Source organism: Eumetopias jubatus, unplaced genomic scaffold, assembly GCF_037043125.1.
Source record: "Eumetopias jubatus isolate StellerSeaLion01/CBP00866 unplaced genomic scaffold, mEumJub1_p1.0 scaffold_6, whole genome shotgun sequence".
NCBI lineage: Eukaryota > Metazoa > Chordata > Mammalia > Carnivora > Otariidae > Eumetopias > Eumetopias jubatus.
In genome coordinates, this window is record NW_028274812.1 from 133054450 (window position 1) to 133198628 (window position 144179).

The 144179-nt window shown below is 42.8% G+C and overlaps 1 protein-coding gene, 2 long non-coding RNA genes and 1 other non-coding gene across 9 annotated transcripts; 3 read left to right on the forward strand and 1 right to left on the reverse strand.

Annotated features, from left to right (window-relative positions):
- The first annotated feature begins 52630 nt into the window (after nucleotides 1-52630).
- LOC114212580 (uncharacterized) lies at nucleotides 52631-107074 on the forward strand. 6 transcript variants are annotated; one of them, XR_003610010.2, is made up of 7 exons: nucleotides 52631-52705; nucleotides 53493-53730; nucleotides 55003-55364; nucleotides 67726-67934; nucleotides 68731-68782; nucleotides 90322-90484; nucleotides 101904-107074. It is a non-coding gene; the product is annotated as an uncharacterized LOC114212580 (long non-coding RNA). The 6 variants fall into 6 exon arrangements; XR_003610009.2 differs by having other exon boundaries at nucleotides 55003-55094; nucleotides 90185-90484; XR_003610008.2 differs by having other exon boundaries at nucleotides 55003-55094.
- On the reverse strand, nucleotides 56670-115296 carry ADTRP (androgen dependent TFPI regulating protein). Its single transcript, XM_028107503.2, has 6 exons — nucleotides 114241-115296; nucleotides 104116-104250; nucleotides 102420-102521; nucleotides 74998-75113; nucleotides 62830-62981; nucleotides 56670-56762 (listed from the first exon to the last, which is right to left on the reverse strand). Exons 1-6 carry the CDS (start codon nucleotides 114481-114483, stop codon nucleotides 56728-56730), a joined length of 783 nt encoding a protein of 260 aa, XP_027963304.2. The 5' UTR covers nucleotides 114484-115296; the 3' UTR covers nucleotides 56670-56727.
- Nucleotides 115297-124400: 9104 nt separating this feature from the next.
- Nucleotides 124401-133888, forward strand: LOC114212581 (uncharacterized). The gene is made up of 6 exons (XR_003610014.2): nucleotides 124401-126002; nucleotides 130870-131061; nucleotides 131933-132196; nucleotides 132465-132645; nucleotides 133007-133107; nucleotides 133454-133888. It is a non-coding gene; the product is annotated as an uncharacterized LOC114212581 (long non-coding RNA).
- On the forward strand, nucleotides 127487-127592 carry LOC114212641 (U6 spliceosomal RNA). Its single transcript, XR_003610024.1, has one exon. It is a non-coding gene; the product is annotated as a U6 spliceosomal RNA (small nuclear RNA).
- Nucleotides 133889-144179: the final 10291 nt, after the last annotated feature.

Genomic DNA, 144179 nt, shown 5'->3' on the forward strand with positions numbered 1-144179 from the left:
TCTGCCCCTTGTCCTGTTCACGTGGCACCCACGAATGGGCGCAGGCGTAGGTGCTCAGCGAGGGCAGCCTGGTGAAGAGAACAGATGATAGGGTTTGGAGACGGGGAGTCCTGATGTCACAGGAGGGTTTCTGCATGATGGTAGGTCATTTACCGTCTGCTCACCTATGAAATAGACATAATCACGCTCTACTGAAGAGCGTTACTAGACCTGAAGATAAAGTGTGTACGGTGCCTGGGCACATAGTAGGGGCTTGAGCATCAGGATTCACTTTGCTGCATGCCCTCTGCTTAGCTGAGTTGTCATTTTCCCCCTTTCCCCTTTATTTTATCTTACGGGCTTGATTTATTTCTTTAAAGGGAAAGACATCCAGCTGAGTGATATAGAATATAGGCACTCACAGGTGGTTTTGCCACCGCTCCCATCACCTCCGTATTCTGCATCCCATAGGAGGACATTGGTTAGAACAAGTGTGATGATGAGGGAGAAGCAGAAGGTGCAGAATCGGGAGAACTTCCGTCTGTCCCTGGCTCTGCCCTAACATTTTAAGGGCCCATGAAAAAGTCACCTAAACTCTTGGGCCTCCATTTACTTGTCTGTAAAAAAGAGGGGCTTGAATGAAAAGATATTTCAGAGACTTCAGGCTCTTGCTGGGCTGTTTCTGGGGACTCTTCTCCCTGAAGTACGGACTTAAATTCCAGTGCATGAAACCCTACCACTTTGCTAAGTCTGCAGATACTTTTCTGTACTGGCTGATGGGCCAGTTTTCCTTCGGTCAGCACAAATGGGGCCAGCAAGCTAAGTAACGCCCTCACCATGAATGTTCTTCTGCAGTAAGCGAGGCAGACAGGGCTTGTCTCTGCTAATCAACCTATACATTTCCAGGAAAATTATTTTTTTTCTCCTTGCTAGTCATACACACAGCTTGTGCATGTGGGGATTTGTAAACACAGTTGATTTATAAGGGGGTGGATTTCTCTAAAACATCATTTGTGTTAATTATGTCAGCTAGTTAAAATAATAAGTCAGCTAGTTAATTATGTCAGCTATCCTAACATGAGCTTGTTAAGGCGCTAAATATCACTCCTCTTGTTTTTCTCATATTCAGGAATGAATGGTAGGTGAAGAAGTACAATTCCAATTCATAAAGCATCAGAGTGACTAACTGGGTTTATTTATGTTTTACCCAAGGGAGTGGAATGTAAGACTTTTCTCAAAGGGAAAGTTAGCCAACTGGAGTAGTGTGCTTGGGCCAAATGTTAGCATCAGACACATTCTCGAACCTTCTCAGAATCCTGGTATGTTAGAGATGGAAGAGGCCTCTAGGATTTCTGGGCAGTTCCTCTCCTCTCAATTGCTCTTTTAGCTCAATAACGAGCTATGTATAAAGTATTTTCCTTTAAAGAAACTTTTCAGTTAAACACTTCTGTGGGAACAGAAATTGCCCCACGTGGTGGGGTATCTCAGATGGGATTTTTTTTCCAATAAGAAAATAAGGAACTTAAGTTCTCTATATTCTTAAAAATTTCCCAATTAGTTGTAGTAGGGTTTTTCATATCTAGCGAGTTCTTGTGGGAGACATTTAGGCTCCATGAACGCGAAGCAGTCAGTGCGAGGTTTGCCAGCAGGTGGCGCCAAACGTTTTCATTAGAAAAGCAACACTGAAGGCAAACCTCTTTTGCATCCTCCTGCTAGTAAAAAAGCCTTTTAAGTGAGCAGTGCGGGTTCATTCACCCAAATACAGGAAACATGTGCCTTTCTTATTTGGTAGCTCTTTGGCAGTACGCTGCTGTAGCTCGGGGTGAGTTATTTCCTTGAAGTTTGTTAAAAGGGAAGTATGGCAAAATTAAAGACTTGAAACAAAGCTTTATTAGAGTTTTGCAGACCAATTTAAAATCCAGTCTCACGGCGGCAAACCCCTTCCATCAGCCCCTTCTCGGGGACGCCAAAAAACAAAGGACAGCTAGATGGTGGCTGGCTCCATTTCCCCCTTTTTATCCTTGCACAGAATTTTACTATTTTTTTTAGATCTCAAGCCAGCTTTTGTAGTCTGGTTAAAATTTTGTTCCGTGTAGGAAAGAGTATCGTACTGTGACCTTATTGATTCCGGCCTTGTTCTGGAGTGGGCACACTGATAGCCTCAGATGTGGGGTAGTGAGGAGGATAGTAGGTTCCTACCTCTGGTCACAGTTACCAGAAAAAGTGCTGCCTGTACTCAAGGTCCTGAAAAATCATGGCCAATGTATGCCAAATTTTAGTTCTTACAAGACTTTTTCGAAACAATGTAGGTACATTCATTTATTCACTCATTCATTGAACAAATGTATTTTGAGTGTCCACCACGCCAAGCATTGTCCTCGCGAGACAGGGATCCAGAGATGAAGAAAAACATGAGGTTCCAACTCTTAAGATGCTTATCATCTAGTGGAAGAACCAGATACTGATCAAGTCACCCTCATACCTATACAGCAATGAACTGAGGACAGTGCTTTGAAGGAAATGAACGCCATCCCATGATGCTGTTGAATCAAGGAAGTTGACCTAGATTCCTAGATCTGAGCAGAGATGGGTACAGACAAGTTTCCGGATGGAAGTGTCCTAGTTGGATCGGACATGTGAAGGGTGAGGAAGTATTAATTATGTGAGGGGGTAGGGAGAGTTGGGAAGAAAGTGCAGACCAGGGACAAGCAAGTTCAAAGACCCTGGGGTGGGAGGGAGATTGGAGAGTGTGAGACACTGAGAGGGAGTGGGCAAGAACTCAGCAAGGAAGGCAAGAATAGATGCTATTCCATGAGCAAAAACTCAACATGAGTGTTACACTCTTCTCCGTACTGATTACATTTTCCAGTACCACACACACACACACACAATCAAACACACACACACTCTAAAATTCTATTAATCATCTGATCTTTACTAGTCTCCTGCTTTTATAACACTGTTGGCTTGAAGCCAGTGTCCAAATATTTCTGAAAAGTTTAGGCATTTTCCTTTCCTCAGTACAGTGACCCATGGGAATGGACACAAGTACCTTTGGGCAAAGCTAGGAGGGAAATTCACAGAATACACCTGCAATAGTAGAAAATGGGATCTTCAGCCTTCATTAAAGGGACTGTGGATCTGTGAACTGATTGGGACTTAGATATGACCTTGACTTTCTTTCTTTTTCTTTAAGATTTTATTTATTTATTTGAGAGAGAGACAGAGACAGTAACAGAGATAGTGAGAGAGAGCACAGGTGGGGAGGAGAGGGAGAAGCAGACTCCCCACTGAGCAAGGAGCCAGATGTGGGGCTCCATCCCAGGACCCTGGGATCATGACCTGAGCCGAAGGCAGATGCTTGACCAACTGAGCCACCCAGGCGCCCTGGCCCTGACTTTCTGATATGGTAGTAACCTTGATTCTCCAGACCTGGATATTTTCCGTTATATACATCAAGAGGGACCAGGAATGCTATGATCAATCGACCATACCCTAAGACCTAAGGCAGGTCAGTCTCTTCTGATGAGTCTTAATGTCCTCCACGGTGACATACCATATTTGTATCTGTCTGTTCTAGTGTAACTACGTGCCCTTTGCCACCTTGGGGCTTTCCCATGGTCATCACTTTCGAAGAGCCCTTTGCAAGGGCAGCATCTCCCACAGTTATCCCCAGCCCGCAGAGAAGAGCCACTATGCTGCTTTTCAAAGATGTTGGTGTTTCCCTCACCAGTGGATATTTCAGGCCTTAGTGATGAGATCATCTATAGGGCGAAATCTACAACTGCATTCCTATCTCTTGACATCTTTGGATTCTTTTCTTCTCTATCAAATTCACCATTTCTGACCTCTCAACTTCCCCCAGACTTCACTTCCAGTGAAGCCCAAGGCTTCTTCAGCTGACAAGCCCTTTATCAGAACCACTCACAGCTGCCCAGCCTAGCACTAGTAGATCGAGAATCATGGATTATAGTACCCATATTTATCCTGATCAAAATGATGTTTATTCCTCCTGCCTGGCTCAAAAGTCCTCAGGATCCCTTTTCTCACACATTCCCAGATCTTTGTCAATATAATTCAGTAAAGTCCTATAAGTCTTTTGGTGGGTTAATCTACTGGGTTCGACTTTGTAAATCTTTCCCTCCCCCTTCCCCTAGGAAATGCTGGGCCCTGACTTTAGATCAGTGTGTAAGGGTGGTTAGGGGCATAGAGCACGAAGAGAATCTACTCTTCTTTAGGGAGAAGGTCAGAATCTTCAGGCCATACACAAAGAGCCTAATCAGTCAGGGAAGGAGGCGATGGCAAGGAGGTGCTAAGAATAGGTTGAGGGTTGGGAAAACTGGAGGTCTTTAAATCCTCCCATATCTCCCCATTCCAGTTCTCTTCTGATCCTTACATGTAAAAAAACCCAAACAAACAAACAAAACACATGAAGATAGGAATTCAGCTGATGATGTAATTTGGGAACTTCATATCGAACTTTGCCTTTGATTTCTAGGTAGCTTAGTGCCATCTTTTTCATATAGTCCTCAAAATCCTTGGTGAAAATCCATGATTTATGTTTTTCATTGTCAGTGCCTTGACCACATCCCTTGACCTGTTTTACTTCAGGGCACACGGGCTCGACTTCTAGCTGCCAGCATTGATGTCTCTTTACCTGGAGGCTTTCTCTGGCCTCCAGAGCTGCTCTGCTCACGTGCAGCAAACTAGAAGGGTGGGCTGCTTAACACCCCAGGCAGCAGCACTCAGACAATGACTGCTGGGAATTGGTGTACAAACCTCCAGCTGTCTTGACCCTTGGGCGGCATGATTCTGGCAAATGTCTTACTCTCTGACCTAAAGCACCCCCATGGGCTTGAGCTCCAGTTGCCCACGGTGTTTACTGGGATTCCCCTCCCAACTAAATGATGTGAACTTGAATCCTTATCTCAGAGTTTGCTTCCAGGCAAGTCCGAAGTAAGATAGGACCTTGTTGGAAAAATCCCAGGTAACTCACAGATGGATGAAGATCCAGGCTGTGAAAATGGGTAGCGGACTAGAGATGCTAGGGAACAAGATATATGGCCATTATTAATTCAACAGGAACATCTGGATGGGATGCCCCTGTTGGACACCACATGCATTCTCAATTAGGGTGATATCACCCCCCTAAGGAGCAGAATACAAAAATCCTACTCTTATGTATAAAGCATGGATATACATGCAGTACATAAGCCGATATATAGTCTATCTACTGTCTTAAAATTTCACGGGAGGGCAATTTAGCAAAAAATGTCTAAAAAGTCTCATTAGGAGGCTGACAGTGAAAAAATAAGGTTGAGAAACACAGCTCTAGACACTACTGCCTTGAATGCTATACTGCTGCCCCTGACGCTGCTGTCTTGAATTCTAATCTTAGCACCATTCACTTCGGGATCACAGGCTGATGGGAACAACTGATTGGCAGAGTACCTGTCACCTGACCCAGTTCTAGCTCTAGGGGTGGGGGAGGGAACATCTATCCTCTTCTCCTTCTATGGTAGCTGGTAGAGTCCGGCATTCCCCTGAGGCCCACAAAAGAGGGAGCTTTCTTCTCAAGTATGAAGGAGGTCTAGGTGTAGGGCAACCCCCAAATGGTAGCTGTTCACCTCTGAAAAACTGTGGACTTTGAAGAGTTTGAGGTCTCCATCTTGGGAATTCCCAGTACTTCCTCCATTCAGAAAGTAGAAGAGGAGATATCAAATATGTCTTGGGTTATGAAAGTCTACCAGAGGTTTACAAACTATTCATCAGAGCAGCCTTTAATATAAGAGGTACTTTAGTTCGGGGTTCCTGAGTGAAAAATGTGAGGTAAGGGAGTTGTCCTTTCTGATAGCTCCTTGGATTTGGACCCTTAACCGCATACACATGGAGCATTAGAATTACCAAGTCCCCAACTAGATGTGCCCCACGGGATGGTGGAAAGATCACACTGGTCAGGAGATCTCAGGATTGCCAATGGCCAGTGGTGGCATCACAAGCAAATGCTTCTCCTACCTGTATGAGAAAGGTGTCAAATTAAAAGACTTTAGGGTCTCTTCTATTTTTACCATTTTATTTACTATAAAAAATTATCAGGACCTTTTCATGAGTCGTGAGCCATTAATTCTTCTAATAATACCAAGGGAAGATTTTACTAATTTCACCACATGGTGTGGATGTGGAAGTTCAGAGATGTTAAGTCCCTTGCTCACGTTCACCCAGAAATGAAACAGCACTCAAGCCAAGATCTGTTGGCTCTGAAAGCCACCAAACTACACCTTCCCGTGCTCTAGGGGAAGTCTTAGATTCAGCCATGGTTGGCTTTCAGTGTTTTTCTTTCCCCTGATGTGGTACCCTCTCCTGGCTGCCTGGGTGTCCGTCATGTTGCTCAGATCCTGGCTTGTCTTGCCCAGGCTCTATATTCACTCTCCTCCTCTGTTTTCAGCTTTCCATGCTCTTTCTGAAATGCAGTCAGGAGACTGAAATGCACTGAGTGAACTATCCAGGCTCTCCAGGACTGAGTGCTGATAGCTTGCTAATGGGGTAAATAGATATGTTAATGGCAGAAAGATAAAGCAGCAGAAGGTCTGCCTTGAAGCTGTGGAGTGAATTAGATGTCCCTTTCAGTCCAATGTCTCTAAATAATACCCCCACGTAAACTGTTAAGCACAGAGCTGGACACCACTCACCCACAGTACATATTGCTTCTAGGATAGTAGCAAAAGCCCTAGACCATGAGCTGGAAGAGAAAATTCTTAGCTCCGACTGTGGCAGGAAGGAAAGTGTGGCGCGGAGCAATAAGGACAAGAGAAGCAGAGGGTCTGAGCAGGCTCCTCCCTTCGGCACAAGTCACCCCCCATGAGGGGCCACCAGGTCACTCGCCAGGCTTATGCTTGTGTTGTCCTGAGTGGAAAGCAGAATGCAGACGGAATTAACCCTTTCAAAATTTGATTAGAAACAGAGGACCAGTGGCAATTTCTGAAAACATGTGATTGCATTTTCTCAACATTCAAAAGGTGTAATGATTAAATTTCCCCCATGGTAATCCAGAGGCAATATGGTCTCAGGGGAAAACAGTTTATTGAGAATCAGAGGACTTGGGTTTGGGCTCTGGTCTTCAGCAAATCGAGTAAATCCTCCGAGCTCCCTCCCGAGCTCCCTCCCTTCTTCCTTCTTTCTTTCTTTTCTTCCTTCTAAAGCAATTTTATTGCGGTATAATTGACACGTAATGAAATGCACCCATTTTAAGTATACAGTTGGTAAATTTTGATACCTCCACCAAAAAATTTTGATACATCCACCATAATCAATGTATACGACTTTTCTATTGGTCCTAAAATTTCACTCTTGCCCCTTATCATTAATCCTTCCCCCTCTCCCCAGCCTCAGGCAACTGCTGACTGACCTGCTTTCTATCACTCTAGATTAGTCTGTTTTAGTGCTTTATATAAATAGAATTACACAGTATGTATTCTTTTGTATCTGGCTCATTTCACTCAGCATGCTTTTGAAATTCATTCATATTGTTGTATATAGCAATAGTTCCTCCTTTTGCTCCTTCTTTTTTATTGCTGTGTAATATTTCATTATGCAGCTTTGCTTTTGTTTGTCCATTCACCCGCTGGTGGGCATTTGGTGTTTGTCTCTTAAAAATAAATATGAACATTCATGTAACAGTGTTTTGCTGACATGTGTGTTCATTTCTCTTGGGCAAAACTTGGGAGGGGAATTGCTGGGTCTTATGGTAAGGGTATATTTACATTTATTTTAAAAAGTACTCAACTTTCCCAAACTACACCATTTTATATGCAAGTTCCAGTTGTTTCATATCCTGGCCAACAATGGTTATTGTCAATAGTTCAAACTTCAGCCATTCTAGTGTGTATGAAGTGCATTGTGAATTTGATTTTAATTTTAATATTCTAACAACTAATATTTTCTTTTTTTAAATTTTAATTTAGTTTATTTATTTGTCAGAGAGAGAGAGCACAAGCAGGGGGAACGGCAGGCAGAGGGAGAAGCAGGTGCCCCGCTGAGCAAGGAGCCCGATGCAGGACTCGATCCCAGGACCCTGGGATCACGACCTGAGTCAAAGGCAGAAGCTTAACCAACTGAGCCCCCCAGGCACTCTCAATCATATGTTTTCATTTTTGAAGTATCTGCTCATTTTGACCATTTAAAAAATTACTTATCATTTAGGTGTAAGAGTTCTTTATATATTCTAGACATAAATCTTTTGTTAGATATATAGAATGCAAATATTTTGTTCAGCCTGATATACTTTTCAAGTAGTTGAAATTTTAAATTTTGATAAAGTCAACTTACAATTTTATTATTTTATACTTCATGCTTCTTGTTGTTTTGTCTAAAAAGCTTTTGGCCTATTCATTACAAGGTTATGAAAGTAAAATGTGATCACGTATATATGTAAGAACTTTGTAAACTATAAAGTATTGTACAACCCTGAGGTATAATAATAAAGAGAGCAGCAAAAATAAAAATCATAATAAGTAAATCAGCAAGCCCTTTAGTAAAGCACAACTCTCAGTGATCAAAGAATTACAAAGAAACACCTCCAATCTAGAGAGTTATGAAATATATAGTAAAAGTCTGCAACAAAATAAGATGGCAAGTGCTATGTGCCATGTAATAACATTAGAGCTACTCTTAAGTGAGTATTTAAGGCATACTAGCTAAGTTTTTTATAAACATTATTTCACTTAATCCTTAAAAGAATGTTGAGAAGTAAATGTTAGTGTGTCTTCTTCATAGATCAGGAAATCAAGGTTCAAGAAGGTTAAATAGCTGAGAAAGTTTACACAGAATGTTATAGAACTAAAATTAGACACAAAGTTGTATCCTGATTATCCATTAGGAGGTTAGACCATGCGATTTAAGAATTCAGAGGACAGACAGAGACGTGTTGACTTGAAGGCTGAGGGAATGCTTTCGATAGGAGGTGGGGGTTGAGATGGACCTTGAAGAACATTTAAATAAGAGTAAATAGGAATCCAATTTTGTCAAGAAGGGGATTAATTACAGAAGCAAAGAAATAAAGATATATGTTCCAGGGACATTGACTAGACTGATTTTACTAGTTTGTAGGAGTAGCAGTTAAGGTTGCAGCTATATGGTAATAAATGATGTTTAAAGTATTAATATATTACTTTAATGTCAACATATCTTTAAGTGTAGTACAAATGTTGGTTTTTATTTTATTTTTTTACTAATAGTACTTTTTAAATTAATAGTAACCCATACCAATATACTTGACCATTAAGTGCTTTCCACATAATCTCATAATCTTGCATAATCTCCATTCATTTCTTTAATGTTTGTGAGTGTCTGCTCTGTGCTGGGCATTGTACTAGGCACAGAGAATATAAAGGTAAATCCAATATTGTCCCTGTTTTCAAGGAATTCACAGTTAATGTCTAAGTGAAAGGGTCTGTTGAACAGAAAAAAATTGAGGGTTGAGTTCTAGAGAGATAAGGCTAAAAATGTAAATTTTGTAGTTGCTGATGTGTGCACAAGGCCCATATGCATTTTCTAGAAAGAAAAACAAAGATAAGATTGCAAAGAGCAGGAGTGGCAGGGTGGCTCAGTGGATTAAATGTCTGACTCTTGGTTTTGGCTCATGTCATGATCTCAGGGTTATGGGATCAAGCCCAGCATAGGGCTCCACACTTAGCGGGGAATCTGCTTCAGATTCTCCCTCCTTCTCCTTCTGCCTCTCTCCCTGCTCACATACTCTCTCTCTTTCTAAAATAAATTAATAAAACCTTTAAAAAAAGAAAAATTTCAAAGAGCAGCCCAAAGCAGTTGGAAACTTTTTAAAAATTTCTGAATTATATACATGTATGTAGACACACACACACACACACACACACACACACACACAACTATTTTAGCTAATCTTGCAACAAGGAAGTAATAAGAAATGTTACCTTGAGGTCACAAAGTAGTTTTTATTATAATATGCACATTCCCTTGAATCAGTGGAGTATTGGGTAACTAGAGAAATGGATGTCAGTATTAGATAGGTGGTCAATATCTTTTTAATGCTTATGATAAGCCTATGGTTAAATATTTCTGGGCTTGAACCAAGTTTTATCTTTTAAGGGAAATGTGGATCAATTTCTCAGGACCTCCAGGCTTAGGATAGAAAAAAATAGCTCATTCCCAGAGGTAGAGCTGAATTGTACTCAATATGTTTGGGACTCATCTCCATTCCTTTAAGGAGACAAAGATTTTATGAGGAATTTATAGCAATATGATATTACAATCCACATACTACATAGCCCAGGGACTTCTTTATCTGAGCTTATATTGCAATAGAGCTGACTGTGGAAGGTTTCTGAGTAAAAGGAGATTCTGGGGTCTTGGAAGCAGCAGCATAATGTGACCTCCAGCCAGAGGTTCTGAAGGTCATTGTCATTAAGAGCATCTGGTGAGGGAGAGATCCCTACAGAGGGTGAAGGGATGCTGGGTGAAGAGATGCTCAGTGGGGAGGAGAAAGGGAGGAGAGGAAAGGCTGGGACCAGAATCCTGCAGAAGGCCTGTGATTAGGGGGTGGGAGAGACAAAGAAGATGGAATAGAACAAAAGATGAGCACAGTCTCAGGAAAACATTGAGTCACAGAAGGCAAAGAAAAGAGTTTTCATCAGAATCAAATAGAGCTAAGTGAGAGAACATGACAGATTTAAAAAAGGTCTTAGATTTGGCTTTTCAGTCATTAGCAAAATTCTGGAATAGTTTCTGATCTTAACTTTCTGAGATCACCAAGTTGTTTTGTTCGCTGACTTTTCTGTTTCTGGAAGATTCTGAAGAACAAATCAATCTATATATACAAATAAATGAGAAATAGACATATTCATTACTTAAAGATCATCTTGCAGAGATAGACATCGGAGAAAAGAGATGAAATATGAAGGCATACATACAAATATAATAATAGATAACAAGTTCAGGTGCTTTCTCTACCCAGAAGCCAATGGCTCCCCTTTGTCTACAAACCACAGCACTCCTTCTTCTACCTGGAACTCATAGCCTTGACTTGTGAGGGTTGTCTCCCAGGATTCTATACCTTCCCAAACTGGGCAACCACCTTGAACCCACTTATCTTCCCCACCCACGTACCTTTGCATACCCTCCACTTAGACTTTCTTTGATGCATTTATTCAACAAGGCACCAAAAAGATGCCTTCTTTTGGCCTTGTAAGGGAGTTACCATGGAAACTAAGATGGCCCTGGTCCCCGTCCATGTGAAACTTTGCATCCATGGGACAGTAAGACATTAAATAATAGCACATCTAATCATGTAACTATGAGCTGTGTGCAGAGGAAAGTTATATAATAACATGAAGGTTAAATAAAAGGGCTGGATGCTAACTGGGGGATATCCCCAAGATCTGAAGAGTATGTAGGAGTTAATTTGGTAAAAGGTAGGGGAAGTGTCTAAGGCAAAGCTAACAGTGTGAAGGTAGGAAGGGAGCCTGAGACACAGAAAATGAGACAACAGCACAAGATGAGGTAGTGAGGAAGGCAGGGATCAGACTGGGCCATAAGCTGGGGCCGAGGAAGGCTTCAGACTATTTCCTACAGGTAAGTGAAAGCAACAGAAGGATATAAACAGAGGAATTATGCAGTCAAATTTATATTTTAAAGATCATTCTGGGAAAATAGACATGAATAGACATTAATTTTATATAACAACAATAGTAAATGAAATTTAAAGTAATTATACACCCTGACTAACTGGGGTTTATTCTAGGGATGCAAGTCGGTTTAAAACGTGAAAATCAGTCAATACAGGAGAAAAATCACATGGTTGTATGAATCAATTCAGAAAAAGCACTTGACAAAATCCAACACCCATTCATGAGAAAAACTATCAGAAAAATAGGAATAAAAGGGAACTTCTTCAAACTAGTAAAGAATGCAAACTAATTTATAGCACTAAATCAGACTTAATGGTGAAAAACTGATGTTTGTTTCACTAACATTGAAAGTAAGGTCATAATTGCTATTCAACATAGAACTGGAAATTCTAGCCAGTGCAGTAATGAAGAAAAGGAACCAAAATGCATATAGATTGAAAGGGAAGTAATGAAACGGTGCCTATTTGCATATTACATGACGTCCACGTAGAAATCCCAAGGAATCTACAGAACAACTCCTACAACTATTGAGTTCACTGCTACTACAAGATCAACATACAAAAATCAGTTGTATTTATATATACTATCAATTAACATGTGGAAACTAAAATGAAATAAATACTACTTACAATCACTAAAGAGATGAAATACTTAGGTATAAGTCTAACAAAACACGTATAGGATTTATGTGCTTAAAACTACCAGACAAAGATCTAAATAAGTGGAGAGATATTTCATGTTCATGAATAGGAAGACTCAATATAGTAATGATGTCAATTCTCCCCAAACTGATATACAAATTTAATATAATTCTTATTAAAATCCCAGCAAGGTCTTTTGATGACAAGATTATTTGAAAATATGTATGGGAGGGGTACCTGGGTGGCTCGGCCAGTTAAATGTCTGACCCTTGGCTTCGGCTCAGGCCATGATCTCAGGGTCGTGGGATCAAGCCCCTCATTGCGCTCCGTGCTGAGTGGGGAGTCTGCTTGAGGATTCTCTCCCTCTGTTTCTGCCCCTCCCCCCTCTAAAATAAATAAATCTTCAAAAAAAGATATGAAGAGACACTGCACCGAAGAAGATACACAAATGGCACATAAGCACATTAAAAATGTTCCACACCACAAGCCGTTAGCTAAATGCAAATGAAGAAATGAAGACCAAAGTGACAGAACACTACACACCCATTAGAACAGCTTGAAAAAACGATGACAAGGATGCAGGGGAGGGGATGCAGAGAGAATGGATCTCTCCTACATTGCTGATAAAAGGGTACAGTCGGTCTGGAAGATGATTTGCTAGTTTCTTAGAAAACCAAATATACAATTGCACTCCTGGGCTTTCCCGAGAAATGAAGACTCATGTCCACATTAACACCTGTACCCAATTGTTCATTTCAGCTTTACTTGTAAGAGCCAAAACTGGAAACAGCCCAAATGAATTCATAGGCATTCACTCATCTGTAACATGAGTACTACTTAGCAATAAAGAGGAACAAACAATTGATATGCAACAACTTAGGTCTCAAGGGCGTTATCTTGAGCGAAAAAAGCTAATCCTAGAAAGTCACATACTTTATGATTTTCAGGGGTATAGCCTTTTTGAAAAGACAAAATTATAGAGATGGAAAACAGATTGAAGGTTGCAGGGGTTAGAAATGGTGAGGAAGACAGTGGAGAGAGGTAGGTGTGACTATGAAGGGGTAGTGTGAGGGAGGTCTCTGTGGTGATGGAATAATAGCTCTGTACCTTGATTGTTGTAGTGGTGGTGACATCAATCTACACATGTAATAAAATGAAACAGGACTATACTCACACATTGCACCAATGTCAAATTCCTGGCTTTGACCTTGTACTATAATTATTCAAAATGTAACCACTGAGGAAACCGGGCACAGAATATGTGGGTCCTCTCTGTCCTATCTTTGTACCTTCCTGTGAATCTATAAATACTTCAAAATTAAAGTTAAGAAAAAGAGGTCGCTTTGGTTGTGGTATGAAGAGACTAAAGGAAGAAGAAATGGTAGAATGGTTTTGCGCTCAGGGAAATGACAAGCAACCATTGGGAAGTTTCCTATAGTCATCGCTCTGAGGAGGCCAGTAGTGAGAGAAACGGAGAAAAGTGAACAGATATGAGAGATTTTTAGGTCATAAGATGGAAAGATTTCCTTTGGTGTTGTACATAGGATGAAGGAGAGGACATTGTCAATAATAGCATCCAGGTTTCTGGACAACACAATTGCCATGATGGTGGTGCTATTCAGTGAACGAGGAAATGGCCAGAAGAACAGGATAGGGGTGCAGGGGTTTGGATGTGGAGATCGACTTAGTTTTAGACTCACTGAAATTTGAGTGCTTTTGAGACAGCAAGGAAGAACTGTTGACAGTCAGAAACTCGGAGCTGAGTATATGCGAATCCAGAACATAGGATATTTAAAGCCACATTGAATGAGATTACTTTAGGAAAGTACAGCAAGTAGAAGACTGAAGACCTACTAGTCCTACCTAGGATCTAGTTTTGAGAAGTTCCAACATTTAATAGATGTTGTACAAGCAGACAAAGGATATCGAGGAGGAGTTGCCAGAGAAACAGGAGAAAAAAAACCAGGATCAGATAGTATCAGGGAAACTGAGGACAGAGTGTCTTTCAGAGAGAGAACGACTCATGGTACCGGATGGTCTGGGAAGTTCTGTTAGATTAGAACATATGTCCCTTGGGTTCATGACATAGAGGTGGCCTTATTGAGTGTCTCTTTCCTTCCGCAAGCATGGTGGAGTTGATTAAGGAGGCAGTGGAAGGGAAGACAATGGATATGGCAAAGTATATAGAATTTTTTCTGAAGTTTGGCTGTGAAGGGACAGAGAGAGCCATGGAGGGAGGTTTTCATTTGTTTGTGGTTAGCTGGGTTCAGAGACAGGTCAATGGAGGAGGATTGAAAATACACACAAGTAAAAGTACATGATAGAGTACCTGAGAGGCCACAGGTTCCAGAGCAAAGAGGTGGAGACATCATGGACCATTTTTTGAAACCAGAGAGAGAAGTACCTGTCGTTCAGCAATGCCAAGCTTTGGGTTGGAACGGTAATCATGGCACTTGGGTTTAGTCTGTATTCTTCATCTGAATAAATATTCTTTCCTTAAATTACAGGTTAGAAGGTTAGACAGGTCAAAGAAAAGTAAGAAGGGACGTCGGAATCGACCCAGCTTAGAGGCTGAGAGGAGTTGCTCCTCCCAATGGTGTGTGGGACGGATGGAAGCCACTGGACTTGCTTTCATCCCCTACATTCTCTATCAGGTCAGCACCCTTCTCTGAGCCTAGGCTTCTTCAGGTACAACATGGACCATATGGTTTTGGAGAGGAGAGGTCTTTGGGATGATCTACTTTTTTGTTGATATTACTTTGAAAATAGGTTGTACTTTCTCTGCTCGCAGCTTCTTTTAGGAGCGGATGGGCCTTACAGGTAAATCTGGCCAAACCCCCTGATTACAGCGCACCAGTCCACACTGTGGCACCCAGTGTTATACTGGAAATATAAAAAACTGACTGGTTTTTAGTGTCTATTTAAGAAGGAGTGGTGGCTCACTTGTATTTGGGCAGAGAAGCCCTGATTTCTTGTTACACCCAGCAGGCCGCATGAAAAGTCAAGTCCCCGGGCCCTATCAGCAAGGCAGGCTGAGACAGTAGGACACACCTGTGCTGTTGTATCTGCTGAGACCACACGTGGAGGTTCTGTTCTTCTTCTATGATACAAAGAAGAACTCTGTTTTCTTGAAGGGCCATAGGCTCAATAGAATCAATTCTCTTTCTGCATGCTTTTGTTGGTGCTTGGAACCCTGCCAATTTAAAATCTTTTATAATATTCTCTGCACAGAAATGTCTCCCTCTCTATTATGCTAAGAGAAATAAGTCAGTCAGGGAAAGACAATTACCATATGATCTCACTCATATGTGGAATTTAAGAAACAAAACAGATGAACATAGGGGAAGGGAAGGAAAAATAAAATAAGACGAAATCAGAGAGGGAGACAAACCATAAGAGACTCAACTCTAGGAAACAAACCGAGGGTTGCTGGAGGGGAAGTGGGTGAGGGGATGGGGTAACTGGGTGAAGAGCATTAAGGAGGGCACGTGATGTGATGAGCACTGGGTGTTATATGCAACCGATGAATCACTGACCTCTACCTCTGAAACTAACAATACACTATATGTCAATTAAATTGAATTTAAATAAAAACAATTAAAAAAAAGAAATGTCTCCCTCTCTTTTTATGTATGTATCTGTTGGGGCTTTTTGTTTGTTTACTAATTTATTCTAGGGATATTTTAAATAATATATTATGAATTATTTTAGTCTTATACCCAAGTTGTAAAAATAGTCCCAGAAGTTTTCATATGCTCTTCTAGCTTCCACAAATGAAACCATTATACAACTATCAAAACCAGGGAAGTAAAAATAGTACAGACAATACCATTAATTAATCAACAGACCTTATTCAACTTTTGCCAGTTGTCATACCCAGGTTCTTTCTATAATCTAGGATCCAAGCCAGCATTTCACAATTAATTGCATTTCATTGTCATGACTCTCATCTGGGACAGGTCCTCATTATCTTTTTGTCTTTCATAACCTTGATACTTTTGAGCCTGTCTCTCAGTGTGGGTCTCTCTGATGTTTCCTCACAGTTGAATTCAAGTTTGTATGCTTTTCCCTTTTAAGCACTAGGTCTTGGAGTTTGGGAGCTGCAATTTGTATACTACCCATTCATCATGAGCCTGTGTTCTTAGTGAAAGGCACATTCATTTAGAGAAAAAAGAATCTGCTCCTGGCTCTACCTCTGGAGCTATAAAATTAATCCTTAATGCAACTAATACAAGCACTTATGGTTCACCTCCTGGGTTTTCATGAAATATTTTTTTAAGGAACATGAACTTTAAGTGTTATATTGTTTAATGTGCTATTTAAAACAGCTAAGTACCTGAGGGTATCAGTTCTTAAATCCCTATCATTAGTCATCATTAATTCACAAGGAACACAGCTAAATCATCAAAAAACTGCTGCTTAGCCCAATTACTGGATCAACAGAAATTCTTCAAGACTAAAGTCACCCATAAATAACTTCACAGCATAAAAATGCCTAGGCCAAATGGACCAGCCACCAATCATGGGGCATGAAGGGGCTGACTTCCCAAGAGATTTGCAGGCTGGGGACCATTACTGACACCTCTAAAATGAATATGGGGAGCTGACAGTGGTCAAGAAGCCCTTTTCAGTTTTTAACTCAAATGCCACATGAAAACTCTGACTGGGCTAGGAATCAGAAGCTCCATTCCAATGCCCCAGCTTATTACCATGTCATTTTAGTCAAGGAACATGACTTTGCTCATTATTCATCCATTTCTTTTATTGATCCATGTTGAGTTAAAATAGATCAGGTCTTTGGCCAAAAGGGATAAGGAATAGTGTTCTGGGGGCGGGGGGGTGGGTGGAGGGCAAGTGTAAACAGAGCCGTTTGGAAGACGAAAGCAAGAGTTTTGCAAAGCGGTCACCGTAGATAGATGGCAAGCAAAAAGGGCAAGCAGCATAGGAGCTAACTCTGTAGGGTAAGGAATGGTGAGGCTTTGGGGAGCACTGCAGGGAAAAATTAACTCAAAATGGATCCTAGAGCTAAATGTAAAAGCTAAGCTTATCCAACTTTTAGAAGGAAATATAGGAGAATTTGAGTTGAGATCCTGAGTTAAGCAAAGATTTCTGGGATGTGATACTAAAAGCAATTCCACACAGAAAAAAAATGATAAAGTGGACTTCATCAAAATTTAAAACTTCTGCCTTTCTTTTTAAGATTTTATTTATTTATCTGAGAGAGAGAGAGAGCATGAGTAGGGGGGAAGGAGAAGCAGAAGGAGAAGCAGCAGACTCCCTGCTGAGCAGGGAGCTGGATGTGGGACTCGATCTCAGGACCCTGAGATCATGACCTGAGCCAAAGGCAGACACTCAACCAACTGAGCCACCCAGGCATCCCCAAACTTCTGCCTTTTAAAAGATACTCTTAAGAGAATAAAATGGCAAGTCCAAGGATAGCTGAAAATGTGAAAATATTTGTAACCTGAATATGTAAAGAGCTCTCATAACTCAATAATAAAAAAAAACAACCCAATTAAAAACTGGGCAAAAGACTTGAACAGATACTTCAGCAAAGAATATATACAGGTGAGAAAAAAAAAGCAGATGAAATGATACCTCAACATCATCGGCCATTAGGGAAACACAAATTAAACCACAATGAGATAACTTCATGCCTATTAGAAAGGCTAAAATTTAAGACTTATCATACCAAATGTGGCAGAAGATGTGAAGGAATTGGAACTCTCCCATTACTGGTGGGAACGTAAAATGTCGCAATCACTTTGGAAAGGTAGGTTTTTCTTTTTTTTGAGAGAGCTTGAGCATGTGCGGAGGGGGAGGGGCACAGGGAGAGGGAGAGAGAAAATCTTAAGCAGACTCTGTGCTGAGCCTGGAGCCCGATGCCGGGCTCTATCTCACCACAACCGAGATCATGACCTGAGCTGAAATCAAGAGTTAGACGCTTAACTGACTGAGCCACCCAGGCGCCCCTTGGCAGTTTCTTAAATTAAAATATGACCTCCCATATTATCCAGATATTCCACCCTCGTCATTTACTTAGAAGAAACGAAAGCACATGTCCATACAAAGACTTATGCATGGATCTTCATAGAAGTGCTATTTGTAATACCCCAAACCTGGAAACAACCCAAGTGCCCATCAGCAAATGAATACATTGTGGTATATCTTTTTAAAGGAATGTTACTTAGCAGTAAAAAGGATTGCTAAACCATTGATACTTGTAACAAGCTGAATGTCAAAATAATTATGCTGGGTGAAAGAAGCCAGACGAAAGGTATGTACTCTGTATGATTCTATTTCTGTAACGTTTCTGGAAAATCATTTTCTGTAATGACAGAAAACAGATCAGTGGCTGCCTGGGAAGAAGCAGGGGTAGGAGCGAGTGGGAAAGAAGGATTACAAAGGAGCATAAAAAAAAAACTCTTGGCAGTGATGAATATTAACACTACTGTGATTTGGGGACGATTCTGCAGGTGTAGATGTACATCAAAATGATCAAATTATATACTTTAAATATGTGAAGCTTATTGTATGCCAATTGTTTTATTCAATTATATGTCAATTCTATTTTATTCAACTGTGTGTCAATCTAATTTTATTCTATTGCATGTCAATTCTATTCCATTCTGTTTGTCAAATCTATTTTTTTTTAAGGTGGGGGGTGGGGCTGAACTATCCATGTCTCAGATAATCTCCTAGAGGGCTAGAGGACTTTATCTGGAGGCTGCAAAACAGGGAACAGAGTTCAAAATTGTCTTGCAAACTTGCCTGGCAATCACCCCACTGCTGGGTTCTAGATGTGGGGTCTGGTACTACCAGCTCCGGGGTAGGGTTGGGCTAGAGATGCTCCCACTTGAATTGCTGTCCCTGCTGGCTCCTGAACAAAGATGTAGCTGCCCCTTCCAAGTCCAGCATGGATCCCGAGTCCTCATTTCTCTAACTTCGGATTCAGAGTCTGAATCCAACTTCTGAGTCAGAGCTGTGTCATAGGTGGGTCCTGGGCCTAGAGCCTATGGGGTAGCTGCAACAGAGGCTGGGAGCATACATGCTTGCCTTACAAGATTGGAGGGTTCCCCAAATACTGCAAGGGTAACCAGATGCAGGGTAGCCAAGAACAGCCAACATCAGGAGTCAGGGCCACTTTTGAGCTTACCCTTCATGCCCTTCACTTCGCTAAGAAAGGAGTTTTCATGAAGATTTCTGTGAGAATCCAATGAGATCATGTATGTGGAAGTACTTTGCAATTTTCAGTATAAATGCAAGCTGTTACTTTTCAAACCCATAAAACTTTAGAACCGAACATTGTTTTGGTCAACTAGTGTCTTAAAAGAATACACAGGAATTAAACAGCGGAGGGAGAAGGCCCCGTGAGCAGACAGTAGGAGATGCCAGAAGACAGAGAAAGGCCTGGATTCCAGGTTGTGAAGCAACCAGCAGAGGGCCCAGAGAGCACAGACCAGAAAAGCCGACTCCTTGAAGGAAATTCTTTCTATGGCTATTTCTGGAACTTAAAATATAATAAAGATGGGTGTCTTAGGAAAAGCAGGACGGTTCATAAACGTATACGGTTTGAAATCTTACACATACCTGTCATAAATGAGTTGAATTAAGAATACCCTTACAGTTGTCATAAAATATTTTTGTGTGAATGTGTTTGCATCTGTATTAACACATAGGACCAATTCAAAATCTGGGGAAATGCTATCCTATCCATTCTAAATAAATAAAACATTTAAAAAAATATATCCTATCCATTCTAATTTAACTGTTTGTTCTATGTTGTCTGATGGCATCATTTTGCATCCCCATCCTCCAAAAACATAAAACATGCCACACATACAGAGTTTGTTAATACCAACTGAATGGACTAGATGCTTTAATTCCACGCATAACTCCTATGATTTGGCTTTCCTTTCAGTTTGTACTACCATGGTCAACCTTGAAAATAAGAGCCTTTAGTCTACAGAGACACACAGACAAAGACCTTACAACTGCATTTAGGAGGTTAAATATCCAACAGCACCCATGATATAATAACGAAGTAACATTAATTCCTTCAGGTATTATTTGCTATCCGTTTTTAAATAAACTTTTGTGTTTTAGCATTACAGAAGAGTTGTGAAGACAGAACAGAGAGTTCCTGGATATTCCACACCCAATTTCTCCTATTTGTTAAAACCTTGAGTTAGTGTGATGCATTTGCTGAAATGGGTAATCAGTATTGTTAACTAAGATCCATACTTTATTCTCTTCGGTTTTCACCTAACGTCTCTTTCTGTCCCAGGATGCCATCTAGGGATCCACATTACCTCTAAGTCACTGTGTCTCCTTAGGTTCCTCTCAGCTGTGACGGTTTCTCTGACGTTCCTTGTTTTCAGATGACTTTGACAGTTTTAAGGTTTACTGCTTGGGTATTTCGTAGACAGTCTCTCAGTTGGGACTTATCTACTTTTTTGTCATGATTAGACCGGGGTTATCTGTTTGTGAGAGGAAAATCACAGAGGTGAAGTGCTCATGAGTGAAGACACTCATCATGTCATATCAAGACACACGCTACCGACAGGACTTAATCAACATTGTTGTTGACCTTGGTCACCTGAGTTGGATGGGCTGTGTACTGTGTGGGCCTTGCTCACTCTGTGCTCTAGCTGCTCCATCTGCCATTTACGTTTTCATTGTTTTTCCAATATTTTCTCATGAGAACTTGAAAACACACAGCAAAATCGAAGTTGTAAACAAGTTTTTATAATATTGACATATATCCCCAACATAGATTCTACAACTGATCTTTTACTTCGCTTCCTTCATCACATACCTGTCTATCCGTTCTGCCATTCAGCACATCAAATCATCTTTTTAAACAAAAGATACCAAGTTGCCATTTACTTTAGATTCTGCCAATTTTGCCCCACAATACAAGAGGAAATAGGACAGACTTGTTGCAAAGACACAGAAGAAGAGAATCATATTGGATTTTTAAAATCCAAGTTCTAGAGATACAGCAGCAGGGGCACAGCAGAATAGTAGAGGGTAAAAATTAGCCTGCAATTTAGAAACTAGTGGAATGTTCTTTGACATTAGAAAGTGTGTCAAAAATACCCCTGCAACTCCAAAGATTGCCAAGCAATCCCATGGAAAGAAGCTAAAGAAAACTATGGTCCAAGGCATGCGTGACTTCAGGGCATTTGAAGAAAATGGAAGAGCACCTGCCAGTTTTGGATAGCAGGGGCTGGTCTCCAAAGGCACTGTGTCAGAAAGATCTGGAATTGCATTCCCATTTCCTGGATCCCATTCCCAGCACGAAATGGGAAATGCTGGGGTACCAGATTTTAATGATCTATTCCCCTAAGGCAAAGAACAACACAGTGAATGTCCAAGGAGAACAACTTCTCCTTGTGCCTCAGTGTGAGGTTTTCTCCAGGAGAATGGTCTTTGTGTTAGTTCTCTAGAGATGCTGTAAAAAGGAACCACAGACGGGCTCTTAAACAACAGAAATGTATTTCTCACAGTTCTGGAGGCCCAAAGTCTGAAATGGATGTCTGCAGGAATGGTTCCTTCTAAATGTTGTGAGGATCTGTTCTGGCCTCTCTCCTTGGCTTTAAGATGGCCACCTTCTCCCTATGTCTCTTCACCCTGTATTTCCTTTGTCTCCATGTCCAAATTTCCCTTTTTATAAGGACACACCAGTCATATTGATTAGGGCCCACCCTAATGACCTCATTTTAACTTGATTATCTTTATAAAGGTCCTATCTCCAAATAAGGTCATATTCTGAACAACTGGGCTTAGAACTTCAATGTATGAATGGAATGAAGGAGGGGCACAATCCAACCTGTAAGTCCTCAAATTCATTTCTTGTATAACCCTTAAAAGAATCTGGAGAAACTATGTACCCCTCACACAGTTTAACACTGACATTTGAGAATTTAAATGATAGGTTTAAAACAGTTCCAAAGGATAAAATTGCTGGCATTTTGTAAATATTAACATTTTTAAATAAATGATTACTCTTTCAAGTATATCCAAAAGAATCTAAATCCCTTAACAATTTGATTCAATGCTCATAATCATTAAAAATACATGCATAATTTCCTACGGAAATTTTAAATCTTTCCGTTTTCCCCTTCCCATTCCAATTCTCCCAGAGTTTTATCTTCGTGTAATATATTTCCATGCCAGGAAGTCCCATTTTTGATCATCTTATTATATTTCTTTTTGGTTAAATTATGAATGGAAATTAAAAATTCACAATGTTTTATTTCCTGGGATCATAAGGCTATTTATTATAAGTGTTTAAACTTTCTTTTTGGTATTGTTATGCAATTGATCAAGAAAACAAAATGAAGGCGCCTGGGTGGCTCAGTCGGTTAAGCAACTGCCTTCGGCTCAGGTCATGATCCTGGAGTCCCGGGATCGAGTCCCGCACCGGGCTCCCTGCTCGGCGGGGAGTCTGCTTCTCCCTCTGACCCTCTTCCCTCTCGTGCTATCTCTCATTCTCTCTCTCTCAAATAAATAAATAAAATCTTTTAAAAAAAAAAGAAAACAAAATGATGTTATAAAATAATTATCCTTTTGTAATTTATTGAACAGAGAAAAGAAAATATCATTGAAAATGCTTCTCTAGAAATAATATAAATAGTGCTCCTCCCTCCAATTAATTCATGTATCCATTGATGAATGGCTTTATACTAGAACAATACAGATTTCTGCACTGATTTTATTCCTGTCTTCCACCCTATTTTTACAGAAGTAACTGCTCAGAAAACATATTCATTGTAATAAATAAGTGGGAATGAAAAGTGTTTGTTACAGCAATTTTATCCAATTCTTTGAATTTCATTCAAATTACATGCCAAATACTACCTAGTCATTTATCGTCAAAAATTATTTTTTAGTATTCCTCTTGCTAAAAATTCTATTAAATTCTTCTTCAAATTGGTGAAAATTTAAAACCACCTGACATGTGAATGAGAGTTACTCACACGTTCAAGTTCTCGGAGGGACATCTAGATTTATCAAATAGTTCTTGGTTATACCTGTTGCTCTTTTACTTACAGCACTTTGTCTGGAACAGATTGCTGTCTTAGTTAGAGTTCTTTAAAAAAGCAAAGCAAACTCTAAAATGAAGTCTTGGGTTCAAGTGGTTTATCTGACCGTCGATCCCAGAAAATATATTACAGTGGGGACTTTCTGAGTATCATGGAGAAGGCACCTCAGAACTGTCCCATCAATCATGCCCTGTCATTACCTGCCCCTGTACCTGGGACAACCAGAGAGAGCCTTCCTTAGGCAAAGACTTGGGCACTTACCGCGAGAAGGTGCAGTGAACTCAGAGGTGGGCTGGAGGATATGCAGTGGAAAATCAGCGTAGTCTGTAATACTGAAAAAAAAAGGGAAACACTGTAATTTTCATGACTGATAAAAATATGTATCTTATCACATTTTTTAAAGATTTTATTTATTTATTCAAGAGAGAAAGAGAGAGAGTGAGCACGAGCAGGGGAGGAGCAAGTAGAGGGGGAGAAGCATACTCCCCACTGAGCAGGGAGCCAGATATGGGGCTCTATCCCAGGACCCTGGGATCATGACCGGAGCCGAAGGCAGCCGTTTAACCTACTGAGCCACCTGGGCACCCCTCTTATCACATTTTAAAATATATTTTTATCAAAACCTTAAAGCTGCATTTAATTTATAAAAAATATTCTCCCTATATTGACAAAACAATAACCTTTGTCAAACCTATCAGCAAAATGAAACATTTTCCGACAGCAATAGTTGAACTTCATTTTTGATTCAAATAAATGTTAATATAGGATTCAAAAATCTCATTAGCTATTCCTTGAATTGAATTTGAATTTAGTATTGAGTAAACATGAAACACTACCAAACTGCTGAGAAATAAATTTCAAGATGCCTGTTGTAAAGAGATGATTTAAATGTTGTAGAGATAATTAATTTATTCACTTAATAATAAGTCATCCAAACAAGAAAATGAATTGACATGTTGTTTCTCATTATTTCATTTATAACAATGTAACATACTATTTGGCTAAAATTGTAAATTATTTTTGAAATGAGGTATATGATAAAAAAGTATGGTATTCCTTTGGTAAGTGCGTTTGGGTGCATATATGGATTATTGGTATTGTGCTCTGGGGAATAATTAACTTAGAACCCAGTAAAGATGTCATAAATAATGTCATTAATTTCTAGACCTCAGGATAAAACACGTCTTCATCTTTAAAGGAAGAGAAAGATACTGCTGAAACTCATCTGTGTAGAAGAAACATATGATTTTATTTTTTTGTTGTTAACAGTAATAAAAACCATTAAGTGTTTTAAATAAAATTAGATGGGAATTAGTTTCAACTAGAATAGATGTTTAATGATATGCTCTTATAATGTACATATTAGCTGCTTTATTTAAGAGCACACACCAAGAAAGAATGAACAGATTTTAGTTGTGGATTTTTATCCAATTTACTTTGGGCAGTTTGCGGTTTCCAGAAAAACACGCTGGATCCATTTAAAAAAAAAAATCAGTCACTAACATATACTTCTTTGACTATTTATAGGTGTTTTACTTTCTTGCTAATGAAACATTTTAGGCATAAATATTGAAGATAGCTTAACAGAATTGCCTGCACCTAAATGCATGAGAAAATTCAGGTATTAAAATAATTTTAAAATTTTAAATAATTAAAAAATTTAGCCATGATTTGCTCTCATGAACTCCCCCCACCCCACCACTACAAATAGAGTTGCCATTTTTGACATTAGTCGAGGAATAACAGAGGCAAAATGGTTCAATGAACATGATCATCTCTTCCACCTCTCTCTACAATGTAACACATGATCTCATTTTATTTTATTTTTTTAAAAGATTTTATTTATTTATGTCAGAGAGAGCACAAGCAAGGGGAGCAACAGGCAGACAGAAAAGAAGGCAGAGGGGAAGCAGACTCGATCCCAGGACCCTGGGATAATGACCTGAGTCGAAGGCAGATGCTTAACCGACTGAGCCACCCAGGTGTCCCCCATTATCTCATTTTAGACCAAGGCTTCACTCTTAAAGGAAATGTGTACACAGAGACTAGAAGACCAAAGACTCCATGGTACTCTAAGGAGTCCTTAAGGAGGCTGCTTTTTTGTTTGGTTACCCATAGGTTTTTGAACTCAGGAGCCATGCACTGAAGTAGGATTTGGGATGGATGCGGGAAGGGCTTTTGTGAACACAGGTAGGATCTGAGGTCAGTCTGGTAAAAACCTCCGAACTGATGAAACCTTTGAATAGCCCTGATGTAAAGACCACCAGATTCCTGGACATGCATGTATTCAATATTAATAAATACTGCCAAATAGCCCCCCACGGTTTTGGTGCCAATTTTCACTTTTACCACCTGTGTGTGAGAGTTCCCATCACTCTAGCTACCTGCCGACATTTGAAACCACTGCACTTTGAAAGTTGTGTCAGCTTGGCAGGTGGATTTTATTTTACAAAATTTCCAAATAATTACTATGATTTCACGGATTTTGCTTTCCACGTTCCAAATTATTAGTGAGTTTTGGCTTATACGGTTGTCCGCTGAATTTCTACGGAAGTGAATCATCCTTATTTCTTTGCCTCATTTTTTTGATTCTTTAAAATTGAATTTTGAAGTTCTTTATATATTCTATATGCTACTCCTTTGTCTGGTTTAGTGTTGAAAATGTGGTCTCTAATCTGTCCCTGTATCATGACTTTAATTCATTGTCTTCATTGTTATCATCATTTTTATGCCTCAACTACCACTAATATTAAAATACATTGAGTGCCTACCTTGTTTAAATAACTCGTGTGTATTATCTCATTTAATTCTCACACTAGGCCTATGAAGTAGGGCTTATTATATCCCCATTTTGTAGATAGAGAAACTGAGGTATACCGAGGCCTAAGGAAATCAATCAAGGTTCTCCAGCCAGTCAGGGAAAGAGCGCTCATCCTTAATCACTAGACTGTCTCATATAACCTCATCTTAATACAATACAAAGATTATTGCAGTGTTCAAGACTTAACTTTGGTATGGCATAAATGGTACCGAGTTTTACAGTCAAAGCTATAGTCCGTTTCATTTCGATTGACATTAAGTTCAATGGGTTATACATTATAGGAGACCTTCGGATTACAAAAAGGAAAGAAAAAGGCACAGTCCCTGCCCTCAGAGTGCTTACAATGCAGAAAGAAAGCCAGACAATTGTAATGCTGCATGATGAGCCCTATAATAAGATACGGCAAAAGTTGCTACTAGAATATCTAGGAGGGGTCCCTAACATGCAATCATGTGTGGTTCTATAAATAATCATACCATAAGAATGATTTATATTGAATGTTCAGTCAATAAAATGGCTGCGTCTCTATCATATGTACCAATCTTCCCTTATTTTATACATTAGTTTAGACATAAATGTCCTAATGAATATGGCTGATCTGCTTGAGATCTTTGGGACTCAGGGGCCGTCCTGCTGCTTCTTCCTCTTTTCCTTCTTCTTCATTCTTCTCCCCACTCCCCGCACTGCCCCCCCACCCCGCCATCACAAGCTGCATAATCGCTTCAAGAAATTCGTGAAGCTTTAAGTTTTCATTTGAGCTGAAAATAACAAGAGATCACTTAAAACTGCTGACACCTCAATTTATTCCTCTTTAAAATAGAAAAAAGTAATGCTGGACATTGAACGAAAAATTGTAGTTCCTTAGTGCGTTTTGGAGGGAAGGAAGATTAAGAAACGCAGGAGATTAACTGTGCTTGTAAACATTTGTGGGGCCGAAGGGAAAAAGCGCATCCAGCGGTAAAGCCGTTTGTGACTTTCCGCGGGAGCAAACGTTGTTATATCTGGCTTTTTCCTATTATGTCATTCCAGATTGGCTATTTTTAAGCATATAGGCACAAATATTTATTTCTTGGCTGCTAGTTTTCAGTCTCACCTTGGTTGCTATTTTAGCAATCGTCCTATAAAGGGCCGGCTCTGTGATCTCACAGGGTGCTGTGAAAAAGAGGGAAGATCGGGGAGGCAGGCATGAGGGCCTGACGAAGAGGGCAGAGGGTCTGTTTCCAGGGCTGTTAGCAAGCACAGGTGAGCCCGGAGAGCAAGCAGAAGCCAAGTCCAAGATGTCGCCGCTGCAGAGGGCTGGGCTGTTTGCCATTGATGGGAGAAGAGTGAGGTTCTTTAAAATTCCGAAGGAGTGAGGCTGGGTGACGTTGGCAACAGAAGCAAACCAACAAGAAGGAGCAAGTAACCTTCTTCCCTGGTCATTCCCCACTGGAAGAGGCAAAGGTGGAGGCAATTGGCAAAACAAAAATGGAGTTTGCAGAGTCAGTGTCAGAATCTCAAAGCTGAGTATTCAAGCCTGAGTTGGAAGCTGAGAGAGAAAGCCTTAATAGCTGGCTCACTAATGAAGTCCACTAGGATGGAACCTTAGCATCTCTATTATTTAGTACACTCAGAAGACACGGCCAGAGTCAGGACAATAATTAAGGAAGTAGGGAAAGACATATGCCTTCTCCAGGGAAGAGAATAGTATTAGTTTCCCTATGAAAATGTTGATTTTTTAAATACCCCTGTGGGGTTACTCATGCATACTACTGAACATTATTTATTAGCACATGCATTTATTTAACACATATCAGGATGTACCTTCTAGGTTTATGGTGTTCACAGTCTAAGGATTCTGTAGGTGGAAAAGGGGGCTCATTTAAAGCTAAGTTTTCCACTGTGGCCATAGCAAATATGTCTAATGCCGGCCAGGGTCCTAGGCAATTATCTTTTACCATGGCCCATTCTTTATCACCAGGAGGGCTGTGTTGGAGAGAAAGAGAGAGAGAAAATTAAAAATATTTTAAAATATAAACACCATATCATTTCTGCTACTTAATCCATTTTTGCAATCTCTCAAGGAATTTGGGAGAGGAAGGAAGTTTGACTCTTCTGTCTTTAAGCACTGATTATATAAGGTGAGATTAATTTTCCCATATGTGCATGAAATCCATCTCACTGCTCTGCAGGTATACTTCTGCCTCACGTAAGTCTATTTGCATCTAGCTAAGCACACAGAGTAGGGTGTAGCTTAGAATAGAAAAAAAAAAAAGAAATGGGAAGGTAAAAAGAGAGAAAAAAAAGTGTGAAGGGCAAAGGGAGACACAGCAGATAATTTAATTCGAGGCTAATCCTTCAGAATGGGTCAAACCTATTAGGGTCTAGTCATTCATTTTATCATGTAGTATTTATCGACATTCACATGCCAAGTGTTGCAGGGTAGTCTGTAGGTTGCAAGCATACAAAGAAAAATAAAACACGACCCCTACCGTCAAGAACTTTTCATGCCAGGGGCGCCTGGGGGGCTCAGTTGGTTAAGCGTCTGCCTTCGGCTCAGTTCATGATCTCAGGGTCCTGGGATCGAGTCCCACATCGGTCTCTCTCTGCTCAACAGGGAGCCCGCTTCTCCCTCACCCACTCCCCCTGCTTGTGCTCACTCTCTCACTGTCTCTCTCTGTCAAATAAATACATAAAATATTTATTTAAAAAAAGAACTTTCTGTCCAGTGGAGAAGCTGCATGAGGGAAATAAGCCACAGTGTGTTACGGCAAGAACTCTGATGAGATGTATGCAGGGTGCTATGCGAGAAGAGACGAATGGCATCAAAATCACACTTGAAGTCTGGAAGGCTTCCTAGAGGAGACAGTACTCTGAGTTGGTTGAGAATAAAGGATGTAAGATTTGGGGAGGTAGGATCAGCATCTTTTAAGGCACAGGAACAGGAAACAGGTCAGTGCCACCAGAGCATGGGATGAGAGATGGAACAAGAGATAGGAGAAGATGGAGCTATCAAACACTGTGGAAGGTATGGAATTTTCCCCTACTTACACAGCCTAATGTGTTAGCATCATGGCAGATGACACAAGACTCCTGGGTCAGAGACAAAGCGCTTTATTATTAGTGGTGTAGCAAGGACATGAGCTTCAGCATATTTGCACTGGTTTCCTTTCCCCCAAGTCCCACATGAGTGATGTGATGGACCCAAGTGGATGCTATACGTTCAGTGGGTTTGCTTTGCAGCTGAGGCACCCAGACCCAAGGGCACAGCCTTTTGTAAGCAAACAGCCAGCTATCAAGTCCCCCCACTCCGAGGGAGCGAGCAGATATGCAGTGACCATGCTGTGGTCACCTGGATCTCCTTAGATCCCTTTGTGACCGGCTGCAGGTACTGCTCAGTGTCAGGAGATGGACAAGTCTTGCAGTCAGACCCACTCGGCAAGAGGGTGCAGAGACGCTCAGCACCCATGGTGGAAGGCCTCTCCCAACAGGGGCTGGAGAGCTAAACAGGGGCTGTCCCACGAAGGGCATTTTAGGTGATGCTGAGGAATTTGAACTTCGCCTGAAAGCATGCAGAGCCATTGAAGACATGCCCGGAGAAATGTGAGGATGATCGCTACAGTCTGAAAAGATGACTCTTGTAGCTACTTGTGGGGAGGACTGGACAGTTCGCTGAGGTGGTGAAGAAAAGCCAGTTAGGAAGCAGTGCCAGTATTCCATGTGTGAAGCGAACTCCCCAAAGTCAAGGTAGGACAGGTTGGGGTGGGGGAGAAGGTGGCAAGTCCAAGGATATTATGTAAGGTAGGATCTGAAGCCGTTCTGTGGGGTTGGTTTTTAAAAAAAAAGAAGAAGAAAATGTAAATATTTAATTAATTAATTAATTAATTTGAGAGAGACTGCAAGTGGTGGGGGGGCAGAGGGTGAGTGAGAGAAAAATCTCAAGCAGACTGGGCACTGAGCGTGGAGCCCACTTCGGGGCTCAATCTCAGGACCCTGAGATCATGACCTGAGCCAATACCACGAGTCGGATGCCTAACTGATTGAGCCACCCAGGCGCCCCACTCCAAAAAAAGAAAATTTAAGAAAAAAATCTAACAGGCAATATTACTAATAACTTACTTTGTGTTCTGCATTTCATTAGCATTTGGCATGTATTAACTCCTTTGATCTCATTCTCTGTGAAGTAGATACTATTAATATTGTTATTTTATAGATGAGGAAACAGAGAACCTAGAAGGTGACCCCTCCTAGTTGCCAGGTAGGCAGCTGGGCAGGAGGTGCTGTTCCCCACTGAGATGAGGCACAGCAGAGGCGAGGCAGGTCAGGGAGGGAAGACAAGGCATTTGGTTTTGGCCCATATTATGAACTGAATGTTTGTGCTTCCCTTCCCCCCACGAGAAAAGCATATGTTGGAGCACTAATCCCCAAAGTGATGATATGTATTTATTTATTTAATTAATTTTTAAAATATGTATTTATTTATTTTAGAGATAGACGCATGTGCGTGCACAAGTGAGTGTGGGGAGGCAGAGGGAGAAAAACCTTTGAGCAGACTCCCTGCTGAGCGTGGAGCCTGACACGGGGCTTGATCTCACGACCCATGAGATCATGACCTGAGCTGAAACCAAGAGTCAGATGTTTAACCGACAGAGCCACCCATGTGCCCCAATGATCTTCAGAGAAATGGTCTTTGGGAGGGTGGCTAAGGGTCAGGGAGGTAGTGAGTGTAGCACCCTTATGATGAGGTCAGTGCTTTTCAAAGAAGAGGAAGGCAAAGAATTCTCTCTCTCTCCATGAGCATGCACTGAGTAAAGGTCATATGAGTACACGGGGAGAAGTTGCCATCTGCCAGCCAGGAAGAAGGCCTTCACTAGGAGCTAAATTATCTGGCCCCTTGATCTTGGCTTCCAGAACTGTGAGAAATAATTTTATGTTGTTTAAGGCACTCACCCCATGGTGTTTTGCTATGGCAGGCCCAAGCCCACTCAGGCAGCACAGTTGAATGTGTGATATCTGGGAAACATCTGAATGGTGATTCTTAGTAGATATTTGAATACATAAATTTGGACTCCAGAAGGGAGCTCTTTGCTAGAGAAATAGATTTAGGAGTAGTCATTGAGTGGGTGGTAACTGAAACCATGAATTTGGATGAAGTCATCTGGAAAAGTGGAAAGAAGAAGAAAAGGGTTATAGGATGAAGCTGAGACAGGGAACCTTAAGGCACCCCATGAGAAACTGTTTTTATGTTTGTTTTTTGTTTTTTGCTCCTTTTCCTGCTTTTATTCTTGCTAGGGCCTGCATCTCTGCCTTACACAGGCCTTACAGAACAAATAATGTTGGTCCTCCTTGCAAAAGTCAAGGAGTTAATAATTTCTTTGCAGTCTGCAAACATACCAGAGAACACCTAAGGGAGTGACCGAGTGGGGCTGGCATACACATTTTCCAAGACCACTGACTCATTAAGACCTCTGGCTCCAAGGCATAAGTGACTTATGGAGGACACCTAAAAACCTGTCTTTGTTCTTGGATGCCTGAGAACACACGTGCATGGAACCACAACCCTCAATAAAAACCCCAGACCCCAAGCAAAGATGAGATTCGCTGTCTTTTCCTTTCTGAGTCTCCCAGATACTTTGTCCTTATGTATGCTCTCTCTATGTCTTTAACGAACTCTTCTCTCACTTCTTCTCAGCTTGCACTTGATTTCTATCCTGCATGAAGCCAAGGAGCCTCTTGGCTGGTCCTGAGGGACTCCCCTCTGGGTCCTTGGACACAGCTAGCCTGCATCAAAGCTGTAAACACCTACATTTTAGGGGTAGATAGAGAGGAAAGCCCCACAGAAGACCAAAAAGAGATGATCAGAGTGGTTGGAAGGACACGAAGACAGAAAGCACAGAAGCCAAAGGGGAGAATTTCACACAGAATGGAGTGCTTCATAAAAACTGGACCTCAGATGGATTGAGTAATGAAAGCACCATGCACATTGAGTGAGGCAGTGTGTAGGCAATTTCTGAGTGTAAAGAGAGTAAGTTAAGGTAGTGGATAGGTAGGGAGTCATTGAAATCTGAATTGTGGGTGACAAACTTGAGACACCACGTGTTAAGTGAGGAATTTACCTCGATGATAACTTTATAGGATGTCCCATCTATGTTGGTTGGAGGAATATGTGAAGCAGAAATGGCAACAAAGTGGACAGCTTTCTCCTTTTCTTAAAATATATGCGATTCCATATCCCCCTGGAAGAGAATACTGTTGGCTTTTAAGAAGGTCATAGCAAGAATATGTATTCCTCTTGCATAGATTGGAAAAATAAAGTGGGCATATGTCCCAGATATCCTAGTTGTGTTTTAGACAGCATTTGGATACTGATCTAGCATCGCTGTGCCTGGATCTTCTGAAAAAAAAAGAAAAAATTGAAAATGAGTGGTTAAGAGAACAAAGCTAGCTGTTTTGTTGGTCATGCTAAACGTACTATTGTTTTTTGAAAGCGTTAGGAGCATTGTAAGATAGTAGGAAGAAAGAACAGGCCAAAGAGACCAGGCGTTGGAGACCTCTCTTATCTTCCACGGCAGTTAATTAACCAGCTCAGGGAGAAGATAAAGGAGAAAGAAATGCTTAATAAATAAATAAATAAGACATGGGCATAGGGTCAAGCAGAGTACTTATTGTAGAAGGAGATGATTATTATAATTAATGGTGATACATATGGGTAATGTCAATTTGTGAAAGTTGTGCTCGTCTCTTATTTCTTCTATTCTTCTATCTTCCTCCCCTGGCCTCCTTAATAGGCCTCTGCTAACTCAGCTACTCTTCCCTGTTAACCTGGTGGCCCTGCTTCTGTCTTGGTATTTCTGGCGTGTGTGCATGTGCACGCATGTATGTGCATAGTTCTAAGTAGCTAGATACATAGCTGTGACAAACAGTTCTACAGACAGCAAGAATCCCTGAATAACAGAATGGGCTGGATAATATTCTTACTTGAGGGGCGCCTGGGTGGCTCAGTTGGTTAAGCGACTGCCTTTGGCTCAGGTCATGATCCTGGAGTCCCGGGATCGAGTCCCACATCGGGCTCCCTGCTCGGCGGGGAGTCTGTTTCTCCCTCTGACTCTCTTCCCTCTCGTGCTCTCTGTCTCTCATTCCCTCTCTCAAATAAATAAATAAAATCTTTAAAAAAAATATTCTTACTTGAATGTAATCCAAAATGCAATCAAGTTCATGGTCTCCTGTGACTAATAGGAGCGAACCCTTGCATCAAAGATGAAAGAGGAAGATGCTCTTCCCTTAATATTGACTACTGCACATTATCTAGCCTACGGAAGGATTCCAAGGGTTTTTAGAAATCAAAATTTCTAACATTTTATCTCTATAGGTGTTAGATTAAGGCCGAGAGAGGCTAAATTACAAGGTCACACAGCTGGACGGTGGCTAGGCCAGGATCATCACAAAGGTTTTTGAGTAACTTTACTGTTCCTCATTTCATGTGGCATACCTATGACTAGAAGAGACTGAAGACATTATTATGTGTTCAGACACATTTGAATATATTTTTTAAAAAACTTTGCTCTCACTACTAGAGCCTTCTATTTTTCATGCACAGCCATGGGTTCAAAGACCTATTTAGCTTTTACTTGGATATTCTTGGACAACAAAATTTTGTTATTTGTAGAGTATCAAGCTGTATCATTGAGATCCTTACAACTTTATCTTTCTATATCCTAACTTTTAAAAGCTTTTTGGGGAGGGGCGCCTGGCTGGCTCAATCAGAAGAACATGCGACTCTTAATCTCGGGGTTGTGAGTTCAAGCCCTACACAGGGTGTAGAGATGACTTAAGTAAGTAAAACATAAAAAAATATAAAAAGCTCTTTGGGGAAACTTTCAGGGTGATGATGAGGAAATAATATGGTTAGCTTGACATAGGCTCGAGTTCCCTTTGATAACCATGTCGAAGGAAAGATTCCTTAGGAGACAGGGTGGTCTCTGAGCTGGGAGGGGGAAAATTGGAAACAAAGGACCCTCAGAGGGGTCAAGCTAGAGAAAACTGCAGGGTCTCAGTGGCGAGGTCTCTAGGACCTCCTGCTTGGTCTCTTCTGGAGACTTTTGCTACCTTGCATATTCACCTTTGAAACCTGCTGTTCATTCCTTCCTTTAAATATAGCAATCATGTCCTAGATGCATGTCATTCTCTCTGATATGAAACAAATAGCTCATGTTCTTTGCTGGCATTGTTTCCTTTAGCTCAAGAAGGGAGTCCCATAGCAGGCCATGGGCTCGTTAGCCATAATTTCCCATCTTCACTCTTCCTTTCTACTTTCCACCAGAACCTGGAGCACCAAGTATCAAATAATTGATTTTCATGAATGTTTGTATTAGTTACTATTTTTTCCATGTACCTTTGCAAACAGCACTGTCGAAAGTTCTGACATTAACCACTTCTTAACTCTGTGGCTAGAAACAAATCACTCTGGCTTCTCAGAGTCTTTTTTTTTTTTCCTTTGTAAAGCTGGAAAATTTATACCTGATCTGCTGCTCCAATGGGATAAAGTGGGAAAGTGCCTATCATTTTCTGGTAAGTGTGATAAGCAGAATTCAAAGATGGGCCTTAACATTCCCACCTCCTGGTTTATATACCCTGTGTATTCTCCACTCCTTGAGTATGGGCAAGATGTGTGACTGTGACAGGATTTCACTGCTCTGAACCGATTACAACTCAGTTGACTAGTAGCTGAGCAAAAGGGTGGGCCTGGTCTAAGCAGGTGAACCTTTGAAAAAGAATGAGAGGCTTCCTAAATGAAGAATATAAAGCCAGAGAGATACTCCTGCTGGCTTTGAAGAAGTCAGCAGTCCTACTGTGAGCTGTCTATTGGGGGGGTGGGCCTGTGGATATGGCAAGGACTTGAGTGTGGCTCCAGGAAGCTGAGCATGGTCCCAGCTGACAGCTAACAACAAAGCAGGGATTTCAGACACACGGCTGCAAATACAAAATTCTTCCATCCTCTGAGGGACCTTGAAAATGGATTCTTCTCCAGGTGAGCTTCCCAATGAGAATGCAGCCCAGTCAACACCTGATTCCAGCTTGGTGACGCCATGAGTGGAAAGCCCAGCTAGAGGCTGTACTGGAATTGTGGCCCATGGAAGCTGTGATAATAAATTGGTATCATTTTAAACCTAGTCCTTATTATGTAGCAGCAGAACCTAATACAGCTACTCGGTACTGAACACCAAGAGGTGAGGGGTGAAGGAAATGGAGATTCTCTGTTCTCTCCCTCCCCCTGCCCTCAATAGCTAGGGCACAGGTGTGGCCAATCAGACGTGTCCACCTGGAACTGTGAATCTATAGAGAGGGACACAAAGACCGAGAGACTATTAGAGGTCTCCCTCTGAGGCCAGAGGCAGTGGCAGCAGAGCTTAGCACAGTTTCCAGACAAGATGTGACCGTGATCTGACTGGTCAAGCCACATGAAACCAGGTCCCCTTAGTTCCTGACTATGTTCCATGCTTTGGGGCTCATGTAAATTCTGTGAACTGTACGCTGCCCTTCTAATGCATTTATTCCTGCTGCAACTAGCCAGAAACTAGCTTCTGTTATTTGCCACCAAGAACTTGGATTATTATAGATCATACATGTAAAAATACCTTGTAAACTATGACAAATACCATAAATGTAATATGTTATTTTAACTTTTTCTCTGCCTTCACTTTTATTCAGGCTCACACGTGTGACCTTAGGTCCTCTCTGAGCTGCTATAATTCTTGGTGTCATTCTGCATGTTGATATTCCAATAAATAAGTGTACCTTTATTCTAATAAATAAATGGGACTCATAGGTAAGTCTTTGTGAAAACAAAAGGACTATTATCAAAAAAAACAAAAAAACAAAAAATTGAGGAAGAACATTTAGGCTTAAAGAGAGGGACCATTTCCTGGGAGCTTGAGTGGTTTAGGTTTAAAGGACTTGCCTCTGGTCAAACTTGAAGGTCAAATGGAGAAACAGGTGTCTGCTACAGTGGGGGTCTCCAGGGAAGACGTGTCCTTGACCGTCCTTCAGAATGGGCTTGAGTCTTGGAAATCTATATTCCAATTGGTTTACATTCCCCTCTAGGGTTCACATCCTCACCTGTAAAGAACCAGAAGCTTATGTGTATCTTCTCAAACTCCCTGCATTCCTGCTACTGACAGGTGGGAAACCAATGAAATGAGAAAGAATAAACACACAGGGGCACCTGGGCGGCTCAGTCAATTAAGCGTCCAACTCTTGATTTCGGCTCAGGTCATGATCTCGGGGTTGTGAGATCAAGCCCCGCATCTAACTGCACGCTCAGCACAGAGTCTGCTTGAGATTCTCTCTCCCTGTCCCTGTGCCCCTCTCTCTGAACTAAATAAATCTTAAACACACACACACACACACACACACACACACACACAAAACCCCTGCATTCATCAGGTTGTCTCAGGGGCCTTCGGGTGTGGCTGGGCAAAGGGCTGGAGTTGGGCCGCCCACCACGTTCAGTCCTTGCCGCCATGCTCTTGGATGAAATGTTGGGGTTTGAGGCTATAACAAGTCTGAGAGCACCTGAGAGCAAGTTTATCTGTTTTGACTAGCTAAGTCCAGGGCCCTCGGATCGATTTACATCTGGCCACTGGGGCTCTGGGAACCCTTTGTGCAGAAGGGCCTCTGCCTTTTAAGGAAAAAGACTACAACCATGACCTTCTCCACTCACCATATTTGCAGACTAGTCTGCAGCAAGGGGAAATAGGGCGTTTGCCATGATTCCTGGCAAGAGAGCAATGGTGAAGTGGAAGGCCTAGTTGGGGCTGGAAGCAGTCAGGGACGTCTTGTCTGTGGAGCACAGAGTAGGTGGTGGGAAGAAGGGGAGTTGGTGGTGGTGTGGTGCTGTGCTGAATAGCTTCCCAGCGTACTGACCTGAGGACTTCATTTAAGCTCCTAAACAGAGAAAAAGCCGTCAACATGACCTCAACAGAGAAAGCTATAAAAGTGAATCAATTTAGCAACCTCGGGTAGTGGTTTACCTGTAACACTTGGAACAGAAATGGGGAGAGTGCCAGAAAGCCAGTGGTCCAGTGACAATGGGAGGGGCAGAGCACATGGGAGCTGGAGGAGCAGAGCAAGGGCGGGAAGTGGCCCGCCCACCTCACTGGCATCAGGCCGGACAGTGGAGGGTAGGTAGAGGGGATCAGGCTGGGGGCTGCCTCAGACGTGGCTCTGGGCAGGGTCACAGCTGTCCTGGAGGATCCTGTTAACCTAGGTTCTCCACATTGACTTGGCATTAATGGTTCATCCATCAGCATAGGAGAAGGCTGAGCGTGGCCAGGGGACTGGGCAGCTTTTGAGCACCGTGGCATCAATGTGGTCACTTTCTTTACAGGTGCAGCCTTGGCTGGGAATAGAGTTGTGTGCCAACTGCTGCAGCAGAACCAACCTCCCATCAACCCCTTTTGGTTGCTATGAGATCAGAGGAGCTATGAACATGGCCTGCAATTGAGCGAGGCCTTGTAACTTTCAAATTTCCTACGAAAAGGATGCATTCCACTGAGGATAATATAATTTTAGTGTTTCAAGACTCCAAAGAGAACTAAAAATAGCTAAACAAAGTTTAAATTATGTTTCCTGGTTTATATAAAAATGGATATGGTTGTAAGTGAGGCACTTTATGTTTAGAACAATTGATGGCCAGTTTATACACATGGTTCACTTTGTTCATAGTATGAAAAAGTCAGAGCTGCAGCATTTAAACTAAAAATCTGAAAGCTTCCATGACAGAACAGGGCATGCTGGTATTTGCAAATACTTGGACGATTTACTGGAACCTGACATGATTGGCACCAGATACTTTTCGAATGGACATTCTGATCAGTGGCTCTGGGCAAAGCTTCAGTATGGCTGAGAAAGGGAAGTTTCTAACTGAGCGCTCTCCAACCTACCAGGGAGTGACCAGTTGGCCAGGAATGAAAAGAACCATGGTGTGAACAAGCCGAGGGCAATACAATATATGTTGTATCTTCGAATCACCACAACATGATGTTAGGTATTAATATCCCCTTTTTACAAGTTAACAGTCACATACCTAAGTTAGTAGGTGGTCGAACAATGATGATGGTGATGATGAGGATGACAATGAAGGTGAGATCCTACTTATCATGCTTTTCTGGTTACAGAATAAATTATCGTGATCTCATTTGATCCCTATAGTACACAGGTGATGCATGTTTTGTCATGATTGTTTTTATTTCTTGTGTAGGAAAACTTGGACCAAAACTGCTTTTTTTCAAAGTAAGTATTGAAAGTAATATTCGTACTTGTGGCAGATCCACAGATTTTTTTTTAGCTGTGTGTCATTAAGCAAACTACCTAACTTCTCTAAACCTTAGTTCCTGGCACTGACTTTCCAGAGTACAAGGAATGAATGTGATAATCATTGTAAACTGTTTTTGTATTGTTAGGGCTCAATAAATAATAACTATTTAAAATTCATTATCATTAGGGATGCTTGGTTGACTCAGTCAGTTAAGTGTCTGCCTTTGGCTCAGGTCATGATGCCAGAGTCCTGGGATCGAACCCCAAGTCGGGCTCCCTGCTCAGCGGGGAGCCTGCTTCTTCTCCCTCTCCCTCTGCCTGCCACTCTGCCTACTTGTGCTCTCTCTCTGTCAAATAAATAAATAAAATCTTAAAAAATTAAAATAAAATTGGTTATCATATCAAGATTCAAAAATCCTTGGGCCTTTGTCATGGGGTTTATTTTACAAAATTGCCAAAAAGATGTTCATATCCTTGAAATGTACCATGGCATAACCAAGACAAGCTGGATTGAAGCTAGATTGTCTGCTTATATATTTTGTGTTTTTATGCTTTCTCCTCAATATATTAACTCAAGAAATACATAGTTAATGCTTCCTGTGTACCTTTAATTGTGCCATGTATCAGAGATGAGCCAATGCACCAAACCTGGTCCTGCTTTCAAGAGCTTACAGTCCAATGGGGCAGTCATTTATGTGAATAATCCCAGTACAGTGGGGTGAGCGCATTTTGACCCAGCAGTTCCACTTCTAAGTACTTTCCTAGGAGAAAAGAGACAATGGTTCAACATGTATCCATAAAAGTACTTGTATAGGACTGTTCATTGCAACTTTATTTATAATGGCTCAAAATGTAATTGATCCAAATGTCTAACAGTAGGAAAGTGGAAAACCAGATTGTGTTATATCTGTACACATGAAAAGCAACAAAAAGGATGAAACCTGGATGCAAAGATATGGTAACTTCAAGAACATCATGCCCATGCTGAGGATAAGAAGCCAGACACAAAAGAGTACATCCTATGTAATTTATATGAAATTCTATATAGATAATACTAATCTATGGTGAAAGGAATCAGAAAAGTGGTTGCTTGGAGTTGGAGGAAGGACAGGTATTGACTGGGAAGAGGCATGAGAGAGCTTTCTGGAGGGATGGAAATCTTTTCTATCTTGATGGAGGGAGGTGTGGAATAGAATACACAGGTGGATGCATTTGTCAGAACTCATCAAACTGAACATGTAAGATGTGTGCATTTCACTGTATATACATTCTACCTTAATACACAAAAACCTCTGTAGTCTTTTATGTTTTTACACTATTATAAATGGTATTTTTTCTTTAAATTGTTTATTGTTATGTTAATCAACATACATTACATCATTAGTTTTTGATGTAGTGTTCCATGATTCATTGTTTGTGCATAACACCCAGTGCTCCACGCAGAACGTGCCCTCTTTAATACCCACCGCCAGGCTAACCCATTCCCCCACTCCCCTCCCCTCTAGAACCCTCATTTTGTTTTTCAGAGTCCATCATCTCTCATGGTTCGTCTCCCCCTCCGACTTACTCCCCTTCATTCTTCCCCTCCTGCTAGCTTCTTCTTTTTTTTTTTTTCTTAACATATATTGCATTATTTGTTTCAGAGGTACAGATCTGTGATTCAACAGTCTTGCACAATTCACAGCACTCACCATAGCACATACCCTCCCCAATGTCTATCACCCAGCCACCCCATCCCTCCCACCCCCCCATGACTCCAGCATCCCTCAGTTTGTTTCTTGAGATTAAGAATTCCTCATATCAGTGAGGTCATATGATACATATCTTTCTCTGATTGACTTATTTCACTCAGCATAACACCCTCCAGTTCCATCCACGTCAAAAATCTTATTTTCCAAATATTTGCTATTAATATGTAGCAAGACAATGACTTTTTATATGTTGGCTTTATATCATCTAACATTGATAAATTCACTCATTCATTCTGGTAGCTGGTTTTTTATGTAATTTTCTCTGGGTCTTGAATGTGGTAAACCTCTTTCAACCTTCCATTTCTCTTAACTACCCACTTATGTTTCCCATTTGTGTCTACATTTCGGGTAATTTCTTTTGATCTGTCTTGTTCTCTGTAGTTTGTTGATTCCACTCTCAAACTCACCCATTGAGTTTTTAATTTGCATTTTTGTGTTTTTCATTTCTAGATGTTCCATTTGTTTATTTTTCAAATCTGTTAGGTCACTTTTCCCCTCCCCCACCCCTACTCCGGTTCCTGTTTACTGCAGATATTTTTAATTCTAATTTCTTTAAACATAGCTATATGTTTATATAACATATATATATGTGTGTGTGTGTGTGTGTGTGTGTGTGTGTTATAAATTGCCTCTGATTATTCAAAATACTGAAGTCTTTCAGGATCTACTTAGTTAGTGTTTTTTTTTCTGCTGGTTTTTTTCCTTGATGTTTATAACTTATTTTCTTGTGGCTTGGTTACCATGACTCTGCACTGCTCACTATCTATGAGACATGACTTTTGGTGGTTACTGTGGCTTAGGTGAAGGAGCTCTTCTCCAGGTTTGCATTTGCTTCTGCCAGACATTTGGGGACACTACCTCTCTGTAACCAATTCAAATTAAGTCATGGCTTAAAGTTTTCTGAATCACTCCTAGGTTTTTAATTTAGGTTATAATTTCTCAGGGGGCTGATCTCTGGGTAGTTCTACCTAGAGACAGAGTATGTGTGTGTGTGTGTGTGTGTGTGTGCGCGCGCTTCCCTCCCTCCTTTGCTCTATTCAACATTAAGACACTTCTATCTTGGGAGGTTTTTTTGAGGGGGGAGAAGCAGGTAGTTTTACTTCAGATTTATCTTTATTCTGAGAGTTCTTTCTTTGGGATTCTAGGTTAACATAAGAGACATGTCTAATATTAATCTTTCAGCCTGGTGGACACTAAGCTTTGACTTCTGTCCATCCTTCTTACTTTGTAAGGTCTTTAAAACAGTTACGTAAGTCCCCAGCATATGTCTTCAGGGCAAAAGGATTTTGTTGCTTTTCTTGCCTTTATGGGTTCTTGGAGTCTCTTAGACCTTGGTCTGATAATTTCTTATTATCTTGTTATTTCTTTGATGTTTTTAAAGAGATTAGAAAATTATTGTTTTCCATTATTTTTAGTTGATTTTAACAGGAGGGTTGGTTAAAATGTCCTGGCCCTTTTTTATTGGAAATGGAGGAAAATGAAATTTGAAATACTATTTAATAGGCTCTTCTTCATAATTTCTAAGTATAAAAATAATCCTCTAAATTGGTAAGTTTCACTATATAAAAATTTAAAATTCTGCATGGCAAGAAATAAAGGACATAAAAAAGAAAGAAATCATAAGGAAGAAGGAAATAGACATTCAACAAATAAGGAAAAGTATTTGAACTCATATAAAGAAGCTCAAACTCAAGAGAAAGGACTTATAGTGTTAATATAAGTAGAGCTCTATATTATGGTTGATTGATGCATAACAGATTATCCCCAAGTTTATCAGCTTAGAGCAACAAACATTTCTTACCTCTCAGTTTCTGAGGTTCAGGAATATGGGAGCAGCTTAGCTGGATGGTTGTGGCTCATAGTCCATCATAAGATTGCAGTCAAGACTGCAGTCAGCAGGGGCTGTGGTCTCATTTCAAGGCTCAGCTGGGGCTAGAGGGCCCTCTTCAAAGGTAGTTCATGTGACTCTTGGCAGGAAACCTCAGTTCCTCACTGGCCACTTGTTGAAGGCATCAGTTCCTCACCACCTGGACGTCTCCATCAGCAGCTGGCTGACATTGCAGCTGGTTTTGCCCCAGAAAGGTGACTCAAGAGAGAGTCACCAAAAGAGAAGCCAAATGTGTTTTGTAAGCTAACCTTGAAAATGACATACCATCTCTTCCGCCATATACTGTTTGTCACTGAGGCCAACCTGCTACAGTGTAGGAAGGGACTATGAATGAAAGTGGATAGCAAGAGGCAAAGGTCATTTGGGGTGTCTTGGAGACTGCCCACTACAAACTGCTAAAGTTTAATTCAAAATAAAAAACCCACACAAAAAAATGAACAAAAGATGTAAAAGTCTATGCATATAAAATACACACAAATAACACATATTAAGATACATCTGAAACATATAAAAGGTGTTCAACCTCATTCAAAATAGGAATAATGTCAATTAAAACTATACCAAGATGCTATTTCTACCATAAGATTGTATAACCCACTGCGTTGTTGAAGATTTGGGGAAATAGGGTCTCATATTTTGTCGGCAAAGATAAATATAGGTGAAATTTCTATGAAGACTAAATTGGCAATAACTATCAAGAGTAGAAATACACATTTCCTTTGATCTGAAATTTCTACTTCTAGGAATTTATCCCAAGTATTATCTGGCACACGTGCAAAATGATGCCTGTATGAAGATCTTTATTGCAGCATTGACTTATAATAGCAAAAGATTGGAAACCATCTGAATTTCCATCTAAAGGGAACTGATTACATAATTTATGGTAATATACATATAATGGAATTCTATGCATTTCTTAAAAAGGAATGAGGCAGACCTCTATGCCGATTTAGAATTTTCTCCGTCATATACTGAAAGATGTGAAAGCAAGGTGCAGAACAGCATGTTGCCACTTGTGAAAAAAACATATATGTATACGCTTGCACATGAATACATTATCTCTGGAAGCATATGTAAGAGATTGGAATTGTAGTTGCTTTTGTAGAGGGGAATCGGGTGGCCAGAGAATAAGGGTATGAGAGAGACTGACTTCTTATGCATTCATTAATGTACGTTTTGAATTTTATAGTGTGTGCATTAACTACTCGAAATAACTTTTTAAAATACATTTTTAAAAAGCATATGGTAATAAATTGAAATGATGGTGCTTAAACTAAGCTGGTGTCAATAGAAACACAGAGAGAGAGAATTAGTAAGGCATGGTGGATAACTGTCTTGGTGAGTGGGAGAAGGAAGAGTTCAAAATGGTGCTCAGATTCCTGGTACAGGCATCCAAGTGGATAGAAGAGAGAGAACCTAAAAGCATATCTCTTAGAAGAAATTTCTGTTCCTCAAAAAGTTTAAAATAGAGCTATGATCCAGCAATTGCACTACTACATATTTACCCCAAAGATACAAATATAGTGATGTGAGGGAGCACATGCACCCCGATGTTTATAGCAGTGATGTCCACAATAGCCAAACTATGGAGAGAGCCCAGATGTCCATCAACAGATGAATGGGTAAAGAAGATGTGGTGTATATATATAATGGAATATTACTCAGCCATCAGAAAGGATGAATACTTACCATTTACATAGACATGGATGGAACTGTAGAGTATTATGCTAAGCGAAATAACTCAATCAGAGAAAGACCATTATCATATGGTTTCATTCATATGGAGACTATAAGAAACAGTGCAGAGGACCATAGGGGAAGGGAGGAAAAACTGGATGGGAAGTCATCAGAGAGGGAGAAAAACAATGAGAGACTCTTAACTATGGGAAAGAAACTGAGGGTTGCTGGAGGGGACATGGGTGGGGGGATGGGGTAACTGGGTGATGGGCATTAGGGAGGGCATGTGATGTGATGAGCACTGGGTGTTATATGCAACTGATAAATTATTGAACTCTACCTCTGAAACTAATGATGGACTATATGTTGGCTAATTGAATTTAAAAAAAGAAATTTCTGTAGTTAATAAAATTATCAAGTTTTATTTAAAACCCCCCACATTTTTAAAAATTCAAGGTTATTATTTTCTATATTGTACCATGAACTTCTTGCAATTAGAAATGATATGGTGATTAACATAACATAATAAAAAAAAGAAAGAAGTGATACTTTAAATGTCCTTGTATCTCTTATAGTACCTAGTATAGTATTTGACTTTTTTAGATACTCAGTAGATACTTGTTAGATAAATGTCTTAAAATGAAATTTGTAAAAATGTGTTTCATCTTTTCAGAAAGTAGATTAAATAATTGCCTAGATTTGTGCAGAGTGTGAGCATCAAAGAGATTGAAAAGAAAATATTTTACCATCTCTTTACTTGAGGGTGAAGGGGCCAAGGTGGAGAAAAGATGAAGTTTATGCAGCAAGTTGCTAATTAGAACAAGGCATAGAACTTTTAAAACACAAGATAATTTGTTTTAAGATCTCTAAAAAAGGGGGGAAAGCCAGTCTAGCCAGCAGAGGGCTCTCATCATTCCATTTAATTGTAGGCTTAGAATTATTAATGAGACAAAGACAAATGCTGGTTGAAGACCAGCAGAGAATAAATATCCTCCCCCACCCCATTAAATTTATACTACCATTGTAAGGACATCCTGTCAAGTCATCTTATTACAAGATGAGGGAATTGAAACTCAGCAAATGTGCTTTAAAGACTACATTTCCAAATGTCAAGGATGGCATCCTTGTCTCGTGTTAATTGAAAACTGAATTTATCTCTAGTACCCTATAACATGAGGATTGCTTGGAATTTTCCCATATGTTGGATGGCAAGAAGAAAGGAAGTTGTAATGGTCTGTGTCCCCTAATGTAAACCTATCTAAAGCAGTGATGTTTGTTGAAATTTCAGTGCTTTATGAAGACTTAGAGGGTTCTAAAAACTAGGATTACTAGAGTCTATGCATTTACAATTTTTCATCACTTTTCCCATTTTTATTCTGCTGGGTCATATGGAATGGTCTCTTATTTATACTTGAAGTCAGGGAATTATTGGAACCTTCTGTTGATTTTGTGAAGTCACTCAGACAATAAGTTAGTGTCCCTCCCATTAAAATCTTCTGACCCCGGGTGCCCTCATCATCTGCTTTGTCCTCTGTGATTTAACACTGAATCTGCCAGGATCGTACATATAACTTATAAATATCCTTCATCGGATTAATAGAGGCTTTGAGTTAAGAGAGCAGTGAAGGACATGTATGTTCATTGATTTCCAGACACTGGGCTGTACTCTTGGTCCATTATGACATTCCATCCATCCATTACAGTGACTCTAACACAAGGTATGTATTGTACCCTCAATTTATAGATGAGGAAGCCCAGCTCTGAAGGTTGAATGAGTCACCCAGAATGGTAAATGCTGTGGAAATGGGACTAACTGGATTTTGCCTGCCTATAGAGTTCATGCTCTTTTTGACACTGCATTGTGCCCTGTAATATGGACTCAGACTTCGGGCTTTATCTCTGACTACCACCCTTCCCCCAAGCCATTCAAGGGATCTTGGGTGGGGCTTTAAGGCAGTGTGTTCTATAGCCTCTGCAGTGTCTACTGGGAATGTGGTTTAATGATGGTTACAACAACAGTGCAAAGCCCCTCTCCAGCATCTTCCCAACTGTCCATCAACCATAGTGGACATAGCAGACAGTGATGAGACCCATGCAGGTCTTTTGCAGTAACAGCCTTGGTAGGACCATGGCTGCTCTTCTAATTCCAGCTACTAATGATCTCTGACGCTGGGACAGCCTGCCAGTAAACACAGGTGGGGTTAATGAGCCACCCAATCAGTACTTGTGCTCCTTGCTGTGGATTTTACGTATTGACCATATGCGTTGAGCTTGTATAATAAAGATCTTTACTCATAGGAGGAAGGCACAATGGCCCATGGTCAAGAGGACATATGCTTCTGGGTTTGCGCACACTCCTTCACACCTTCTCACCCAAGTCACCTGGAAGGCAGTGTTAGATGAGCAGGATGGTAGCGTGAGGCTGATTGTAAGATCTATAACCATGGAGGACAGGAGTCTTTAATAGCTCAGTCAGGAAGCCACACCCAACACCACGGCCTTGCGAGGATCATTAGCACATGGGAAGATATGCCAGGTACAGATGTGCACAGGGAGTCCAGCCCCAGTCCCATCTAAGGCAGAGGATTATGAAACCCCATCTCCCCTTAAAGTCATGTGTGGAACAGTCTTGCAAGGTAATTTTCAAAGCAACACTCCAACACTAGGGTTTTCTTTCTGAAATCTGTTCCACTGAATGGGCTCATCTGAGGGAGGACAGACTGTTGTTTCCTTGACTGGATGATGTGGGATTTGGGGAGATTCTTGAATGAAGGGAAGAGAGGGAGTTTGGCAAATGGAAGCTGTGGACTATTATAGGCCTATGAGTCAGAGGGACTGCAGGCAAATGATTTAGAGAAGGTGAGTGAGTGAGTGAGGGTAGGCATGAGGCAGGGCTGGAAGGCAGACCCAGAGAAAGGAAACCAGGCCAGGGAAGAGGAAAGGTAGAGCACATGAGTCAGGGTTCTCCAGAAAACAGAACCAATAGGCTGTATGTGTCTGTGTGCATATGTGTGTGTACATACATGTGTGTGTGTGTACTTCCATACATGAGAGGGAGAGGATTTTAATTAATGGGTTCATGCTATCATGGAGGCTAGCAAGTTCAAAGTCTGCAGGGTGGGCCAGTAGGCCACAGACCCAGGGAAGAGGTCACGCTACAGTTCCAGTCCAAAGCCTGACCATAGGAGCCTCCACATGTCCCAGTGACCTGGGCTCTTTGACTGTGAAAGAAGCGCATTGAGGTCTGAGATAAATGTGAGAACGCCCAACCACAAAGTTCTGCAGCGGCCTCTGAACCATCCCCAGAGCCTGGGCCCACATCCTCTCTCAACATTGCATCCAAAGGGACCAGGCAGTCAGTCATGCTACCGGCTTTGCCGAGCACTAGGATGGCTGGACTCCAGGAGACAGCTTGGAAAGGAGGCTCTTCCAGGTGATGTTCACAATGACCTGAAACTTATTATATTCAGTCAGACTTCAGTTGCTGCCATGTCCAAGGAAAATTCAAGGAGAATTCCCATGCATCAGTGCTTCCAACTTTGGCTGTGCACTGGAATGACCTAGAGGCGCTTTTAAACCTCCCAATGCCTAATCTATAACCCAGATGGATTCAGAAGCTCTGGAGGAGGGATCTGGGCATAAGTGTTTTTATAGCTCCTGAGGGCTCCAAATAAGTAGGCAAGACTGAAGAGCTCTGCTAGACCCCTCCAGCAGTCCTTTGTGTTTCCTTCCCTCATCCCACTCCTTGAGGCTCTGCTCAATGTCCACTTAACCCATTTTGGGAGCCATTTAAGCTGCTAGGCACGGGAAAGAGGGTTTTCTTGGGGCCTGTGCCCTTCCCATATTGCCTCAGAAGGTTTAAAGTGAAAATGTTGAATATTTTGACCTTGAGGAGACAGAAAGAACAGTTGACCTTCTAGACATCATGAGGGAAACAGAAGCAGGATTTGGGGGAGATCACAGGGCATAAAAGAAAGGGGGCAGATATCCGAGCTGATCAGAGTGGGCTTGGGCCCCATTCTTCCTGGGTAATTCTTCCTTGGGAAAACACATCAACCTCACTGAGCCTTAGTTTCTTTATCCTTAACATTAAGCTAATAATGTCTACCTTTCAGGGCTGTGAGGAGGACTAGAGATAAGGAACAGCAAATGGCCATGTGTAGTAGGTGGTATAATCACCTGTAGTATAACTTACTGGTGATTGCTTAAATTAAGACAGACAAGTAAGAAGAATTAAAAGCTGGAGTCTGATATCCAATGACCTCTGACCCTCAATCCTCTCATTTGTAAAATAAGGATAACGTTCCAGGTTGAATAGCTTCCCCCCAATATTTATGTCAACCTGGAACCTCAGAATGTGACCTTTTTTAGAAATAGCATCTTTGCAGATGTGATTAGTTAATTGATCATCTTTCAGATAAGTTAAATTAGGAGTGATCATCTCCCCTAGTCTCATAAATCAAAGGGGGGAGGGGTACAAAGCAAAGGGGACACAAAGAAATCTCAGAAGCCTGGAAACAGATGGGCTTACATGGCCCTGAGTTCCTGCCCTAGGAGAGGGGATAGGTTTCCTGGCCAACAAAGAATACTAGGAACAAACCTTCCTTTTTTAATTCCTCCAACTGAAAAGCCTGATCTAGAAAACCATTCCTTTTCCTGCTTCTACCATTGTGGGGGAAGAGCCTGGCATCTCCATGGTGCAGGTGGATTTAACTCTGGGACCCCATATCTTTCTCCCCTAGGCACTGCCCCTGCAGCCAAGGAAGGTGCGCTAGGGCATGGGGGACATCTCTGTGGTGGGGTGGTTTGAATGAAGTCATTCTGGACTTAGGGGAGCCCTAAAAGCAATGACTGGTATCTTTAAAAGAGAAAGGAGAGGCAGATTTGGACACAGATTTCAGATTCCCACTATGGTAAGAGACACAGAAACACACAGGGTAGAATGTCATATGAAGATGGAAGCAGAGTTTGGAGTGGTGCAGCCACAAACCAAGGATTGATTATCAGGGGCCATCAGAAGGAAGCCTTCTTCCCTAGAGCCTTCCAAGGGAGCATGGTGTTGCTAACACCTTAATTTCAGGCTGCTAGCCTCCAGAACTGTAAGAGGATAAACTATGTTTTTAAGCCACCTAGTTTGTGGTCCTTTGTTGTGCTAGCCCTGGGAAATGAATATAGATAATAATAGCTCTACCACTTCTAGACTGTTATAACTACAAATGGATTTATATTGTAAATATAATTAAATTTAGTGATGGTTTAGGCTAAATGTTAACTGGGATTATCCACATACTGGATAAACAGTCTAGCCTGATGTTGACTGGCACCTGGAGGGTCTTTCAAGGGTGACTGTATGAGGGATGAAGTGAAGTGACAAATGTTGAGTGGAGAAGGGGGCGAAGAAAGAGGCAGTCAGGCAATAAGTCAAATCCAAAGCTGCCCACCCTTGGCATCTCCACCCACCAACAGGGAGCAGAGCTGGCTGCCTTAGATCGAAGGCACACAACACAACCCCTTGTAACACATACATAAACACATTCATTCACAAATAGCTTAGAAGCCTCGCTAGCTCTCATCCTCAGAGACCCTGCAACCCCATCACGGAGTTGTGCTTTCAAGCTCTTTCCCAATAAGCAACTACAGGACCAAGATTTATGTGCATGTAGCATTTTCATTAAACCCCTTAGAGTGCACAGGAATCTCCCTTTATAGTTGTTAATGCAGTCATGGAAGTAATCCCTGTTTTAAGTAATACTAGGATCTAAGATGACTCCCAGGTGGGCCCCCAAGAGTTCATCTGTGAGTTGGAAGGACATTTTGCAATAGGTCTTTTCTTTCCCATAATGTGAGGTTTACCCAGAAATCCCCACTGCTGAGCAGGGAGAAAGGACTGAATTGGCTGCAGACCTATCTCTTGGCATCTTCCTTTTTGCTTGGTGATATGTGAGGCTGTCAGAAGGTCGAAATGGCCGCACGTCTAGCAGAAGAAAATGCAAGCAGTACCAATGCAATCTATTTTATAATAAAAATAATTTTACTTAACAACGTGACTTTACACATTGGCAAAGTTGAGATTATGCATGTATATAAAATGACAATGTGAGTGCATTTTAAAATACACTTAGGAAAATTTTCCAATGGAATAAAACTCAACATCTTAGATTGAGAGTTTTCAGAATCACATACGAAATTCCTGCCAAGGTAAAAGTCATACAGTATTTGTTTTCTTAACTCAACTTCATCTAACTTCATTGTTTGAATCTTAATAAAATTAAGTGTTGAGTGAAAACAAATCCCTACAGTGTCACCAAATGTATCAGCTCAGGCCAGACTTAAGCCTTCAGCGGAAGGTTTTGTAAGCTCTTGTAGTGGAAATGCTTTTTCTCTTCTTCCTGTCTGCATCTCAGAGGGGCTGAGTCTAGCAGAGCAGCTGCTAACAGTGAGCAGAACAAGGCTTTCTTCTACGTTCCCACAGATGCTGCAGGAGGAAAGGCTGCAAACTCCTAATCCTAATGCAAATGGCCCGAGCGGTGATCACCAGGGTCTCTGTCCTCAGGGACATGCATATGGCCCAGACCATACACATGGTGGGCACTTGCTCAGTGAATGAATGAATGAATCCTACAGTACGGTGGAGTGCTATGTTGTTCAACCCATAGGTTGCAATCTTACTGTTGGATTGAGAAATCAATGTAATGGTCACAATATATTTCAGGTAATAGAATGGAAAATAATAGGATAGAAAATAAAGTGGTCTGTCACACACATTAAAAGTGTGAATGTGTTTTTATAGAGTCATGATGTAAAGCGTATTTCTGAGGTATCAGTCAGGAACACTTTTGGTGGAGTGGGAACAAGGGCATTTGTGTTGGATAGATCTAGATTTAAATTCCCATGCCACCAGGAGGCACTGAACATGTTACCTAAATCTGAGTGTCAAATATGCATTTAAAGTCTACTGTGTATCACGCACTGTGCTCTGTGTGTGGGATACAATGGTAATAGGTCATACTGCCTGCCCTCAAAGCAGCTCAGTGAACCTTTAGTAAGTGTTCCATTTCTCTTCAACACTTCAGGTGCTCTGGGACTGGTTGACAAGATGTGTGGGTAAGAAGGAATCTTGGTGGGGCACCTGGGTGGCTCAGTCGGTTGAGCGACTGACTTCCGCTCAGGTCATGATTCCAGGGTCCTGGGATGGAGCCCCGCTTCTGGCTCCCTGCTCAACGGGGAGTCTGCTTCTCCCTCTCTCTCTGCTGTTCTCCCTGCTTGTGCTTTCTCTCTTTCTGTGAAATAAGTAAAATCTAAAAAAAAAAAAACCACCAAGAAGGTATCTTGGGGAAGTTCAATCCAGCTGAAGCTCTCCAAGAGCCAATGGAATCCATTTTTTTTTTCTTTGCTCTGCCTCCTGTCCTTTTTAAGAATGGTGGCAATCCAAAACTAACTTCTCTCCCCAGCTCTAGAGCAAACTGGAATTCCTGTAGTGCCGGCCAGACAGCCAACACTGGAAACATCGAGAGTGGCATGTCACAGCTGTGCCTTCTCTTTCCACTCCTCCAAAGGCATGCAGAATTTTGTTGACCCCCCAGTGGCCAAGATCACTGTCTAGCTCTCTTTGCAGGCACACTGACCATAGATTAGCTCCCTAGTGGGTTGGAGAGCCAGGACCCATGCCCAGTCATCTCTTGGCCACCCACATGGTAAAAACATTGTGACTGAGGCAAGGTTTGTTCTTGGAGTCTGCAGCTAACCCTTTCTGAACCTTTTTCTTTCTTTCCAATATCCTCATTTTCACTCTGCTAAGCATACCTTTTCCCCTATTAAACACTTGCTTTCAAGTCATCAGATATCCTTCGTTGATCATTGAATACGGATGAGTGTAAGTCAACAGGTCACCTCTCTCATTTATGTGTTAAATGGGTCTCTCCATGTCCAGGGGAATACTTTATCCATGGTGAGGGATTTTTTGTACATTAGTAAGATATTTGGAGTAGCAGTAAGAGCAGAGACCTTTTCCATGGTCCTAGTCATACCATGGAAGGGGCTGAAGAAGTCTCGGTTAAGAAAAAGAGTCAAACTAGACCACGCCTTGAGGATAAGAGCTATCATCTGTAAGAAAGGGCAGAACAGGAACCTAAAAGAAAATAAATTCTGATGTAAACAGGATTTGTCTTCAGTGCTCCCCCTGCCCCCACTTCTCTTTTGGGGATCAGTCTTCCTGATTTGGATCAGTACCCTGCAGGCGCTCTTTGGGGTAATCAGGGCTATCCAGTCGTCCAATCTGGAGCTCCACCTGCATGCAATCTTTATTCTCCAGGCCATTCCTCAGCTGCTTTTCCTCTTTATCAAAATTTATTTGCACTATGTTCTGTTCTGTCAATATGCTTTCCACTGCTTGGTCCCATGAAACTATAACTTGATCATCACTGGTAATAGGATTTTGGGATTTAACATGGAGAGAGTATCTTCAGTGAAATGGTGGCTCTCATGTTGACAATCTCAGCTTCTGGGAAAGGGGGATCACTGGTGATGAAGCCTATAGAATTAAGAAGCTGTAAGTAACCCCTAAGTCAATTCTCTGTACATACTTCCAGTACTCTGTCACGGTATAGAGCTAGGCCTTGTTGGGGATACAGACAACTCGCCGTAGCCCCTGGTCTCAATGAGCTTGCAGTCAAGCAGGATGGAATGGAGAATCTTGGATGCCACCACTCCTTTAAATAATCTTATTTACTCATGGTAAGTATTATCACGTGACTTTAAAGAACCAAGTCTCAGAACAGTAAACTCTTTTCCCCACGTTTTAATTACGTAACAAGGGGTGGAGTCAGGTTGAATTCAGATCTGCTGTGGTTCTTAAGCTCATGTTCTTTCCAGCTTCCCAACTGCTATGGGAACAGAAGCCAAGAGGCTGGATGAAGGACAGAGCTGCAAAGCTGGGTGGGACAGGTATGGCCCGCTCTGGGGTGTAGAGAAGGGAATGAGCCTTGTGCCTCGGAGAGCTAGAGGGAACTTTGAAGGAGACTGGGAAGCGGCGCCCAGGAAAGTCAGAAGCCACTAAGAACAACTTGTTTATGTAAGAGTTGCTGGACGAACAGCAGTCTTTTCAGGGAGGGAGAGCAGTTTAATGGAAATAGGAATAAAATCATGCTGGAGGCCAAAACAGGGGGTACTTAAGAGGATGAAAATTATTCCCTGTGGGTCACCTGCTCTTTTACCTCATCTGCAGCCAAGGGAGGGAGAGCCAGTGGAGGAGAGGGTTTCCCTAGTCTAAGGGATGGGAACTCTGCAAACCTGGCCTGACCCACAGTCTTATCCGGAACCGCTGCCACAGAGGAGGACAGTCAGGGTCCCCAGGGTGAGGGGCTTTTTCTCAGAAGTCCCTGATGACACAGGTTGCGAGCTTCTGGGGAGGAAGGGCGAGGGAGCCAGGTGCTTCTCCCTTCCCTTTTTGGAATCCTGGCCAGTTTCAATTTACATTAACACAGCTTAATCCACAGAAACAGGAGCTGGGAGGCAGGTTCTCTCTCTCTCTCTCCTTTTTTTTCCTCTCTGAGACACGGAAACCTTTATTTTCTCCCTACACCACAAACCGGTGCTGTTAAATAATATTGGATAATTGCACCTGTCGTACCCCCATATTGTGCTGAGGAAAAATAATTGCTGGTTTTCTGCTTTGCAGTTTAGCTGTGACTTCGTCATTTGACTCGGAGCATGTCATTTTCTCCCATTTTAGACTGTACAGCCAAACTGTGTGAAAGGACCACGGGTAGCAGCCCTGCGTGTGTGAGTGGGCGCGGGCCTCATTCAGCAATGATTTCTAATTTATACAGCATTGAAAATCCACAGCTATAAATAAACAGTTCTGACTGGCTTTGCTGCCTACTCAAGTGCTTTATTAAAAAAAAAAAAAGAAAGAAAGAAAGAAAAGAAAAAGAGCCACCAACTGCATGAGAGAGGAAAACAATGTCTGGGTAAGGATTCTGGTTTCTGACACTTGGGTCCCGGAGGGAGAGGCCCAGACCTGGGATGGGTTCAGGGCTCAGCCAGGCGGCCTTCTGGGAAGCCCGGCCTCCCCACTCCTCCCTTGGCCCCCTCCCGCTCCCCGCGTGCAGGCGCCACGTGTTTGGGGATTACAGTATATGCAACTAACTTCCTGTTATGACAAGTATTGCAAGCGAGTAGGTGCAGAGGAGCTGAAAATAGCTTGAGAAATGCATGACCCATTTGAGGAGAGGATGGGGCTAATGGACTGTTTAGGCAAACAGGGTAAGTGTTCGCCCCAAGTTGAAAATTGGTGTTACATGTGAGATAGCAGTGCTAGAACGTATGGACCAATCCACGAGGCATTGGAGGTGCTCCTCTCTCTGCCTCTGTGGATGAGAGTTTCCACCATGTTGGCATCCCCTGACCACCACCTTTGGTCCAGCCTTGCAGATATACACACATTTTTGCTTTGTTAAGTAAAAGCTTTCAGATGGCCAGTTACTGCTCTGCTCTATAATCAAGAGATAGGCAGGGTGCCTGGGTGGCTCAGTCATTAAGCATCTGCCTTCGGCTCAGGTCATGATCCCAGGGTCCTGGGATCGAGTCCCACATCGGGCTCCTTGCTCTGCCGGAGGCCTGCTTCTCCCCCCCCCCCCCCCGCCCTGCTTCTGTTCCCTCCCTGGCTGTGTCTCTCTCTGTCAAATAATTAAATAAAATCTTAAAAAAAAAAAAGTTAAAAAAAAAAAGAGAGGAAGATGGCCTCAGGAATTGACCACGCGTGTGACCTTGGACCAGTGGCATACCAGAGCCAACTCCTGTGGTCCTTTCAAGGACCATATAGTTATGCATATCTCTTCCCAGCTCTGCCTTCAGTGGCCTCTTGGTAGCTTGAAAAAGGTTGTGGTGGAGTGTTCCCACCATGCAATGGGCAATCACTATAAATTAGGGCCTTACAATTTTCCTTTTTCTAGAGAGTTGGTTTTTAAACATTTACTGGCACACCAATATCAGAAACTCAGTTTCTTCATTTGGAAAATGAGGACGGATACATTTTCTCCTTAAAAGATTCTCATGAGGATAAAACGAGATCATGGGGGTGAGTTTGTCAATTACATGACCCTACACAAATATTATTGCTGACTCTCTCCCCATGTGGTTGGTATTGTCTTCTAACCCCTAAGGACCTAGCCTTCTGTAGGCAGCAAATCCTACTGACCTCTTAACAAATGTTTATTTAGTGTATTTCGTGTTCGTTGCAGGTGTTTTGCTGCTTCTCCTTTCTTAAGCTCCAGCAGCCCCCTGCAGCAAGGAGGTGCTCCTGTATATTTGCTCCATGGGCGGTGGTTCTCAGGTATTTCTGGCATTGGAATGGATCCTGCATGATGGTCAGTTATACAGAACTCAAGGTTTAATTTGGTTCCAGGGACAGTGAAGAATTCAGCAGGCTCATCCCAGCCAAGAGCTTACTATCACTCTGAGAAGTGTGCAGCCCCAGTCATCTTTGGGGTGTGGAAAATTTAGGTGATCCCCTGTGGGCTTCGCATTTGGGGAATTTCCATTGTGACAACTGCTTCTGGGCTTCTGCTGAGACCAGGTGCTCCAAGCACTCAGGCAGCAGCAGGTATAGTGTTCCCAGTTCAATCCAAAAAAGACTTGTGGCTCATATTTATATATTAGTAGATAAAGGATTAGGAAGACAGCAGGTTTCTTGGTGCCTGTCCTAGGCTTCTCGGGGCTGCCTGCCCTGTTGTGGCAGTTTGCCCTCTTCTCTAACTCAAGACCATTTTTGGTATTTCTGAGGTTTTCTGATCTTGGAATAGATCAGTGGCCAGTCATAGAGCCATCAAGTTTTGATGTGGTTCTAGGAATAATTTTCACCAAAATGTACCCATTTTTACCAGATTTATCCTGAATGGTGCTAGGTTGGGAAACCCAAGTACAATTTACTCTGCTCTCCACACCCAGCCCATATGGACCTGATGAAGCACCGCAAGACTCCATGCTTACCCACTAGTAGACCCTTATCATCTGTGTTCTTTACAAAATGTGCCTGTAAATAAAGACCCAGAAAAACTCACTAGGAAGATCAAAGCTGGGTTCATGAATGTGCTTGTTAATCAGCTAGCCATCAGCTTTGTTAAACCATAAGCTAACTCAGCAAAGTGATTTGTGCCAAAGCATTCTCGGGGGTCCTCATGGCCATGTCACATCCCATCACTTACTCCCCAAGTAAGATGTACATTTATTGGATGAATGAAGCAATATTCGAATGGAAGAGATTTTGATGACGATGTTGCGAAGTCCCATATTTGGACCTGCCCCGAATGCTTGCTCACAAGAAGGGCAAATTTCCCCATATTTTTTATAACTTACTTTCTCATTGCCCCAATTAATTTGCTCTCTTATCAGGTGGACAGATGACTTTGGTAGCACCCATCTCCCTACATCTCTATCTAGACTGAGGAAAACAAAATCAATGAGCAGTCCATGAAAATAGCTAGTTGACAAAAATACTTATTTTTAGGAAACTTAGGGTCATTCAAAATGGCACAGGACTGGGAGTTAGAAGATCTGGGGGACAAAAGCTATTACTTCTCAGCTGGGTCCTCAACACCCTCCTCTGTAAGGTGAAGAGTTTCGGTGATCCCAAATCCCTTTCTCTCTAAACATTCTCTAAAGCCGAGTTATGTGAGTTTCCTTGGCCTTTGGCCAGATTTTGACCACAGAGGCCAGACGAAGGTAACAGATTCTGAGACAACAGTTGTTTTTGGCATGTCCAGTAAACCTTGCAAAAAAACGAAGAGTCCCCAAATTAAGCTACCTTCACAAACCGTCTCAATAAATTTAGATATCATTCCCTGTCCTTTCTACCTCCTATATTACTCCACCACCTCCCCAACCAGAAAACAAAAAAAAAAAAAAAAGAAAAGAAAAAAAAACTCTCATGTTTTCTTCCTCCTTTGTTCTTGGAAAACAGCCTGCAATCACTTCCTCTTTTTCCTTGGCTGCATCGTGTCACCTGTATGATGAAGAACAGAGAGAGACATCAGACTTCAGGGTTTCCCTAATGGGTATTCTTGTGAGGGTAGACATTCACCCTGACGTGGGACAGTAGAAAGTCAAGGACATTTAGCCCAAGGCAAGAAGATGTACTTTGCGGAATTCTGAAAACCTAGCACCTCTACAGAAAGGACAAGAAGCAACTCTGTTGTCTCCGCCTGGTTCTTGGCTCACAACTAGCCTGTTGACCAATGGTGCCATTTGCCTTCATGGGGTTCTGCAGGTCAAATGTGGGCCACTGACTGAGGTTGTTTTTGGCCAAGCGTTTACAGGCTACACACAATCCATCAACAAACTCTGGAGATTGTGCAAATGGAGACAAAGAGACATCAAATTAGAGAAGAAAGAGAAGAGTGGAGATTCACCTAATTAGGGTTCATTCCATGACCTCTCCCCAAATCAACGTAACAGCCTGAATGGAGGAGTACTGGCATATTGATTAGATTTTAGTAAGCTCATTAGAAGGGTTTTCTTCTGCTGAAATTATAGCCCTAGATTTCTAGAATGACTTCATTCAGCCAACAAGTCGGTACCTCTCTATTTATTGATCATAAATCTTTGCATAAGCTCTGAAATTTCTAACACTTCATTAGTGCATTATCCTTCCTACTTGTGGTAAATGTTATCAGTCCTACTTTGAAAACTTTTCTCAAATCAGCCTCTCCTTGCCCATTCCAGAGCCCTGTTAGTTCTGGCTCGGTGCCACAGCAACCTCATGCTTCTTCTTTCATGCTTCACCCTTCAAATCCTGCCCCCGTCCATCAGTTATGCCCTTCAATGTCTTCTACTAATTTTATTTTGCTAGAATTCCCCTTCTCATAGGCTGTAGTTACTCATGACTTGAAATCTCCTTCATCACCCTGATTTTCTAGGACAGCTGACTCCTAATCACACAGCCTTTGGGGCCATCCTATATTCATGTCTCTCAACATTTTTGAGGACAGTCTTCTCCCTCCTTCTTCTTCTACTCATCAATCCAGATATCCTCAGTCACTCCACGGAAGCCTTACTAAGTTATCCAGCTTTATAGGCTTCATGTCATTTTCATTTATGCTCTCACTTATTTTTCATTTTTGATGTGGATTCTCTCCTCCCCCATCAGGTCTTCTGTACGTTAGGTCTCTAAGTACAAACCCAGAACCTTCTTTTTTCTGAAGCATACACTCTTTGCTCATAATAAATCCTTTGTCAGCCAAATGACTCATTAATTCCTTCATGTTCAAGAGCTTGGGCAACGTAAACTTCTCCACTTAGTTGCCCCTGCAGTCCCTCTGAAGGCTCCTAAAACCCTCTTACCAACCCCAGCCCCTTGAGTGTAACTGTAATCATAACCACACTCCTTCAACCCAGGTGCCCAGGATTGGAGAGTCCTTCTCCACTGAAGAAACACAACAGATACGGAAGGCTTAAGAGAATGAGCCCAGGAGCAGGAGTGATGGCAGGAAGTTCCTTTGTGGGAAGAGAGCAGCTGGCTCCTTCCCGGGGATCAGAGTCTCCCACATCCAACACTAAGCAGCTAGACAGAGCACTAAGACATTGCCATAGACCCACAAATACATTAGAGAAGGCATTGTCCCAAAATGTGTCTCTGGGTGGACTTACAACAGTCATTTCTTCTGTAGTGACTTACGTGGTGTGAACATCACAGAAATCATATTTTTCTTTTTGTTTCTAGCAGGTGGGAGGTGGGTCTTTAGTCCTGCATTCTGGAGCTGAGCGGTCTCTAGGCTTCTCTGAGTCCTCAGAACTTATCTCTGACTCTGATTCCACAATACATGGCTGGAGATTGGGAGCTGTTGACTTAGTAATAGATCTTATCTTACTCAAACAAAGTTCTCAACATGGATTTCATATTCTGACTGGGAAATAACATTGTTTGTTATCCCTCTTTCCTTCATGGCAGGGCAATTTTTCCCTAGGAATGCCTCCTAGTTGGCAGTTAGGGAGCTAAGTCCACCCCTCATTCATTTTAGTCCTTTTTTTATCCTCTGTTAGGTAGTACCAAGGAATAAAGATATTTTAGGTCAAACATTTAATGTTTGTCTTGTGCAAGATCCAAACATTTTCTGCTGTCATGGCAAAAAAAAAAAAAAAAAAAAACCACAAAAAACAAAAAACCCAAACTCATTCTTTTAATCAACATCACTATGGATACCATATGTAATTATATTCCTTATTATTCCAATAGTCAGAAAACAGAGTAAGTAAAAACATTTTATTCACAAAGATTTACACCTATGTATCTACAATCACAAAAGCTACTGCTGCTAGACTTTGAACTGAAAATTTGAAGAACATTTGCCTAGTTTCTGCGGGTTGGCTTGGCAAAGGGTGAGAAGGCAGATGGTTGGGGAGATAGGAGGTGTTAGAAGAATGAGGTTTGAACATGAATGAGTAAAAGTTTCAGGGCAGACGTAGCAGGAAGGAGATGGAGCTGAGGTTCTGGCTGGAGAAATCCTTGTGGGAAAGAGGCAGTGAAAGGAGAAGCAATAATCCAATGTGGACTCTGAGCTAAGAGAGATGAAATTAGGACAAGAAAGGCAAAAAGGAGATATATTTCTGTTATTGACCAAATGTTGCTCCTGTGGGACCGTGAGTCATCTCCTGATAAGAGTCTTTTGTTATGAAATGATCAGGGATAATGTGAAAGGCAGAAAAAAACTTAAATTTCTTCATGGGTAAAACCAAAGAGGTAGACTAGGTGGCCTCTAAGCAACTTTCAGCAATAAAATCTTCCTACAAAAAAAAAAATCTGGTCTACAGAAAATAGTATTAAAGGAAGGTTTTAATGTCCTGTCCAAGCCATAGACACAAAGTCACTTGGTTAGACTTGAATTTTCATCTTATGAACTCTACTTAGGGGGGAAAGGATTTATGGTCTCAGGCCCTGACAAAGGATAGCCTGCCTCCCGGCGCATGTCCCTCAGGAATGTTAGCAGAGGGGTAGTGGGCCAGAGATAAGCTGATTGCCTCTCCAGCCTCACCTACCTAGAAGAGGCCCTGCCATGGGGGCCTGGCACTTGGCTCCTTTTTTTGCCTGATATATCCTGTGGGTTGTGTTTCTTTTTCTGAGGAACTCGTGTCTTGATGTCGGCATTCTTGTGTCTTACTAAGGAAAAGAGAGAAAGGGAGGAAGGAAGGAAGGAAGGGAGGAAGGAAGGAAGGAAGGAAGGAAGGAAGAAAAAGAGAAAGAGTAAAAGAGAAAGAGAAAGGAAAAGAGAAAGAGAGGGAGGGAAGGGGAGAGGGAGCACACGAGTGAATGTCCATGCCTTGACAATGCTAAACTACATGCACACTCGCATGGCCGGCATTCCCCAGGAATGTCCTAGGCAGACTGGCCCAGGTGGTCACCCGACTTAGAGGTCATCCCATCACTGAGAAGTTGAAGTGTTTTGACACAGCTTACGTGGTTGGTTTGTGGCCAGGTGAGAGACATACCCTGGTTTTCTTGATTTCTATTCCAGTGTCCTTCCCCATATTTTGCACTGCCTGCCCTAACATGCATCTCTTTTTCAACAGCTCTCCAGTCACTATACCATAGCATCACCATCTATGCTCCTTAAACTCTCTGCCCAATACTTTCATCTCCAACCATTATAGTCACTCCTTGACCACTGTCTCCCGAAGCCCTGTGTACAGAGTCCCATTTAATGCCTAAAGAGAAGAGCCCTTTAATAGCTCCTTTCTGCATTGATTGATCCATTGAATAAGCTAATGGAAAGGGGAGTGTCAAAGATGGATAAGACACACTCCTAACCCTTATGGAACTCAGAGTCTTGTGTAAAAACATATCTTCATACAGACCATAGAAGGCTTCCTGGAAGAGGTGAGTTGATGGTGTGAGACAGGCAAAGACTGGGGGACGTGAGAGACTGAAGCCCACGGTGGGGAGGAACAACATCAATGTGTGAAGCAAACGAGTCATTTGGTGGCTCGGCTGGAGCACACATTTAGACAATGGAGATCAAAAGCCACGGCAGGGACTGGCTCAGAGAGCCCCTCGTGTGTCATTCCAAGAGTTTGGACTTTCATCTGTAAACTGAGGAAGGCTTTAAGTGTTTTAAGCAGAATAAGACGTGGGAAAATGTGCTCACATAGATAGCTCTGTTTAGTTTTAGGCAATTTAAAATGTTCACTGCAACTGGGTCGTTAAGTGGTCTAATTTCTCTTTTAATTCTTACTAGACCATTTGTGATTATGATCTGTTTAGAACTTAACCTATTTATAATCCTATTCTGACGCTATATAGGACTTTTGGCCCAGTCTTTTCTTTAAGGATTTAAAAATCTAGACGGAGGAGAGGAATGCACTGCCACCTGTGTGTGTGTCTGTCACTGACAGGAATGTTCGCATGTGTACGTGTGTGGGTCCACATGTTGATAGTAGCCTATTTGCTCATTGGGACCTAAATGTAGTGAAAAAATTGGATGTAGCTCTTAACCAATGAAGGTTATTTAAAAGAGCTTTGTGCTGAAAATAATATTAAATTTGGTGAAAATTTTTTTAATTCAACGGACGTCTTAAAGTCACTGTAGAGTAACAACTTAGAAGTTAATCATTATTGAATTCAATACAATTGTTAAAAAAGTTATTGTTCTGTAAGCTCTGAATAATCACATTTTTCTCTGCAAATTTCCAATGGATTAGTTTCTTCCCTTTTTTTATATAGATTCTTGGGGAAGGCATCAAAAACCTTACCAAGAGCTTCAAGGAGCCAAACTAGTTAGAATTAGATGTCAACACATCTGAAATGTCAACACATTTTTTTTCTCCGCTCTGGATAATTTCCTGTGATTTGGAATCCTAATTTTGGGAGTAAATTTTAGTATTCCGTGTCTTAAGTGTTTGCTTTCAAGGATAGTGCCTTTGAGATTTCCCCAACCAGTTACATTCTCCAAGAGTAGAAAACATATGAAAAAGCCAAGTGGCATGCTTATTTCTCCAGGGTCTCATTTTCCTCTCAGAAATATACGCTCTTATGAAACTGTCATGGTTTTTTTTTTGTTGTTGTTGTTGGTTTGTTTTGTTGTTGTTGTTGTTGTTGCGTACATGGGCTTGTGTTTTCACACCAGTTCATAGATTGGGCAGAAGATGCCACTTGTGCCGTTTCTATTTTGATAGAACAGAACATGTGGGCGTGTGATGTGGGGGACTGTATGTTGATCTTGCTTCCTCATATACAAAATCAGGTTATGCTTCCTGCACTTCCCTTTGGGGAGGGAAAAATCATGATTATTTTGCAACCTGACTTTTTGATGGTTACTTTTCTAGCAAAATAATATTCTGGGGGTGGGGTGGTGGGAGAAGCAAGGAGGAGAATAAAATCTTCCATTTTAAAATCATCTGAGTTAAGGTTTTTTTGTTTTTTTGTTTGTTTGTTTGTTGTTGTCGTTTTTAAGAAGCAACATGGTTCCAGCTACCTATTATTAGAAAACTTAGCTTGCTGACATACTCACTTTGCCCAAGACCCTGTTTAAATGAGAATTCCCATCTCAAGTATAGGATATGATTTTATCTGGTAAAATTTTACTAAGGGTTGAGAAGCAACCTAATGGCAGAAGGATGGGAGAGCATCTGGGAAGGCACTGCTGATGTTGGAAGAACAAAGAGGGTCATCGGGATCCCTATCCTTCAAAAAAGGAAACCTTGACATGTAACAGCTTGTATCCCTCAGTCCCTCACTTACGGGAGGAAGAACCTGAGTTCATTTTTTTTTCGTGCTGGGGATGATGACACCTTGCTCTCTGGGTCCTGAGCTCACTAAACAAGATTATTTTTAGCCTTGAAATTAAATGAGGTGTCGTTTGGGGGAGGAGGGGAGATAATTTGATGGGATCCTTTGAGAAAATTCAAACTTCCCCCAGGCTTTCGCTTTGCCTACTTTGGTAGGACCTGTCTGAATCCTTTGAACAAAGGTGTTAAGCTTCACTGCCTTCTGCTCTTGGACTAGTTCCTCCTGTTTCCAGGAGGAGTGGAGAAAGTGTAAGGAAGGTATGTTTCTGTAAGTGAAAGAGAAATAAACTGACCCCATTTCCAGTGGTTGAGCTTCTCTCCAAGTAGATAGATGCTGGCATTAAAGATGTAGCTGAGAGAGAAGAAGGCTGTTAGACCCACCGGGCTGAGTTTGGCAAACACAGGATACACCCACGTACCCGTCTCAGAGTAGATCCATAGGACCCTGCAGAAAATGACAAGTCATAACAATTAGGATGGCGGGGGTGGCTTGGTGGTGGAGCCATTTTATCCTCGAGATCAATGGGGTTTTGGAGCCCAGGCAGATGAAAAGAAGCCATGGGGATCATTTGTCAACAGCTGAGGTGTTCCACAAACCTACAGAAGTGATTCTTTTCTGGATAAATAGATTTGATTCAAAGAGACATCCTATTTCATAAGCTGGGCTTGGCTATTTTACCTAATCCATTAAAATTCAATGTTGGTGAAAGAATATGGGAGAACATCAAACACATCATCAGCCAAAGAGAGTATGTGAGGACGTGAATTATTCCTTTCCCTGAGAGGTATGACCTGCTGAGACATTGAACCTGCTAAGATGGCATCATTCGCTGGCTCTCAGCCAGACAAGTGGGGTTTGCTTTTCTGTACCTAAGAGTCAGGTGTAGCTTTTCATTAGCCCTCCGAGTCTATTGGGGTAGGAGGGACAGAGACTGGGCATTACTGCTTTATTACAATATGCCTCTTAGACGTAGGAGGGGTTTAACTGTCGGCCCTGATTTCAGCTCATGAATATAGCTGTGGATAAAGTGTTCAGTAGGAAAGGATGGATTTACAGGAGGCTTAGATCTTGCTCATGTGAGGATAGAATAGAAGTCATTTCTGGAAGCCAAGAGAAGGAAAAGAAATGCTAGGAGAGGAGCCATGATGTCTAAGCAAAGCCTGCAAATGCAGCATGCTGGAAACCAACTGCACTGGAAGATGCCAAAATCTGAAATAACTTTTAAAATTAAATATGGGGAAGATGATGTATCAACTAAGTTTATAATTGGTTAGGAGGACAGAATCTGGAACCAGCCTTCTGTGATACAAATCCTAGTTCTGCCACCTACTAGCTATGTTACCTTCAGCAGTTTATTTAGCCCTTCTGTCCCCTGCCTTCATGTGAAAAGTGGGGGGTGCAAACAGCATACATATTATAAAGCTGTCGTCAAGATTAAGGGAGTTAACACATGTAAGGGGCGCCTGGGTGGCTCAGTCGTTGGGCGTCTGCCTTCGGCTCGGGTCGTGGTCTCGGGGTCCTGGGATCGCGCCCCGCGTCGGGCTCCCTGCTTGGCGGGGAGCCTGCTTCTCCCTCTGCCACTCCCCCTGCTTGTGTTCCCTCTCTCGCTGTGTCTGTCAAATAAATAAATAAAATCTTAAAAAAAAAAAAGATTAAGGGAGTTAACACATGTAAAATAAAGTAATGCCTGGCCCATTGTGATCATTTAATAAAAGAGTTCTAAAGCTTCTCTCTTCTTAGGGATGGCACAGAGGGTCCTAGCAACCTTTCTTTGAGGCTCCTTATCTCATGTAACAATTGGGATAGGCTAGGTCATGCTTCAGAAACAACATTCAAATTTGGATACCTGGGGGTATCAAAAGAGTTCAGAAGGAGGAATAAAATTCTGAGCCTAATTAAACTTTCAGAAATCCAAGTGTACTTTTGGTTGTTTCAAATACTTTAGATTTGTCAAATGCTCGTGGAAGAGACAAGGACTAGTATGAGGGTCAGGACTGGAGTGAAGCAAGAGACGCACCAACGGTATGAAGTTTAAGAGGCCAACTCTGTATCAAAGGACAGAATCAGTAAATTGAAAAGGAAACCTATGTAATGGGAAAAAATATTTTCCAATCATATACCTGGTAGAGGATTAATATCCATAATATACAAAGAACTCCTCCAACTCAACAACAGCAAGTAAAAAACCCAACAACCCAATTAAAAATGGACAAGAGACTCAATAGACATCTTTCCAAAGAAGATAAACAAATGGCCAACATACACATGAAAAGATACTCAACATCACTTATTATTATTAGGGAACTGCAAATCAAAACTATAATGAGATGCCACTTCACACCCATTAGGATGGCTAATATCAAGTGCTGGAGAGGCTGTGGAGAAATTGGAATCCTTATGCACTGTTGGTAGGTACATAAAACAGTTTAACTGCTATGGAAAACAGTGTGGCAGTTACTCAAAAAACTAAACATAGAATTACCATATGATCTAGCAATTCTACTTCCTTGTATATACCCAAAAGAATTGAAAGCAAGAACTCAAAGAGATCTTTGTATACCTGTGTTCATAGCATTATTCTCAATAGTGAAAACATGGAAGCACCAAGTGTCCATCCATGGATGAACTGATACATAAAATGTGGTATAAATATGCAATGGAATATCATTAAACCTTAAAAAGAAGGAAATTCTGACACATGCTACAACATGAATGAACACTGAGGATATTATGTTAAATGAAATTAGCCAGCCACAAAAAGACAAATATTATCTGATTCCACCTATATGAGGTACCGAAAGTCATCAAATTCATAGAGACAGAAAGTAGAATGGGGGCTGTCAGGGCTTGTGGGAAGGAAGGAATGGGGATTTACTGTTTCATGTGTACAGATTTTCAGGGCACCTGGGTGGCTCAGTTGGTTAAGCGTCTGACTCTTGATTTCGGCTCAGGTCATGATCTCAAGGTCGTGAGATCGAGCCCTGCACTGGGCTCCATGTTAGGCATGGAGCCTGCTTGAGATTCTTTCTCTCTCTCTCTCCCTCTGCCCCACACGCACTCTAAATAAATAAAATCTTTAAACAGACTTTGCTAGGTTCCTCCCTGCCTACCTCACCTACTTCATATTACACTGTGCTTATCTATGGTTGATACCTATGTTCCTGGGGGCAGAACCCTTATCTAAATTCTTTTTGGCAATTGGGGGAAGGTCAAAGTTTCTTCCTGAGCCTTCTGTTTCTTAAAAATAATGAGTCTAAAATAGTCCTCATGCCAAAGAGACACATTTTGGGTGGAAATTTTCTCCCTTACCTTATTCTGATCAACACTGGAATTCTGTGAGACGCGCATTCCATGGGCATGTACATCGGAAGGATATCCATAGCACATGTCTCTTGCATGGCTCCTTCTCATGACAGGCCAGGAAAGGTATAAGGGACAGAAAGTAAGTCCCCAAGGAGCTGGGGCTAAGAATTTGGGGTTAACAAGGAGATGTGAATGCACTCCAAATGGGTTGTTTTAATTAACTCACTTTGTTTACTTTATACACTAGAAATTAGGGCTTCCTAGTTTCCATGCCCATTTATATAAGACAGTCGGCAAATAAGGACATTCCCCTAGAGGCCTGGAAAGTTTCTCTTTATTTACTTCATTTTTGTTTCCTTCAGCATAAGGTTCCACAAAGGAAAGTTCCTGAGGTAAGTTAATGAAGTCTGTAGTTTCACAGAAAAAGTGCAGAGAAAGTTACAGGTGTGTTAAGTGTCAGCGGAAAAATAATGAAAACAAATAACGGTATCAGGCAAGAGTGCAATTATTTAATGAGGGGCAGCCAGTGAGAGGCCTGGGTGAGGAGAAGCTCATACTCAGGTGGGATCACATCTTTTTATTTATTTTTTTAAGATTTATTTGTTTATTTATTTATTTATTTTGAGAGAGAGAGAGAGAGCATGAGCAAGGGGGATCTTAGTCAATGTCAGCTCTTCCCCAGCCCCATGTAGGATCCCATGAAACCACATCTAAATGTCCACTGCACCCCACTCCAGGCTTCTTCATCTGTAAGGGTTTCTATAATTGTCTACTTGCTGGGCTTCCTTGCACCCTTCAATCCACTTTCCATACCACAGACTACTAGTAATCCGACAATCTTTCCAAAAGAGAAATCTGCTCATGGCATTCCCCTGCCTCCAGGGGATCCCCACTAATGCCTTAGGAAAATACCCAGCCTACCTGGCCTTGCCCTGCCCTCCTTTCCACCTTCAGATCTACAGCCCATCCATGTTGGATCCTTCTCTGTTTCTTAAATGAACCCATCTCTTCAGCTCTGGGCCTTCACTCATGCTGTTGTCTCTGCTTGGAACACCTCTGACTGTTTCACTTCCCAGGACACACTTCTCCTTGCTCTGTGCCTGGTGGAACCAGACTCATGCTTCAAGTCTCAGCTTAAAAGTCAATGTCTCTACGTCAAAAACTAATGATGTAATGTATGGTGATTAACATAACATAATCATAATTAAAAGAAAAGTCAATGTCTCTAGAAAAGATTTCCCAAAGGTCCTGTAACCCTCATTCGGTTGGGTTCTTAGGACACATACTTCCTTCAGCATGAATTTACTCATGGGACAGGGGTCGTATCTAGCATGCACATCTGTTTTCCAAGTGCCGGGAAGATGGCAAGTTCTGCAGATCTTTAAATGAATGGCTCTTTTGGGCGGTTCTACTAGCACCTATGGTTCCCTTTAACTGCTGTTCACTGGGCTGCTATACACAGCTCTCAGCTGCTTGATGCACCGAGAACACCGCAGCCTCTGAAACCCAGGAGCTGGACCCGTGGCCTTCCAAATTCTATTTAATCTATTGCTCACTTCATTAATACTTTGAAGATGCCAATAATCCTGTTCCTCAGTTCCCCCAGAGAGCAATTTTATATGTCCTTCTAGAGCTGTCTGCCGTGTCAATCTACGTGAGTCAGGCTGGGCAGGCACAGATTGGCAGCCCCCAAATTAATGTTGTATAGTTTTCTCCTCCTAATTTCTTGTAGCATCCAATGGTTATCCTAAAATTCGTAATTTCTGTGTCTTATCAGTACAGCAACAGTGGAAGTCTGTGGGTTAGGGACTAGTAGATAACAGGGGGTTTGGTGGGGTTTCTGCATATAATTCTAAGTGCTAACACTCATGCTGTATCTCCCTAGCCCAGCAGAATAATAGAATTAAAGGACCCTCTGGCCCCATATTTTCATGCCGACTTCCCACAGAAGCATGTAAGATGGTCACAGTTGCATCTGAGGCCAGAAGACAAACACAACCTGGATTCACATTTTGTCAATAAATTCAACAAGTTAGCCGACTTCCTACAATGAAAATGCCTGCAACAATGGCTGGGACATGGTGATTCCTTAAGGTAGGGGACTGAGCCTACCGTTGCCTTTGCAATGCACCCCCACGTCACCCCTCTGCTCACCTGCCCTCCCAAGCTTCATACTCCTCCCTGCAAAGTGCTCCCAGGTCACACGTGAGCAATGGCACGTCGAAGACACCTGCCAGCTTTAAGGTACAAAGATGACTCTTGGACCTTCTCGGTTTTCTACCATCTGATCGTTCTTTGCTACTTTGTTGCCCCCTTGCCCCTCTTGCCCCTTAGATGGGGGCACTGCCCCTGCATTCACTTTCCACTTCTCTCTGTCTCTCCCTCTCTCCCTGTCTCCCCCTTCACCCCTCGTCTCTTCCCCCCTTCCCCCTCCCTCTCTCCTCCTCCCTCTCTCTCCCCCCCACTCCCTCTCTCCCCCCCCTTCCCTCTCTCTCTCTCTTCAGCAACCTCATCCCACCAGGAGGGTTCACTCCCTGGATCTCCACTGTACCACCTCTCTTGGGAAGGCCAGGTCTGAATGTCCAAACTGAAGTTCTTCTAGGCAAGTGGTTCTCAACCTTGGCTGAAGATTAGAATTGCCGTGGGGGCTTTAAAAATCCCAATGCTCAGGACATATCCCAAACCAATTAAGCCAGAATGGGACCCAGACATGGGATTTTAAATGGAGTCTCTTACTTATACCCCCAAACTATTTTTCTCCTTCTCTTAGTGCAGCCACCCTCTTCCCAGTCCAACGGCCCCAAATTCATAGAATTGTCCTTGATTTTTCTTTCTCATTTGCCCATGGCATGCCAATTAATCCATAAAACTTGTCCTGTTCCTTCCACAGTGTGTCGCAGGGCTGCCCTCCATCCTGCGGGTACTGAGGTATCATTCTTCAGGTTGGTATTATTTCTAATTTCTGCAACAGGCATTCTGGTTGAACAGGAGCTGAGGTTTGCACAAGAGGCATGGGGAGGGCAGCCGGCCATGTCCCCTCCCCGCTCCTCGGCTTTCACCTGTTTCCAGTCTGCATCCTGGGTGACCCAGGCTCCAAATGCTGATAATAAGGGGGGGGGCGGTTGTGTGGCATCTTTATATTTATTTCATATATTAATTTACCCGGGTGCTAAGGCGTACTTCTGTGGAAAATGGGCCTGGGATTCTGACCTCAAGATTCAAAGTTGTGCAACTATGGTGCATCTAGATGGCCCCAGGTGAAGGTTGTATTTATACCCAGGAAGGAGTGAGTAACAGGGGCTCTGGGCAGGAATTCACCATAAGGCACCATAAGGCTGATCTGGGAACTCAGCTCCATGCATCTCTCTGGCAGTTTTTAATGTGTTCTGGAGGTAACATATCTGTATGTAGAGTACATGTGTAAGTGTGATTGTAAATGGATGCACAGATTTAGAGGATTGCTATACCAGAGGGCCCAGGCAGCTTCGATGTGGGAGCTCACCTGAGTGAGCATAGTATAGAGGAAAGGAATGATCTCTTGTGCTTCATAGGAAGGGCAATTGAGGAACGACTTTTCAAATACCTCCCCCACTGCTGGGTGATAGCTGCGTATCTGCGTGACACTTGTCCTCGGCATGCAATGCCTTACCCACTAGCAGAGACACCTGTGGCACCCGCAGTCTTCTGGTCTACCAAGCACAAGGCGGTGGGCCACTGCAGGCCAGCCCAGGGCTGTTGCAGTGGCCGGTAACATCATTCTACTGACACAGGGCACTAGTGGGCAACAGCAGGGTGGGTCAGCAATGGGGGCAGCAAGCTGCACTGAAAGCAGAGCCGGGCAGAGACGGTGGGCGCAGGAGGCTAGGTATCATCACCTTTCGTAGGAGGCTAGGTATCGTCACCATATGTCACCAAGTGGACAACATGGGCAGCTTATTAAGACTCTTAGAGAAGAGGGTCCTGGAGGCCTGGGCCACCTGCAGCCGGGGCAAGGCTGCTCTGAGCACCCAGATGTGGGCTGACCCTGGAGCTATGACACAACCATGGACAAAGAATAGGTCAATGGGGATTAAATCCCATGGTAAGACTATTCCGGCTAACTTTTATTTGTGTGTTATTTTACTCTATTTTGCTTCCCACGTCTTGCTGCTCCAATCCTTTTTAAGCAGCATTGTCAAGACAGCCTTTTGCCAACAAAATCCTCCCGCCATGTTATTTGTAGCTCTCACTTCCCCTCCCTGCTGTAGAAACAAATAGCAACAACAAAACCTCATGTCGTCTACACTGTGTCTAACCTCTAGCCTGTTGGCCGCCAGCCCCTGAAGGTAGGGAGTTCGAGGACCACTTCCTCTTAGCCTCAGTCACCTGCAGGTCTGGCGACAGTGAGGTGCTGGCCACTGCTCTATTGTGATCTGTGCTCTCTTGGCCATGGGACCATGCTCTGTTGTTGTTCACTTTCTCTCACTTTTCTCACTGCAATCCACCAATCCTTCTGGGCCGGGATCCAACGCGCACCTTTCCTGAAGCCCTTCCCACGCCACCCAGCCAGATGTAACCGCTTCCTCCTGTGCATTCCTGGGGCTCCTTATATTTGCTAAATGTCATCCCTATCCCATCTTGTATTCTTAAAATGCACGGCTCATTCACCTCTTATTAAGTACAAACCCCCCATCGGCGGGGGCTTGGCCTGATAGCACTTGGCTTTTCCCAGCAAGACCAGCCCTGTGTTAGGGGAAATATTTGTTCAATAAAAGAGTGAATCAGAGCCAGCTGTAGGAAGGTTTCTGTTTTCCTGCTCCTCACCAAGACCTCAGAGAGAGCGAGGTGATGTGTTTAGGGGTGAGAGAGATGGGAGCAGGGAGCAAGTTACTGTATTTATAGGTGAGTCATGCTTTCCAAAGGAAATGAAAGATTTGCAGTTATTACTATTTTACGGAGCTTTATTTTCCCACTTACGGGCCAGCCCTCCAATTCTGCAATCTGAAAAATTACAAAAATCAAGTGCCACATGCGAGGCAGTCCCCATGGTCTTGGTGGCTAATTTTAGGTCGTTGTAACGTGGTTTCGGCTGGGCAGTGCTTCTCCAGCTCAGAGTTACTGCCATTTTTCTGACTCATGTTTGTTTCTCACGCTCACTCTCACTCTGGCCTCGGCCCATATTCTTTACCTCATTCCTGCTAGGCTGTTTCCCTATTTGACCAACCAAACTGGCATGCCTAACAGCTGGCCCACGGCCACTTCCCTAAAACATCTCCACGGATATGCACATTTTGTGGAACTTCATTGCTGGCCATCTGTGGCTGTGAGGGCCCATGGGCGCCAAAGCCTTGCATAAGGGTAGAGACAACAAGCAGCAGAGTGTGAGCTCCCACAGCTGGGATGGATGGGCAGAGGTAAGGAAGCTTCAGTCCGTGGGGCAGCATAGAGGAGTAGTTGCTTTGTTCTAACAAAAATGAAGACTAAGGCGCCAAATGCTGATTTAGGACTTCACCGAGGATAAAGAGTTCCAAATTCCAAACCACTTCAGCTCCCCACCGGGGCCCACCCAGTCACGTTCCTGCTGGTGACAGGTCTCTGCCCCTCCTCCCTTGCTCTTTGTATCTATAACTTTAAGGTCCAATTCAAGCACAGAGCTGGGAACCATGACATCATGGAAGTTTATTGACCATAGAAATGAGGTTAAGCTTTTTTGCATACTACATCCCCCACCCCCGCCACATTTCGCAGACTGTGTTTTGCACAAACGTGGAGCTGAACCAATACCTAGCCCTGTGGATACTGTGGAAAATGAACTGCATTTGGAAATAGGAGCCCTGAGTGTAAGTCCCAGTGCTGATTTTCCCCAGCCCTGTGACCTTGGGCATGTCATTTCCTCTGCTGAGGCTAGGCCTCCAGGGCTGGATGACCTCCACGTCACCTCCACCACTCACCCTCTCTCTTTCCATTTGCAGATTGACTGATACTGTCATCAGCTGGCTAACATCAATTCTCCCGAGTTAGCACAAATGCCACTAACTGGCATCCCGACCTTGTTCCTCTTTAATTGCCACAATTCATCCAGAGTCCAGTCATCTTTCTTACACAAGCCACATTGTGTCTCTCCTCCGCTGAAAACTTTCCCACAGACAAGCCCTCAGGTTCAAAGTCTGGACTCACTGATATGAATTGATGATCCAGATTTTCTCTGTCTTCCAGGTCAACCCTCTCCTCAGCAACTCCAGCCCTTTGCAGATGCTGTTCCCTCTGCCTAAAGGTCTTTTACACGTCTCTTTTGACTTACTCTTACTCATTCTTTGGGTCTCAGCTTAGACATCAATTTCCTTCGGAAGCTAGCTCAAAACATCCCTCCTGGGCACCCACAGCACCCTGCGCTTCCCCCCCATTCTGTCGTCCCTTTATTTGGGCACTTTCTTCTCTCTCAAACAGTCCCTAAAGGTGGCATGGTGACTTTTCCATCACTGTATCCTCACTCACTTAGCACAGTGCCCAGAGCTGATGAATAATTGAATGGACACAGGATGCATTCATACAGGACCCCCACCTCATTGCACCTCCTCTCTCCAACCCCCCAATTCCCTGCATGGTCTGATCACGTGTCCAGGCACTGACAAGCTAAGCCCTATTCACCACTGCTTCTCATCTTTATGTCCACCACAATTTTTCCCCAAAATACCAGGGGCTTTTGTGGGCTTTTACCTTCTTGGTCTCTGAAGATAAAAAGGCAACAGTCAGATGTGACAGTCGATGACCAACTTCCAAGTCCTTAGGTAGAAAAAGTTAACAGACTGGGTGCCTGGGTGGCTCAGTTGGTTAAGCATCTGCCTTCAGCTCAGGTCATGATCTCAGGGTCCTGGGATTGAGTCCCACGTTGGGCTCTCTGCTCATCGGGGAGTCTACTTTTCCCTTTGCCCATACCCCCACTCGTGCTTTCTCTCTCTCTTTCTCGCTCTCTGTCTCTCTCCCTCTCACAAAAATAAATAAATGAAATCTTTAAAAAAAGAAAAGAAAAGGTTAACAGACCAAAAAATGCTGCCTTATATACTAACTCCAAAAGTTACACTCCGTAAGGAAGACCAAATCAGATGGAAGTCCACACAAGAAACAAAAGTATGGAAATTCATATCCATAATCAGCCAGACACCACCTTGCTTCTGCTCCACATGTAACAATAGGAAAAAGATACCTTGATGTATACATGCTCTTACCCAACCCCAGCTTCCAGATATTCTATCTTTAAGGATTTATTCCTTTGGGTTAAGCCAGGTATGGCAAATTCATGGCACATATCCTGCCATTCTCTATGCTTATGCTCTTGGCAGATACTGCTAAAGGATGACAAAACCCTTTTCTGGTCGGGTCTCAGAATCCTTCTCAATACTATGCTCCAGACATCAACTGCCAGTAGGTTCCCAACTATCACCTACTCTCTAAAGTGTCCTTTGTGTAAAAACACAAAGGCCCCAGACTGGAGAACAGCATAGATGACTGGAATCTTGGGGTAGATTTACGGAGCAAATGCTTTCTTTCTTCCAGAGAGGAGAAGCAAGAAAGATTTGGGGCACTCGGGGAAGGAGAAGTGCAGAAGGGTGGGAGGTGCCTACATTGCAGGAGGAGGAGAAAAGGCAAGGGAAGAGCCATGAACAGAGTTCTGGGCACAAAGCTTATGGGCTCTGAAACAAAGGATGGTGAAATCCAATGAAACAAGCACTGAGAGAGCCCAAGTTTTTTGGATTGTGTTCTCTTTCTGGCTTCCATCTCTAGCAGAGCCCTATACTGAGTTAAACTTCCCCCAAATAGGGAGGGTTTGGGGGATGACCCAGATTGTCAGATGGGAACAGTTGATGTAAGTCTAGACTGGAGAAGGAACATCATGATTAGCTTCCACCTGCAGGTATTATGCTTGGCATACTCTTATCAGTAGAGCAAGAGAATGGCAGTGGATCAGAAGGTGACAGAATGGGGGTTTCCAATCATCGGGTGGAAGGCCAAGCTTTTTCCTTTGATTACAGACCACTGAGCGGCACTTCTGAGTATTGGTGTCACCAGGTGGTTGAATAATGAAATCTAGGCCAGCTACTTGAATTACCTCTCATGCCTCAAACGAGGCTGTTCTGCAAGCCCCCGGGCAATTACCCAAATGCCCTGTAGGAGTTCTAGTGCCAGATGTTGATGCAAATAAGCCCATAAAAATACAGGCAACAGGAATGGGCCAAACCTAGCATGCTCAACCAGTCAAATGCCTTTTTTAGATGGAATATATTTGGATGCGTCAGATCATTCAGCCATCTAAACATTTCATTTTTTTTATTTTTTAATTTTTTCCCATATTATTTTTTAATTTAAATTCAATTAATTAATACGATAGTGTATTATTAGTTTCAAAAGTAGGGTTCAGCGATTCATCAGTTGCACATAACACCCAATGCTCATTAAGTCATGTACCCTCCTTAATGTCTATCACTCAGTTAGCCCATCCCCCCTACCCTCGCCCCTCCAGCAACCCTCAGTTTGTTTTCTATGATTAAGAGTCTCTTATGGTTTTTCTCCCTCTCTGGTTTCATCTTGTTTTATTTTTCCCTCCCTTCTCCTATGATCCTCTGTTTTGTTTCTTACATTCCACATAGGCGTGAGATCATATGATAATTGTCTTTCTCTGATTGACTTATTTCGCTTAGCATAATACCCTCTAGTTCCACCCACCTTGTTGCAATTGGCAAGATTTCAGTCTTTTTGTTGGTGGAGTAATATTCCATTGTATATCTATACCACATCTTTATCCATTCATCTGTCGATGAATGGGCTCTTTCTATAGCTTGGCTATTTGGCCATTGCTGGTATAAACATTCAAATATTTTATTTGCAAGTGGAACCAATGATCAATATTTTCTAGGGGAAAGTAACAAGTGTAGCTTTGCAATGATGACTTATTCATGAGAGGGAGAGAAGAGCTCCTGACTTGCTGCCTGTGCATGCACACCTGTGTACCCTTGTGCATGTGATGCTTCCATGGCATCAACATCAAACAATACAAATCTCTGCTACCTAAAAATTTAGTGATGGTTAAATCCCTGTTAGCCCAAGATAAAGGAACTCCTAGAGTATCCCTCCTAGTCCTGAAGGAAAAAGTCTAAGTAGATTTTCTCTCCGCAATTCTTACCTGCTGATGTATGCAAGGCTAGCAAGAGCCAACAAGGTGAGACCTTTCTTCCTCTGTGGATAGCAATGCGGCCTGAGGATGACTTCAGCCAGTGTGAAGGGTAGTATGGATGTGTGCTGGAGGAGAGAAAATGGTAAATCATAATGTCAGGCTGCCCCAGCTGCCTGGCATGCCCCTAATTCTCTCTTTCCTCTCCAGTCTACATTCTTATGCAATTATTAGATGAAACTTCCCCTAACTTGGCTTAGATCATGCTCCTTAGATGCCCCAGGGCCTGCAGTGGCTCCCTGTTACCTTCCATGCTGGCCCAAACTCCTTTGTTTGGCCACCAAGTCTCTTGGTAATGTGCTACGCTCCTCTCTGCTCCTGCTAATTGTTCTCCTCTTCCCCCCCCCACACTTACACACCCACCCTTACACACACACTCCTCCCCTAAAACAAGGCTGTCTCCCTTCATCTCCCTTTGTACGCAGTAGGCTCACTCCCACCCTCACACTTTTGTTCATGCCTCAGTGCTCTGTGTGGAATGTCTTCTCTCCCTGTATTCGAATCATTCATGTTCTTCACAGCCAACACAATCTTCCACGGCGCTGTCCCTGCGTTTTCCTCTTGCTAATTTCTCTCGCTCAGTCCGACTGCATTTCTATCCTGTGCCATGTAGTCTAGCACTTATGATGTGTGTTTGGAAGATCTGGGGGTGGGGTGAGCAGAGAACACTGCTTACTGGGAACATCTAATAGTGTTAGTATTTTATAGTTTTTACATTTGCAGCTGTCCTTCTTCTTTCATCCTGGCCCCTCTTTTCCTCAGCTCTTGGCAGCCTCTTGCATCTCTAGCCTCCACCTGTGAACTGCATCCCGTTCCCATTCCTGAGCCCCCGGACAGCTGTGTCAGCACCTCATTTACCATAGTCGTTGGGGCTTAGAAATGTCACAGAGCCTGTGTCTCCGTGCTCCCATGCCCAGCTTTGTTGCTGGGGCCCTGGGTGCTAGCCCTGGGTGGCCTGTGCTGTCAGTCACATCAGTGTTGTGCTCAAAGGCATCCCCAGGGGACCACAGCTTCTCATTTGACCTGAGCTAGCTAGGGGATAGTCAGGAGATCAAGACCCTCAGATGACAAGAAATGTGGCCAGTTTTTATGGGGCAGGGGTGGAATGAGAAGGAACGAATCTTAATAGGGCATTGCTGGCCTGAGAGGGTCTCCTGAGGCCCCAACAGGGCGGCAAGTGGGTGGCACAAAGCAGTGAGGCTTCTTACAGGCCCCAGGTACCCACATTTTAGTAGCAGAGCTTAGAGGAACAGCATTGCAGACAAACCATGGCTTTTATAGACTTTGTCCAAGATTGGTCCCGAACACACCCATGTTGCATGGTATGGTACCAATGTACATGGTATGGTACCAATGTACATGGGTTGCATGTACAAGTGGCAAGACATGTAGGTCAGTTGGCACATCCTGCACCTTTCTGTGGTCTGATTTTAGGCTACAGTTTCGGTGTCTCTCCCTCTAATAAAGGGGCATAGTGGTTAAGGGCACACACTTTCAAATCTGAGCTTGGACTTGTTGCTGAATCTGTTTGAACTTCAGCTTCCCCTGTTATCAAATGCGGGATAGTCCCCATGTCATGGAGAGTACAGCTCTGAGGACTGAGATTAGAGTATGGAAAGGCCCCTTAGTCCTCGGCCCCTGAGAGCTGCCAGTGAGCATTAGTTGTGATTGTCACGATTATCACTGTGATTATGTCCTTCATCTCATCTGTGGACCTGGAGTGGGGTGAAGCAAGGTTCTAGGATGTCCACAGTGCCAGGTGCTCGGATGCGGGCAGGTAAGCAGCTGAAGCAGGGTCTCAGAGCCCCCGCGTGGCCGCCCCGTGGCTCCCTCCCCAGCCCACCGCTGCTGCCCACGTTCCCAGCCGCACTGCCTCAGAGCCCTGGCAATGCCCGGCGACGGACATCAATGCTCTTTTCACCCAGAGGCCACCTCGGGAGGCGAGTGATGGGGCTGCCTGCCCAGCACAGTCACCTGCCTCTCCACCTTGCCTTCACTCTGCTACAACCGGGAAGATCCAACTTCTATTAGAAGGCATTAACAGTCCCATTATCCTGGCCATTGATCTGACGGATTTTATTAACCCTGCCCATAGTCAGCAGCTTCAGATCTCTACATTAATGATCATTGGGAACAGAATTCCTGTGGAATAATGTAGTGTGTTCACATTAGGAGCAAATGAGTTCAGGGTGATTAATGCTTTTACAACAAATAACTCAGGAATGCATGACTAGTCACCTCTTCTAGAAGCCTGCCCTTTGCAAGTGACATTCATTTGGATTTCCAAATGAATTCTCCCTGATGACTTCTGGGAAGTTTACTTCAGTGATGTCATTAGTGACGGGCCATATACTGTGGCTTAATACCAGCTAAAAGGTCTTTAAAAGAACCACATTTTTTCGTCGGGGCTGGGGGTAGGAAGAAGACCACAGTCTGTGAACCTTCTAAACACCGGGCTAGTGTGAAGAGCCAAGCGTAACACATTAAACCTCTTGGTATTTCAAATGTGCTGGTATTTTACCTCATGTTCATATCAATTGTATAACTTTTGTCAAGCTGCACGTATTTTTTTTTTTAAAAAGGAAGAAAAATCAGTAAGAGAAAAATAAAATATGCTTTCTGCTTCCAAAAAATCTAATAATTAGGCTGGGATTGACACAAATTAGAATGCTGCCAAAAATTACTGAAAACAGTGACTCATTCTGTATTTCAATTAACAGTTTCTCAGTTTCCCTTATAAACAGTGAAGCTGACAAAAATTAATTATCTCAGAGGGGGTAAAATATTTCCTTCCAGAGTAAACAAAACATCACGGGCTGAAACAATAGTATGTGTGAACAGAGACGATGGAATCAAATTATCTTTCCCTGTCAATTAGCCATCATTTTGGGAGATTTTTCTTTAAATATCTCATTCCAGATGCATTGGTTAAAAGGATAGTGTTGCTCTTTTCCCATCCTTTTCTACTAAATCATGCCTTTTCCTCCTGTCCTTGGTGTAATGCCTACCTCCATCTGAATACCTTGGAGATGGAACTCTAAGCATGAAGAAGTGATTTAAGTATTAGTATAGTCGTGCACTTTCGATTCCCTGGTTGAAAAATAGCCTTGTGCATAAGCACTGAAATTTACCAGCCCGCAGAGCATTCTTACAAGGTCACTTGAGGGGTGACGTGAACCATAATGAGCACTTATTTTTACTCGCCTCATACTAGTAGGGACGTAGCTGTTAGAAACAGCCTCCCTGGTTTGAGGCTAAATGTACCATGGGATGCATTTTCCTGATTCTTGTGAAAGAGGCAAGCCGTAATCCCTGAGATAACCCATGGAGCCAACAGGTTTTCATCACTGTCATGAAGCCTCCAAAGACTAAATCCATAAGCTTAGGATGGTCACATTCTTATCTCTAAGATCCTCTGGGGGCCAAGAGCACTTAATTTCCTCCAGTGAAAGAAATTCAGGAGCCTCTACATCTTAAAAATCAGATAATAACATTTAAAAATATGATCTCTGTCTCTTTCCTCGATTTCGTTTCCTTGTCAGACTAGCCCTTGTGTTGGTTTGAGTTGACCAAGAGAAACGATCCAGCATCGGCCTTCTTGGACTGATCATGGAGAGGTTTTTCTCCTTGAGATGCTGTTTCTCATAAGGACCTTACACAATATCGTCCACTTTGTGTTCGGGTCTCAAACTTCGCTTCCCTCCCTCTGTTCAGGCAGTGCTTACATTTGAGAATCAATTCCTTACATTGATGTTTTCCAAACTGAGGTCCTTTTCCCCAAGTCTCTAAGACAATATTTTCGGTTTGTTTATGGTACTAATGGATAGATATTTTAAAATAAAATTTTATTACACTGGCAAAATCTCATTTCTGAGGACATGAAGGGTAATTTTTACTTACTATACCTGGAATATAACACTTTATGTGTTAAAAAAAAAAAAGAAAGAAAGAAAGCCTTTACGAAATCTCTTCAGGTGCAAACACATGGCCAAAACATCAATTAAAACTTAAATGTAAATACAACAACATAAAAAGGAGGCAAAACAAACCTTAATAGAATGCTATTATACTCAGGCTTGTTAATACACTGCTGGATCATGTTCCTTAAGCTTGAAAACTACATGTGGTAAAAACACACAGTAATAATTGTTTTGTAATTCCCAATAAGGCAATCTCTGATTTCGGTAACTACCATTCATTTGCCCGCTAAAACCTTGTATCTCATTCCTCACCACTGCAGTTTCTGCCTCTAAAACCCACAGGCTGGGACAATAGCGAAGGTCTTCCTGGGAATATTCTGTATCCAAAAGCAGAAACCATCTGTATTCTTTATGAACCCCTATGTTGTTACAGTTACATTTTTGCTTTAAGTCCATCTGATACACGGAAATCCAGAAATGTAGACATGGGTTATATTGGTTATACATCTGGGGACAACTTTTTTCTTTTTTTATAAATTTTTCCACCTACACTACCTGCAGGAGTCTTTTCAGCCTCAAATACCAGAGCTTAGAAGACACAGTGATTGGATTTGTAAAAATTCCCTTTTCCACTTTCTCGAAACTCTAGTGCACAGGCTAGGCACCACTATAATTAAAGAGTCAATGTTTAAATGTCTGGGGAGGGGGATTGGGAAGATAAACCACCCACAGAAAGACCCACAGGCTTCCCTTTGATCTTTACAGTCTACCTAGGCAGGCTGACACAGCCCAGCTTGGTAAAAATTCAGAAAACGTTAAGTTAAAAACCAATAGTCTTATTTACCATGGAAGAATAGTACTGTTTGCAATTTACTCTGAAATACACCAAAAATAAGATGAGCTGATGGATGGGTAGATGCACAGATTCGAGATAAAGCAAATTCAGTTAACTATGAAGAGTAGGATCTAAGTGGCAGATAACACAGGTGGTCACTGTAACATTCTTTTGACTCTACTTGGTTTGAAAATTTTCGTAATAAAAGGTTGGGAGAAATGTGAATAGTCTTTACTGACCTGGAAAGAGAAGTAAACGCTCCATTGGGCTGAGGAAGGAAAGCAGGGTGTTACTTATGAACTCGTACATGAATTGAACAGGTGGTTAAAGGCTAACTTTCTGGATCTTCTAAAGAGGGTTTCTAAGTGATTTCTTCCTTCCTACACTGTGGTCCTTTGGGTTAATACGTAGTTTGGACATCTCAAGGCAGTATTCTTCTAATAGGAAGCTAGTTGACTTTGACAGCATCCAGCCTGGTGAAGAAGTGGCCGTTTAGATTTGACCCAGTTAAGGGTGAGATAGAAGAAAGACCTGTGATCTTGGGACCCTACAATCCTGCTGTAATCAACTGACTCATTCCTTCATGTCTTATATCCAAACTTGATTCACTTTTCCCTTCTAATTCTTCCCACAGCTGCCCAGCCTTTTATTCTCCCCAGCATCACCTCCCTAGCTTTTTCCTATCTTGTACATACTCAACATGGCAATTACACCAACCTTCTGAAAACAAGTTTCACGTTGCTACTCCTGCTCAGAAACTTTCGGTGGCTCCCTGTTGCCTCGGTCCACTGTCTACCCTCTTTTCCTAATCTCATCTCTCCCTCTGATTTTCCACAGTGTCTCAATGGGCTCCCCATCCTTTGACTCAAACCAGTCTCCTCCTCATCCTGGTGTTTCATTCTGTTCCCCTCCCTAGAATTCCTCCTTTTTCCATTTACTGAGCTCTTTAATTCTTCTCTCCCAACCAGCCACACACACACCTTTGAGATGCCTCACAACCAAGAGCACACACGTTAACGTGAGAAGGTATAAAAGAAAATCAGTCACAAGGTATAATACTGAAATGCAAATATGCCAACCAGAGGTTTGCTGGGCTGCTGTGATCGAGATTCAAACAGCAATAGGTTTCCGGACAGCCAAAGTAAAAAGAGAGAGATGGAATGAACAGTCCCCTTTTTTTGTTTGTTTGTCTTTGTTTAGGGGAAATCAAGTTTTTCCACTAGTAGGTGGTGTCACCGAAGCACAACAGTTCAGAGATCTAGGTTCCATAAACTGATAAAATCTGAAGGCAAAATAATAAAACACAATCTCTAGAAGGGGATTCTGCCAGTAAGGAGGTAATATTGTATAATTATGTAGGCTTCCGATGATCAGAATAGTAAATGGACTCCAGAAATACCATTTTCCCCCGTTGGGTGTTTTTGTTCCCATTGAGTCAGACAACAGTCAGTATTTTAGTCTCTGTTTAGAGCCTGGAGTGGAGGTATTATACACTGTTGATGACACAGAGATCTAAGTGCTCAGAGGAATTCAGTCAGTGGTAACATTGACAGCCCCTTCCTGCAAACAAGAAGCCTCCCCAAAGAAACCACCCGCTTCTGGGAGCTGAGTGCCCAGCCCTTCCTGCAGCCTGTGGGGCCCACGTCACGTCCACCCCACACCCACGTCACATGCTGCCTTTGCACGAGATGCTCCTCCTCCTGTCCTTCTCACAGCTCTTTGGGGCTGCACTTGACTCTCCAGGGCTCAGCTACATTCAGTTTTAGTTTTTATGCTGTCAATTTAATTTTTATGCAGTCAATTTTTTTCTCCTCTTCTCACCAGATTATAAACTCTGAGGACAAAGCTCTCATCTCCTGCTTTTTCAGGACTCCTCCTCTGCTTAATAAACACATTTTGCCCAATTTTCTGTATTTGAACTTACATATTACACAGCAGAATTAAGTCCTGAATACAGCCTGCAGAGCCCCTGATGATCGGGTCACCTTGCCCATTTTATTTCTTTGCCCTGCTGCTCCTACCTACAGCCTTGACCCCACTCTCACCCCCTAATTACTCCTCCCCCACTCACAGGTCCCTCCCTCACCACTGATACATCACACACTTGTCCCTCCCCTCTGTCGGCCTCCTCCACCTCCTCCACGCCTTACAGGGCTCGGTGTAGATAGTCCTGCCTCCAGGGAGCATTTGCAGCCATCCTGAAACGTCCAGTAGGTACCCTTCCCTGGTACAGTTGGCCCTCCCAGTGCTCATGCGCATCATAGCATCACATGATTGCATTCACCTGATACGGGCCAAACAGGTTGGAACCAACTGGAGGCTCGGGGCTATCCCCATTTCATCTCCAACTGCCCAACACAGTACTTGACCTACTCTGGTCACTTACTATTTCTGGCATTAATGAATGAATCAGTGAAACAAGGGAGTGGGGCAGAAGAGGAAGGGACAGTATCCTGTCTACCCCGGGAGGACAGTCTGGCGTTCTGGTATGAGAAGACAGCTGCAGCGGCCGCATTCAACTGACACCGTTAGCCACGTGCCAGGCTGTGTCCATGGTCACAGGTCACATCAGTGCCTCTTCAGGCTGATCACCTATTGATGGTGCCCCAAAGGCTGAAAGTGGGTGTTGTGGGTCACAGGGAAACCAGTGAGCAATTTGACTACCGGGAACAAGCTCAGGGTGTCAACGTCATGGCAACTCCATTGGAGACTCAATTAAGGGGTGTCACCATCCAGGGGCCGGCAGCCCTGCAGGAAGTCAAAACCTATGTAACCAGCAGAGGCTGTGCTTTGTTCACCTTGGGATCTGCTGGCCATGACTCTCCGCTTGGAGATCGGGCCAGGTGGAAACCCCCCAGGTTTTGTTCGTTATTTTCTCTGTATCTCCTCCTCTGTATCAGTGTGTAATCCACCCTTCCTCCCTGCTTCTGTGCCTGGCTTCAGATAGCACACATGGAGACTTGTTTTTAAGACATAGACAGATGGGCAGCTCTCTAGAAAGCTGCTCCAAGTTGGAGGGAGGAGACTGTTCTTTTCAAGAAAGAGAAAGTTTCAGAAGCACAAGAATCTGCTCTTGCTTTTAGAGCCACGCTGTCTCAGGGCACCGCTGCCTCCCCTCAGATATCACATCACGGTGGCAGTAAAGGACACAGTGTGTAGGCAGCTGGTCTCCCTGGGAGACAAGAGCAATGCAGGAAAGCACCCTGTGAGCACAGGCGCCAGGGCAGAGTTCCAAACTCCCCACATGACTGATCCCATGATGGACGGGTTTCCACAATTTCTCCTTCCTGACTCTGGCTCTCCCTTGCTGACCCATCAGGGTATTCCTAAAGGGACTCACCAGCTGTTCTGCAAGAGCCGCAGTTGCTGGCTGATGACTTTCCCGAGCACAAGCAGTTGGTTGATTTAGGGGTAGTCTGTAGGTGGGCGAGGAGGGATGCATGAGCTCACTGAAGGGGGGTCTTACCCATAGAGGAGGCAGTGGCCAGGAGGGCATTGTAGGATGGTTAGCTGCATCCTTGGCTTCTACTCCCTAGATGCCAGGATATGCCTAGATACCACCCCCCCCTCCGTTGTGACAATCAAAACTGTCTCCACATATTGCCAACTGTCCCCTGGTGAGCAAAATTAATCCCTGTTGAGAATGCCTGATTTAAGTAATTAGCAAAGGAAGAACATCTTACAGAGGTAGTTGTCAAAGAGCAGTTAGAAAGTCTCGAGGTGGGACACCTGGGTGCTTCAGTCGTTTAAGCCTCTGCCTTCAGCTCAGGTCATGATCCTAGGGTCCTGGGATTGAGCCCCACGTTGGGCTCCCTGCTCAGCGGGGAGCCTGCTTCTCCCTCTCCCTCTGCCTCCCACTCTGCCCTACTTGTGCTCTCTACCTCTCTGTCAAATAAATAAATAAAATCTTAAAAAAAAAAGAAAGTCTGGAGGTAAGGTAAAGAAGGAAAGAAGAATTTTTGATAAATATGGTCAAATGTGTCAAGTGTTGAGAAGGTATCAAGGCATGAGTGTCCCCCCTCCCCAACCTGGTTTTAGAGACAAGAAGGCTGCAATGAGCAACCAGGAGCTTGTTTCTTGTGTTCCCAAATTGCTTGTTCTTCCTTCCGGGTTGACTCCCATATTCCTTGTCCAGTTCCCTGTACCTTTGGGTTTTAGCCTTTTATTCATGGTAATCTTGGGCTTGGACCTCGGAGTCCCTGGGCACTGGGGAAGGGCTAACATGGGGATGTCTCTGTGGCTGCCACTGCCATCGGTTCCACAAACCCTAAGGCTGGGTAGAAATTAAAACAACTTTCTAAGTGCAAAATTTGGGAACCTACATTCAGGACAACTTGATGACAGTATGCTTGCTCAGAGCCCCCTACACCCCTGGGAATGCAAGCCTGGGGCACTGAGACAATCCTCCCACAGCCAAGAAATTTGCTTCACTTCCTTATCATGGTTTTCTTAGGAAAAACAAAACAAAATTTCTCAAAAGGTCACAAAATTCCTTCTCACCACTGAATAGTAAAATGTGGCTTTTATGAGCTCCTAGATGTGTTTTGAGAGAGATGCCCAAAACACACAAGCTTTTATTACTAACTAGTTCATACTAGGAGAACTCTCTGGAATAACCCTCTGAAATAATCCTGCGCTTTTTGGTTTCCACACTCAGAAAAAAAAAAAAAAACCACAAAGGTTTTTGTTTTGTTTTGTTTAGCCTTTAAATCTGAATTTTTACTGGTAAAATCTGTTCTTATTAAGGGAAGTGAAATGCTAAACGCTCCCTTGCCTTTATGAGGTTTTTGTTTTGTTTTGTTTTGTTTTATTCTGCCCTCAACATAAGAAGACTCTTGATTACTATTGAGATGTTCAAATGTTAGGTTCCATGGTGGTCACCAAAGAACTTGTTCTATTTCTATTCACTTTTCACATACATATACTAATGCACCCCAATAGTATAGCCTCTTTGCTCATCAGCAGAAACCCAGGGTTGGATCTTTTATCAACCAAGCAAGCCTGGCAATAAAGAGGCTGGGGAATTGACCTTTCACACATTTTCACAGAGATGGAAAGAGGCTGTTTTTTCAATGGATTCTCCTTGTTTTTTCTTCGACCTCCTCTCTTTCATCTGGTTAACTCCAACGTGGTCATGTCTTCATTCTTCTTAGTTTCAGCCTCTGCCAATCTTCTTCCCTGATTCAATGGCTATTTTGAACTCCCTTTGGCTACATGAATACTCAGTTACCTAATTAACATCTGCTGATGGTGGTAACAGAGGAAGATATAAGCCTGAAAAGCCTGCCAGAGAACATCCACCTCCCAGCCACAGTCCCCAACAGAAAAAAACAGTATTTTTCCTTTAATAAAAGATAGTAATTACCATGACTCTGTGCATCTCTTTGAACATACATCAGTCAGTAGTATATCATGTGTCAGATAGAACAACCAAAATCCGCATAGATATTTCAAGACATCAGTAATCCCTCTAGAATTCTCCTCGCTTAGAACTTTCTGAACAAAAGAACACCTCACAGTTTCAAAGCATTTAGTGTCAGCCACAGACTCTAAAGGCAGGCCTCCTAAAGCTTCCTCTCTGCCTCCAACACCCCCTTCACCCCAGCACATCCCACTCTGCCCCTGAGGAGGAATTGTGGGGCCAGTCAAGGGCACAAGGAAGCTACCAGAGTAAGAGGTGAAGAGTTCATTCATTCCTCCATGCAACAATCTTTAATAAGGGCCTACCTCATGTTAGGTGCTGTGAGAGGTGCTAGGATTAAGGGGTAAATATGGGTGCATGGGTGGCTCGGTTGGTTAAGCGTCTGACTCTTGATTTCAACTCAGGTCATGATCTCAGGGTGGTGAGATTCTCTCTCTCCCTCTCCCTATGCCTTTCCCTTCTCTTAAAAAAAAAAAAGTAAACATATGTGGTCCCTGCCCTTGTAGATCTTAGAGTCTAATCAGCAAGATTTTCCATAAACAAGTAAAAAACCACATAGATACCAATCATATTATATGTTATGAAGGAAACAAACAGGAATCTGCACCAGAAGAAAAGTGGGGGGGGGGGCGTACTTTAATTAGGGTAGACAGGGAAGGCCATCCTGAAGAGGTCATTTCTGAGCTGGGGCCTAAATGATAAGAGTGAGCCATGAAAGAGCAGAAGGACAACATTTCTGATAAAGGGGACAGAGCATGTGCAAAGGTCCTGGTGTAGGAAAGAGCTTCATAAGGGTGGCAGGCTCAGAGCAGAGGCCAGGTTCATCAGACACGGTAGGCCACAGGAGGGAGTTCGGGTATCATTCTAAGTGTAACAGAAAATCACTGAAGAGTATTAGGAGGGAATACTCAGTTTCAATCCATTCTGCTATTAGATGGAGAAGGTTGAGCATGGAAGCAGGAAGACCAGTTTGGAGGTGGTGAGTGCTTTAGATGAGAAGAGACTGTGGACACCAGGGTGTTGGCAGTGTGGAGCTAGAAAGTGAACAGATTTGCTAAACATTTTGGAGGCAGAATGGACAGGATTAGCTAATGGATTGGATGTGAGGGTGGTGGGATGGTGGGAGGGGCAAGGTCAATGCTGGTTTCTGTCTTGACCAATTGGCAAGATGGTGGCTCCATTTTCTGAGAAAGAGGAGCCCTGGCCAGATTTCGCAGTGAGTATAACATGTCCACTTCAGGACCTGTTGACCTAAAGGTGTCTGGGACACACCTATAATGTCTGTAACAGGCGTGTAAGGTAGGCAGTTAGAGATGCGAGTCAGGAACTCAAAGGAGGGCTGGGCTGCAGACTGGGCACCGGGATGTGTATGAATGTTCCTAGGGAGAGAGGCCTGGCAGAGAGGATGACCCCGGGGCAAACCTGGAAGCACACCATCATTTAGAGGGCAGGCAGAGGTCACAGCAGAGACCAAGGCAGGAAGAAACCTAGTCAGTGTGGGATCAACCGAGCCAAAAAAGTAGAGTTTCAAGAAGGAAGAAGTCTATTATGCCAAATGCTGCTGAGAAGTGAGTAAGTTGGGGGCAAAAGGAGGAGCCCCGGCTTTGGCCATGTGGAGATAGTTGGTGACCAGAATAAGAGGAATGAGCAGAGTAAAGCATAGATGATACTTATTATGGGTCTGTTCCATTCAGAGAGGCTTCCCTGCTTCTTTTTCATGTGGCTTGTCTGCCCAGAAGGAAACTCCTAATTAGCCAACCCCACCATCACCCCCCAAAATCCTGATAAGAATCAGGGCAGGGCTCAAGAAACTGGCAGAGAGAAGGGATGTCTTTCATCTTCCCCTAGAGTGGTCAGTTGGAAGACATGAAGCCAGAGAATAGGTCTCAGAAAAGTGGCCAAATAGCAGGCTGCCATCTTGCTTCAGCAAGGCCCTAAGCTAAGGGGACAAGATGGACCACTCTGACTTACAATAATAGAAGGGATTAGGAAACTGGGGGGTGGGGGTGGGGAAGAAGCAGCACCTATGTTGGCCAAGTCTTCATCTTGGGGCATTCACATCTAGCAGAGGCTCAGGGGAGAGCTGGGAGTTTGGTTTCTGGTTAAACCTCTCAGTGGGGCATATCCCAGTTTGCAAACAGGACTTGCATTTCACCCCTCCCCTGGTGAGGTAGCCCAGGTGGTTCTGTAGATCTGCGCAGAACTCCCACATTGATGTTAACGGGAAAGCAAATCAAGCAATCCTGAGAACATAAAAACCCGACCCCGAACATTACTTATATAAAAACTAAACAGCATGCGCCAGAATATAAAGAAACACACACTTGTGCTTAATTGTCACATTGCCCAGCATAGAAGGCAGGCAATTTGGTCACCTCGAGTGATCACTTTATGATCAAGAGCCTTTCCTTAATTGCCAGAAATGTCTAAGGGCCTCCCCTCCAGGGACACCTGCCAGGATTAGAAAGGAGAACACTCCACCAAATTCATCTACAATCACAATTTAGTATTATTAAAGAGCAGCCTGCGGAATAAGCCTTGGGGACCAGGGCTCTTGTCCCTGATAAAGGGATGAACAAAAATGGATTGCTGAATTGTTCATTCTTCTTCTTTGCTTATGCACTTTGGAAACTTTGCTTTTTCCCTTCAAATGTATCCTGACCTTCCCATGTTGCCACTCCTTCCTCCGTGTCTGACTACATTATTAGCTGGAATAGTTCAATTAGGGGTTAGTTGCATAATTTAGAAATCTGTGACTTGGAGAGCAGTAGAAATGCTTGCGGGGCGTGGGGGGAGATAACTTAATCCTGCACAAAGGCCATAAAGCACACCTACATTCGTGGGACTCCATCCCACAGGGAGTCCTGTGCTCATGCTTTTCTCTATGCTTCGGAACAGCCCCTGACCATGGATTCAAATTCTTATCGGGGTAGTTTTATTTTTCCTCTTCAGCGTTTCTGCTCCTACTGATGCGGAAGTCATACACTCCATTTCCGTGTGGCTATTTTAGACATTATAACGTGCTCATTTAACTTGGTAGCGTATAATAGAAGTCATTCTCTCTAGCCACACCCCCCGCAATCCAGTGCAGCCTTAGAATGCCTTCATTCCAACCATCCTCCTCCCAATTTACATTCTATTTTCATCCAGCATTTTAACTCATTCTTTTTTTAAATCACCATAAGTTGAACAAATTGCTTGCCATTTGCTTTTGGTATCTCCGACCCCCCTTCTGAGATCATTTTCCTTCCTCCTGGAGCATTCCCGTTAGCCTTTCCCATTTACTGAGGGTCTGTCGGTGATAAAGTCTGTTTCCCCCCCGCATCTGAAAATGTCTTTATCTTGCCTCTGTTTCAGAAGATACTTTCAGGGAGTAAATAGGCTGGCAGGTTTTTTTCTTCAAGGCTTGAAGCTGTTACTTCACTGTCTCCCAGCTTCTCTGTTGCTAATGAGAAAGGAGCTATCAGTTTAACAGTAGTTACTATTTGGGAAATCCATCTTGTTAATCTGGCTGCTTCTGGTGTCTTCATGTGTAAGGTGTCCACAGTCACACGGTGGCTAGATGTCTGCCCTTCATCCTGCGTGGGGATTTTTGCTATTTCTTGAATCTGAGGGTTAATTTTTCAAAAATTCTAGGAAATAATATGACTCTGTCATCAAGGATGCCCTCCTCCTTCGAATATTGTACCTCCCTCTCTTTGTCAGCTCCTCTTTGGTTTTATTTTAGCTTTGGGGACTTTCCATTACTTTCTTGTCAGAAGTCAGACATTTAAACATCTTTTCAAAAATATTTCATGCAACATTTTAGGTGTCTTATAATATTTGTTTCGGGCTACTGTTGCATTCTACAGCCAGAAACAGAAGTCACTCAAGACCTTGTTTCCTTTGGATGGATAACTTGCTCACATGAAGGGTGTGGGCATGATTCAGAAGAAAGTGGGGATTTTAGGGGCATGTATCAGTCAGGACCTCAGCAGGAACACAGAAGTCCATTGAGGGAGTGCAACGAGAAAGGTCTTAGAGGCACAGGGAACTGTTGGAAAGGGTAGGGCAGTAAGAGGGAAAATCCTGCGAGAAGGGGTGATTTAAGGGAGCTGGCCAACAGGCTGTGGCTACTGTCATTAAGTCTCTGGGAGCTGCTACCCTTGATGCCAGATGCTTGGAGTGTGAAGTGTGTGATTCCTGGGTGCTTGTCCTCTGCAGCCACAGCTAACCTCGGGTCTGTTTTCCCCACACAGCTGTTTTCAGCTGCCGCTAGAGAATAATAGCTTCTTCTCTTGCACCACTTGTGAGAGTGCCCTTTATTGCCTGACTCTCACTGGGAACCACATGGAGAAAGGTATTCTAGGAGCTGTGTGTAGTTCTGGGCTTTATACCTTTGCTACTCAGGGGAGGATGGAGAAGGAGTAATGGTGATTCCAAGTAGACAATGATTTGGCACTTGGGTCCTTATGTATCACTGAAAGCTTCATGTTGCACATATATTATTTTCTTTGTTCCTAATAACATCACTGAGAAGAACAGGAAACATATACCTATTTTTTATTTTTTAAGGAGAATCAGAGAAAAGGATGAAACAGAACAGAACAGTCTTTTTTTTTTTAAGATTTATTTATTTGAGAGAGAGAGAGCAAGTGTGTGCATGCAAGCACAGGGGAAAGGAGCAGAGGGAGAGGGAGAAAGAGTCTCAAGCAGATTCTGAATTGTGCACAGAGCCAGACGCAGGGCTCGATCTCATGACCCTGAGATCATGACCTGAGCCAAAACCAAGAGTCGGATGCTCAACCAACTGTGCTACCGGGTACCCCCTAAACACACTTATTTTAAGGAACCCAATACCCAGAGAGGTTTATCAACTTTCCCAGAATCACACAGTAAGACAATGGCAGAAATGGGACCAAAATTGAGGCTTTCTGGTACTTAAAGGCAATTCTCTTCATGAAATCAAAATTTAACTTGTAGGAGACATCGGAGATCAATCATCTTTGCAACTTAGACACAGAGCGAAGAAATTTTGCTTCCATTCACCCTAATCTGACCTTTAAGGATCAAGCTCCAGCACCCTTTTTCCTAATAATTTATCCCTTTCAACTCTTCAGCCCAAGAAGCAACTTAACGGATGTGAAGATAGCAAATGCTTCACCAGACAGTCTATTTTCTAATGACCTGCACTTGAAGATGTCTCAGATTATCTGCGCCATGCTCCAGAAGTCACCACCTCAAAAAATCCCACGGACATTAAGTCCCATTCTCCCTGGAGAGGTAACTCATACTCCAGTTGTCAAATATCATTTGACAAATATTTCTTAAGAACCTTTTGTGTAAGGCTTACAATTTCTGTGATCATCATAATATTTTAATACTACTAACTCTGACATTATCAGGTTAGCAAAGTATTTTAAAATATGTCAGTAAAAGTATGCATATTAATTAAAATGTTCCCACATATAAGCTTTATACTAACCTCCCAGGGCTGATGGGAGACAAAAGACTTTTATTAAATACTATTTGATAGGTTAAGTATTTTAGTATCTCTGCCAATCATTGCTATAAATGCATATTGAATAAAAATGAATAAAAGAATATTTATTGTCAAGCTTGAAATGGGTGAAAAAGGGAACTGTCACTGTATTATTGTCTGTTCGAGTCAGATGTCCTCAGACAATAGCGAAAAACAGCATTTTCAAGTAATGGCCACACCCTCTTGCCACTTACTAACATCATGTTTTCATTCTGTTTTTAAACATTCATAATTAGACGGCTGATTCTCTGAGCGGAGAGATGGGGTGCGGGCCAACATGCCTGTAGATTTTTATGTTAAAGGAGGGTCTTTTTAATGGCATCCAGGGTGTTTTCAGCTATTTTAGTTGCTCAAGGACAGTAAGTATGTTCATGACAAGAAAGGCAGGACCAAATGTGCAAAAAGCCACAAGTGAGAGAAGACACCGTCTCTCTCCAATCGTACAAAAAGTAGAGTGTCCATAGAGTACACAAACTCTTAGATAATTGGCAAAAAATGTATACTTTCACAATGGGAATATATGAAAAAATTTCACAGAAGCATGAATGAAAGCTTTAAGAAGTCCAAGTTCTACCCACATTTTGATAACTCTAGCTCCCCACACAAGTATGTGTCTTACAGCCCAGCCCTCACTCCCAGATTTAATCAAGGCAGTCTTACGTGGATTGAAATCAGTGGAATAAGAAGCTGCTGTTTTTTGATCTTCTCCATCATGACAAGTGAGAAAGGCATTTGTGATAAGTAAGAAAAACAATCTGATTAAAGGGAAAGTACATTCAACTAATCACAGAGCTGACCTCACAAGTCAGAGGTTGTAAAAGTCAGAGAGCCCCAAACTGCATCTGGTCGGCACATATATTGTTTACCTTAGCAGTGGCCCCAAAACTGTGAGCCAGTACTTTTAAATGTGAAGGTTTCACATTTTGTAAAATGCAGATTTCCAACTTGGGTCTGTTCTTTCTTTCTTTCTTTCTTTCTTTCTTTCTTTCTTTCTTTCTTTCTTTTTTTTTTTTTTTATGACAGCTACCCGCTTTGGACCATATAAGATGCCTCCCTACTGTTTCTATAGCACTGACGGGATTTTTCTCTCTTCTCACTGTTCCTCTGCTTCAAGAACTGCTCTGTTTTCAAAGATGAGAAAATTAAAGTGAAATCTAGTGAAGTCTAGAATCTCTGTGAGGTTTCTTCTGTGTGCTTGCCTCCCTCAGTCTCCTTACCCTCCCAGCCCCTTGATATCCACATTTGTGACCTTGTAACTTTATTGGCCCAATGGCACCACATCAGTATACCATGCAGGGCCAGATTCAGAAAACCAAAGGTAAGAGTAGAATATCCATGCAACTGTGAACTCAGCCTCAGACTGGCATCCGTGCCAATCAAACCATTTACTCAGGCCTAGAGTCATGTCTCTTATCTGCCCCTTGGTTTTTATTTAGAAAGAAATTACAACAACCACAATAATGACCAAAAGCAATTTTTAAAAAATGCTATCCCTCAAGAATGTCTTATTTTTTTTTTATATTTTATTTATTTATTTGAGAGAGAATGAGATAGAGAGCACGAGAGGGAAGAGGGTCAGAGGGTCAGAGGGTCAGAGGGAGAAGCAGACTCCCTGCCGAGCAGGGAGCCTGACGTGGGACTCGATCCCGGGACTCCAGGATCACGACCTGAGCCGAAGGCAGTCGCTTAACCAACTGAGCCACCCAGGCGCCCAAGAATGTCTTATTTTTAATCCTGATGTACTCATAGAAGGGCCCATGAAGATATGCGATGGCTGGTAATTGTAGGACCAGAGACCTTTCGGGGACTTGGAGAGTCTCCCAGTGTGAGGATCAGTGTTGCGACACCACGGTATAGGGCAATTGAGTAATAAATGATCCATGTGGCACATCTAGTAATTTTAAGACTTTCCTGGTCGGGACTGAAAATGAAACCACCAAGGTTGCTTGATGGCAGGCTCTAGAACTGCACGTATGTGGGTGCCCGATTATAGATAGGCCCACCGTTCAAGTTTAGAAGGGCCATTGGGTCTGCTGGGTGCTAAGCAGAATACAAAGAGCCCACAGCAACAGAAAAAGGAAAGAAAGCCCACATTTGCTAAACTCTTGTGCTTCACACAGTGCTGGGCACATGACATTTTATCACAACCACACCAAGTTGTCTCCCTAAAAGTAGGCTCTGGCCAGGAGCACCTGGATGGCTCAGTTGGTGAGGCGTCCGACTCTTGATTTTGGCTCAGGCCCTGATCTCAGGGTTGTGGGATCGAGCCCCTGGTCAGGCTCTGTGCTCAACAGTGAGTCTGCTTGAGATTCTCTCTCTCTCACCCTGGGAACCTCCCCCCAAAAGTCTTCCCCATCTATGCAAATTCACCCAGTTTCTTATGCTAAATATCAGGGGAGTGATCTTGGATTTTTTCCTTTGCCTTACCTTTTAATCCATCGGCAAGTTTGTAAATTCTACCTCCAAAACGCTCCTGCAGTCCCTCCATTTCTGCCCATCTCCACACCTGCCTCCCTGGCCCAAATACCAGGACTCCCACCCGATGCCTTCAATGGTGTTCTAATTGGTCTTGCCACCTGCACAATGTTCTGTAGATGACAGCCAGAGTGGGCCTCTCCTGATACAAAGCACGTCATGTCACACCCCAGGAACAACCCTGCAAAGTCTTCCTGTGGCAAGAAAAACAGGATGCACAATCCCCAGCCTGGCCTCCACGGGACTGCAAGCTCCCACAACCCTACCAGCCACTCTCCCGCCTAGCTGGCATGTCTCCCTTGCTCTCCCTTCCTTCAGGGCCCCGAGTTTCTTCCCACCCCGAGGGCTTCACACGTGAGCTGACCTCTGCCTGAACTCCTTTTTGCCCTGCTCCCTACCTGCTAACACAACTCATCCTCAGAGAGGCCTTTTTCTGATACACAAGTCCATATTAGGCACTCCTGCTCGTCTTTCTCCTAGGATACTTAAAGTTTGTCCTTATACTTTAATTTGGGAGATTGTTTAATATCTGCCCCTTCATAGACTATACATTCGGTGAAGGCGGGGTTCTGTCTGTATCCTACGTCATCTGCCCCCATACACACAGCGCACAACAGACATGAACAAGACACTCAGCAAAAATGTTTTGTTTCTCTTTGGACTCCTTCATTCATCCCTCCCTCAAAAGCACAGGGAGAAGGGCAACAAGGGTTTAATCTAAAAAACAAAACAGGAAGTCTGCAAAGATACACTCCAAGCTCATGTAGAATCACTGAGCATAAAAGCAGGATTCCCACTTAGAGCAAAGCTTTTACTCCCACTCCCACAGACGGACGGCCACCTAGTCTCACTCAGCTCAGCGTGCATGAGCTCCCTGGAGAAAGAGCTCTTTCTTGTCCCCATGTGCTCACTCCTTAGCTTTGCTTTTGGGTGAAAGGTTAGAGAAAACGGATGAATCTCGTGAGCATATGAAGGTGAAAAAGGATACAGCTGGTAAATAAGTAAGGCTACCGGTAGGGTGGTGGAGTCGAGGAGATTTAGGAATTAGTTGACAAAGCAAGCACCTATATACACGGCTGTGCCCATGAGATTATGAGGGGGTTGCAGGGCAGGGCCAAGAATGCAAAACTCAAGACAGAAAGTGTCTGAGAGCTAGGAATCCATGGGATGTTGGATGTGTGGCTTCAGGGTAAGTGGGGTCACCATCCAGGAGACTAGAAAATGCCCTGGAGAAATATTCCACTGCCCAGTAATGCAAGGACCTGGAGGTGAAAGAGATGGTTGCCATGGAAGTAAAGATGAATTAGACAAACTCGAACTTCCAGTTAGGCACAAGGGACTGCTCTGCAGCAGAGAAGTTGCAGAGACCAGGAAAGGGGGTGGGGGCTGGTGGAAAGCCCTTGGGCAGCCCCCTCTTCCAGGTGAGGATGGGGCTCCACAGCTGTGGAGTGGCTGGAGTGGCTGCCAGTAGGCTTCCAAAACAGCCAGAAGCATGGTGTGGCTTTTCTGTGCTGACTCTCTCATCAGGCAGGGGATGTTCCTTGGAATCTGGCAGAGAAGGCTCTCCTACCTGGGAGAGCATTTTCACTTCTATGCTGAGATCATGGGATGTTAGCTCTTTCCTACCCACTTAGGTTTTTTTTCTTTCTCTTGGTATTTTGGAGGGGTTTAGGATCCTCTGTTATGAGTTTCTCCATCTAGTTATTCTCCAACCAAAAGTCATTCTTCTCATTGGTTGTCTTGCACATGGTTGCCATGGAAGTAAAGATGAATTACATCACACAGGAGGAGAGACCCACCAGCATACCCTCAAGGGCACGGAATGATTTTAATTATTTAAATGCCTAGTAACTTCTTAGAAGATATATATATTGTTTTGATCATTAAAAAAAAAAACTTTGACCTTAATTTTGAAATTGGGGTATATTTTCTAAGGGGTATTCTTCTATTTAGAAAGCAGCCTGTTGTTAGAGAACTATGGGATAATGGAATTGTGAAAGCAAACCACTCTTCAGCACACATTGGAAGTTCTCTGAATCAGGATTTTAAAAAATAAAAAAATAAAAGATAAACTTTGGCTATTGTGTTTCCTGCTCTCAAGAGATGAAGCAAGCAGGCACCGTGATCGCTTGGTTCTAATTACATAAAACTGTGAATGGACTGGTAATCCTTTGGCAGTTCATTATCACAGTCTCCTCTATTTACCTTAAGACTTCCTGAGGGGCAAGATGGCTTTATTGTCCTTCCTCAGTTAACTCTGCTCCCTAATCCTGGTTTAGCTTCGGATTTCACTGCTGAGCCTGAAGCATTTATTCAACTTCTCAGTGTTTCCCAGGTGAATGCCCTGGGAGAGCCTAAACTCCTTAGATTAGGAATTGAATAGAATGAATAAAGGGGTAGCTAGAAATGGTTTAGAACAAGAGGACAACCCATAAATAACCCCGAAGACCCATTCTGACCTTCTGGCCTCCAGAACTACACGATAATAAACATGTGTTCTTTTAAGCCATTAGGCATATTACTTTGTTAAGCGGCAATAGGAAATTAACACATACGGCATGATGAAGGCTCTACCACCCCTTAACCACCATGCCATCAAACTGCTCTTGAGCAAGGCATTGGAGAGTTCAATATTGCTGAAGCCAATGGAAAATTCTAATTCAAGTCATCTTACAATGTCATCATACTTGACCTCTAGAAGTTTTCACATGCAATACTTCCTCTTTCTTGAAACTTTTGTATACTTGATTTCTGGGAGGCCAAAGGGCACTGGGTTTCCTCCTAACTCATGAGCACCTCCCTCTCAACTTCCTTTGTAAAATGCTCCTGCTTCCCTTCCTAGGCACAGGAAATGGAAGGTTCTAAGTCTTCGTACTGGGGTATCTTCTCCTACCTTACTTACTCTTTAGGTGATCTTATTTAACTTGAAAAAGAATCATTATGATGAAGACAACCAAGGTTATGGCACCAGTGTGGAAATCTCCTTCTTGCTCATATGTACAACATGCCTATTCTGCATCTCAGTTTTGTTGTCTGATAGGCATCTCAAACATGTCCAAGCAGAGCAAAATTTCCTGTGGGTGCCTCCCTCACTTTACCCAAATTTCTGTGAAAACATCAGCTTACCATAGAGACATCCCCTGGCCACTCTGATTACCCTATTGACCTATTAGAACACACACACACACACACACACACACACACACACACACACACGCCATGCTCTGTCCCCTCACCCTGCTTTATTTTTATTTTTAGTACTTTCACTAAAGTACCTGACATCATTTATTCTTTATTCATTTGCTTGTCTTCCCCACTAGGATGTGTATATTCTCCACAAGGACAGATTTCTGTGGTTTGTTTTTGCATCCTTAGTGCTTAGAAGAGGGCCTGGTACATAGAAGGCACTCTATAAATAAATGCTTGTTAGCACTGCCTCATGTTAAAGTTAAATGCCTTGCTTATTATTAAATGTATTAGCTGGTTATATATTATATAAAAATATAGAGATACAATATAATGTAGGCTTCCTATAGTGAGATAACATTTGATAAAAATGGTGTCAATCAAGGTATGGTTTACAAAGGTATTTTTTGAGGAGAGTATATTTCCAACTATCTCACTGTATGAGAGCTGCATGGTTTCTGCTAATTTTGAACTGTGCTTCAAGTATCCTCAGATGGATCTCCCTTACCACCCTGTGAGTGACATGGGCTGGGGCCCTCTATCAGCAGGACGTACTTTGGCTGGTATCTTATGTCCTGGGGAAACGGAGGTGGATGGGTGGTGGAGTCTCCCGCGGGAACCTTGACCAGGTCCCTCTTTTTTTTTCAGATGTGGGCTTTCTGGGGAATAATAACTGGAGGGGGGGGATTGTGTTTGTATTTTTTTACTGCCACAAATGTTCTCTCAAAGATGCTGCATAACACAGCCTCTGCTTTTAATAAGTTAAAAGACTGAGTGGAAATATATATATGTGTATGATATACATATCTATCTATATATTTATCTATCATTACATATATATATAAAAGATTAGATATAAAATATCTATAGTTTAAGCTTCTTGAGGTTTGGAAACCAACCTAAATTGTTCAGGTTGCCCCCAAGGAGAGTTGATCATTTCTCTTATCACTCCATAGAGATTTCTCTTATTCTCTTATCTCCCCATAGAGATGAAAACAGCTCTATGTATATCATAATGGCTTTTTAAAAATGAATAATTCTTTATTTTGTCTTTTAGATTTGAACTGAGCATTAAAATCATCTGGGAGTCCTCTTTTCAAGTATATGCTTAGTTACTCAGGAGATCTTAACCTGAGTCCCATAAATGGAATCTATAGACTCATAGATTTCCTGATTCACAAAAAGATCTATTCCCAGAGACTGAAAAACACTGAGCTACACATAGATACCTAGACTGTGGGTCTCCTCTGCTCAGAGAAATGGTGGGGTGAGGAATCAGGAAGGCATGGGGGATGGGATGGTAACTTGTGATGACAAAGGGTGGCCCTTTGGTATGGACGTGCCCACAGATGACCTTCTTTACTCATCAGAGTTCACCTACCTCTACTTAGCAGCCCAACTATGTCACAGCAGGCTTATGAGTGGGAGAGAAAAATCTGAGATTGGGTCTGAATTTAGGGAGAGACAACATCTTGCATGCTCTGAGTGAGTAGGAAACTGAAAGGTATAGAGTTGCCCTGTCTTGACATTATGACTCCCCAGCACACCCCCAGAGAGAGCCCAAAGGCCTTCCAGGTTGTTCAGTCATGACACACCTGTTGGTCAAAACCAGGCCAGGACACAGGGGACATAGAAGCCCTCTTCCTGTCCATGTCTTTCATTTGGCAATAATTACATACTACGGCGTGACACCTCATATGGCAATGTCTTCTATTAGTATTAACTATTATTTTATTATTTCACCTTTGTGTGTATATACTAGGCTCAACCAGATTTAAGGGTGCTAGAAATCAAAAACTTTGTCAAATATTGACCATGGTGCTACACACACAGTTGGTACTTAATCATTTTTCAAATGAATAAATGACAAAGCATGAAATAAGTAAGATGCTGTATCTGGCACTTGCTCCAATGTAAAGAGCCGAAGTAAGGCCTGTCTCTTAAGAGCAGGTTATTTTGAAACTTCCTTTAATATCAATGAAAGCTTTATCAGTTCTATAATTCTGTGACCATGCATTGAGAATTTTATATGATGGTAACATATCTACACCATCCTTAATACTTTATAAAGTGCTTGCACACACGTTCTCAGTAACTGTGTACTATTTTAAAATGTAGAGGGGCTCTGAGGGGGTTCTCTGATCTATTTCACTCTCCCCAATGGCTACCTGAACAATTTAGGTTGGTTTCCAGAGAAATAAGTTCCCTAGCTCCCTTCAGGTTATGATCTGATAGTTTCCTCAGGTACTGAGTCCTCTTCCTGCTATTTAAGTCCCTGCGCTCTCATTCTATCTTTAGTAGTCATTTAGATAAGACCTGGGGGGTTAATGTTTTCCTGGCAAAACCTGGAAGAAAACTTTGCTGTTCTTCTCCTTCTTTCATGAAGACTTGAGAATGCTTAGCAATGAAAGAGGCAGGTTGATCTACTTTAAATAAGGCAGCCTGGCTCTAATGGGAGTTCTTAGGGCACCAGCCAGTGGCAGCCTGTCAATGGTGAATGCAAATATCTCACTGATGTTACTATTTGGTTTGAATGAAAAGCACCAGTAGAAAAATGTCCATTAGAGATGACGGTCGGGCGCCTGGGTGGCTCAGATGGTTAAGCGTCTGCCTTCGGCTCAGGTCATGATCCCAGGGTCCTGGGATCGAGTCCCACATCGGGCTCCCTGCTCAGCGGGAAGCCTGCTTCTCCCTCTGCTCTCAGAGGAGGAGAGAGAGAGAGGGAGAGAAGCAGAGGGAGAAGCAGGCTCCCAAGGAGCAGGGAGCCCGATGTGGGACTCGATCCCAGGACCCTGGGATCATGACCTGAGCCGAAGGCAGATGCTTAACCATCTGAGCCACCCAGGCGCCCAATAAATAAAATAATCTTAAAAAAAAAAAAAGAGAGATGACGGTCAACTTTGAATGGCCTTACTTCAATAATGAGTCTCCAATGAGCTAGAAGGATCGGGCTGGGAGGATTCCAAAGACCTGATGAATCATTAAGGGTTTAGAACCACACTGTGGCTAAGGGGAGAGTGTTATTTCTTAATTTGACAAATACCACTCATTAAACCCAGGGCAGCATCACAAATGGCAATGCGAAAAATATTCCAAAGCTAAGGCTAGAATAGCAAACATAAGTACTGTTGTGGAATGAAAGCATCTTTCAGGAAAGCATGCAACTGGTTATGTACAGCAATAATCCTTATACTGTGGAAGAGAAAGCGGGGGTGATGCCCTTTAGATCAGGGCCAGCCACGTATGGAGGCAACTAGTATGAAGTGTCCAGGCTGACCCCCCACCATCACTCTGACTGTCACAATGGTGGTTTCCAGGTACTCATTCCTTTGGATTGTCATGGAAGGACACTGTTAGCACGGAGAGTTGACAAACTGACCCAGTAATAGTTATTTCCATATTCGTTCATACTGGGGTATCTGAGAAATTAGCAGAGAGCATTCCTCGAGGCAACTGATCAGGGGGATTCAATAGTAAGAAAAAAAAAAAGTCCAGACTAAGGAACATGATCTGAGAAAGAGGCATGAGATGCAGTCTTGAAGATCTTGGGTTTGGAGCAGAACAAAAGGAAGCATGGAAGTTTGGAGGTGACCACATTAGGGATACCCAATGCTGGTTTTGCTGATGCCAACATTTTTCCATAATGGCTCTGTTGGGAGTTTCTCCAATTAAATGAACAGAAAACAGAAGAGTCTGTGTCTGACCGAAGGCAGGTTCCTTCCCCCTCTCCTCTCTTTGTCACCAACATCACTCCTCTGTGGACTCTGGCCCTTTCTCTCTAAAGCTCTCTAAGGTTAAGCCTCATTGATTGACCATAGGACAAGGAACAGGGTCAACAGAAACTCCCACTGTAAAGGCACAAAATAATCTTAAGACCCCTGTTGTACAATATCTGCCTTAATTAGTTTACGGATATGTTGTACATTATCCAATTATCTGCTTCCAAAATTACCAAAAGTCCATATGGTTGTCTAGCAAGGTCACAAATGCCAGGCATTGCCATTACAAGTGTTTGGAAGAAATCCAACTTCACGTCTATGTGGAAAATGGAACCCCAAAGAGGTAACAAGCTTGTAATGGTTATAAGAAGACTTCTACATAAGCTCACAAAGCCATGAAAAAGGTGTTCGATATATGTGTTTGGCTCCAAATTAAAGACACTTCCTACACCCTGCCTTTTCATTTTAGTAACATCTAGCTCAGTCACTTGTCCAAAATCACTCCATTTTCTTAAGTCAAGTTTTGGCTTATTACCATACAGATGGGGATTCTGGATTTCTTTTTTTTAAGTGAGAATTCTCAGTCTGCTATGTTAATCAAGCAGAGTGACATCCTTTTTGATTGCCTGGTGAATTATGAAACCAGATCGAATCACAAATTTTGCACTTACTGTAACAAAAAGCAAGGAAGAGTGAGTTAGTCTTAAATTCAGCTGCCCCATTTATGAGCTTGGTAGCCCCTAGGCAAATTGCTTAACCTCTCTGAAACTTTTATTTTTTTCTAATTTATAAAAATCAGGATATGGTTGTCATCTAAGGAAAGTTGTGTGAATGAAATGAGCTCATGTTTGAAGAACAGGCTTAGCACAGTATACAGTGCCATTAAAAAGCAGGAATATTTCCTACATGTGTGTCTCAGATTAATGTTAATGGGAATTTGGGAAGGTGAGGGGGTGGTTTGACAAAAAGAAAGTGGTGGGAGGGATTCCTGAGAGGTGGGACTTATTTAATATATAGTTTTTGGTCCTGAACTCTGAATTAGATCAGAAATTGTGTTATCTTTGTCAATTAATAATCACTATCTCACTGAGTACATATTTAAAGTGAAAGTACATTTTTCTGGGGGCAGGGCACATGAAGGGGCAGAGTTAACGGAGTTGCTTTTCCAAAGTGGTAATCATGTGAGTTTTAAGACAACTGGAAGGGTTGGGAGTGGAAGAAAGTCTGTGAACTTGAAGAACCTTAATATTCTCCCTTGAGGTGTCCCCTGTTTGTTTGTTTTTTTTTTTTTAATGTCATTTACTTTGCAGAATCTGAGACCTCCTTCCTAACTCCTCACTAATGTGAAAATGCATTTGTAAATATTGAGAAGCTGAGCTAGGACTCTGAATATGTCCTGCATACGTGCAGTGCCAATAACTCAGACCTCCTCTTTCATCCAAGACGGAGCCAACCATGTATGAGCGCGGCTTGTCCAGCTCACTGTTCCTGGCATTCAGATACCAGTGACCTGAATCTCTCAGAATAGGTTCTATTTACTATTCAGACCCTCAAAAATAAATGCATGAGTAAAAAACCAGATGGGGATAACTCCAAAGAGACAAGTAAAGAATAAGTGCATTTGCCACGAATGGTCCTAATCAAGTGTTAGATAAAGAGCTGCTGATGAGCTGGGAGATGTTCTTTGGGTGTTGGGTGGATTTTTCGTAAAGGTGGCTTGACTTCTTTCCTAGATCAGAATTTCATTACATGTTATTCACTGAAGTCACTTCTCTTTCAGGACTGCGGCTGCCAAGAAGTTGCCTGTCCTTACGGTTGGGTGTCTTTTCAATGACTTCAGAGGCAACTTGCAAACAGTGTTGCCTGGACATCCCCTCTGCTTGCAGTGACTCCAATTACAGTAGCTGTTTTTGCTCATTTTGATTCCTCACTGTGCTCTCTATTTATTTATTTAGAGAGAACACGAGCCAGTGTGCATGAGCGGTGGGAGGGACAGAGGTAGAGGAAGAGGGAGACTCTCAAGCAGACTCCCCGCTGAGCATGGAGCCCAACACAGGGCTCCATCTCACAACGCTTACGATCACGACCTGAGTGGAAATCAGGAGTCGGATGCTCAACTCGCTGAGTCACTCAGGTGCCCCCTCACAGTGCTCTTTAAATAAACAGTGATGGGATGGAAAAGGAGTGAATAGGATGATGGGGACTGAGACGTTCGGAAACATAAATAAGGCACTTTGGAGTTCTTGGTACAGAGCCTGATGCCTTTCCATAGTCACTGAATTTGCCCTTTACTCACCATTGCATGATTCAACCATACTGGAAAGATACCATCTAGGGCCTTAGGGTAAACGAGCTCTCGATCATAGAGAAAGAGGATCCAGAATGACAAAAACACAAACTGGAAAATAAAATACAAAAATAGCATCATTAAGTCTGTTTTCCATCAGAGCTTTCTAAGTTAACCAAGGAAACATGGAGAAATAAAAATAGAGACCAGTTTTAAAGGTATTCTATAGACAGGTTATAGAAATGTAAAATGAAGACAAACTTCCTGACTTTGTTGAATTGCTATGTCCACTCTCTGGGGATTCCAGAGAATTGGGGATCAATTATTCATCCTCATGGCGATCAGGGAGGGTATAGGTAAACAGGATTCACAGACCATTAAGTCATTTTATTTTAACCGATGACCTCTCTAGTCTAAACTTTTACTGGGAGTACTGAGATCAGCCACATGGGGTGGTTTGAGTCTTACACTTCCCTTGCCCACCCTCTGAGTAGGCATAGCAAGGAGACACAGGGACACTGGGAGAGGGCAGAAGTGACAAGCGCCCAGGATAATTCACAAGCTAGTTAATGAGAGTTGCATCTCCCCCTTGCTCGGAGTTTTGGAACGATGCTCATCCTCTCATGCCCCTTGGCTGTCCTATCAAAGTGTCTGTCCTCTGTGTTACAAAGTCAATGCAGAGATGGGGGAAAAAAATAACCATTAATTTTCCAATCTTCCTATCTTCTTAAATCCCAAAGACTCCATTTCTAAGCCTTAAAAAAAAAAAAAAAAAAAAGAATAAACTCCACTGCTACTAAAAACCTGGTCTTTAGATGTATGGGAGTGAAGGACGAGGTATCCTGCGAAGTAAAACTGGAATGCCAGGACTTGCTCTGTTATCTGAGAACTCATCAGTGTTTGGGCAGTTTCATTTTGGTTTTAAGTCTGAAGTCTCAATACTGTAGGATGCAGGACAACGACAGGCGGAGGGAGGCAGTCATTTCTAAGCATAGGCCCTGCTGGGCAGCCAGCAGGCTTGATCTCAGTTTGTTTCCATTCTAACCAATGAATGAAAACAGAAGCAGTGTCATCGAAACGTGGGCAGTATCAGCAAATACGCTCACTGTTGCTGGCATATGTCGGGCCCCTTTCCAGTGTCCATTCATTCAGCAAAATGAATGAGGTACTCACTGTGCACCCCACACTAGATTATTTTGGACAGACTGTCTTGCTCTCTCCCCAATTGTCTTTTCCACGAGCCAACTCTGAAGTTCTCATACCCTCTCCCCACCCCTTTTTCTATGGTTTCCACTTGCAGAAGTAACATATGCTCATTATAGCAAGTGAAACAAGATGTATAAAAGGGAAAATGAGTCATCTGTCTCCCCAGCACCCTGCATTCCCAGGACTCTGGTGGAGCCAAAGCTATCTTAGTTGTAGTTTGATTAAGAAAGATCCTTCAAACTTCCCCATTAGACATCCACAAGGATCTTGAATCAAACTTTTACAAAGACAAGAAGGCAGTGATAATTCTGGTCAGTAATGAGCCTTCTTTCCTGATGACACTGGGCAACACAGCACAGTCCTCAGACAAGACATTCATGCAAATGCACTTGCTCTGGTTCACAATAACGGGCACCTGAACAGCCTTGCTGCCCAGGAGAGGTGGTGTTCATCCAAATGGACATGTGTATTATATCACTAACACATCTCTGTGACTTACTGTGGAAATCGGGAAAGCTAGCGTGGTAAAAAGCAGGTCTCTGAAGGCGGTCATGAACTTAATGTCTTTTTCCCCCTTAATTCTTTTTAGCACATCTTCCATGCAGGCGACCCCGTAGAAAATGGCCTGCAAGAGCTAAATTCATTACAACAAATGAGGGCATTTTCATTTGCTTTAATTAATACATTCTTCACTGACGTAAAGCTCCATCCCTCTGGGAGCAATGTTGATTTGAGAAGGAGGGGGCTGTTGGCTGTGTTGGTTGAGAGCCAATTCAAGGGCTGGTCTTCCAGCTCAGTGGGCCCTGACCTTGCTCGCTAAAACTGATTGAGTAAAGTCGTTTAGGGGATAATAATGTGTACAGTATTTAGTGTAATGGACTTGAGCTAAAATGGAAACAAAATAAAGAGTCAGCTTAAAAGGAGAATGTAATGAGAGATACCTTAGCTGCACGGAGGTAGGCAAAACCAAATAAACAGCACAAGGGCAAAGAGCCAGACACAATGGTGGACATACTCTGGCTTCTTCCCAGGAAGAAAAAAAAATGTTAAATGCCCAGTGCTGCAATCTCATTAAAGAAGCTGGAATCAGGGTCAAGAGTGCCACAAAGGAGCTCCCTGCTCTCCTGAGGGAGATTCACAAAATGGAGTCTTGCTTATCTGAGAGAGAAGCCGATGTCCTTCTCTGATGGATAGGGGGTGCCTGAAGGCCTTACAAAGAAAATCTGGCTAAAGGAGTGATTTAAATCCACAGGGATAGAGCAGGCCAGGGGCTCTGGTGCATCACTAAGTACCATGAGGTCCTGGAGGCGAGGTCAAAGAGAAGTAGGGCTCTTTTCAGTGAAGTAAGACCAGCTAAGGGCAAACTTTGCCCATTCTTACTGTTTTGCACAAATCTGTGGCTTTGGATTGAAGACTTCATGGGTCACCATACAGAGTTATGGTTGGTTTTGATTGTACTTGCACTAGATCCCATGCTATTCCGTGAAAGCTCTGGGTACGAAAGGGGCAATCAGGACTCTGCTCTGAGGGTACGAGTCAGGCAAGGTCTGGAACCTAGGGCATTGCTCTCAGGTTGGGTCAGGTTGGCTGTTGGGGAATGGCCTCTAAGGTCTGAATTCTACGAAAAAGAAGTTCTAGCAGAGCTGGCCTCCTCCCGTTCTTTAGCTTGAAGGGGTGGGTGAGGGAGGATCCAGAGGTGAATTGGGCCAGCCATATACCCAGCTGGGTCCTCAGACCAGCAGCACTGGTGTCACCCAAAAGCTTGTGAGAAATGCAGGACCTCAGCCCCACCCCAGACTGTGGAATCAGAATCTCTGGGAGTGGGGTCCAGCAACTTGTTAACAAACTCTCCAGGTGATCCTTACATATGCTAAATTTCTGGAAATGCTCACTGGATTAGATATAAAAAATTCCTATTGACTACTCAAAGCCATAATAACAGACTTTCATTGATTTCTTGTTATGTGCCAGGCTCTGATCTAGGTTTTTTAATTTCTCATAACCACCTTATGAGGTAAGTCTTATTATTATGCTCTCTCCCAACCCATTTTACATGTAAGGAAACTGAGCCATAGAGACATAAACAAACTTCCCTTAAGTCTCATGGTGGGTAAATGGGGATTCAAAACCCAGAGTCTGGTTCTTGAATCAGACTTAAAAAAAAAAAAAAAGGTTGTTTTTTTTTTTTTTTTAATCATTTATTTGACAAAGAGAGAGTATAAGCAGGGGGAGCAGCAGAGGGAGAGGGAGAAGCAGACTCCCCGCTGAGCAGAGAGCTCGACACAGGGCTTGATGCCAGGACCCCAGGACCATGACCTGAGCCAAAGGCAGACGCCCAATCAACTGAGCCATGCAGACACCCAAAAGTCAGGATTCTAAGAACAGTTTAGGTAAAACACTGTGGGAGATTGGAAGAAAGGCAACTCTCTCCTGGTGGGAGAATTAAAAATGACTGTGAAAAGTACTGATGCCTGATTTTCAACCTATCCCCCCAGAGATTCTAATTTCCTAAGAGGTGTGGCCTGGACTTCAGGATTTCTAAAAATTCTCCCAAGTGATTCTAACTGGGACCGCTAAAGGTTGAGAACCAGTTGCGTAGAGGAACTTCTGTTTGGACATTTGGATCTGGCCTTCCCAAGAGAAGTGGGACAGTGACGATCCGGGGACTAAACCCTCCTGGTGGGATGAGCTTGGAGAAAGAGAGAGAGAGAGAAGTGGAAAGTGAATTGCAGGGGCAACGCCCTCATCCACAGGGCATGAGGGGCAAGGGGACAGCAAAGTAGCAAAGAATGATCAGATGGTAGAAAACTGGGAAGGTACAAGAGTCCCATGGTCCCTGAAGGGAGGAGGAAGTTTTGAGCCAGAAGGGTGGTTCCAGAGAGGGGTGGGCAACAGTTTTACATGTCACAAAGAGGTGGCCACCCCAATACTCATCATCTACTTTTGACATTCAGCCCTCGGGCTATAGAATTTGGAGCAGTCTTTTGCACATGGATGTTAGAGGAAGTCACCTCCTCCTCCACTCTTTCCACTCCCCCAGAGCAGCTCTCACCTCATCCCTGGTTTCACTTCCAGTGGTTCAGGCCACAGGAGGCAGCTGTTTTAGTTAGGAAGGCGGGCATGGGGCCCGGGCCCTGGCGAGGAGGCCCGCGCTCCTCTATCAACAGAGCAATTAATCACGTACTGAGCACGGAGCGTCTGCCAGGTTTTCTGTCTTTGGGGAGAGGCTACCTCCACCCAACATGTGAAGTCCGTGTGACCACTTTCCTTAGCAAGAGCTTCCTAGAGTCACCATGAGTCAAGCTCGTCCTAACTTTCTCTGGCTCTTCCCAAAACTGTGGAAATTGGATTGGGAGGAAAGAACACATGACTCAGAGCCTCCCTGGCTTCTCCTTCATCAATAAAACTTTTCTCCACACTGCAAACTTGCCAATCACCTCTCCATCTCTCCCTACACACACCCCCACCCCCACCCCCACCCCCGCTCACACGTATATGCCCATTGTGTACGTGGAGCAGCCTTGTCCCCACTGATCTCAATCTGCATTGACATGCCATCATCTGTATCAACAAGGAATATTTGTGGAGCCCTCACAAAGGAACTCAGGAGGGAGGCGCTAGGGTGTTGCCAAGAGAAATAAATAAGCCAGAACTAGGGCAGAGAGGAGCCACGCATCAGAGCTGGAGGGCAAAGAGAAGAAGGTGCCATGATCTCCTTCAATGGGGAGGTTTCTTGGAGGGCTTTGAGGACAGGTTGGTATCAACTCACCCAATGCGACAAGGGTCTGCTCATCCCCTAATGACAATACAATGAAGTGTTCGTAAAACAAGCACAGAAAGAACAGTCAAGGGAGAGAATGGTAGCTATCAGGGACTGAACTGTGTTCCCTCAAAATTCTTATGTCGAAGTTATAACCTTCAGTGGTTGTATATGGCAATAGGGTCTTTAAAGAAGTAAATGCCCGAAAACAAGGTCAGTCAGCATGGGTCCTGATCCAGTATGACGGGTATCTTTCTAAGAAGAGGAGACTAGGATGCAGACCACACGTACCATGAGGCAGGACCACGTGAAGACACGGGGAGAAGAAAGTGGCCATCTGCAGGCCGAGGATGGGGCTTCAAGGGAAACCTACCCTGCAGACGTCTTGATCTTGGACTTTCAGCCTCTGGAACTGTGAGAAAATTAACTTCTGTTGTTTAAGTCACCCGGGCTGTGGTACTTTGTTGTGGCAGTCTGAGCAGACCAACACAGTAGCGATGAAACAAGATGGCAACAACCAGCCTCCTTTGAAGAATATCACAACAAAATGACTGTCATTTCCATTTCTCAACTATGTGGGCTACCCAAGAAAGCAGAGCTGGTGGTATCTCGATCAGGGTTTATTTCAAGCTACAGCTCTGTGATTTATCTCTTCTACCAATTCTTTTCTAAGTCTGTTTGTTCCTTGTGCCTTTTTCTGAAATGTTGCTGGTCTAAGTTTGTTAGCCGGCTTCCGTTTTTGCTGCTCGCTAAAAAATTTACCACCTGGGAAGGCTGAATTACGTTTTTTATAAGTAGTGCAATTTAAGAAACCATAGCTAAAGGAAATTTTGTTTTTACATTCACGTGTCTTCACAAGATTCACAAAAATCTTGAAATGATGGAAACTTCGCCTTTCTAAGTCATCAAGTTAATTTCTTTGCCTTTAAGCCAGAACCTTCTTCAACTATCTCAGGAAATGAGAATTTCTTCTATTTAAAAAATAATTCCAGAGAGGGAGATTCCACAAGTTTCCTGAACAAGACATTACAAATCTTATTGGATGAGTCAAGTCATCCAACGCCCAGCCCAGCTCTGTGCCTGACTTGAACAGGCTGGGACTTTCTTAGGTCTTGTCTTTGAAATGACGCAAGACTTGCAGTGGGAGACTATTCCAGAATAAAAGAGCAAATGGAGACTAATTGTGGTGAGTATTTTCTATAACTGTGGCAGTGAAGGTAGTTTGGGGGCAGGTAGAGGAAGCCTTTGCTAAAAGAGATCTGCACTATATATGTAATAGACTGTTTCAAGCATCATTCATGTGCATTTAGCTTAAGTAAAAAACTGAGATAAAAAACACAGAAGAAATGATGTGAAGAATATAGGCTGGCATGAAGAGGAGGGGGGAAAAAAGAGAAGAAACCAAGAGAACACTGAAGGACAGGTTGGAAGAAGAATTCTAAGAATGTTCAGCCAGGGTTGCATAGCGGCTGACCACTGGCTTCAGAGTAACAGCAGGATGGGTGGGCTGTGGGTAGGCTCCCTTACAGGTGGGGTGGGGTTCCCTAGAAAATGCCTCTGACCAGGTAGACCCAGGTTCTGGTCATTTATTCGTGCAACCAACATTCACAGAGTGCCTGTTAGGTGCCAGAAACTCAGACATGTGTTAGACATAGTACAGGCTAGGGCGGGCTCTGTGCTCATATGTATTTTGTTAGGAAGAAGAGAGTTCTCCTCTCCAGGAGGAGGAACCCTTTCTGTATGTTTACTATTTTACATCATGTAGGTCAGGTTCCTTGGGAAACAGAAGCAGATTCTTAGATCTGCTTGCAAAGTGTTCATTGAGGAGTGCTCTCGAAACAGCTGTGAGAGGGAGGGAAGGGGGCGGGGGGGGGGAGCAGGAAAGAGCAGCAGGAAAAGATGAAAGGCAATGCCCTTGCATGGAATCTGCTGGGCCCCAAAGGAGCTGTGGAGCTGAGCTGGTGCTTCAGAGTCGTCCTGGAGCCTGGCCTTTCTACCCCAAATCAACCAGTCATTGGATGCAGCAACCCCAGGGAGGGCCCTGAGCCTTGTCTAGGCAGCTCCCTTCTGCTAAGGGCATTTCTGGGACAGGACCTCAGCAGCCAACACTCCTCCTGGATGCTGGGGAACGAATACTTTGATGCTGGGGACATGGGGGGATCTGGGGGCCACACCAAGGAATCCACCCCATATGAGGATACTGAGGCTCAGGGATGTTAGGTAACTCACTCAAGATCACACAGCAAGTGAACAGCAGAGCTAGCATTCACCGCCAGGCAACCTGGCTCCAGAAGCTGGGTCTTCAATCACTGACCTCTCTACAGTGTGTAAAGAACCTACCAGAATGTCACGGTTGCCCAATTAAGTTACAGCTATTTTATTTTGGGTGCTGGTGGTGACATTTTCCTGCCATCAGTTGTCATCCTTTCAGCTGAGAGCTGAAAACGGTGGCCTTAAGCAGTTTTGGGAATAGACAGTTAAGTGTATTCCTGAGCTTAAGAGTTGAGTTTAAGAGTTCCACAAATGAATGTATTCGCCTGATGATGGAAATTAAAGGTTGGCCCCAAGTGGGTCCTGTAACATAAATGGATCCCTGTCTTTTCATTGTTTGTGAGCTGCTTTGGAGTTTGGACCAATGGAAGGTCCTCAAGAATTTCTCTTCCCCCAGCCCTGCTTTGCGATCTCTGGGGACCTATGAATGAAGTTGCTGTTGTCAGGGTGACAGCTTGAGGGGAATGAGGCCAGAGCTGCGCGAGGCTTGGGCAACTTCATGATAAATGGTGGGAAAGGTTGTGTCTCTGTTGGTTAAAGGGGGAGGGGGCCACCCAGAATCTCCCCTGGAGATCCCAGTTATGTGGCACAATGTTTCAGGAGGAATTTTATTTTTAAAAAGAGGAAAACCCAGCACACTGTATAAAGCCAACAAGTTAAATTGTAGTTAAAATTCCCCTCCATCCCCACCTCCCAGCATAAGTTCCCTGAGGTCAGGGGCAGTCCCTGGATGGAAATGGAGTGGATAGAGAGGAGGGGACACATCTGTGGAAGTCCCAGGCACTGGAAGCCTGAGCTGACACGAGCACCCTGAGGATGTCCACAGCACTGCCATGTCTCCACACCCAGCTTCAGGGGCATCCCCATTCAGCATGACTCACTGCTCTCTGCTGGCGCCTGCCAACTCTACTCCCAGGATGGCCCCAGTGCCTGAAGTCTGCACCTGTACCGCCAGAGGTGGCTCCACAGTGGCCATCCTCTGGCTGGGAAGCTGGAGAATGCACCCTGCAGAGAGAGAACCCGAGCAGTGGGGCGGGTGGGCAACTCTTGCCTGGATCTATAACCCACCAACCATGGTGCTGTGAGGTGACCCATGTCCCACTAAATCACCTTGCCTTCTGCATGACCTCTACTCAAAGATGAGAAACTAGAAGCTCATCACCACCCTCCTATCTTTGCTCCTCATCATCCAGTGTATACAGCATTCTGAGAGCTTCCTGCGTGTTGAGTCATGCATCCCTCCTGGTCATTCTGTGATGAGCCAGTCCTTTTATTTCTATTTGGCAGATTTGGAAAGGCAAAACACAAAGAAATACCTAGCCCAGGATCATAGACCGTGGAGGTGGTAGAGCTGAGGTGCCATCCCAGAAACTCATGACGGTAGAGCTCATGCTTATAACCCTGCAGCTCACAGCCTCTCTCTCCCAACAGAGAATTGGCTGCCTCTTCCCTGGGGTGGGTATACTCCCTCATTAGGCAAAAACTCAGATCTCCCCTCTCTTTTCTTTATCTCCTTGGGCACTGGGCAGGAACTGGTCACTGTGACCAACTCTCAGTGGCACCTCTCCCATGCCACCCCCTGCCACCACACACCAAATGTGTGTCTTCTCTTTGAATGCTATCGGATGCTTCAAGAAGAAAACGGGGATGCTCAGAATGTTGACCTGCACTAAGGTGGATTGTTCTCTTGAAATGAGGCATGACTGATATTCGGTCAAGTAAAAATTAAAGCTATTTAAAGGGAGAGGGGTAAATTTCCTGGAGAGCAGGAAAGGGTACTGACTTCAACAAGCTTACATAAAATAAATTTAAGAGTATTATAGCCAGTTATGAGACTTCTGTGCCTTTATAAACACAACTATTCACTAATCATTAATTAATCATTAGTTAACCAATTAATCATTAGGAAACACAACTATTAAATCAGCCCATGAGGCCTCAAGAGCGTGAAATGTTAAGGCCCAGGATCTCACCTTGAGTAACATATTTGGAATCTATCTTTAAATTGATCCTCTGAAACACGGTCAACCCATCTTCACCAATTAGAAAACTTTGCGTTAAGTCATACTTTCAAGATGACACCTAACAGAGCCCAGCAGGAAAACAGCCACAGGTAAGCAAGGCCGTCTCTGCTCATTTCAAGAGACGAAAGATGTCAGAAGAGGTAATACTGCTCAGGAAGGCAGAAAACGCTGAAGGTCAAGTGCAGTCAACATACCAAGTCGCTTAATTTTTCTTCTAGGGGCACTCCGCGCCAGCCACTGTAGCAAATACAATGTGGAATGTTAGGAGACAAAACTCCTGTTTTAGAGCCATTTACAGTTTGATTAGAATGTTAAAGACTCACATGTGGATGGAAATAAGAAAATAATACTATACATAAATAAGCGGAGACTGAGAGATGCCATAAAAACTCAGGGAAAGGAAAAACAAATGTGGGTTGGAGTTGGTCAGCAGAGGTTCTAAGGAAAACATGGGATTTTGGGTGGTCTATGAAAGCGGCAAAGTGGTGGAGAGGCAGGTAGGTCTTTGATCCAAAGATGATGTGAATACAGGCAGAGTGGTGATGGCAAGAAGCCTAGGGACCAACGCTGGAGAAGACACAGGTCTTCCTGGAGAAGAGACCAGCTTTTCTGGGGACGGGGGGACCTGAAGGCTGAGTAGGCAGGTGAGCTCTTAAGTCAGGAGTTTGCAATTGGTTCCATAAAGTAGGAGGGAGCCACTGTGATTTCTTGAGTAGCAGAACCACCCTGAGCAAGCAGGTTCATGATGTTTATAACAAAACCAAACCAAAACCAGTGCTTTGGGAAGATGAATCTGGAATCTGAGAGGTTGATGGATGGATTGCTAGTAAGAGGGCAATGAAGAGATAATCTCATCACCCAGGTACAAATTACTAAGAGCCTGTAATTAGAGGGGTAGTAAGATTGGGGGAGAAAGGAATGAACCTAAGGAAAGGAAAAACATAGGATTTGGTGGCTGATTCATCAGGGAAGTGAAAAGGGGATTATTACTAGGAAAGAATAGTGTCTTTGACAAGATAAGTGTTTTTTTTTTCCATTCTTGGAAATATGAGGGCTCTGGGGCATGGAACTGAGAATGAAGAAGTCAGGGAGCTGGTTTGTGGTAGTGGGTGGGAAGTCTGTTCTCAGCCATGCTTACTGTGAGATGGGACATCCATACTGGAATTTGGTTTAGATTCCACCATCAATCCTGACTACCCCCCTGACTTTTAGTTGACTATTTTTTTAAAAGATTTTATTTACTTATTTGACAGAGAGATAGCGAAAGAGGGAACACAAGCAGGGGGAGTGGAAAAGGGAGAAACACGCTTCCCGCTGAGCGGGGAGCCTGATGTGGGTCTCGATCCCAGGACACTGGGATCATGACCTAAGCTGAAGGCAGGTGCTTAACGACTGAGCCACCCAGGTGCCCTTAGTTGACTATTCTTAATATAAAGCCAATAGATACTCAAAGCTGAGGTTTTCACTGTATTATCCTAGCTCCAAAAAAGGATTTCTTTGTGGTTTTTGATTTGTGTGTTTGTTTTATAAAATTCTATGATTGAAAGAAGGAGTCACCTTGATTATTTCAAGTACACAAGAGCTGCCAGGGCTCGAATCTTTCAAGCCAAAATCAAAAGCCAGCAAGTGGCCAAAGAGGAGGAAGCACAACCTCCAGGCCCCTTGGATTTGAATCTGAATTTCCTCTCCTTAGCACTGTAGAGTGTCACTTTTCCCGACCATGCATAACCTCTGCTTAGGATTGTGATTCCCAAGGATTGGAATATTTTGCCCAGTTTCTGAAATCAGAGGCTTTTATGGCACCCTACATTTTAGTTAAAAAAATCTCAAACATTAATTAGCATCCCCAAAGGCTGTACTATTTTTAGCTTTTAACTTTAATATTTTTACATACTCCCAAAAAAGTTTTTAAAAACCTATTTTTCTCCCATTCATTCACACTTCATTCATCAGAATGTGGTCAGCTGGGCTACAGAGACAAGAAGGAATTGAGTCATAGGATTGGTTGGTAAATTGTTGAAAATGTGTATTTGCCATTTGGTTGAGTGATTCATCCTTTAAGATGGAGCCTGAGCCTATAAAAAATTGAAGTGGGATCTGAACATGGCAAAATGTGTTTGCTTTTCTTAGATAAATCTGTTAGTCTGTGCTGGAAAATGGCATCATTCCCCCATTGGAAATTGTGCTTCCCACACAACATACGCCACTCTGCCTTCCCTCACAGATTTCCCCAAGCAAAGTTCAAAATCCCGCTTGTGTTTGTAGTCAGTCCTACGGTGAAACCATTAATTTAGTCTTTCCATTTGAGCTCATCTGAGAAGAACTCCAAGATACGATTCTTTTCAAAAGAGTGTTTACCAATTAGCACAAAAGATAGGAACCGGTAACTTCTCAACTGGGTTTCTCAGAGCAAACTGTCAAGTCAAAAAGAAAGCCAAAACTCACAGACAATGAAGAAGGAAGACAAAGAATGGTATTTTGTATTTAATAAAACTCAAAGGTCATATGTGTAAACACACTGGTACTGTAGACAAATAGCTTGCTTCCTGGTATGGTCATACGGACTTACCAGATTTAGGAATGTCAAATGCTTCCACTGTCCGCCATTGAGAAAGATTTTGGATTTCTGCTGGTCTCTTCCTCCTTTTTGTGAGATGTAATAATTGAGAAAAATATACCAGCTCAAAACAAGGAAGTGGTATATGCAGGTACAAGTCCTCGTCATGGCGAGCTCTGACCAGGAAGTCGTGAATGACTTGGGTAGCTTTCCTCTGGCGTCCTTCTGCGGGTCACAGCCGGAGTCATAAGGCATGCCCAAGAGCTGTAAAACACACCCCTCTGGGATTGGGAGTTCCAGCAAGACTGAATTTTGCTTCTCTCATAGGCTCCCTCCCCGATAAACTTAGGAGACAGGATTATTGCTGGTTTTCAGAGGCTTTCATTTAAATAATAAGTAATCCCCAGACTTGCATAAGTTTCAATGCTTAGGCTTTGAAGAGGAGCAGAGGGGAAGGCAAGAGCTGCACTTTGCACTGTTTGGCTGGAGTGGGAGTTAACGGAACTTATTGTGAAACACCAATGAACTCTAATCATTACTGTCAGTGCCATATTCTCTTCTTTCCTTTTTATCTGGGCGGAACAAGGAAGTTGGAATAATACCTCTTGAGAGATTACGATCAGGTTGATAGACTAGACGGTAGAGATTATGGGCATGTTTATGGCACAGAGGGAGGTCAGTAGAAAGGGAAAGAATATTATAATCTTGCTCCTGAGGTCTCTAGGGCCCTATAAAATCTGTAACAAACTGCTCCTCCAGGGAGCAGCCCCAAGGCTTTTTTTTTTTTTTTTTTTAGTTTTGTATCTATACCTTAGAGAACCAAAGGTTACCCAGGGTTGCCCCAGATCATTTACAAGGGTGTTTCTGTGCCCTAAGAAGAAAGACGCATAGCAAGAGATCTGTGGCCAAAGAAGCATAGGAAGAGGTGTGTAGTCATGCCCCACATACCTGAGTTTAGACATTGCCGGGAGAGAGTGGCGGTCTCTGCATTGCCTTAGAGAGGACGAGAATGTGCTTAGGCTGGGCAGAGTTTATAGAACCGGGCCCTGCTCAAGCTCAGCAGAAGGTACCTGAGAGAGCACTAGAAGTGTGATACCTTGTGACATCACCAGCTTGCTTCCCTGGGCAACTGACTCAGAGGGTTCTGAGCAAATCCCTGAGGGAAAGGCTCCCAATGCTCTTATGTAAGTCTGGAGCTGGTGCTGTTCAATGATTTAATCAGGGCTAACAAGTACTGGGAGAAAGAACTAGAGGCCACACATGGAGGGCAAAACAAAACCAAACTCACCTCCTAAGAGTCATTAAGAACAAGGGTATATGGTGGCGAGGGATGGGGAGAACAAACCTGAGCCAGCAGTAGAGGGTCTTCATTGAAAGTGTTGCCAAGGGAAAGGATGATCTGGCAAAGGTGACATAAAACTCTGTGCACAATTTCATGGCCTAGGTTAAAAGTGCAAATAGAGCAGCTCATATTTGACAGTGTTTATTATGTGACAGGCCTTGCTCCAAGTGCTTTATACATACTAGCTCATTTAACACTCTAAACACCAATTTGAAGGAAGCACTATACTGAACGTCACTATGATGAACCTCGTTTTCAGATGGGGCTGCTAAAAGGAAGCTCAAAAAGTAGCAAGAGACAGGTGCAGTCTGCACTCTACCCAGTGTTCCTGACAACAAAAGCAGCAATGTTTGCACTGCACACCCTCAGACTGCCTTTGCCATGTTTCTCCACCCCATGCTGAAACCTCTTTTTTCCTGTCTCTCGCCCATGGGAAAATGCCCTCAGGAAAGGATCAGATCTGTTTTGAAACTTGATGCACATATAACTTATTGTGCTATGTCTCCTGGAGTGTTTTCATGGTACACGCCATTATAGATTTAGGGGTTTTATCCCTTTACGCAAAAATCTCGAGCCTAAGTCTGCAGATGGGTAAGGATTTGAAGCAAAAGTGAGAAAAGAGAAGAAGACAAAGACCCAAATCTCTGGAACATGTACATCCAACCTGGAAGCTGGCCTTTTAACACTTGGATTTTTTTTTTTTTTCCTGCATTAATCTCAATGCCCATAGATGAAGCCTTTCATAAATACTGATATAGTTGGGGCAGGTACCTAGGCGGCTCAGTAGGTGAAGTGTCTGACTCTTGATTTTGGTTCAGGTCATGATCTCAGGCACATGAGATCAAGCCCCACATCAGGCTCTTTGCTGGGTGTGAAGCCTGCTTAAAATTCTTTCTCTCCCTTTCCCTCGGCCCCTCCCCCCTTCAAAAAAATAGAGAGAGAGATACAGTTATTTAAATTTATTTGTACCTTGTTCAATGTTTGATATTGGAATCCAATTGTTAGCATTTTAATCAATGATAATATTAATCTATCTATGAGGATTTGTATATAGAAAATATGTAATTTTTTAATTCAATATATTTTCTTATAAAAATTTCCACAAAAATGTTATCTGAAGGAAACGCTACCTTGTGGCCATGTTCACATCATAATTTGTATCTGTGGTTGAGTAACCAGATAAATGTCCATGAAGCACTTTGTCCATCTGTTTCCTACTCTGAGACCAGGTGAACCTTTGGGGAATAAAGACAGTGCCACCACTCAGGTACATGATATTATTAACTAACACGTAATAAATCTGCTGTTAGCCACCCTTTCTCCACTCTCCAAGTATCTGGAGGCCTCGTGTCATATCCAGGAGGAGAAGAGAATTGTTCCCTAACTTAATAAAAAACTTGACAGAAATACACACTTTTTTCATGGGAAATACTAAAAATATAAAATAAACACATTTCATATTTTGACTGGAACAGATAACTTGACTATTAAAAGTAACTGTCTTTAAAACTCTCTAACTTCTGGAAGTTTAGAACACCAATCTTTAATTTCACAAACACTTATTGATTGAGCACCTGCTAATTGCCAGGTACTTCCTAGGCTCTGCAGATTCCCTGGGGAATAAGAGAGATCCAATCCCTGCCCTGATGGAGTTTTTATTCTAGTAAGGGAGATGGACATTAAATAATAATACAATCAGGTGTTGATTTATAATTATGGTAGCTTCTGTGGAGGATAACAGTGTGAGACTGGGCGTGGTCTGAGGTCAGGGAAGCTGGCCCTAGGAAGACACCTGTGAGCAGAGCTGTCTTCTCAACACTCCCAGCAAGCGCCGACTGTCCTTCCCAATCTTTTTTTGTGAGCTCCTCTTTCTCTGCCAGTTCCTTATGTGTTCATGTTTCCCAGGGAGCTGCTCCAGCCCTCTGTCCATCTCCCTACATACTCACCCAAGTGATGCTGCCCACTATCATGGTTTCTACCACGACTTTCCAGTCTATAACCACAAATTTTATATCTGTATTCCCAGCCCGCCCCCCCATCCCCACAAAACTTCAAACATGTCTTTGACTACTTGTTGCATATTTCCCTGAATGAGTCAGATGCACCTCACACTCAAGATGTCTAAAGTGAACTCACTAGTTTGTCCCAAACTTGACCTTTTGTCCCTATCCTCTGTCTTGGCAGGGATGGCCCCATTGTCCAACCTGGGAATCTTCTTTGTCTCTTCTGTCTCCCTCACTGCCCAAGTCCTGCCAACTTCATCTCCCAAATCAACCTCAAGTCAGCCCTCCTCTCTCCATTCTGTCTACAACTGCCCTAGTTCAAGTCTTCCCAATCTCTTCCCAGTTGGTACTGTTTCTAACTTGTTTTCCGGATTCTAGTCTTATCCCCAACTCCATTCTTCCCTAGGTCAGGAAATGAGTCTACCCAAAAAACCAATCTTAACATATTCCTCCCTGGCTTAAATCCTTTTACTGTACCAATATCACCTACAGGAGTGCATCCAAGTTTCATAACATTTTATAAACTGTCCCATCTGGCTTTGGTACTCTCTCCAGCCTCATCTGTGGTTTCATATTTTATTTCCTCCAACCACACTTGGCTAGGTCACGTGCCACTACTTTGGTCCTACCACCTCCTCTCCCTGATGGCCTCCTTCAACATGTCTTTAACTGGATGTCTCATAATCATCTTCCAAAATGCAGCTCAGCAGTTCTCTAGAAGCTCTTCCCTGAACATCTCCTCAACCAAGCCATATTAAATATCCCTCTCTAGTCTTCCTTAATACCCTGTGCATCTCTGCCAATTGCATGAGGATTATTACTGTCTTAGTCCATTCAGGGTGCTATGACAAAAATACCACACTGGGTAGCTTATAAATGACAAAAAGTTATTTCTTACGGTTCTGGAGTCTGGGAAGTCCAAGATCAATGTGCCAACAGACTCAGTGTCTGATGAGAGCTTCCTGGTTCATTGACGGTCATTTCTTGCTATGTCTTCATCTGTGGGAAGGGGTGAGGGATCCCACCTAAGGCAATAATTCCAATCATTAGGGCTCTACCCTTGTGGTTCAATCACCTCCTTAGGATCCCACCTCCCAATATCATCACTTTAAGGGTTAAGATTTCAACATATATATTTTGGAGAAACAAAACACTTAGTCCATAGCAATTAGAAATGAATCTCTTTTATGAAGTGTTATCTCCCTGGGTTCAGAGGTGGTGTTTTTTGGATTCTTAGAGCTTAGCACAGTGCTGGACACATAGTAAAAACTTAATAAATGTTTGTCGAGTAGACAAATATGTATATATCAGGCATACCTGTCTACTGAGCCTTACTATAAAGCCAGTTCACTCATGAAAAACTTACTATGTTCAAAGTGTTCAGCTGCTGATTTCTTGGGAGAAACTTGAACACTAACATGAAGATACAGCTCAGGCCCTGGAGGAACTCACAGTCAAGTGGCAGAGACAGAAATCTAAACAAAAAAAATTATAGCATATTGTGATAAGTACTATAATAGAGCTATGCATAACCTACTAATGGAACTTAAATTATCTTGCACAGTTTCTGTCATTCTAAATATACAGAAGATTGACTTCAAGATAAATGCATTGAGTGAATCATTGGAAACTCCAGATGCTACATAGGAGAAGATAAGGATTAACGTGATCTCACTAAGCAAAGTAGCCACGGCCACCAGCATGGACAACAGTTTTGTCTAATAGAGATTATAACCCATTCCTAGGCCAGTCACAAAATGAGGAGGTACAAAAAGCAGGGGCTCAACCTGGGCTCGAGTCTACCGTGTGAACTTGGGCTGGTCAGCCATCAGCCTCATTGAGGCATTAGTTACCCCGAGTGTGAAATGGGACTTGGGATACCTAGAGTGGTGATTGTCTTGCTTCCTAAAGCCAGGACATCTGCTGAACGAAGGGAGTAATTGACCAAGGATGGCCTCTGAAGGCACTGGAGGAAAGCCACAAGCCCATAGATACACACCAACTCCCACACATATCATGGAGCCAGCTAGAGCACAAGGTGCTCCGTGGTGTTGGCTACAGGTAGCACAGTGGTGTGAAGGATATCAGGATGGCAGAGCTCAGAATTCTTGAGGTTATGGTTGAGGTAGGTAGAGTTCACCTTCTTGAGGTTATATGGGATCAAGTCCTGCACTGGGCTCCCTGCTCAGTGGGGAATCTGCTTCTCCCTCTGTCCCTCCCCATTGCTTGTTTTTTCTTTCTCTCTCAAAAATAGATAAAATCTTTAAAGCTAGTATACCTCCACACACCTTATAGGCTCCCTTAACTTTGCCCACGCTTCAGTAAAGAGTCCCATCATTAAATTCCCCTCTGTGTGGGCTACCTTTTCCTGCTGGAACCCTAACTGGTGTAGCCAGCCAGACAGTGAGCTCCTCCAGGGGAGTCTGATAACACCTCTGGGACCTCAGAACTATTCATGGGTCTAGGTAAATTCCAGATGCTGGTAAAAATCTGTTTGCAAGGATCAATTCTGGTATTGTGGTATTCTTCATATTGACCTAAGGGGTCTCTAGCCCTTGGGTTTCCTGATTATTACCACCCTAGTCACCCAGAGCTGTTTGTATTTCCCTAAAACCCTTGCTGCCTCTGACTCAGTATCACCTCACTGACTTCTAAAGGACCTCTCTCCAGTAAAAGGTAAGTGATTCTGGAGATAATTAAACATGTGTGTGATGTCCGGTTGGAGCCAAGGTGCAGGGAAAATAGGTTCTTATTTTCAATGGATTTTGCATCCCTAGGAGCCTTTGTCCATTTACTGTACATGCATCTATGATTTAGAATGAAGCGTTTCACCTATTGGGTTATTTATGCCACACCTCAGAACATTTGCTTTTCTCAGAGGTCACTGTGACTACCCTGTTTTTTAAAAACTAGAACAAACTGAGGGTTCTAGAGGGGAGGGGGGTGGGGGGATGGCTGAGCCTGGCGTTGGGTATTAAAGATGGCAGGTACTGAATGGAGCACTGGGTGTTATATGCAAACGATGAGTCATGGAACACTACATCAAAAACTAATGATGTAATGTATGGTGATTAACATAACATAATAAAAAAAGAAAAACTAGAACATTTATTGAAGACCCCTTCTGAAGTCTCTTTGGTGAGAACATGTGTGGGTTTCCAGCCACAAAACCAAGCCAACTCTGAAAGACAGAGGAATCTATCTTCTTTGTTAGTCTATGAGAACTTTCCTGGCCCACCACTTTGCCTATTGCACTGGGAAACTTCATTTAAACCTGCCTTACTCTTTGCTCTGGGGGTTGGTTTTCACAGTGGAGAATGCAGCATTCTGTGCTGCTCTTCTCAGATTCACTCAGAGGAGCAAAGTTCTCCTTTGGCAGTTTTTTGAAGATCCATTTTCAGTCAAGAGGCCAAAGAACTCTTCCTGTTTACCAGCACGAAATTGACACATTGTTGTAAAAGTTGAGAGCAGGAAAGAACCATTTGAGGTCAGTTAATTCAACCTCCTCATCTTTCAGAGGAGAAAATTAAAGCTCAGAGAGGTTAAGGGACTTACTCCAAATCACGGAGCTATTAATGGGGGAGCAGAGACCAGAATACAAGGCTCTTAATCAGGCCAGGGAGCTCTCACTGTTTCTTGAATTGTTTTGTTTTGTACCCAAGTTCTAGAATTTTCAGGTGAGTTTTTCCTACTTGAATTAGTTTGTGTGTCACTTGATTATGTGAGGTCTGATGAAGTTATTAAAGAAAAACTGTCTTACTAGAAATGTCCTTTTCAGTCTCCATGTCAGATTTCACGTTTTTTGCAAATATCATGTTAATTAGACATAAGTTTTTCATAAGAGAACTCAGATATTTCCAACAGATTTTTACATCCTGAATTAATTGGCACAATTGAGAAACATACTCAGTGCTGACCAATCGGCACATTCTAGTTTCAATCTTTTGAAATTCTCATGTGAATTTCTGTTCCCCTGGGAAATTCACCATAAGAAGATCAGCAGTTAAGCTCTGTTATCTTGTTTTGGCAGTCTGAATAGAAATATGTATGAGTCATGTATAGTCAGATACATAAACTGCATTTTGATTTGCTGATTTTCTATCTAATAATTATATCATTTGCTGAAAGGGGGTATTGGCATCCCCAACAGTAATTATGGATTTGTGTATTTCTCTTTTCAGCTCGATCAGGTTTTGCTGTATGCATTTGAGACACTTGTTTGGTACATACATCCTTAAGGATTGCTATGTCTTCCTGGTGATTAATCCTTTTATCATTATGTAATGTCCTTCTTTGCTTCTATTAAGTTTCTTTGCTCAGATAAAGTCTACCTCACCTGATATTAATATCACCCATTCCTTCTTTTTTAAATTGATGCTTACATTGTACATATTTTTTAATCTTTTTACTGCCGATCTACCTATTTTGTTGAAATTAAAGTGAATTTCTAGTAAATAGCATAGATGGGTTGTGTTTTTTTTTTTTTGTTTTTTTTTTTAATTCACTGTGACAATCTCTGTCTTGTTTTATTTTGTTTTCAATCTCTGCCCTTTAGTTGGTATATTTAGACCATTTACATTTAAGGTAGTTGTCTACCATGTAATTATTTGTTATTCCTTGTCTCCTCTATTTCCTGTACCTCTGTTCTTCCTTTCTTGCCTTCCAGTGTATTAATTGAATACTTTTTAAGTATTCTATCTTGATTGAATTATAGTGGTTTTGAGTGTATCTGTTTGTATAGTTTTCTTAGTGATTGCTCTGGGCATGGCAATATACATATATGACCTACGAGAGCCTATTGGCATTAAAATTTTACCATTTCAAATGAAGTGTGGACTCCTTGCTTCCACTTTAGTCCCTTTATTTTTCCCACTTCTAAATATCATAGTCTTGAGCATCAGATGGTGTTGTAATTTTTGTTCTACTCATTAAATATGACTTACAAAGCTTGTGAGAATAGTCTATTGTATGTACTGTAATTTTGCCCTTTACATTGGTCTTTCATCCTTTCCAATGCTTCAAGTTTCCTTCTTTTATCGTCTTCCTTCAGTGTGAATTACAGATGACCCTTGAATAATGCTGAGGTTAGGAATGCCAATCCCCACACAGTCTGCATGTAGCATTTGATGCTCCAAAAGCTTAACTACTAGTAACCTACCATTGACTGGAAACCTTACCAACAACATAACTGTCAACTAACAAGTATTACGTATATTATATATGGTGCTCTTACAATAAAGCAAGCTAGAGAAAGAAGTGTTTTTAAGAAAATCATAAGAGAAGATGCATTTATAGTACTAGTCATATATTTATTGAAAAATTCTGTGTATAGGTAGGCTGGGCCAGCCAAGGGGCAGCCGCGGTGGTGGGCCTGCCCACAATGGTGATGTTCCTCTGCTTGCTGGCCTCAGCTCTGCAGCATCAGCTGTTTGGGGGCCCACGGATGGCAATAGAAGTCTGGAGGTACAGTATAGTTTCCCCATCTACCTAGAAGTATACCATCAGCCTGTAGACATTGGCAGCCATGGCTACGAGTAAGTGCCTGAGGTTCCAGGAGACCAGAGAGGAGTGCAGCACATGAGGAGGGATCCATGGCCAACCCAGTAGGGGCCTGAAGCTCCCAGCTGCCCCTGAGCAGCTTCCAGAGACTAGGGCATGAAGGATCAAGAGCTCAGACTCCCTATACAAGGTGGTCCTTGCCCTCTAGGCTGTTCCTTTGTTCAGCCTAACCCCCTGCCAGTCCCAAGCACTGGACCCAACCACCCTGTTGGCACACAGGGAAACTTGCAGATCTGCCTGCTCCTAGGACCCCCAGGGGCTGCAGACAGTCTTGGTAGGCCTCCATGAGTACTCAGGGAGCAGCAGGTGGGGCCTCTGCACCAGTCACCTTTTGATCTGATCCTGTGGAGACTCAGGTGCACAGTTGTAAATAAACATTTGTGGCTTTTGCTGTCAACTCTTTAAAAAAATCCACATTTAAGTTGATCTAAGAAGTTCAAACTGGTGTTTTTCAAGGGTCAACTGTATTTCTTTTAGCCATTTTTTAAAAGACAAGTCTGCTAGCAACAAGATTCTTAAGTTTTCCTTCTGAGAATGTCTTTATTCCTTTTTCATTCTTGAAGAGTTTTGTAAGATACAGAATTTACCGCTGACAGTTTTTGTCTTTCAGCACTTGAAAAATGTGCAACTTCCCTCTGGCCTTCATGGTTTCAGATGAGAAATCTGTTTTTATTTGAATTTGTCTTCCCTTATGCTTGATGTGTTATTTCTCTCTGGTTGCTTTGATGACCTTGTCTCTACTTTTTAGAAGTGTAATTATGATGTGTTGTGGCATGGATGTCTTTGGGCTTATCATCTTTGGAGATTGTTCAACTTTGTAAATATCTTTCACCAAACTTGAGAAATTTTCAGCCATTATTTTTTTTTTTTTAATTTTCTTTTATTCCAACTCTTTTTCCATTCTCCTTCTGGGACTCCAATGATAGGAATTTGGTGATTTTGTTAGTGTCCCACAGTTCCCTGAGGCACTGTTTATATTTTTTCCTGTCTATTTTCTGTTTATCATATTGAACAAATTCTCTTAATTGGTCTTGAAGTTCATCGATTTTATCCTCTGTTATCTCCACTCTATTATCAAGCCCAACCAGTGAGTTGTGTTGTTTTGTTTTTTTAAATTTCTGTCGTATCTTTCAGCTCTATAATTTCAACTTGGTTCTTTTTAATAATTTCTATTTCTCTGTTGGTATTTTCTATTTTTCATTTGTTTCAGGAGAATTTGTAATTGTTCATTAAAGCATTTTTACAATAACTCCTTAGGATCTTTGTCAGATAATTCCAATATCTGTTTCATCTCTGTGTTGGTGTCAGTTGATTACCTTTTTTCATTCAAGTTGTGCTTTTCCTGGTTCTTGGTGCGGCCAGTAATTTTCATTGTATCTTAGACATTTTGATTACTATCAAAATTTGGTTTGATTACTATCTTAAGAGTCTCTAAATCTTATTTAAGTCTTTTATTTTAGCAATCAGTCACCCTGTTTAGGTTTAGCACTCAGATCTGGCTTAACTTTTGTAGGCTATGGTTCCAGTGATTACTTAATTTCTTGAGATTTTGTAATGCCTCTTTGATGTGCTTTGTTTGTCTGGTGCCACTGGAGCTCCCAGTAGGACAACCAAAAATATCTCCAGACATTTCCAGAAGTTGCTTGGGGAAAATATCACCCCGAGTTGCGGAGCATTGCTCGAGAGAAGCCAGAAGAATTCAATGTCCCCAGTGTGGGACAGGCCGTGATCCTGTGGGGAGGGGAGAATATATTCTCCCCCAAAGCTTCACGGGAGATCTTTAGGATCCCAGTCTGTGGTTGTGTGCCCTAACTCATCTGGCCTGGGACAAGGAAAAGGCTTGATTTGCTTCCTACTACATCTGCTCAAACTTGTATTCAGGGAGGATACTGACAATGCCTCCAGGATTTGATTTCTTGTATAACCCAGCTCAAAGGTTAATTTGGCCCAAACAAACAAGTGGTCTTTATTATGAAATTACAGCTATGAAGTTTCAAGGTGAAATCCTCTTAGCATTACATATATATGTATGCATATTTGTATTTTCTGCTTTAAGACATGCTGCCAAAGATCGTTATCAGATACATCCTTTTTGCTTGTTAGTTGGTTTTCTTCTTATTTCTACATTGCTGAGATGACATCACATGACCTTTTGAAAGTTTTTGCTTTTCTGCCTGGAAACATAGGGCAGTGTTTCATAAAAGTGAGGAAAAGGTTGCTATGCTTTAAAAAAAAAATCCCCTTAACTTTAAAAAATAAAAAAGAAAGAAAGAAAGAAAAAGAAAACCTGACAGATTGTTTATTGCAGAGTTGACTCATTTGGCCAAAAGGAGTTGTTTTGGCTAATCATTTACTCAGCTGCCCTCTGAAGAGAAATGCCATCCTCAAACTGTATGAAAATTAAATGAAACCTCACAGAATACTTGTTTACCAAATAGCTGAAGTTTAAGGTCAAATCTGTTGGCCTCCTTGGCATTTTCTGCATGACAAGCAAGTCTGAATTATTACGTATTAATTATTCAGCTCGAATTGCTTCACATTATCTGGTTGGTGGAGGTCTATGATCATTAAGCAATTGCCACCATCCTCCTCCAGAACATTTGTGGCATTTGGGGCTACTAAAAGTGAATCCAGTATGTCTTGGAGTCCAAAACAATCACACGCCAATACAGAATAAAATTAGCCTCTCTCTCTTACCTTCAACAAAGGTAGATTTCTTTGAAACATGGCCTGCTCAGGATAAGAATGTTTTATAGACTTGTGAGCTCCTGGAGATAGAAGTACAGCTGGGTTCTCACCTGATTGGAGGAAATGTCTCCTTCTGGACCTCAACTCTGGCACCAACGCTTTGTATCCTTGTCTTGAAAGAGGTAAGAGCTTTTGTCCACAATAGTCTGCCTATTCCCCTTCTTTGTCCACCTTCCACAAGTCAGAGGGACTCTAGTTAAAAGGATTTGGTGAAGTCCTAATAGGGAATAAATGAAGCACAGCCACCTGTCTTCAAGGCTGTCCTCAAACCATGAAGCCTCCTGGCCAGTGAATTTACTTGAAGTGCTGGGAAACTGACTTTTTTCCCGTTTTTGGAAACAATGATTCCTTCACAGAAGGCCTGGTGACATCCTCCCCCACCATAGTAGTAACATGAAAAGAGTTTTTACATAGTTTTTTGGCTCTTTTGTGGCATTAGTATGAACATCTCTGGTTCTATCAATCTGGTTGTAACTTTGAAGGTGAAGACTGGCTCAGGAGCTCAGAGAGAATGTACTGGGTCTAGAAGCCCTGGGATCAAGGGCCAAGTAGAAAAATCTAGCCCCCAGTCCTGGCACTGCTGTTGTTCTGTTGTCTGCCATCAGTGATATCATTGTGGGGATGTTATGAGAAAGAGGGTGACAGAGGAAATGTCTGCAAGCTGTTGGATGATTTCGATGGCTCTCAAATTACTGTTGTTTTGGTGAGGCTGCCAGCCTGCAGCTCAATGTTGGCTTCTAAAGAAGTGTGACCCCCAAAGCAAAGTGAGGCATATTTTCACACAGTGGTCAAGAGTGTGAGTTCCCAGGTCAGTGTGCCCTACTTCAAATTCTGGTTTCACTTCTTCCCACCTGTGTGCCTGTGAGCAAGTCAATGAAACTTTCTGTGTCTCAGTTTCTTCAACTATAAAGTGGGGATAATAATAGTGCACAATTCATAGTGTTGCCATGCAGGGTGAATGAAACAGTACATGTGAAGTGCTAAGGATAGAGCCTATAATGTAGTAAGTACTCAAGAAGCATTAGGTCTTACCATAGAAAGTACTTGGAAAATATCGGTCCTCACAGTCACCACCTGATCAGAATGGCCATCTGGACCAGAAGTACCTCACCACTAGGAAGTAGGTCTGCAGTAGCAACTTTTGCTGTGTATCTTTGGTGAATGGCATGGTAGAGGTGCCTAATCTATCAACATGTTCTCCACTGCAAGCAGCCTAACTTCTTTCCAAGAAACACTGATGGGAACAACTTTCAAATGTATTTCAGAATTGTCTTAAAGGCAACATTAGCTTTTAAACTGAAGAAGTTATTACCCTTGACTTGGGGATTTCCATTCAGACTGTAATGACCCGTAATTTCCCAATGCCCTTGCTAAGTTTGTTAGGAATTGAAAAAGAGCAACTGAAATTGACCTAAAGTCCAATGTTGGTGAATTATCACTATCTTTCTCTTTGAGAAAGAAAGAAAGAGAGAGAGAGAGCATGTGCTGGGGGTGGGGGATAGGTTCATGTGGGCAAGGAAGGGTAGGAGGAAAAGCAAACAGTGTTGAGCTGATGTCTTTGTTTTAATCAAGGGGAGCGCTAAGTGATCATTAGAAATGTCTTCTAGTGCTCCCTTCTGCAGCACATATACTAAAACTGGAATGATACAGAGATTAGCATGGCCCCTGCACTAGAAATGTCTTCTGGTAGCAGAGAGAAATATGGAAACAATTCAAGTATGCCTGACCATTTACGAAATTTTGAAGCTTGAGAAAACTGATTTTGAATGCATAGCCCAAATATTATCTAGATAGAAGTATTTCCTTCTAAAGAAATGAGATAGTAGGAGTAACTGTTGGTTAATGATGAAGGTAAACATGCATGATCCTAACGGACCACACAGAGGCCTGGGGGGAGTCCTGAGAGTTCTCGGTGTCTGTGAGGTAGAGAAATGGCCCTCAGCACCTCAGAGTTCACAGACAGGGAGGAAAAGAGAAGACACTGCTTGGCCTTCTAGTTTCTCTGTCCTTCCACCTCATTCCCAGCTCAGCAGGGTGACACTGGGAAGCTGAGTTATGGATCATTGCCCAGCCCCACAGAAAAGGGAGTCCTGTATCCATGCCCAGAGCTCCCGAGATGGTGCTCTGTGAGCCCCCTCAGTGAGCTCCCCTTGAACAGACCACAAAAGAATGTTCCAGCCTCTCATCCTGGATGGGTGCCAAGGACCAATGTCAAAATTCACATACTGAAACCCCAGCCCCCAAGGTGATGGTATCTGGAGATGGGAGCCTTTAAAAAGTAATTAGGTCGGGCGCCTGGGTGGCTCAGTTGGTTGAGCGACTGCCTTCGGCTCAGGTCATGATCCCGGGGTCCTGGGATCGAGTCCCACATCGGGCTCCCCCTGCTCTGCGGGGAGCCTGCTTCTCCCTCTGCCTCTGCCTCCCACTCCCCCTGCTTGTGCTCTCTCTCTCTCTCTGTCGAATAGATAGATAAAATCTTAAAAAAAAAAAAAAAAAGAGTCTCTCTCCCCCCCCAGAATAAATAAAATAAAATGGTTAAAAAAAAAAAAAAGTAATTAGGTCATGAGGATAGAGCCCTCATGATGGGATTGGAGCTCTTATAAAGAAGAGACTGGAGAGAGTTTGTTTCCTGTCGCTGCTCTCTGCTATGTGAAGAGACAATGAGAGGGTCATCTTTTGCAAACCAGGAAACGAGCTCTCACCAGACACTGGAACTGCTGGCACCTTGAGCTTGGACTTCAGCTCCAGAACTGTGAGATATAGATGTCTGCTGATTCTTGGCCATCTTTTATTCAGTCTAAGGAAGGAAATGGGATTTATCCTTTGAAGAGCTAAAACTATAATTGCTAGACACTGGCCATTTAAAATTATTGTAATCTATGGTTTTCATTAATTTTTTGAGACAAATATATCATCCATATAAATAATAGTAAGTGCTAATGTTTATTAAGCACATCAAAGGCCCAAGCATGTACAAAGCACTTCCCACGTCTTATATCATTTTTTCTTTCCCAGACTTCTAAAGCAAGTATTATTGTGCCATTTTATAATTCAAGAAGCCCCATCTAAGTATATGGGTGGTTAAATAATTTGTCTAAGGCCACAATAACAAATAAAGAACTGGGCCTTAAAGTCATTGCTGTCTGAATCAGAAACCCACTATCATCTGGGGGCTCCACATACTTTCTTTGCAACTATTCCATAAATGTAAAATAATTCCAAAATAAAAAGGTTACTTGAAAAAAATAAAAGCCATTATCCAAATTGCTCTACTATTCTATCCTCCTAAATAACTTATGAAAGTTTTGCTTTGTTTGTATACTAAATTTCCCAGAAATTTTGAGAAATGGTGTGTTATATTTTCACCTGGGGATCCTTCCAGCATCTATATTCCCAAAGTATTATTTTGTACTTCTTCATGGAAAGCACTGAGAAAAGCACTTGCCACTTGAACAGTTCCCAATAAATGTTCATCATCATCATCATCATCATCATCATCATCATCACTGACTTCACAAATAATCATTTGTTACGTTATACTTTAAGAATCAGTGAACATACTAAACTCCCCCACTAGACTCTGAATGACTCAAGAGTAAGAGACCATAGCACGTGTTTACTAACATGTTATAAAACAAATAAATCCCTGTGCTCACAATTAGATCTTTCAGCAATGAATCATCAAATCGACAGGTAGTTTCTAACTTGCCTTTGCCCTGGAGGAAGAGGGTTGTTGCCAAAGGGGTGTCTTCTCCACGACTCTTGGCCACCTTTGTAAGAGGAGAAGCCCCATTGTCCCACCCATCTGTTGCTTGGGGTAGGGATGTGATTGACATAAACCCACACATTCCGAAGGTAATTTTCCTGCAGCATGTCCTCCCTCAGCTCTAACTCAGTTAAATCCAGCTGTCCTGTCTGCTGCATTGTGCATCAAGGGAAAGTCTACACGTGGGAACAAAATTAAGGTGACCTCATGCCCTTTGGACACAATTTAAAAGGGGTCAGATCATCTTTTCTAGCTGTCAGGTTCAATGTTTCTTATGCCATGTCCTCATTTTCCACTGAATGCCAACACTGTTTATAAGTTTGTGGGATCTAGGAAGCATGAGGGCACAGCTCCAGAAGCCTGATGCGTCAGGAAATGTGAACTCTGGAAACAAAAGTGTTCACTGTGGTTTTGCTGAACCAGCATACTGTGTGTGTTCACTGAGATGGCAGGCCCATCACATGTTTGCTTGACCAACTGGTGATGACTAGGGTACTGTTTTAAAAGATGTTAGTTCTAGGTAATTGCAGGAAATATCCTCTACCTCAGCACTATTCAACAGAACCTTCTGCAGTGACAGAGATTTATGTATCTGTGTTGTCTAATAAGGTGGAGTGGGACTAGAGGGACACTGCAGTATTGGGTAAAACCATCTCAGCTTTATTATAGGGTGACCACTGCTCAGAAGCATGACCTTTGTCAGAGGAGGTGTGGGGTTGTGGGCAGGGGTGTAGATGTGTATAAACATAACCCCAAGTATTTATATATGAAGCGAAATTCTTGGAATGGGTTTTCCTTTTCTCTGACTTGTCTTGAATGTATCTATTTTCAATAAACTAAGCAATCCTTTAGAAATTACACCTTTTCAGTCTTATACCTCCAAAGAGTTATTTTTGAATCCCTGCCTCATTAACAACTGTGCCATTTTCCCTCCCCAAGAAAAACAATTGTTTTTAAATTGGATGTCTTGGTTCATGGTTAACAATGAGACTTAGATCAGGTGTGAATTTTGGTTCCAAGGTAAAATTGTTACTAAGACATTAACACACACACACACACACACACACACACACACACACACACACACACAAGCATCATATGACCTCCAACTATACATTTTGCTATTTGCCACAGGTGAGTTATATAACTGGGAGGGTGAAAGAAGATGGATAATTTATTTCCTAGAAACCTCTTTATTTTATTCTTTTTTTTTTTTTTGACAGGGAGTGTGAGCATAAGCAGGGAGGAAGGAAGGAGAGAACCTTAAGCAGACTCCATGCTCAGTGCAGAGCCAATGCGGGCCTGCACAGGCTTGATCTCACAACCCTGAGAGTCCGACGCTTAACCGACTGAGTTACCCAGGCACTCCTACTTCCTAGAAACTTCTTAAGCTCCAGCAAATAGACCCTAAATAGGTGAGCCTGCTCCTCAAATCCTAAACCCGTCCAGAACTGTCTGTATCCCAGCATGAACACAGGGCACTATTCTGAGAGTAGGAGCTTATCTAATCATTGATTAAAAGAATGATAGGTTTTGTCAAAATAGAAATAAAACATTATTTCAAATACAAGTTCTTCATGAAGTCTTATTACAATTTTAAACCTTCACCATTTTCTTTGTTTTGATGCATGACCTTGAAAAATCAGTAAGCGTAATTAATCAGAAAATCCAATTTCTTTCTTTGTTGCTTATAGAAATTAATTTGGCAAGCTACACTTTTAAAAAAAAGCATGTTTGTACTAACCATATTTTGTATCTCTAACCCATTGTGTTCTACTGTGTCCTGTGATTACTTTGAAATGCTGCCTACAATCTATGTTGTTTCAGGGCAAGGAGGGCTTCTTGTTTTTTTTCATTTCTTTTTTTTTAAGATTTTATTTATTTATGGGGCGCCTGGGTGGCTCAGTCATTAAGCATCTGCCTTCAGCTCAGGTCATGATCCCAGGGTCCTGGGATCGAGCCCCACATCAGGCTCCCTGCTCGGCGGGAAGCCTGCTTCTCCCTCTCCACTCCCCCTGCCTGTGCTCCGTCTCTCTCGCTGTGTCTCTAGAGAGAGGGAAAATGAGCGGTGGGGAGGGGGAGAGGGAGAGGGAGAGGGAGAAGCAGGCTGCCCACTGAAAAGAGAGCCCAGTGCAGGGCTTCATCCCAGGACCCTGGGATCATGACCTGAGCCAAAAGCAGATGCTTAATCAATTGAGCCACCCAGGTGCCCTGTTATTTTTGCATTTCATAGAGGACATCCTCAAGCATAAATCTCCTATTTCTTGCTCATTGAAATCTTGTCAGTCCCGAGAGAATATTCCGGAGATCATTCTGCATCAAATCCATGGCTTTTCTGACCCAGGATCCCTAAGATTGGCTGGTTCGGGTTAATAGGAAGATCTAAACAGCAAGGCCACACCGTGTTCTGGAGGGTTTATGTCAGCACCTCACGGTACCGCCTTCCTTCTGGGGATACCATGCTCCCCACCAAGTCTCAGCTCCCCTCTCCTGTACGCCTGCACGGTGGTTTTCCGTTTCCCAAAAGCACAGCAACTAATCTCATCTCTGGTAAATAGAGAGTCTAAAGATAGCTATTGCACTTGACCAAATGGCACAACAATGACTTCCCCGTCAGCTTGCAGGGTGTGGGGGGAGAGGGGTGAGGTTCCGGGGCGGGGGGCTGCCTTTCCTTTCTATCCTGTCACTCACAGATGGAAATCTTTGCCACCAAAAAACTAGACACCACATCGTATAAATAAATCTCTGGGACACTGGGAAGCAAGGCAGTCCAGGCTCTAACAGACTGCTCTTCGCTATATTCTTTCTCGGGACATAGAAAGAACTTTTCCTGACAGTAAAGAAGACAATAAATGAGACGTGAACTCCAAGGCTTTGAAAGGAGCCAAGATGGCGGGAAAGGCGCGCCTTCTCGACTTCAGGGCATGTGGTGTTTCAGGGATGACTCACTGCCTATTCCCGTGGCTGGAGCCTCGAGGCCCTGCCGATTACCTGAACAGGTGGGTCGGGCACAGCCCAGCGTGGGTGTGCGCACCAAAGCAGCAAGTAGTAGGACAAACCTGGCCTTGCTCTAATCTGTATCTCCTTAGAGCTTGTGGGCTGGGGAGCCCAAGAAGCGGTCACCCTGCAGCTGAGTCTGCGACCCTTTGTGTACTCTGCCAGGGTCCTTCTGGCAGCAATGGCGCCACATTGATGGGTGTGACCTGTGAGTGATTTCAGTGGTTTAAAGTTTAGAAAAGTTTTGGTTAGATTAGAGAAGGGGAGTGGTACCCGGGCAAGTCATCAGGGGAGGTCTGAAGGTGAGGAAGGCTTTTTGCCATTTTGGAAGACACATCCTGCTGACACCTGCCTTCTCCACAGTTTCTGTCCGCAGGTCCTTTGGGCCCAAACGCTCATGGTCAGTGACTAAGGGGGCCGGGAAGCACCATTCACCCTATAGGAGTTTGATAATAAATACTCAGGTGAGTAACTTTTGAGAACAGAAGGGAACAAGGTGTCCTGTATAATGTGTAAATTGGGGAAAAGCCCCAAGTGGAGGATAAAACGGTGTTCCACTTTTGGATCTCAATTTCTCTGGAGTGCAGGAATTTTCCCCTTACCCCTTTCCTCACCTCTGACCAAAGGAGTAAATAGCATTAAACCTCTTCATGTGATTTCACACCAGAACCGTGATTGAGCAGGTACTTGGCGACAATTCACTGGCACGCAGAGTACATGTTCAGAAACCCAAGATGCATGCAGTGCTAAGAAGCTCCACAAACCCACGTCCCCGCGCAGCCACGACAAGGCCCCTCACTCTCTCTGCAGGTTTGTGTCTTCACGGAGCCATGAGACTCCGATGCCGACTCTAATTTGGGGCAACTCACCCAGGGATGCTGGAGTCTCCCAAGAAGGGAAATGCAGAGGTGGAGCCCAAACCTACCTTCCCTGCACGGGGGATTTCCAGGCCCAGAGCAGCGCCCTCTAGAGGATCAGACGTGTTAAGTGGGAACGGGCAGCCTCAGGACCACCTCCCTGGGTCACACAGTTACCTCTCCCTCCAAGCCAGTTGTCAGACTGGGAGGGCAGTCACCTGCAAGCCACTTGACTTCAGATTTGGCCTCAGATCCGTGTGTTTTGGGCACAACGGCTCTCTTCCTGAATACCGCCATCGTGACGAGGACTGATGAAGTGCGAAGGACTCCCTGGAGGGTTGGTGGTAACTCATTTTGCTGATTGAAAAATAAAAGAATAAGATAGGTGTCTCGGTTTGGAGAGTCTCTGAAGCTGTTTGGCTGCGAGAATGCTATCAAAGCTGAGCCGGCTGCATACCTGACTGATGATCAGTGACAGTCTTGGTTGCCAGGAAGTAGTGTGGGTGCGGTCCCTGGCAAAAGCTACTTTTTTCTTTTTACTTCTTCTTTTTTCTTTTCTTTCTTTTCTTTTTTTTTTTTTTCTTTTTTTTTTTTTTTTTGGTGAGTGGGAGTTCAGAGGCAACTCCGTCCAGAGCTGGCATCGCCCACCGGGAGTGGAATGTGCAGGAATAGCGTGACAGAGGGAGCACCTGTGAGTGTGTTGGGTGGGGGGGTACAAATATGTCACAACAGGTTTCTATCAATGAAGCTAAGAACTGGTTTCCTTTTAGACAATCGCTTAATCGAGGGGCGCCTGGGTGGCTCAGTCAGTTAAGGGTCTGCCTTTGGCTCAGATCATGATCTCAGGGTCCCGGGATGGAGCCCCATGTAGGGCTCCCTGCTCAGCGGGGAGTCTGCCCCTCCCCACATTCCCCCCTCCCTCCCACTCCTGCTTGCTCTTTTTCGCAAATAAATAAAATAGCTTAATTGAGGTATAATCGATATACAACAAACTGCACGTATTTAATGTATACAATTGGATGACCTTGAACACACACAAGCATTTGTGACACAATTGCTGCAATCAAGGTAGTAGACTTATCCAATGCCCCCCTAAGTTTTCTTGTGTCCCCTAGGCTTTTTTTGGTGGTTGTTTTTGTTTTTGTTTTGTGGTAAAAACACTTATCATGGGATCTACTGTCTAAGTGCACAATATGGTATTGTTAACTATAGGCACTGCATGATACAGCAGATTTCTAGAACTTACTCACTTAGCAAACTGAAACTTTATACCCACTGCACAACAGCTCCCCATTTAGAACTGACTTTTCTTCAAACTTCTATATTACAAGAAATTATAAGAACTTTGGGATTTTCTTCCATGAAGCAGCATGACTTAACAGTGGTTTTCAAACATTTTTTTAAAGTACTGGAAGCTTTTTTATTTTTTAAATCCTATACCTGAGCCCCAAATTATAAAAAAGATGAAAGCAGAGTTGCTCTGTTAGGAGTGGGTGCTGGCCCCGGGGACCCAAACCTGCTACTGATCCTCCTTCCTCTAGCCAGGTAGGCCCCAGAGGCACCCACGCGGAGGCCCCAGAGTGTCCGAGAACAAAATTTAACGAACATGTGGCTAAGTAGGAAGAGATGTGGCAGACCTGGATTTGGATCCTGTCTCTGACGCTTGTGAGCCATGGAGACCTTCATTCATTCGTGAACATATCTGCACCTTACTTTCCTCATCTGTGAAATGGGATTAATAACCGTCATGTTGCAGACTGGCTACAAGGATGGAGGCAGATGCAGTTAAGGCATCCAGCACCACATTTGGCACATGGAATCTTTATACAACTTATTGTGGCTTGTAATTATTTCAGGGAGACTTTGGGATGAAGGTTACCTACTAGAGGCTGAGAGAGAAAGAAAAAATGATGGCAAGGAGACTTCCGCTAGGTCAGAACTTAAGGCTGTTGCTGTCCTATTCGGTACTCCTTTCTCCAAAACATCCACATGCTTTGTGTGGTATCTTCTCTTTAAAAATAGGACAGTCAAGAGGGCAAATAGACAACCCACAGAATGGGAGAAAATACTTGCAAATCGCATATTGGCCAGGTGTCTCATATTCAGACTATTTCAAGAACTCTTACCACTCAACCACACAAAACCAAAAGCAAGTCAATTTAAAAATAAGCAAAGGCCTTGAATAGTCATTCCCCCAAAGCAGATGTACAAATGGCCAATAAGCACATGAAAAGATGCTCTACATCCTTAGTCGTTAAGAAAATGCAAATCAAAACCACAGTGAGATATCACTTTGCAGCCACCAAGATGGTAATAAACATACAGAAAAATAACAAGTGCGGGCGAAAATGCGGAGAAATTGGAACCTTTATACACGGCTGGTAGGAATGCACAATGGCATTGCCTCTATGGAAAACAGGTTAGCAGTCCTTTATGAAGGGAAATATAAAACTGTCATATGACCTAGCAATTCCACCGTTAGACATGTACCCAAAGGAACTGAAAACACAGGTTCAAACAAAAACTTACACACAAATGTTTATAGTAACACTATTCACAATATGTGAAAGGTGGGAATAATCTAAATGTCTATCAACTGACGAATGGGTAAACCAAACGGGGTCTCTCCATACAATGGAATATCATCCACCCATAAAAGGAATGAAGTCCTGACATGTGCTACAATATGGATGAACCTTGAGAATGTTATACTAAGCGAGAGAAGCCAGACACACAAGGCCACACGTTGTATGATTCCTTTCACATGAAATATCCAGAAGAAGCAAACCCATAGAGACAAAAAGCAGATTAGTGGTTGCCAGGAGTGGAGGAGGTGAGACTGGGGAGTGACTGCTAATGGGTACAAGTTCCTTTTCGGGTGATGAAAAAGTTCTGGAACTAGAGAGTGGTGATGGTTGCACAACGTTATGACCGTACTAGATGTCCCTGAATCATACATTTTTAAATGAATAAAATGTAAGTTTTCTGTTATGTGTGTTTTAACACAATAATTAAAAAAAAAAAAAAAGACAGCACAATTGTCCCTCCAACTAAAATACAGCTGGTCCATTTTTCAAGCAATTTCGAAGACTTGTTTTTTTCTTTTTTCTTTGACCTTCTTTCAGGGACACAGCAAAACAGAGCAGTGAAATGCCAGGACATTTGTGCTAAGAAAGGCTCACTCTTGTTTCAGGGGTACTTCCTTCTAGAAAGCCAAAGAAAACTGGCCTGGAAAATATGAGTGCCCACTCCTCCCTCAAAGGATGACCTAAAATGGAGAACTTCCAGAAGCCTAGCCAAGAGCACAGTGGGGCATGACCAAGCACCCCAACTCATTGATGTGGACATGGCTACTCTCAGCTTAGTCAGAGATGTCACAGTTCAGGTCTTGGCTTGTCATGTTGCCCATTAAACCCAGAAGCCATTCCTTTGGCTCCTTCCCTAGGAAGGGGACATGTCAGAAACTGTAGTTTTCCAGATTTCAAATGAGATCAGCTTCAGGGCAGGTGTCGTGGAATCTGTGGGCTGCGTTTGGCCCAGATACCACCCCTTTGGCCACTTTTGCTGTTGCTATTATTTTTAATTGGTGGGGCAATCATTGTATCCCTTTGCATAGCTTTCATCTGAATATTTTAAAGCTCTTTTCCTCCACTCCATTCCTTTGCAGCCCTTTTAGCAATGATCATCCTTTTGCATTCCAAGCTGAGAAAACAAAACTCTTGGTGAGGCAAACTCACTTCAACCAAGTAAAAGGCACCCCTTAGTGAGGGAAGCACCTGCCTTCTCACCTGGGATGCCCTGACCTCACATCTGACCTTTACACATGAATTCTTGTCCTATTGTGAGTCAACCAGGATTTGATTTTGTTCTTCTGTCTTTAGTTAAGTCCTGCTTTATCATTCCACAGCTTAAATATAGACCAACACTCCATCTTTATAGTACAGATTTCCAATACGCCATCAGAAACAGCAGTAATTATGAGTGGGAGACATTGGAGACAGATGGGGGGGACACATGAGGACCAATAGGGAGGAGGAAGAGCCACCATATTAGCAGAACTGAATTCTAACATTCCCAGACTACCCTCAGACACATACCAGACCCCAGTAACCACAGGATCCCTCTGATTCAACTGAAGGGAGGCACAGAGCTGGCTGCAACGAAATAACTAATCAGTTCTTTCCTCCCCACACCCATTCAGTAGTATGGTGTGTTGGCACAATGCACAGTACTTGTTAACCACTCCAGGAAAAGAAAGAGCCACTCACCCTGATTAGCTGTCAGAACTAATTTTCAGCCATGTTATTATATGGTAAAGAGGAAAAAGGAAATCCAGGGAAACTGTGCTTAAGGCCAGTGCCTAATCAGGTTTTTTCCCCTTCATCTGTTTCATACAAAAGCTGCCTAGAATCACGGTGTGAGCCGTTAGGTTCCTCTCTTCAAGTGTTAATTAAATGTGATATTTTAAAATATACACTCCTTTCTCCAGGTAGAATAAACTGAGCCCTTTGTAAATTGCTCAATGCCCGTTGGTCCCCCTTGCAGCTCTACTTCATTGCCTTGTACTTTTTATTCCCCTGTTGGGCCACAACTCCAACAGCAATAAGTATAGAGTAATTATTTCTGCCAGAAACATTCCCCCTTAAAGGGGCTTGCCTTACTTTGGTTTTATGTATGTGTGTGCTTGAAAGAAAGGCATATTATAATATCAGTCTTCTCTGTTTTCCTTCTTTTACTACCCACTGGTTCTCCAAGATGTCGTTGGCAAACACAACACCATTTGCTTTTGTTCCCTATACAAATATTTTCCACTTGAGCCCTGTTTCTTCCTTAAAACTGCTGAGTGTCTAGCTATGGAAAGCAACTGTTCCCAAGTAGTAGACTGAATGAATGCCTGTGCAGTTTTGATTTAGGAACTGTGTACTAAACTTTGGCCTGAAACGTCTCCAAATCTGGAGTAGCTTATAGTCTCTTGGGTCCTTGAAGGCAATTCAAACAGCAGGCGTGTGTGTGTAAGGTGGGAGCTGAGGGCAGATGGAGAGACTTGGAAATCTGGTTAATCTGTCTGTTCCAATCATGCAATTATCCACTCGACAATGGCTGAATACCTACTATGTGTTTGCTACTTCTGGGCAAGTTGGGACCCAACTTTGTATTCGTAATATAAAATGAATAAGTTTTGTCTCATGCGAACAGACAAATCACATTGTTCTCCCTTACTCTGATAAAACCACCAGATTATTCTACAGAGTGCCCAGTTCTTGTCTTGCCAGAGTTCATTGCAACATGGTACTTGAAAACGTTCTCTCTGTCAAGGTCAAGGTCATCTAACAAAGCTTCTGATCCTACACTAAGCTACGACAACAAGGGGCCAGGCCATTGGGAGCCACATGTCTGGATAGCATGCTCAAGATTTTGCCTTCTCCTTCCAAACCTCCTGCACTCCCCAGAGAGCCTCCAGTTTTAATTTGATCATGCTACTATGACTCACATCCCCAGAAGAGTGGTCTGTATCTTACCCTAGACCAGATTCTACCAACCATTTCTTTTTAAAGCATTGTAGTAAGTCAAGCAATGTTTCCTTAATTTGTTCCCATTAAGCTCTTGATAGGTTTATCCAAACTTCCAGGGCTCTCAGAAGTATATGGCTAAGTAGACTTTTGGGTGCTCCATCCTAATGGGATTCTCATTTCAAGCATACATCTAAGTGTGAGAGACTTGCGGGCAAGTGCTAGAGGGCAAGGACTGGCTCTTTCTCCCTGTGCAGCCCACCACACGTAGTCTAGTGTTGAGGATGGGGGGAGTACACAAAATGTACTGCTATAGGTTAATACACTTGGGATGCTCCATTAATTTGTGCCAACTAGTACTTTCATTCAAGTAGTGAAAATGAACTCTGGCCTTTCTCCAACTTGTACACTGATTAGGAATATATTAAACTCTTTGAATAGGAATATACCTCTATAACAGGAGGACTATCAAAATCTCAGGCAGCCTATTCTTTATTTTCTTAAAGTGATATAATATTTTTCCTGCCATTTTGAACAGTTCAAGTGCCATGCAAGAGGACTTTTACAAGACCTCATCATAGATTACATTTTTTTCTTTTCTCTAAAAATATTTTTTTTTAATTTAAGTTCCATTCAGTTAATATACAGTGTAATATTAGTTTCAGGTGTGCAATAGAGTGGTTCATTACTTCCATACACTACCTGGCTCTCATCACACAAGAGCACTCCATTTTCAAAGGTGCCTACAACCATGTCTTTCATTCCATAGCTATTTTGAACTCTGATCTTGCCATTGTGTCATAAACAGGTAGAGCCTATTTCCTTCTCCACCCACCCCCACCCCTGGCATCTAGGCTGGCCCAGTGACTTCTTTTGACTAATATGATACTGCAGAATTACACTGTGTACCTCCAAGGCAAAGTCTTAACTTTGCCTTTACTTTTTGGAAGGCTCCTTCTTGGACTCCAACCACCATACTAATACGAAGGCCAAGCAGACATGTGGACTAGCTCATATGGAGAACTGAAGCTCCTCGCTGAGCTCCCAGACAGCCACCAGCACCAACTAACAGCCATGTGGCAGAGGCCACTTTGAACCTTCCAGCTGTCCCAGCACCCCTGCAATACCATGGAAAGGAGAACTGCCCAAATTGTGGGTAATAATAAAAAAAAACCTTACGTTTGTATTGTGGTAATTTGTCACTCAGCAATGGTTAGCCAAAATAGATCCTTTAAGAGCCCATTTTTTTTTACCCAGATTGTGTGTGTTTGTGTATGTGTGTGTGTGTGTGTGAACTGATGTTTAAAAAAAAAACAAAACAAAAAAACTGTTCTTATACATTGCATTTATCTAATGCTTTATTTTTACTACTTACATGGCAATTTCTAATAAATCTCACAGTTTGGGTAGGGAGAAAAGTGTCATTCATTCTGAGGTTGAAATCTGCTTCTCTAATCATTTCTGCTCTACTCTTTACACTGCTTCAGGAGTGAGCTCTCTAAAATACAGAACAAATCACATCAGTTTCTTGTTGTAAAACAACTAAATATTCCTCATTGATTACATAATAAACTACTTACTTCAACAAATGCTTTTATGTTGAATTGAAGGTCAATTTTCCAATACAAAGATGCTGTTTGGAGTCGAGATTTGCTAGAACAAAATAATCATCACTGTGTAGAGGCTGAGGTCAGAAACAGAACTGGAAATCAAAAGACACAAAAGAGAATTCAACTTTAGGTTAACATGGAAGATTTGGAATGCCTAGAGATTTATAATGGAGAATTCGAGGGTTGGTTTGAGTTTTGAACAATGAGGTAAGGCACATTGGATTTGGATTCTTAGAAGTAAAGTTAGACTAGTGCCTAAATAGATTGTGGTTAGAGTTCCTATATTTGTCCTATAACAGAAAAAGATGAAATAATATACATGGGGCTCAAACTCATGTACAGTTGATCAAATGAAACATCCACAGTGTAAGAAAGATAATATTAAAAATTGTCACACATTTGTCCTCTACCAATACAGAGTTATCTAAGCAGCCTGGATCATGCCTTGCATCCCAGATGTGGGCAGTCTGTGCAGAAAGAGGAGAATCACTTCTGTCCAATAAGGTGGGTTTCCCTGGACCCAGGACACTCAAAATGGAAGGTAGAAAGAGGAGTCATTTTGTCATGAAGAGTCTGTATTTCTGAGTCCCAATGCCCCAAACAAACAAGTTAACCTTGGGGATTGAAACCTTTCCCCCAAATTATCATGTATGTGCAGCAGGACTTATGGCTCTTAATCAACCACCCTGAGATTTCTAGAATATGAATGAGTATTCCTTGAGCAAAAACATTGATTAATAAAATTCCTGGCATAGGAGTTTGGGTGGTGACTGGGGTATGGGATAACTGGACATACCTAATATCTGAAATCATGCCTTTTGGTTTCCTGACAACTCTTACGGAAAATTGGGAAGAATAGAAGGTGAAAAGAATCCAGAAATATTTTAATTTAGATAGGGACATCTTAAAGACAGGCCCTGAGTGCCCTATTCAGCCTTCTTTGCTAAAGGATACTTACTGGGCAGGGGGATGAAGTCAGAGACAGCTTGCTTCCCTGCTCCTCCATGGGTCTTTACAACCCTCTTCCCAACACTTCCCCATCCCCTACCACTACCCACACCCTGCAATTAAGTTATCTTTTGTTCAAGCAAAAATCAATATTGCTTATCTGTGAATACCTCCAATAGTATTCAAGTTACGTGGGCTTTTAGCTAGGACTCCCAACATTAACAGGAGTAATGAGTGTGTTTCCATTTAAGGACCTTCAAAAAGAGTCACAGGAAAACAATGCCTTTCCCCTTCCAAGAGTGTTGAACAAAGATCCATCTGCCCCATAGAGGTTGAGACTCTGTTTCACTAGACTTGGAAAAGCTGGAGGGATTTAAATTTGGGCATTAACTACAAATAAATAATACAAAATTAGAGTGAGCTTGCCATAATGTTCCTCCCAGGGACACATCCATTTCGTTAGGTCGCTCTGCGTTTGGGGCCTCAGCTGAACTTCCCTGTGGCTGGAAATAGTTATGTTGTAGAACAGTACTTCTCATATTTTAATGCACATATAAATTCCTTGAGATCTGGGTAAAATGCAGATTCAGTAGGTCTGAGGAGTGCCTGAGATTCTCCATTTCTAGCAAACTCCTAGGGGATGCTGATGCTGCTGGCCCGTGGAACATGCTTTGAATAGCAAGGATGTGGTGAATCTACTCCATTGTCAATGAGTCAAAAGACATGGGTTCAATTCACCTTCTACCTGACTTTGTGAAGGGACTTATCTCACTAAAATTCGTATTTTTTATCTATAAAATGAGAAGTAATAACATCTGCCCCCAAAGTATTAAGAATTCAATGAGATAACCAGTAAAGCATTTTATAAGTTTACATTGGTTGATGATCTTGAGGTTTGCACGGACTCTCCACCAAGCATGTACTAAACAGCTGTGGGTTTTTCATGGTAGAACTGAGAACCCAGTCCCCATGGCTGCTTCCTTGTGTCTGACTGGAGGGCTAAACGAAAGTTAAAACCGATCATGGTGACACCATCAGAGGCTAATTGAGACCTCAGTGTCCGGAGAATACAACAGTATAGCCCTCTTCATTTCTGAAGAAAAGCCAAGGATACATATTTAGCTTTTGATTCTATTCCTTATTAAAGGGAAAGGATGGAAAATAGAAAATGTTGCTTTCACTGAGATGTTAGATTCAATTAATTTCTTGGACAGATGGAGCAATTCTCTCCTAGGATAAAAAGTGATGTCATGTCAAAGGCCTTTGAAATCTCTGACACTTATTACAGGTCTAAGACCCTATTATAGTGAAGTTTCATTGTTGAAAAAGACCTCTTGAGCCACATGCTGATCACGTTGAACAGGAAAAGTCTTACAATTCATCCAAATAAAAGTGGCTTACCTAGGTCCTGGCTAGTAAGCTGGGTTACAGCTAAGTGTAAGTGTTATGACAGGGAAAAACTGCTTGAATAAAGGTCAGACAAAAATCACATCCGCTGAAGCAATCATTATACTCCCAAAGCAAATTCATATTAAGCCCCTTATGATGTTCTGTAAGGTTTATCCAAGTCCTTTTTTACTTTGGTTTTGTGCCAGAAGTAGATGCAGATGCATCAGCTACCTCACAAGGAAAACCTGTTCTCACAAGTTTTATCACACCACTTGGCAGTGAAAAAGCCTTGGGTAGAGGCTGAGAACTTTCACATAGATCCAGAAAGCTTGGGAATTCAGCCACTTTGACTTACTGCCCACCACCAAAAAGAAACAGGCAAACTCTGAGTGCCAGGATCTAAGATTCCTCTAATTAGAAAAAGAGAAAACTCTATTGGATTGAACTTTCTCTTTGGAGCAAATTCCACAGAATGTTGCAAAGACAGACCACTGCAGGACTTTTCAGGGTAGTGAGGGAGTTCAAAGTTGCAATGGCTTTCTACTTTCACATCCCCTGACCCTTCTCCTCCCAGTCTCCACTGGACCAAAGTAAGTTCCCTCAAGAGATTGTACCCCCTGGAAAATGCCAGAAAGGGGAGTAAGAAGAGGAACTATTTTTGTTGGGCCATTCCATGCATTTGGGAGTCCACAAGAAGTATGAAACTGTCTCACTGTAATTAAAGAGTAAACAATGAAGACCATGGGATATGTAACTGGGAATCTATTGAGAATGTCTTCACATTGCTCACAAGTTAATAATTTCCCCAAGAGTGGGAGTTTCTTGAGGATGTTTGCGATTTATTTTTAAACCTTTTAGAGCTTGAGAATAACACTTGCAGTTTCTCTTTTACTATTTTCATGGTATTCAAAGGTTTCAAGCCCGGGCATTTTAGAGCCCACCCACTTTCAGAGATGTAGACAAATTAGGTAGAAATACACAGGGACTCTCAAACTCTTTACAGAGCTTATCTGGAACATGCGAATTTTATATTTATACACACACACACACATCTCCTAGACCTCATGGCCTTTATGGGACACTGCATGTTGATTCCATTGTAAATTTGCAATGGTAGCATGTTAACTCTATATAACCTACAGTGATGTCCCCAACCTATCATCATTGCTTATGCATATCATCATTGTTTTATCATCATTGGTGCTGTCAAGGGGGATTTTCT

Excerpts from the sequence above, each read along its gene's own strand:
- ADTRP (XM_028107503.2), bottom strand. The coding sequence starts at position 114,483 with ATGCCTTATGACTCCGGCTGTGACCCGCAGAAGGACGCCAGAGGAAAG. Across the intron at positions 102,522-104,115 it reads TAGCTTTCCCGATTTCCACA|TTTGTGTTTTTGTCATTCTG; the intron begins GTAAGTCACAGA and ends TTTATTTTCCAG. Across the intron at positions 62,982-74,997 it reads AGCCTTGCATACATCAGCAG|GGTCCTATGGATCTACTCTG; the intron begins GTAAGAATTGCG and ends CATTTTCTGCAG.